General features: G+C 43.2%; 1 protein-coding gene across 3 annotated transcripts; it reads left to right on the top strand.

Annotated features, from left to right (window-relative positions):
• Window positions 1-41,724: 41,724 nt before the first annotated feature.
• On the top strand, window positions 41,725-142,793 carry DDHD1 (DDHD domain containing 1). 3 transcript variants are annotated; one of them, XM_067554787.1, is made up of 13 exons: window positions 41,725-42,533; window positions 60,820-60,993; window positions 67,767-67,868; window positions 80,708-80,836; window positions 83,703-83,850; window positions 99,950-100,056; window positions 100,366-100,472; window positions 114,085-114,347; window positions 126,962-127,037; window positions 132,615-132,764; window positions 137,628-137,867; window positions 139,372-139,566; window positions 141,965-142,793. In XM_067554787.1, exons 1-13 carry the CDS (start codon window positions 41,909-41,911, stop codon window positions 142,034-142,036), a joined length of 2,388 nt encoding a protein of 795 aa, XP_067410888.1. In that variant the 5' UTR covers window positions 41,725-41,908; the 3' UTR covers window positions 142,037-142,793. The 3 variants fall into 3 exon arrangements, with proteins under 3 accessions (XP_067410888.1, XP_067410886.1, XP_067410887.1); XM_067554785.1 differs by having other exon boundaries at window positions 137,628-137,880; XM_067554786.1 differs by lacking the exon at window positions 67,767-67,868 and having other exon boundaries at window positions 137,628-137,880.
• Window positions 142,794-144,179: the final 1,386 nt, after the last annotated feature.

Raw genomic sequence — 144,179 nt, 5'->3', positions numbered from 1 at the left:
GAATCTTTCATGTCTTCTAGGTTTTAAAGCCGCTTGTGATATTTTTAGTGAACAAATCTATCCCACTGCTTACATTATTTGATAGATTCATAAATTTTATGACCATTTGTTATGTCCTCATACAACCAGAGAAAGACCTTCCATTTATGTAGTGTTTCATCATTGGTTATGAGAAACCGATTACCCTGCTCATTAAGAATGAGCCTGTTTTCGCCGCATTTTTACTTCTGATCTGATAAACTGAAAAGTCAAATTTACCAGTGCTTAAACTTCAAATGATTGATATTGCAATGAAGTCTAATAACAGAAAAGCAACTAAAATGTGTGTGAAAAATGAAATCTGATGATATTCTGAAAGAGCACATAACTAAATCATAAATCACAACAACAAAAACATTGCTTATGGTTAGTTAATGGCCACATTATACAGCTATAGTTGTAATAATTTTCCATTACAGAGAGAACAAAGCTGTCATAGTCTGAATCATGATTGATCACTTCCCGCTGAAAATATACAGTAATTAGGACACAACCGTTCTGAGAAGAGAAGAATCATGGTATCTATTCAAATGCAAGATTGATAAGGCAGGACATGAGTTTTTTTTCCCCATTAAAGGGCCTGATTCAGGGCCGACTGAAGTAATTGGAAAGATTCCCATTAACTTCAGTGGGCTTTGGATCAGGCCCAGTAGGATATTAAGGAGTAACTCGGGACTACCCTGGGGTTAGAGGAAACACATCTTAAACGCTGTTTGCATTCAATGGCTAAGCTTGCTGTCATTACAGAGGAGTCTTGGAATACCCCATAGAATTAGGATCAACCAGAAGCTTTGGCTGAATTGGATTCTTCTGAAATGACAGATGCATTGACCTGCCAGCGGCAACCCAGGGGCTGTACTAACTCCCACAATTTCATCTAGGGAAGCAAACTCCCAAATCAAGAGAGGTGCTCGCAACCTCATTAGCAATGTTTGGCACTTCCTTTTTATTGCAGTAAAGAAGATGGTGACGTCTGCTAAACAGTCTTTGATTACATGAGTTTCACGGGAACAATGGTGGAAGCTGCCTGCTCCGTTTCTGGCCCCCCGGTCTGCAGAATGGCAGGGAGGGTGCTCAGCACAGGCTGGTAATTGGCATCAAGGTTACGGCCACGGGTTCAGTGGGCCCCATCCTCACATATACACTCTTACGTGTATATGGACACCTGGCCTCAACAATGGTCTACTGTGCAGGCAAGTCACTCTTACTCCTGGCAAAAATAGAGTGCGCTGGGGTCTGTGGGTAGGACTGGCTTGGGGCAAAAGATGGATGGGTGTTGATTATGAGGGGGGCGTTTCCTGCATAGGCATGCGTATGGGGTGTGCCCAGACACACCCTAATGTAGGGGTGTGTAACATCCGGCTCGCGAACCTTTTCGATGTGGCCCGCGGCGCCATCTTGCTGGAGGGTAGAGCTGCCGCCGAAAGAGAGGAAGGCACACAATTTTTCGGCGGACAGCAAGACAGAGCAAGCTGGGAACACGGCGCGATCTGCCGCCGAAATACCGCTGCTCACAATATTTCTCGGCGGAGACTAGGACGCGGCGAGAATTCCACCGGCGGGTAATTCAAATGTGGGCCCCCAGTGGAATTGAGTTTGACACCCCTGATCTAGAACATGAAAATTCCCTGGGTGCACACCCTAATGAAAATTCCCTGGGTGCACACCCTAATGAAATGTGCTGCACACGCCTATGGTTTCCTGTAGGGAAGCATTGGCCAATGGAAGCAGAATTCCCGTGCGCCTTTATGTGTCACCCGTAGCAGCACCATCATGTTGTGGAAAGGCAAGTGTCAGAGTGGATTGGATTTCTGCTCGAGAGTCGAGATAATTAACCTGTGATCAATGGCGTTAAACATTCCAACGAGTAGCTGGTTTGCCTGCCAGCACAGTAAATCAGAACATTTGGCATGGCTGGATCTGAGCAATCAGACCCTGCTTGCCAATTGCCATGCAGAGCCTACTATACCGAAGCCCCTCTGTTCCATGCAGGAAGGATACGTATTGACAAGCTGTCTTAGGTGCTCAGACTATTCAATAACCTATTCAGCAGCTTTAGAGAGAAGAGCTGGCTTAGTGCACTGGCCCTTCGCCTTATATAGTGCCGTCCACCCCCAGCATAGGTCACAGGCAAAAGTAGGGTGTTGTTCCCATCACAGTCCCTATTTTTATATATCACAATGGCAAATCCCACAGAAAAACAGGACTTAGTGCAGCAGTCTGAGCATACCCAGGCCACACTGAATATGTCTACACTGCAAAAAACCCACAGCTGGCCCATGCCAGCTGACTCAGGCCAAGGGACTGTTTCTGAATGTCTACACTGCAGCTACTCAGGCTGGAGCCTGAGCTCTGGAACCCTCCCCCCAGTCCAAGCCCAGACGTCTGCTGCAGAACTAAACAGCCCCTTAGCCCGAAACCCATGATCCCGAGTCAGCTGCCCTGGGCCAGCCACGGATGTTTAACTGCAAGTGTAGGCAGACCTGCAGGATGTCACCAGTGCTCAAATGCTAGAAACTGCTTGTAAATATAGAGGAAGAACGGCCTGGTGGTTAGAGCGTTGATTTGGGGGGACCTGGGCTCAGTTCCCTACTTTGTAGGGACACCCTCTGTGATCTTGGGTAAGTCTCTTTGTGTCTTAGTTCCCCATCTGTAAAAGCATTCCCCTAGCTCACAGGGGACAGATACTCTCCTCTGCAGTATGGGGTGCGGGTCACTTGCTTGGACCATCTGTGTATATCTCACTTAATCAATTCCCTGCCACTGGGGAGGCCTCAAGTATTGGTGCACCTCGGTCTCTCCTGTTCCTGCCTGTAGTAGTCTCCTGAGGGATGTAATACTTTGGTCTAATGGTGTAATTCTGTGGTTGTTGGCCGTGCTGTGGGAGCGTATGGGTGGTCTGATATAGAGGTCAGGCTTGATGGTCTGCTGTTCCCTTCTGGTATTAAGCTCTATGTCTATAGCACCAAAGATTGTGAAGTGTTCAGATAGGGTGACCAGATGTCTGATTTTTATAGGGACAGTCCCAATGTTCAGGGCCTTTTTCTTATATAGGCACCTATTACCCCTGACCCGATTTTTCACATTTGCTGTCTGGTCACCCTGTGTTCAGATTCTATGGCAATAGCTGGAAAAGATTGCTGGGTAGGAAGCGTTCAAATGAACAACAACCAGCAGTTCCCTTTGACTTCTGAATTCCTCTCTCCAGGACACCCAAAAGCCGCAGGTAGCTTTTCTAAGCTGGAGCAGGTACAGCCGCCCAGAATTCTTGCTTCCAAAGCCCAAGTGTGGAAAATAACCCAATCCACTAATCGCACAGGCCAGCACAAACCTCTCCTATTGATGGACACATGTAACCTGCTGCAGTTCGCCGGCTGGGGCGGCAATGCTAGAGATGGGGATTTTGACATAAAGTTGAGATACTTATTGATTGTGTATTTCAGCGGCACCCTGTTGTGCCAGGCACTGTACGCACGTCACAAGAGACAGTACTTGGTGGGGCGGAGAAAGCAAGAGTGAAGTGCTTATATCTGGCATTGGAAGGTAGCAATCCTTGTCCCGATCGTTATCAAGTGTTCTGTAGGTGTCACAGCAGAGGTGGGGATTTGAAGCAGGATGCTGTGGTGACATTATGGATAGTCTAGGGCGGTCCCCCCTCTGTGTTGCACTGGAGAAAATGCAGACAACTGGACTGATGGGTGATGAAGGCTGGCCTTGACGGCAGAATGGAGACCGAGGTTAACAGCTCAATAATAGGTAGGTCAGGCCTACGCTAAGAAGGGCCTTGTAGGCAAAGACAGGTCGTATTTGTTTGATGCAGTGAAGGAGGAGCCAGTGGTGGGTTGTAAAAGGAAGAGTGTGATGTCATCGGAGTGACTCCTCTCATAGTTATATCCAGAAGGCGACTGGCTAGTGGTCGTCACGGAGATGCACTTTGATCCAACACGTGGACACAAAGTGAAAAGGAGCCATGTGCTTATAAACACACTTTTGCACTGGGAGGTTTCCTTCCCCACCTGAGCCACATACAATGCACGGCGATGTGTCAGATTCCAGTGCTTTGCCAGGCATCTTTGAGCTGGAAATGGATCTTTTCTTTTCTTTTTTTTAAGCGCTCCCCAATCAACCAAACAAACCTTATTTTGTAGCAACCAAGTGGGACCAACTTTGATCTGACAAGTGTGCCCTCTTCAGTTGGACAAGGGGTATTGAATCTCAAGGGTTAATCAACTTGACCTTCAGAGCCCGGGTATCATTTCAAAGCAGGGCAAGCTGGCTTTAGCAGTGCTTTTGTACAGCAGGATGCAATGCTCTAAGGACTAGACCAGGATCACCAAAAATCATTTAAGCTCTGACCGTAAATAGAAATCATTCATTTATGGATGACTGAGAACTGAGGCATCTTGGTAAAGGCATCATGTAATTATGAGCTGTAATTCTAGGAGGAAGTGTTATTCAATATAGAAGCCAGAAGGAGGGGGAAATTCACATTGTGAAGCTAATAAATAAAAAAATAAGTGATTTAACAAAACATGTCATCAAATGACAAGGTAGTTTTTCTTGCAAGCAGGTGCACCGCAGTTTTAGAAATATTAAATCTTAAGAGGCTTGCGTTGCACAATAGATGGCAGCCTGAAAGCACGTTGATGGTTTTTGGCAGCATTTCAGATGCAAGGGTATTTTTTTTCTGTAAAGCTTCCATCAGCAGGCGGGAAAGCAGTGCCAAGTGAGAGGAATCAAACCAGGATTCAGCAGGGCTCACGTTCAGGCGAAGGCTTCTGGCCAAACACAACAAGGCCAAATCGGAAACAACTAAGTTGAGTTCATTACAGCGCCTGCATAATCGAAAGGCTGCATGCAGGCAAAAAAAATTAATCTGTTTAATACTTAGCTCAATTCTCGACTGTTGAAATAGATTTGAAATAAAATTCATCGTAATCCCCTTTTCCTGGGGAGAAATCTTCTACGTTCTATCAAATGACCAGGAGGTGGCAGGCATGATCCTTCAGGCAGAGACGGGAGCGTCTCACTTCATTGCCATATCCCCTGAACAATCTTGCACTAGCGCCGATTTATTTCTAACACTTTCTCCTATCGTAGTCGTGCTCCAGGAGGAAAAAGCAAAAGGAAGTTTTCCCCAAAATGCAAAAAGAAAATGACTGAAATGTGGTTAGTGGGGAAAGATTTCTTTCACTCTTCTTCATTTTACTCAGTGGAACCCCTTTGCTCAGCAAGTCAAGAACTGTGGGACCTGCAGCCGTGAACATTACTCTCTGTACCTGAAATCCCAGCCTGTGTGAGGGCCCAATCCAAAGCCCAGCACAGTCAGTGGAAAGGCCCCCACTAACTTTGGGCTACGGAGCCGGCCCTAAATCCTGCGTTATACAGAGTTACCTGTAGGCTGCCTCCTGAAGGCCTTTTTATTCGGCCACAGGCAGATGAGACTGACGTTGCTGTCCCGAGAGCTTTGCACGGGTGAGCTCCGAGTGACTGTGCTGAAGGAGGGAGTTCTGCCTCTGCAACGTGCTCTGCCGACCCCTCTCTCTGGGGTTCTGAGGAGTGGGAGGGAGTGAGCCAGGGAGGGGAGGGGAGAGACAAGGGGAGAAAGCTGGGCTCCCCCAGATTCTACACTCAGTGGCCCTCAAACCCATGGGGGAACAGAGAACAAGTTACTGCAGCCTACGCACCAGTGAATACAGCCTGAAGGTGTGTTAGTTTGTGCTGCTTCCCTTCTCGGTGCTACAGGAGTCCTTCTAAAGGCTGAGGATGAAGGGGAAACTGGCAGGGGAGACCCTGCAAGGATGGCTCCATTGGGAGCCAGGAAGCCAGATGTAGGTGGGGTGAAGCCTCTATTGGGAGAGGGGTTTTGGGGGTGGGAAAGGGTCTCCAGGGTTCTGGCTGCCTGAACTTCTGAGGCCTTAAGTATCAAGAGATTAATTTTACAGTCCCCTAATATTCCCCAAGATGCAGCTGCATCCATCTCCCATGGGTCTAGTGCAGAAGTCCTGGCTTCTTCTCTAAATGGTCCCAAGGGAAGGTTTAGAAAAGTTGGCACTGATGTCACAGCAGGAGGCTCATGTGGTGACTTCACGCAGTTCACCTAAGCCTGGGTGCACTGAGCAAGACCACAGCCAGGGGGAGCTCCTGCAGAGTCTATTTCCTTCTTGTGCGGGGTCAGCAGGAAATCGATATTTCTCACCATTATTCTGCAAGGAGATGAATAACTCCTGAACTGGCCCTGAGAATGTGGATTAGGAAAACGAGAAAAGTCTCCAAACACCCTCCAGTAGTCTGGATGCTGCAGTGTGGAAGTACAGATGGATTGCACTAGCATTTCATCTCTGGAGACCACGGTGCCTTAGGATACATCCCCCTTCCTCGCCTCTCTTTGTATCTATTACAAAGTCCCTCCACAGCAAGGGTACTGCTGGGAGATGGTATCTGCTTAAGAAAGGCTCCAAATCGGAAGAGCATAGGTGCCATGCATGAGACAAAGGCATGTGAACATGTGGCAGGAGAATCTTGCAATTCACTTCCCTTTGCAAGTCCTGCAGAAATGACTCCCATAGAATAACCTCAGCTGGCACAGGACTTACAGATAGTGCCCTATCGTATGAACAGCTGTGAGCTAGTGCACTGTAATGTATAGTCACACTTCATGCAAACTTATCACCAGTAGTAGGGACAAGTTTCTCACAACATTTCATGCCTGGTATTTTGTCTGCATTTCAGGATTTCACAGGCATGAAATTTTATTCTCCTTGAAATTGCTAGGGCTTGAAAGCTTTTCATGAATTGGTTTGCCTAATCCATGTGGAGCTTGTAAATTCATGCCAAAGTCCCATAGCAGCCATATTTGGAATAGTTTTGCTTGGGGAAAAATGCCAGGGGACTAGGAGAAAGCAGTGGTTCTCAACCAGGGGTACACATACCCCTGGGTGCACGCAGAGGTCTTCCAGGGGATACATCAATTCATGTAGTTATTTGCCTCGTTTCACAACAGGCTACATAAAAAGCACCAGCGAAGTCAGTACAAACTAAAATTTCGTACAGACGATGACTTGTTTACACTGCTCTCTACACTACGCACTGAAATGTCAGTACAATATTTATATTCCAGTTGATGTATTTTATAATTATATGGTAAAAATGAGGAAGTAAGCCATTTTTCAGTAACAGTGTGCTGTGATACTTTTGTATTTTTAGGTCTGATTTTGTACGCAAGTTGTTTTTAAGGGAGGTGAAATTTGCGGATATGCAAGACAAATCAGACTCCCAAAGGGGGTACAGTAGTCTGGAAAGGTTGACAGCCCCTCAGATAGCTAGAGCAACATATATTATATGGGCTCAGCAGCTCGGGCAAGGACAGAGCTGGCCTGTGATGCTCACACACTCTAGTTCCACCTCTAGAAGAGGCGCAGGGTTCTACATGAAGCCCAAGAGAACTCACTGCATGGTTGGTTCTGCAGGGTGCCGGCCTAAGTGGAGGCATCAGATTTTATAAAACAATGGACAGCAGCTGCATAATCTTGCGGCTGAATGGGAACAGACACTGAGCTACATCAGAGCTGATAAGCTGCTGTGTTCTGCACCAGTCAGAATTCCTTTAGCATCTGTGGAGTCATGCCTGTGCATTGCAGTGATATAAATGGTAGGTCACGAGTGTGTGAATCACTGTGGCAAGGTTTGTGTCTGGTAAGAGAGGACGCAGATTCCTGGCTAGCTGAGGGTGGAATAAGGAATTTCTTGCTGCTATCACCATTTGGGTGTCGTCTATCAAGGACTCCTGGGCGGCACACAGTTCTGACAGTGAAGGGACAGATGCCCTCTCTAGAGGGTGAGGGGAGGAAGTTGACTAGTTCTTCTCAGTGTCTCCCTCAACCCACTTCCTTCTTTCTGGCCTGTGGCTTCACCAAGTTGCTTCTCCAGGAGTGGATTTTGTCCAGCAGAGGGATAGCTGAGCAAAGGCGTGGTTTGTTCATGCGGCGATGGAGACTCATATCACAGTTGGCTAGAGGAGAGAAAGGAACCCTGTAGGATTCTGGGGTGGACAGCCCTGCTCAGTTTGGTGCAGTTGTCCATTGTGGCTCTGTGGATGTAGGCCGTGAGGAAGGATAGGAGCACTAATGGTGAACAGAATCAGATGTTGAAGAGAGCCATGAAGAGGAGGATGGATGTTTGGTCTTTGAAGAGGTCACCCACTAGTACGACCAGTGACTGACTCCTACGACGTGTGCATTGCACGCAGGAATTCAGAAAAGTGACATGTATAGAAGGTATTAGGATCAGCTCAGACAGGCCTTCTGGCTTGGAACCCAACCAGGATCCTTCCATGATATTATAAACGTGTTGCTGACGCATCACAAAGTCTGACCTGGACACTCAGTGTTATGCGCTGGCCTGAACACGGGAGAGTGGGGGTGAGAGGGAAAGATATATCCTACATATGCACCTGCCCACCCCTCCAGGAAACTCATCTATACTAGGGATCCTGCTAGTACAGCCAAGTCAGTATTATCACCAGAGGCAACTGTTCCTAAATCCTCCTGGTGTAGTAGACGCAACCTGAGGAGAAGGAATGGGAGTGAGAGAGAAGACAATAGAAAGAGTGAGAGGCAGAGAGGGAAAGACTAAGGAAAGGGAAGGAAGGGAGAAATTGAAACAACATGGAAAAGGTGGAAGACAACATGACCAGAGGAAAGGGCCTGGAAAGGGAGAAAGAAAAACAGGGAAAACCTACAATGTTAATATGGCACACAACTAGATGGAAGGGGGGAAAGAAACACTGAAGAAGAAGATAGAAGGTGCACCAAGTCAACAAAAGGAAAGGATAAGTGCAATAAAGGAAAAGGAAGAATAAATGTAGTGAGACACAATCAGTTCATTGGTTTTTATTGATTTATAGGAGGAATCCTGACAAACTAGCCAAACACAGTGTTTGGTTATTAAAGCTGATAGGAAATGGGGATTTCCATCCCACAAGAAAGTTTAATAGCTCAACCTTTGTTTTCATTCCAGTCTCCCCTCTGGCTGAGCCACTTACAGTGCATCATGGGAGTCCCATTACCAGAATGCATTCTGGGAGATACAGCCCAGACAGGGAACCCAGCCCATATGGGAGAAGAGGGGCAAGAGGCACTGAAGAATACCGATTAACGTCAACACAACCCCAAACAAAATATTTTGTATCAATTTTTCTGATAGAAAATTTAAAAAATGGCAAAATTGACATTTTCCTGTGGAAAACTGGATTTTATGGAAACCACATTTTCTGCTGAAAAAGTATTTTTGATGGAAAATTCCTGACTAGCTCTACTCATTATATTTCCAGGCACACTGAGGATGCTGGTAAACTGAGAGTCCTTGAATGTTGTGTGTTGCTCACATTCCTCCTCCTTCGCTTCTGCCTTTGGTTTCCCTTCCTGAATTCCAGAGCCCACTGCTTTCCTTCCCATCTTGCAAGACAGTGCCCCCAAGTGCCATGATGGGCCCTCACGTTGGGATCCCACCCTTCAGCTATTTGCCCACTCAGCCCTCATCCTTAAATCCATTTGTGAACCCTTGACAAAAATAGTCCCTTCCTCTTCCCCCCCTGTACATGATTCGTACCCCAGCTCCTACAAAAGGAAAAAACCCACAAACCATGAAAACCTCTGTCCTCTTATACACAGCCACAGTATGTTGGCTTTACCATAGCCATATTAGTGATGAAGAACCTCAGTAGAACCTGAACTAGGCAAATCTGAACTATACAAATCTATGTGGAACCTTCTGTTTTCACTCGAATCCCCTCCTTCTAGTAGACCCTGGGACATCGCCCCCTCGCTCCAGCCCAACACCTCCATCACCTCTGGCTGGTGCTGCTGTGGAGAATGACTTGTTGACTGCTGACTTCCTCCTGTCTTTGGTGGATGGGCAGCTCTTCTCTCCAGTGTCAGGGCTACTGCCACCGTCAGATTCCCGATAGCGTTAAATGAATAGGAGATGGTAAGCAAGCCGTGTTCCCCTCACTGAAGCAAGGAACAGCACAGAACTATTCCTTGCTGCTGCCACCAGTTCATTGGGGCTGAAAAGAGGCAGATTCCATAAAGTCCCATCTGAGTCATTGCTATGGAAATTCTTGAGTACGCACATGGCCGCCATTTCCCCTGAGGAAGTGAATCAAGATGGTTTCTGGTAACCCTGCTGGTCACATAGGACAGGTTCAGTCAGTCAGAAAACCAAGACCAAAAACTTGCGAGCAGCCACAGCTAAAGATGGTAAGAAATTTTCAAAATTTTGGCCAAATTTATTATTGGAATTTCAAATTTTAACTCAAATAAAAGGGGGAATTTTCAATGAAAATTCTCCTAAATATTTTCTCTGGTGAGAGTTTTATAATTTTGAGTCCACATTTTCCCTTATATACAACAACCAGCCAACCCATCTCAAATTTCAAACGAGGGTCGTGAAAAATTTGCCACACCTTTTTGCTGTTACCTTAGTAACAAAAGAAGAAAGAAATTCATGCAAAATGTTGTGGAGAACTTTCAAAATAACAACAAAACGGGTCCTCTTTTTTGACCATTTCAGCAACCTGTAACCAGACAAATGCTGATAATTATTTCCCTGTAAATATTTTGCCCAGATTAATTATTTATTTTATCTTTGTTTAGTTTAGTTAAAAATGGCCTAAATCCAGGACTGTGCATTTGGATTTGATGGATTTCTTGCCTTTGAACCCACCATGACTGTTTTGATTCTGGGTCAATTCCAGTGATGCTCATGAGATTTTGGTGCCATCTAGAATCTGACCTTTTTTTTCAATCCTGGTGGCTAATGCTCTCATTCAGAATCCCATCATCGTCTTTCAATCCTAGCAGCCTCCTACTCTCTGGCTGCTCTGACAACCACCTCGCCCCCCTTCTCTCCATTCAAAATGCATTTGCCAAACTCATCTTCCAGGCCCATCATTCTGATCTTGTCTTTGAATCCATCCTCTGGCTGCATCTTATCCACTGCATAAAGTTCCTCACCTCCGAGTCTTGTCACAGGTCTGCCCTTTGCTACTTCTCTCCTTTTGTGTCTTACTCTGTTTCTCCCACCGCCCTCTACTAATGATGCTAGTTTTGACCACCCTTTATCTGCTTAAGAATGGCCATACTGGGTCAGACCATCTACCTAGCATCCTGTCTTCCGACAGTGGCCAATGCCAGGTGCTTCAGAGGGAATAATTAGAATAGGTAATTATCAAATGATCCATCCCCTGTCACCTATTCCCAGTTTCTGGCAAAGAAAGGCTAGGGACATTTCAGTGCACCGTTTTGCATCCCTGCCCATCCTGGCTAATAGCCATTGATGGACCTATCCCCCATGAACTTACCTAGTTCTTTTTGGAACCCTGTTATAGTCTTGGCCTTCACACCATCCTCTGGCAAAGAGTTCCACAGGTTGACTGTGTGTTGTGTGAATAAATACTTCCTTTTGTTCATTTTAAACCTGCTGCCCATTAATTTCATTTGGTGACCCCTGGTTCTTGTGTTATGAGAAGGAGAAAATTAATACTTCCTTATTTACTTTCTCCACACCAGTTATGATTTTATAGACCTCTATCATATCCCCCCTTGGTCATCTCTTTTCCAAGCTGAAAAGTCCCAGTCTTGCTAACCTCTCCCCATATAGAAGCTGTTCCATACTCCTAATCATTTTTGTTGTCTGTACCTTTTCCAATTCCAATATATCTTTTTTGAGATGGGGCAACCAAATCTGCATGCAGTATTCAAGGTTTGGGGGTATCATGGATGTATATAGCGGCAATACAATATTTTCTGTCTTATTCTCTATCCCTTTCCTAATGATTCCCAACTTTCTGTTAGTTTTTATGACTGCCGCTGCACATTGAGTGGATGTTTTCAGAGAACTATCCACAATGACTTCAAGGTCTTTCTTGAATGGTAACAGCTAATTTAGACCCCATCGTTTTATATGAATGGTTGGGATTGTTTTCCAATGTGCATTACTTTGCATTTATCAGTACTGAATTTCATCTGCCATTTTCATGCCCAGTCATTCAGTTTTATGAGATTCCTTTGTAATGCTTCGCAGTCTGCTTTGGACTTAACTATCTTGGGTAATTTCATATCATCTGCAAATTTTGTCACCTCACTGTTTACTCCTTTTTTCACATCATTTATGAATATGTTGAACGGTACTGGTCCCAGTACAGACCCCTGGAGGACACCACTATTTACCTCTCTCCATTGTGAAAACTGATCATTTGTTCCTACCCTTTGTTTCTTATCTTTTAAACCAGAGGTTTTCAACTGGGGGTATGCATACCTTTGGGGGTAATTCAGAGTATCATAGGGGGTACGCAAGAGGATCAGGGTGACCACTCCAGGCCCTGCGCTTTGGGGGGGCCTACTCCAGACCCAGCGGGAGGTGGGCGGGAGATGGGTGGCTGCAGCCTGCCTCCTGGCTGTGTGCCGGACCAGGCGGGAGGCGGGCAATCATGTACCAAGGGGGCCAGGCCTGCGGGTGCCGGCCTGTGGTGGGGGCACTGGGCCGGCCTTTCACGATGCGCAGCTGGGAGCCTCCTGCGCCTTCGCCCCCTCCCCCCCGGTCCCCGCTGCACATCGTGAAGGACCGGCCTGGCACCACCCCCCCCTCCAGGCCGGGGGGTGAAGCCACCCCGTCCGAGCCAGTGTCGGGCTGCAGGGCTGGAGCAGGAGAGCCGGGTGCCATGCAGCGGGTAAGTGCAGAGAGGCCGGAGCCTGGCCACAGCCGGGTGCTGCGTGGTTGGTAAGTGCGAGGGGGCGGCTGCAGCTGCCCCGCATAGGAGGAGGTAAGCGGCATGTCCCCCCGCATCCTGCAGGTACAGATCCCTCCCTTCCCGGGGTAGCTGGGGGGCGGTGCCATCTTGTGGGGTCTAGGAGAGGACTTTCCCTTTTATCCCACGACAGCTTACTTTGCTTACAATCCTTTGGTGAGGGACCCTGTCAAAGGCTTTTTGAAAATTCAATTACAATATATCCACTCGATCACCCTTGTCCACATGCTTGTTGACCCCCCTCAGGGAATTCTAGTAGATTGGTGAGGCATGATTTCCCTTTACAAAAACAAGGTTGACTCTTCCCCAACAAATTGTGTTCACCTAGGTGTCTGATAATTCTGTTCTTTACTAAAGTTTCAACCAATTTGCCTGGTACTGAAGTAAGGTTACTGGCCTGTAATTGCCAAGATTGCCTCTGGAGCCTTTTTTTAAAATTGGCATTACATTAGCTATCCTCCAGTCATCTGGTACAGAAACTGATTTAAATGATAGGTTACATACGACAGTTAGTAGTTCTGCTACTTCACATTTGAGTTCCTTCAGAACTCTTGGGTGAATACCAGCTGGTCCTGGTGACTTATCACTGTTTAATTTATCAATTTGTTCCAAAACCACCTCTAATGACATCCCAGTCTGGGACAGTGCCTCAGATTTATCACCTAAAAAGAATATCTCAGGTGTGGGAGTCTCCCTCACATCCTCTACAGTGAAGATCAATGCAAAGAATTTATTTAGTTTCTCCACAATAGCCTTATCTTCCTTGAGTGCTTCTTTAGCATCTTGATCATCCAGTGGCCCCACTGATTGTTTAGCAGATTTCCTGCTTCCAATGTACCTTAAAAATGCTTTGCTGTTACTTTTTGAGACTTTGGCTAGCTGTTCTTCAAATTCTTGTTTGACCTTCCTAATTATATTTTTACACTTCACTTGCCAGAGTTTATGCTTCTATTTTCCTCAATAGGATTTAACTTCCAATTTTTAAAGGATGCCTTTTTGCCTCTGACTGCTTCTTTTACTTTGTTGTTTAGCTATGGTGGCACTTTTTTGGTCCTCTTACTATGTTTCTTTTTTAAATTTGGGGTATACATGTGTCTCCTACATCCATAGTCAAGCTTTTTCCCATACTGCCCTGTGCACATGGAATGCCTTCCCTGAAATAATCTGCAAGGGCACTACTCTCTTTCCTTAAATCCCTCTTCCCTCACCTTGTGCATTGCTTGGCTTCTTAGTCTCTGATCCTGCAAGCAGATCTGCTCTGGCCAACCCCTGCGCCCATTGGAGACCCATCGACTTTAATGGGGCTCCATGCAGACCTGAGAGTCCATGGAGGTGAAAAAGCTTTCAAGATTAGGGTCTTCTATGGTAAATTTGTCTGGCATGGATTGTCTCTTCCTCCTGTATAAGTGGATAACGTCTAGCATGTTTTGGATTCTCCTAAGATATAAATAATAATCAAATACCACCCCAAAACCCAGCCCTGAACTGGGCTTGAATCCCAAAACCCTGAACCGAAATTGGAGCCAAACACTGCTGCTTCAGCCCATGGCAAGTTAAAATATTTGAAGAATTCTTCCAAATGCATCAACTCCAAACCAGTGCTCATGGATGTCAGCGGAAAGATGCCCATTGTCTTTTGTGGTCTTTGGATCAGGACTCAGAATAGCATCTTTATAATACCTAACAGACTCAGACATTTTCTGAACTGGAGCACACTTCAGCGTTAGTTCGGATCAGACCTTCGTGAACCATTCACACTGGATCAGAGAAAAGAAACTAAAAGATTGTCCTGAAGCCAAAGTCTGGGCGTGTTCACCACATCCTATATAATGACCTTTCCTGTTAAGAAGGAGGAAAGCTTGATATATAAGTTTGCCTGGAGCTACTGTAGATTTCATTTCAAACTATGAATCCACCCAAGAGATACCCAGGTTATTGCAGGGATTTTTCCCCCTTGTTCCATGGCTGACCACACTTGATGCTTTGTTCTACACCATTTTTCCAGTGCCTCCATTTTCTGTGTCGGTATGGCCCAGAATCCGAACCTGATGCTGCACGAATCTCTAACTCCCCAGGTAGGAGACATGACGATATTTTTATATCGATATTGAAGCCAGCTAGGTTTTTGCCCCCACTGCTCCCCCTGGAAGGCTATTCCAGAACTTCACTCCTCTAATGGTTAAAAACCTTTGTCTAATTTCAAGTCTAAACTTCCTGATGGCCAGTTTATACCCAGTAGTTCTTGTGTCCACATGGCGCTGAATTTAAATAATTCCTCTCCCTTCCCGGTATTTATCTCTCTGGTGTATTTATAGAGAGCAATCATATCTCCCCTCAACCTTCTTTTGGTTAAGCTAAACAAGCCAAGATCTTTGAGCTCTCATAAAACAGGTTTTCCATTCCACGGATCATCCTAATAGCCCTTCTCGGCACCTGTTCCAGTTTGAATTCATCTTTCTTAAACATGGGAGATCAGAACTGCTCACAGTTTTCCAGATGAGGTCTCACCAGTGCCTTGTATGACGGTATTAACACCTTCCTATCTCTATTGGAAATACCTCGCCTGATGCATCCGAGGACCGCATTAGCTTTTTTCACAGTCACATCACATTTCCAGCTCATGGTCATCCTGTAATCAACCAATACACCCAGGTCCTTCTCTTCCTCTGTCACTTCCAACTGATGCATCCCCAGTTTATAGCAAAAAAATGTATTAGTCTCTAAATGCATGACCTTGCACTTTCCACTATTAAATTTCACCCTATTTCTATTACTCCAGTTTACAAGGTCATCCAGATCTTCCTGTAAGATATCCCAATCCTTCTCTGTATTGGCAATACCTCCCAACTTTGTGTCATCTGCAAACTTTATTAGCACATTCCCACTTTTTGTGCCAAGGTCAGTAATAAAAAGGTTAAATAAAATTAGTCCCAAGACCAATCCCTGAGAAACTCCACTAGTAACCTCCCTCCAGCCTGACAGTTCACCTTTCAGTATGACTCATTGTAGTCTCCCCTTTAACCAGTTCCTTATCCACCTTTCAATTTTCATATAAATCCCCATCTTTTCCAATTTAACTAATAATTCCCTATGTGGAAACATATCAAATGCCTTACTGAAATCTAGGTAAATTAGATCCACTGCATTCCCTTTGTCTAAAAAAATCTGTTATCTTTTCAAAGGAGATCTGGTTGGTCTGGCATGATCTACCTTTTGTAAAACCATGTTGTATTTTATCCCAATTACCATTAACCTCTATGTCCTTAACTACTTTCTCTTTCAAAATTTTTTCCAAGACCTTGCATACTACTGAGGTCAAACTAAAAGGCCTATAATTACCCAAAACACTTTTTTCCCTTCCTTAAAAATGGGAACTATGTTAACAATTCTCCAGTCATACCGTACAACCCCGGAGTTTACAGATTTATTGAAAATCCTTGCTAATAGGCTTGCAATTTCATGTGCCAGTTCCTTTAAAATTTTTGGATGGAGATTATCCGGGACTCCCGATTTAGTCCCATTAAACTGTTCGAGTTTGGCTTCTACCTCGGATGTAGTAATTTCTATCTCCATAACCTCATCCCCATTAGCCTGCCACTGTCCCTAAGCTCTTCATTAATCTCATTAAAACTGATCTGAGCGATGTGAATTTATTCCTGACTTTGACCTGCTTTGTGATTTTGGATATGTCATTTCATCTTCCTGTACCTTTGATTCCCCTCCCACTCTTTGCCTTGTCTACCTAGGGCTTGTACACACTAGTCCTGATCTCAGTATAACTTATGACACTCCGGGGTGTGAAAAAGCCACCCCCTGAGCAACGTAAATTACACTGACCTTAGTGCCGGTGCAGAGAGCTTCTCCTACCGCCTCCTGCAGTGGTGAACTCTCTCCTGTCGGCATAGAACATCTGCACTAGCGGGGCACAGCTGCACTGGCGCAGCTACACTGCAGTAGCGCTTCTAGTGTAGATTAGCCCTGAGATTGTAAACTCTGTGGGGCAGAGACGGTCTGCTACCATGTGTCTGTACAGCACTTAATGCAACAGGGCCCTCCTCTCAGTTGGGGTTCCTAGGTGCTGCTGTGACACAAACAATAAATGAGAGAGAAGAAAGGAAAACAGAGGAAGTGTTTGAAAAATCTTTTTTTTTTTTTTTTTCTTTCTAAGTGAATTCTGAAACTTCTGGTAATAATCTGAACTTTTGGCTTGACTACAGAACCTTTCAGGACTTGGTGGGATTTGCACATCTCCTAGGAACACACTCATAGCTCAAAGGCTCCGCTCACCCACCCTCCCTTCTGCAGGCTACCAACCCTCCTACTTTGTGCTGCTATATCTATTTTGGCAATAAGCTCGATGGGTTTCAAGTGCACTAATGCTATAGATCCTAGGATATTATTATTAATATAACTGACACCAGGTGCTACACATGACATTCTTATAAAAAAAACAAGCTTTAAGCTTTTTATAGAAGGAATCACCAAAGAGTGACTGTGAAAATTGCACATCCTACAGATTGCTAAGAGCACAGTGCAATATGTAAATAACAAAATATTTGCCATTATGTAAACAATATGCTTATATATATCATTTGAACTCTATGTACCATTAAATGTTTGTTAATTATTTTCCTCTGCTGATATTAATTCCTACTGTACACCCCAATTTTCCCATTGAGATCATATTGGTCTGAACTTTGGCACACATTATGTCAATATTAATTTAATAATTTACACTTATAATAACTTCCACCTGATGATCTTAAAGAGCTTTACAAACATTTAGGCCCTCATCCTGCAAACACTTACATGGGAACTTGACTTTGTTTGCATGAATAATCCCATTGACTTCAATTGGGACTAGTCTTATCAATGAAGTTACTCATGTGTTAAACGTTTGCAGGACTGGAGTCCAAATAACTACACCTTGCAATGCCCCTGTACAGAAGGGAAGGGATATATAGGGATCACTTTACTGAATTGCAGTCACTTCTGGGGTGGAACACAGCAGCTATTTAACAACCCACAGAAACAGCCATTTAAGGCAGCAAATGAAAAATCCCATTTCTAATGGAAATTACAGGGGCAATTGTTGACAGCACAAGATGGGTTGGCTAGAGATCTTCTGAATAATTTGGTGTCAGATCACAATAGATCAAAACAGTGTTAAACCAGATGCACAACTATTTTCATACCAACAGGGATTAAATAGGTTAAATCATTTATTTGAGTCAAGAAATGGCCAGAGGAATGCAGGAAGTCAGATGTTTTGTAGTTCCTTCAAATTGAACAGAAAAAAAAAAAAAACCTTCAGAGCTGAAATGTTGCAGGTTCTTATTCCCAGGTGTGGATTCTTGTCTTGTGCGATTTAAAACTGAATTGACAAATTATTTACTTTTCTGCAATAGCTACTGTGCATGTAAAATAATTACCAGATTCCAGATGCCACCTGGTGGCCAGATGAATCTTATTAATACAGTTCCTTACACTTTCTTTCTACTACCTTATAGTTTACATTCATTAGAGAATCCTGCAAATAATATTTTCTTGGGATTAGTAATGGCCAGAATCCTGGAAAACCATTTTTATGGGATGGCCCCGGTGGAAAATATCACATTTCATAGCTTATAATCACACACTGTTAGAGGGAAAAAAACACATTGTTGATCCTTTTCACCAGTGCATTCAATGGCAGAAAACCAGTATTTTGACCCAGTGAAGCAGGAAATTCTTAAATCTAAATTGCTTTTTTACATTGCGTGCCCTTCTAAACAACTGCAATAGATTTAAAGCAACATTTAGAGACAAACGTTAATATATTTAAAACTAGTTGATGCAGACAGTTCTTTCTCTGACTTCTATCCAGCAAACAGCTTGTACAGAGCTATGGTATTGTAGGCAGAAGCTAGACACCATAAATGACTGCTTCTTGGAGCAGCTAGTCCTGAAACCCACAATGGGAGAGGCAATTCTTCATTTAGTTCTAAGTGGAACACAGGATCTGATCCAAGAGGTGAATATAGCTGAACCGCTCAGTAATTGCAACCATAATATAATTAAATTTAACATCCTTGTCGGGGGGGAATAGCAAAGTAGCCCACCACAGTAGCATTTTAACTTCAGAAAGGGGAACTACACAAAAATGAGGAAGCTAGTTAAATGGAAATTAAAAGGTATAAGTCACAAAAGTGAAATGCCTGCAAGCTACATGGAAAGTTTTTAAAACACCATAATAGAGGCTCAAATTAAACGTCTATCCCAAATTTAAAAATATAGTGAGGGGACCAGAAAAGTGCCACTAGGGCTAAACAATAAAATAAAAGAAGCTGTTAGAGGCAAAAATTCCTCCTTTAAAAATTGGAAGTCAAATCCTACTGGGGACTATAGAAAGGAGCATAAACTCTGGCAAGTCAAGTGTAACGGTATAATGAGGCAAGCCAGAAAAGAATTTGAAGACCAAAGACTCAAAAATTAACAGCAAAAAGTTTGTAAATACATCAGAAGCAGGAAGCCTGCAAAACAGTCAGTGGGGCCACTGGATGATTGAGGTGCTAAAGTCAAGGTGCTAATGGAGCAATCAAGGGAGGTAAAGCCAATGCAGAGACGCTAAATCATAGAAGACTAGGGCTGGACAGGACCTCAGGAGGTCATCCAGTCCAACCCCCTGCTCAAAGCAGGACCAACCCCCCCTAACTCAGCCCAGCCAGGGCTTTGTCAAGCCGGCCCTTAAAATCTTCTAAGGATGATTCCACCACCTCCCTAGGTAACCCATTCCAGTGCTTCACCACCCTCCTAGTGAAAAGGTTTTTCCTAATATTCAACCTAGGACCTCCCCAATTGCACCTTTAGACCATTGCTCCTAGTTCTGTCAACTGCCACCACTGAGAACAGCCTAGCTCCATCCTCCCTGGAACCCCCTTTCAGGTAGTTAAAGGCCGCTATCAAATCCCCCCTCACTCTTCTCTTTTGCAGACTAAACAAGCCTAGTTCCCTCAGCCTTTCCTCATAAGTCTTGTGCTCCAGCCCCCTAACCATCTTTGTTGCCCTTCGCTGGACTCTGTCCAATTTGTCCACCTCCTTTCTATAGTGGGGGGCTCAAAACTGGACACAATATTCCAATGCCGAATAGAGAGGAATAATCATTTCCCTTGATCTGCTGGCAATGCTTCTACTAATGCAGCCAAATATGCCATTAGCCTTTTTGGCAATAAAGGCACATTGTTGACTCATATCCAGCTTCTTGTCCACCCCAGGGGTCTTTTTCTGCTGAACTGCTGCCTAGCTAGCCGGTCCCCAGTCTGTAGCAGGGCATGGGATTCTTCCATCCTAAGTGCAGGACTCTGCACTTGTCCTTGTTGAACCTCATCAGATATTTTTGGGCCCAAGTCTCCAATTTTTCAGCAGGCATCCACCTTTCTCGGCTATTTGGATCATCACGAGTGCCTGGTCCTAGGTGGGGTCTTTAATATTGTAAACCGTCACTCCCTGGTGAACATCTGGCATGACCACCACCCAGACGACACATCCACCTTTACTTATGTCCAGGTGGAGGTCGATTGGTCACACCACTCCTGACTGGACCACTTCTATCTATCGTTTTAATTACAGCTTGCTGGAGGATGTGGGCTTTGTGGCATCCTTCCTGGACTTCTGACTGGCCTGGTGAGGGCAGAAGCGTGACAGAGGTGGTGGGATGTGGGGAAAGTCCAGGCCTGGCTTCTCTGCCACGACTACACCCTGGGAGTCAGCCGGCCGTGAGATGTGGTGATAGAGTATCTGGAGTGGGAGGTCTTGGAGCTGGAGAGCAGTGGACTACTGTGGGTCTCCAACGCCTGGGGACCAATGCTTGCTTTTGTGCCTCCCTCCCGTCAGCGGTAGTGCCCCACGGGAGGGGTCTGCGGGCCCGTTTTCCACCCTCCCCCCTGCTGTGGAGGTGGTGGGGGCAGCTGGGAGTGGGAGTGACCAGGACAGATGCCCTGGGGCCACCCGGTGGCGAAGGGGGGGCATGACGGGTTCTGCCCCGGAGTCCTACTGTTGGGTTGGCCGCCTGGCCTGGGCGCGGCTGAGTTCTCTGCGGCTCCCTGGTGTCGTTAAACTTCCAAAGCTGGGCTGTCTGCGAGGATAATCATCCCGTGAATGTGCCTGGGGCAGCAGCCCCCTCCCCGGCCTAAGCACCCCGTGTCTACCAGCGTCACAAGGAGCTTGCTTTTTAACACGTCAGCACGTGAAGGTGGGGCCAGATCATGATGAAATCTGCCCCATCTTCAACCTAAGCACAGAGCCTGCGGAGAGCTTGCCTCCACCAGCTGAGCCTGTTTCTTTCAAGACTGGAAAACTGCCGCAGAGGATCCCAGCCCTGCTATCGGCTCTGCCTCGCCCCTGCATTCTTATTCACCGAGCAAAGACTAGGCCACTGGGGGGAGAGGGGAAGACGAGCCAGCAACGTCATTGCTCTGAGCCCTGGCCAGTGAGGGAAGGGGAAGGGGGAAGAGGAGCTGAATAAGCAATATCACTCCCAGCTGTTAGGAAAATCAGGGTGAGGCAAAAGCTCCCCCCACCCTACCTAAATAGTGCCCCTGTAATGCAGGGGCAGAGAGACCGGGAGGATCCTTGCTTCCCCCACAGTGGGAGCCTTGGCAGCCAGGCAGGACTGTCAAAGCCTGGCCCCTGGCCACCTGCAACAGCAGGGGTTGCCTCCTCCAAGGAGGGCCTGGCCAGCGCCGCCCCCCCTCCCCCAGCAGGCCAGCACCCGGGGGCATGGTCCCCGCCCCTCCCCTTGGTACACCAATGCTGGAGAGGTATTTGCCCACCAGCCCCGGGGATCCATCCCTCTGCAGAGTGTACTGGGAGAAATGGGAGGAGTTCCGGCCCTCAAAGACCACCAGGCCCGGGCGCCTTTGTTCGATCCCGCATCCATCTTCTTCAGCAGATGGATTGTGGCTCCTGCTTCTTCGATACCCTGGAGAAAAAAAGGGGAGCTAAGAAGCACATCACCTGACTTCTGGCAGGAGACAGCACCCCTCTCGCGGATCCAGGGAAGATGCATGGGAGGGCCTTCTACACCAGCCTCTTCTCCCTAGATCCGACTGATGTTGATGTCTGCAGACTGCAGACTGCAGACTGCTCTGGGACCGGTACTGGGTGGAGCTGCGTCTCACTCTGGCCGAGTTCTCGGAAGCCTTCCATCTCATGCCACTAATAAATCTCCAGGCATGGATGGGCTGACTGTGGAGTTCTTCCGTGCATTCTGGGACATCCTCAGCCCGGACCTTGCCATCCATAGGGAGTGGGAGTGAGCTGTGCTCACCTACCTACCAAAGAAAGGGGACCTCTGCAACCTTCAAAATTGGCATCCCGTCTTGCTCCTCAACAAGGACTATCCTGACCAAACCTACACCATCCCGGGCGGCACCATCTTCAATGACCTTTATTTGGTCCGGGACCTCCTCAAGCTTGGGTGTAGGGGGATGGTCTGTTGTTCACCCTCCTGTCCCTGGACTAGGAAAAGGCGTTGGGTAGGGTGGATCACGGGTATCTCCTGGGCACACTACAGGCATTCAGCTTTGGGACCCACTTCGTGGGTTTTCTCCAAGTGCTGTACACCTCCATGGAGTGCTTGGTCAAGCTCAGTTGGACCCAGACCGAACCGGTCAGCTTCAGGGCAGGGGAGGCAAGGCTGTTCGCCGTCAGGCCGGCTGTACACTCTGGCCATCGATCCCTTCCTTCATCTCCTTTATAGGAGATTGACAGGGTTGGTGCTCCATGAGCCAAAGTTGCATGTGGTTCTGTCAGCGTACGCCAAAGATGTGCTCCTCATGGTCCAGAATGTGGGCAAGCTGATGCAGGTGGAAATCTATTCCAGCAGCCTCCTCCACACAGGTCAACTGGGTCATGAACTCTGGCTTGGTGGTCAGGAACAGGTCAACTCCCACCCACCCACACCTCAGGCCATTCAGTGGAGCATGGGTTCACTGCTCTTTCTAGGCATTTACCTTTCCACTACCTATACCTCCCCGCTGGAGAACTGGCAGGATTTAGAGGGCAGGGTGGCTGAGCAGCTGCGGAGGTGGACAGGACTGCTCCAGTGCCTTTCCCTGCGGGGGAGGGCACTGGTGCTCAACCAGCTGGTCCAGTCCATGCTCTGGCACCCTAAGCCCAGCCCTGGGTATCCTGGCCCGCTTCTAGAGGTTAGCTCTGGAGTTCTTTTGGCCAGGGCTGCACTGGGTCTCTACAGGGTTTTGAGTCTTGCCCTGGAGGAGGGAGGAGCCAGGTCCATGTCTTCTGCCTCCAGGCCCTGCAGACTCCTTTATAGTGCAGGTCATCCAGTGTGGAGCATGTTGGCGCATGCCTTCCTCCACCACCTCTGAGAGCTCCGATATGACCAGCAGCTCTTTTATCTCTCTCTGAGGGGTCTTCCGCAAGACCTTTCCGAGCCGCTGGTCTTTTACCAGGACCTCCTCCGGACCTAGAAGCTGGTTTCAGTGACCAGGTCTGTAGTGGCTGCTGAGAAGGGCAGATCTCCTCACGGAGCCCCTGATACACAAGACCCAGAGCCCCGCTCTGTGCGCCAGAGGTTGGTCCTGGCAGGAACCACTAGAATCTGAAACCTCCTGGACTATGACCGGGGGCTGGGGCTGGGTGGATCCCCTGGTGCTTGGCCAGCACGTGAGACTCTCCACCTCTCAAACTCCCAATGCCGTACTCCAGGAGGTGAGGGCAGCCTTACTGCCTGCCTCGTAGGCCTTTTTTGAGCCGTTCCTGCAGGAGGGTGCTCCCACCTGCCCCTCACCCCTGGCCCTCCGGATTTTTTCATCAGGCCCCTGCCCTATGAACCACCCGGCCATCCCCTCCACATAACCTAAGCCAGATGCACGTCCTGCGGTTGGTTCATTTCCAAACCGCACCAAAGGTATGTCTGTACACGCTCACGCTCCATACGTTTCGTTTCCTCACTCTCGTGTCCCGGCCCGGCACCAGATGGTGGAACTTTTTACCAACTGTGGAAGGTGAGGAGCCCTGGTGGGCCAGCCTGTATTCCACTTGGTCCCATGGCCTGCTGGGGATATCAGCTGGCGGCTCTTCCATGGAGCCATGAACACGGGTGTGTACCTGGTGCGGTTCACCCCTCTCCCCGACTCTCCCGTCTATCTGGAGCGTGCCAGGTTGCAGCCCCTTTTCTGGCTCCTCCAAAACTTTCGCCTCAGGTTCTGGCTGCACTTTTCCCATACCTCTTCATTTATACACACCCGTTCATGGCCCCACGAAGTCGCGAGTCCTCCTCGTCAGCCTCCTCCTGGCACCGGCCAACATGGCCATCTATAACACCAGGGGAAGGATGCTAGATGGGGAGGTTCTCTGCAACTGGGGGGCCCATTTCCATTCCTCCCGTGGCTCACGTATATGGGCCACGTCCGCTGGCTCCCTAGACACCTTTGAGGAGCAGTGGGCTCTGTCCAGGTTTCTCTGCTCAGTGTTCCCCTCTGGTTCCCTGCTTATGACCCTGAATCTCATGCCCGTTCCTGGTTTTTTCATTTGTTGTCCCCTGTGACTATTTGAGCCCCAGGCTCAGTAACTCCTCCTCTTAGACTGGGGGAGGGGCCTTCAGCTGTGGGCAGGCTTGTTCCTGCCCACATCCCAGAACTCAATAGGTGATATTGCCTAGCACTCTGCCTCATGTAGGTTGAGCTGTAAACTGTCTCTTATGATATGTTTTTACAGCACCTAGCACGATGGGGCCCCTTGGTGTGCAGTAGTAACACAAATAATGATATAATACATAATAATAATGTGGGGCCAAACATGCCACTAACTGGTGACAACCTGGGTTAAAAGATGTACTGTAGAAAGAGCCTTGTAGAAAAAGATTCTCCATCACTGGAAGTTTTTTGCTCTAGTGCACGTATGTTATTAACCTTGATGCAGCAATCATCACAATTCAATGGCTTGTGCTATGCAGGAGGTCAAAGCAGATTGTCATAATGGTACCTTCAGCGCTTCAAATCTATGAGTCACCACTATATTTGCTTCTTTGAGGGGTGGGGAAAAAAAATCCCTGCTTGCACAATGGGCTATTTGTATGCCTATTGAATTGTTTGCATTTGAAATCTTTGACTGCACCAGTGTAAATGTGGACATGCCAACAGGAAAAATAAAATCAGGTAGCATGTTCACGTCACACCTTTTTCAGGAGGCAAATAGGACGAATGTCCTGCATAATTCTGTGCAGGGCCGTATTATCCATTAGGCACAATAGACACAGTGCCTAGGGCCTACGAAACTTTCAGGGCCTACGAAAAAAAAATTTATATATAATTTTTTATTTTTATTTTAAAAAACTATTTATTAATAGCTTAAAATCAAATTAGTTATTTCGGTCGGGGGGCCTATGAAGGCAAGTGTGCCTAGGGCCTACGAAGGTCTTAAAACAGCCCTGATTCTGTGCGAAATCATCACTATTTATGTAGGACTTGAATTTCCAAGGTGTGCGCAGCAGTTCCCATAGATTTGCACTGGAGTTGTGGGTGCTCAGCACTGTTCAAAATCAAGCCCTGTTTGTATGTAGGGAAAGAGCATCCTTGCCCTGGAAAGCTTGCAGTCCTGCTTAATAACCAGATGCATTGGCTGATGAGAATCAGAGGTGGGGAGGAAAGATGAGATGGCAGTTATAGGAGCATGATTTCACCTAGATGAGCAGTGCTGGTAACATAGTTCACCACCTACACAGCCGTGGTTAACAGGGAATATTCTGCAGGCATCCATGTTTTCAGACATCATTTTCATTGTATTAATTAATAACTGTTGGCTAATGCGTTTTCACTCACCATTCCGTTTCCCAGGCTCCACAATTCCATGGTGTCTAGTTCTAGGACCCTGCATCAGCTGTAGAGTTCTGCTGACTCATCCTGGTAGCCAGGTATTCTCTCCAACTCAAAAGTTCCAGAGGGGTAGCCGTGTTAGTCTGTGCACAGCAAAAACAACGAGAGTTCTGTAGCACTTTAAAGACTAACAAATTTAAAGTCTGCAGGCATAAGCTTTCGTGGGCTGTAACCCACTTCGTCAGATGTAAGGAATAGAAATCAGATGGGGGTATATATATACATCTAAGGTTAAGGAACAACAATGGGGAAGTTAGGTATAAGCAAAGTCCATTCAGTTTGAGGCCTATTCACAACCATTGATTAGAAGGTGAGAATGTGTGAACAGTGACAATTACTTCTTGTAATGAGATAACCATTCCAAGTCCCTATTTAGATCCAGTTTGATTGTGTCAAGTTTTCATATGAGTTCCAGCTCTGTAATTTCTCTTTGAAGTCTGGTTTTGAAGTTTTTTTGTAGAAGTATGGCAACTTTCAAGTCAGCTACAGAGTGTCCTGGGAGGTTGAAGTGCTCTCCGACTGGTTTATGGATGATACCATTTTTTATGTCTGATTTGTGTCCATTTATTCTTTTGCTTAGTGACAATCCGGTTTGGCCAATGTACATGGCAGAGGGGCATTGCTGGCACATGATGGCATATATTACATGAGTAGATGTGCAGGTGAATGAGCTTCTTATGGTGTGGCTGATGTGGTTAGGACATGTGATGGTGTCACTAGAGTCGATGTGTGGGCAGAGCTGGCAACAGGGTTTGTTGCAGGGATAGGTTCCTGGGTTAGTGATCTTCTTGTATGGTGTATGGTTGCTGGTGAGTATTTGCTTCAGATTGGGGGGCTGTCTGTAAGCAAGGATAGGCCTGCCTCCCACAGCTTGAGCCAGTGAGGGATCATCTGCTAGGATAGGTTGTAGATCCTTAATGATGTGTTATCAGCCATTTCCCCTTTTCCAACGGCTTGGTTTGAAAGTTTATCTGAGTTAGGTTCATCTATAAAGTACACAAAAGCTCTTTGCATACATTGGTTCCCATAACAGATGAAACAAAGAACCTAGTTTTTGTAAGGATCTTCTATCCAGAGTCCTCTCCATGTACAAGGAAGAAACTCCTAACCTGTATCAGCTGCAGGAAGGTAATGCTGTCTGACATCAGGCTACAAGAGAGACGAGATGGGTGAGGTAATATCTTTTATTGGACCAACTTCTGTTCGTGAGAGAGACAACATGAAACCTGTTCTTTCCAGTACAGCTGTTGGAAACAAGGTATGCTAGAAACGAAACATTATTGAAAATGCAATGCATCTGCCAAATTGTGTAATTCATATTGATGCACCTGCTCTGCGTACTGACCTTCATTAATTGTATTTGCTTGCAGGGAATGTAGGAGCTTGATGCTCATGCCAGTTCTTTCATGATTTTTGGAGAGAGCTGCATATATTTTTTCATGCAATAAGCTCTGCGTGGGTGGACTCCTGTGCCCGTCCTGAGCTCGCTGCACGATTCAGGCCCTCCTCAGCTCACTGCCCCAGATATTGGTGTGCCCGCTATATTCTTCCAGAAAAGTATTTATAAAGGACTAGTCCTGCAAGGTGCTGAGCAGTCTCAGCTCCTAATTATTTTGCAGGAAGCACTCAGCACTTTGCAGCATTTGGGTCATACAATACAAAAAGGAAGAATGTATTGCTTCCATGACATTTGGCTAAGTAGTATTCTTCTTGGTCATATAAAGTGCAAATGCCGCATCCAAGGCACATGATGATAACGCTTTTGATTAAATTGGCTGAGATCTGATGAATTTTACCTAAAGCAAAATATTTCAATCTGTGGTCACTGACCTTGGGGAAATTAGCTCTCTGAGTAATGCAATTCTCTAATTGAAAATAAGTGCTGTTCTCTGTATAAAGCAAAGATTATGAGGCAGTTTCACATCCTCATTATTTATATATGAATCTCATTCTTTCCCACATTGCAGATGATGGCTTTAAACCATTAACTGAATTAGAAAACATTATTCCAGTGGTGGAAGAACAATAAGTGTTCAGGTATCTGCTGCTTATCATTCAGATTCCTAAAAAGAAGTCATGAATTACTTTTTGGAAATGAGAATTTTATGTCCAAGACCTGAGTCATTTTGGCTCTCTGTCATTAGACTTCTTAGCAAAATTTGTATGTATACTTCACATCTTATAACCCACATTATTTGCCAGGACCATTTCACTCAGGAGAAATTAAATGAAATGAATAATGCAATAGTGGGGAAATGTTGGAGGGGATGCATTTCCCTAGGTAATTTTATCTCTGGTGGATATGCCCTAAACAGAACATTGGTAGGGTAGGAGGGAAAAATGACATTGTCCAGTACAGTTCTGAAATGGTAAGACAAGGATTGATATTCTCACCTTCATGTTCTCTGTGGAACTTGGAGAAGGGCAAGAAGTTGAAGGGTCTGATTACTACAGCATTTTCTGCTCAGAGCAGAATGGGCAAACGTAGATTCACCTTCACTGAGGAGGTCAATTACAAAAGCTTGGGATTCTCTTGTTATGCAAAAGCTGGCAAATTCCAGAAAGACTCATACGCCAGTTACATTGACACCTGGTAGCTTTTTATTAAGTAACATTCAGTCTGTATTTATCTAAAGTACAGCCAACTTTTCTATACTTAAGTATGTTCCCAATTTGCCCATTGCTCTCTTAGGTCCACTCATGCCTCTCTGATCTGGGTGAAGAGTCCCCTGCATGCATGGATCTCCCCTTTCCCCACATGGAAGGAGTAGGGATCCAGTTCCATGGCAACATTATCCTCCTTCTCTGGGCAGACAGCCAAGTGGAGGATGGTAGGACCAGGGGAAGACTAGGTAGGCCAGGAGCAGGGATGCAGGGAGACATGCACCATCCCTCCCACTGATCCCCCAAAACTGCCCAGGTTAAAGTAATACAGACTCAGGCTACATTCCCTTTCTTATGTAGCTCCCTCCCTGGCAGAGACCACCCTTTCTCTTTAAGAGGGATTGCAAGGGCAGATGCTGGCTGGAGCAGTCCTGGCACTGCAGCTTCAGTGGAGTGGGAGCAGACAGGCCACTTGAGGTCTGGGTCATTTAGACTCCCTGTACGAGCTTGGGCAAGTCATTTACGTCCAGATCATCAAAGGTATTTAGGCACCCAACTCCCATTGAAACCAAGGGGAGTTGAGCACCTAAATACCTTTGAGGATCTGGGTTTTAGTCTCTCTGTGCCTCAGTGCCCCATCTGTAAAATGGGGATAATAGTACTTCCCGCCCTTTGTCTGGTCTGTTTCGCTTTGGGGCAGTGACTTCTTACTATGTGTTTGTACAGCTCCTGGCACAACAAGGCCTGATCTTGGACGGGGACTCTAAATTAATATTAACATTAAATCTATCCATGCGTCCTGAGGATTCACAGAAAAGCTATGCATTCTCTGGTTTTCTTGGATATTCCTACCATAGCCAGCTGTGCAGTCATAAAAGAGGAAAAAGTGCATTTGAAATAAATTGGTCCCGTCACTTGCAAATCAGATTGTTGTACAAGAGTAGTTCCAAAGCTTAAAAACAATTAAATGTCATTAGGATTTCACCTGTTACACTGACAGCAATACAGAATGAAATGTCAGTGAGATGCAGTTCCCAAGACTTGTTATATATAGCTGACTTATTCAATACATTAGTCTCTGTTACTTGTTCACGTTGCTCTGGCTTTAAGAAGCAACACGCTGTATGTGGATGCATTTCATCTTCCTTTTGTGACTCAGAATCCAGTTTAGAGACATTCTTTAGGAAGATAAAATCCAAAAAGCTTTATGTGCAGGGGAGACATGCGAAATTATTCTGTTAATGAACAAAAATCAAAAACTGACATTTCTGATCAATGTTAGCCAAAAGACTTCAAAACACTTGTTTTAATTGCAGCTCTCTTTGTTCCTTGAGATTATGCCAGTGACAACTGAAGCCCAGGCTAGCTCTGGTATCTTTCTACTATCAAGGGAATAAACTTTGCCACATCCTGTACGTACATGATGTTGGAACACATTCTGTGTGTACTTTCGCTTGTCTTATCACCCATGTAAGGAATTCTAAGTATTTCGAAACGGCTGGTCTTGAAAACTAAGCACCTGTCACTCTGTGCCTGCCTTAAGGTTCACTGACTTGCTGAGGAAACAGCCTGAGATTTTCAACCCAATTCTGAGACATCTTGAAGGGGCCTGTTTTTCAGAGGAAGGGTGCCCAGCACTGTCTGAAAATCAAGTCCCTTTAAGGTGTCTCAAGCTGGGCCCCAAAAATAGAGGTGCCTCAAATCATTAGTTACTTTGAAAATCTTAGCCATGTCATTTTTTTATTATTTATGTTGCGCAAACATCTAAAAGGGATAGAGTTCTTTCCAAACTGTTGGACAGCCCCTACCTTCTCCCCCAGAACTCTCGTATGAACGGCAGACATGATGCAAAAAATAAGAACTGTGGCAATTCGTGGGGAAGAAGCATATGGGCAACGCTTACCAAAGTAAGGTCTAGATGATTCTGATCCTGCCAAGTCTTACACATGCCCTTTACATTTAAATGCCCATTTAACTCAGTATAACTACTCAAGGTGTGTAAAGTTAAGCACGTGTGAATCTTTGCTGGATTAGGGCCTCAGCTGAAATATTTCTGCCCCTTTTTCTGACATCAATGTTAACTGTTCTGACATCAGTGACATCCCTCTGCTGTAGGCGATTTTGGTAATAGATGTATAATTTAAAGGCAGCATTGTAATTGGGTTGCTAAATAATGTGAGTAATGAGAAGCTTAATGACATGAAAATCTGCATTTAGATGGCCTTATTCTCTTTTCACACTGATTTTACATCAGGGTAACACCAAGATTTCAGTTATTTCTGTTGGCGTGAGTGAAATCAGAACACCTTTTGACCTGAGCCGTTAGCCAATATCTAGGATCTTGCAGATTGTTTCTGTTAGGAGGAGAAACTGATGATGGAGTCAGATATTTCTTTGATGCAATCTTGTTTATTTACAAAGGATGTACAAAGTCCTGTTTCCCTGAACACAGTAGGAATCAAACATTAGGATTTGGTTTCTTTGTTCACAGATCCAAGCCTCTTTCCAGCTAGCACTCTGGCCCAAAACTTCTTCCCCTTGGCTTTATCTCAGAGTCACATTACTAGTACTTCTCTTGCTGTCTCCTTGGCTTTCTGCTGCCTTCTCTTCCTGTTTCTGGGTGCTTCTGCTCACAGGCACACACACAGCTGCACTTGCAAGGCCTCCTTTAAAAATATGGCTGTAAAAGTCTAATTTTAAGATTGCATTAAGTTCTCTTTGAATGAGAGGGAGCTGGTGACCTGGGACTTAAGAAGCCCATAGGCCTTGTTCAGGCCTTCTGCATAGGAGTGAATTTGAACTGAATGAATAACAAAAGATCTTATAGAAGATTCCACCACCATCCTCCATACAGCTTCTCAAGAGTGGATGACCATGAGTAGGCTGATTCCGAGAGTAGCTGTGGGAATAAATACACTTCATGTGTCTAAGAGAGGGGATGTTGGAAAGACCACCATGTCTTACCATGCAGAAACATTATATCAATGATAGTTGTTTGGATTATATTTTTATGTTGAAGGTTAAATGCAAATATCTGACTGGTAAGGAGCATGCCTCACAATTAGGAGATTGTATACTGTTGGAGAGACATGGGGAGGAAACCCCTCCAAAAACTTCTTACACAGTTTTAGCCCTCAGTAGATTTTCATTACATAAGAGAGACAGCAGATGGGGGTTCTCCATTAACTAGAAATGACATTAAAGTAATTATCTTTTAAAGGTAAATTAGAAGAGAACTGAATAAATCCAGCAACGGAGACAGTCCAAATTAGCTGAAATATTCAACAAAGAGCAAAAATGGGGTGTTCTGGAGCTTGTAAGAATCAATAGCGTGGGTTGAAAGCATTTAAATATTATTATTACACTATGTTATAAATATAACTCTAGTCTAAGCCAGGGCCTCATTGTCTCCTGACTCACGAAACAGCTCCGGGTAGACTGACAGTGCAGTTTGACCTTGAGCATTATGATAAAATAGCACCTCTGCATACACCCTCTTTTGCATTTTAATATGCTGTAACAACACTACAACCACGTTAACCAATAAAAACGAATTGTTGTCCTAATTGTAAAACATGCCCAATTTGCTGGTGTCTGATAAACGAAAATGATCCCAAATGTCACTTAACTATCATTAGCTGTTACTGAAGGATGCTTTTGAAAAAGGTCGGGTAAAAATCTGCAGATGCAGGCGAGGGCTGGTGTCTCCAATTTTCTAATATAGGGCTCCAATTCAGCAAGATATTTAAGGACAGGCCTGTCATTAAGTACATGAGTCGTCCCACTGAAGTCAGGGGGACTACTCCCAGGCTTAATGTAAGGCACGTTCTTAAGTACTTTTCTGAATGAGGGTTGCAATGATCTACTTCCCCTGCTACTGTACTTTCCTGGGATAGAATCATAGGATCATTGAAGATGCGGGTTAGTAGGGACCTCAGGAGGTCACCTAGTTCAACCCTCTGCTCAAAGCAGGACCAACCTCAACTAAATCATCCCAGTCAGGGCTTTGTCAAGCCGCACATTAAAAGCCTCTAAGGATGGAGATTCCACCACCTCCCTAGGTAACCCATTCCTGTGCTTCACCACCCTCCTAGTGAAAAAGTCTTTCCTAATATTCAACCTAGACCTCCCCCACTGGAACTTGAGACCATTGCTCCTTGTTCTGTCATCTGCCACCATTGAGAACAGCCTAGCTCCATCCTCCCTGGAACCCCCTTTCAGGTAGTTAAAGGCTGCTATGCCATTAGCCTTCTTGGCAACAAAGGCACAATGTTGACTCATATCCAGCTTCTTGTCCACTGTAACCACCAGGTCCTTTTCTGCAGAACTGCTGCCTAGCCAGTCAGTCCCCAATCTGTAGCAGTGCATGGGATTCTTCCGTCTTTAGTGCAGGACTCTACACTTGTCCTTGTTGAATCTCATTAGATTTTTTTTTAACCGAATCCTCCAATTTGTCTAGGTCACTCTGTATCCTATCCCTACCCTCCAGGGTATCTCCTACTTCTCCTAGCTTAGTGTCATCTGCAAACTTGCTGATGGTGCAATCCACCCCATCCTCCAGATCATGTTGAACAAAGCCAGTTCCAGCACTGACCCCTGGGGCACTCCACTTGTTATCAGCTGCCAACTAGACATCAAGCTGTTGATCACTACCCGCTGAGCCCACAATCTAGCCAGCTCTCTATCCATTTTATAATCCATTCATCCAACCCATACTTCTTTAACTTGCTGATAAGAATACGGTGGGAGACTGTATCAAAAGCTTTGCTAAAGTCAAGGGTATATCACATCCACTGTTTTCCTCACATGCACAGGGTGTACAGTTATCATTGGAGTACTACATTGTGTCCCTGCTATTAGGATTCATCATACATAGCATCCATTTTAGGATTGGGCCAGAAATCCATTCCCAGTAACTCTGATCAATTTAAAATTATAAATATATGGGAGAAGAAAAGACTAACCACAAACAAAGGATGAAATTCTGGCCCCATTGAAATCAATGGTAAAACTTTGAAAGATATCAGTAGGGCCAGGATTTCACCTGGTACTTTATTGATAGTGGTTTCCAATTCCTTTTTGGTGCCAAAGTTTCAGATCCTGGGACATAAGGCACTGTTGCTGGAGTTATACTTGAAAAAGTGTCTGTTTGTGTCCCCTCCAAATGCTGATTCTTGGGACATGACTCCAGGACAAGGCTCTAAAAAATCTCTTCACTCATGCCCTGATTTCATTCCCCAGGTTCCAGTGGTTCTGATCTCTGACACAGCCCCAGGAGGCTGCAGAATCTTCCCTCTATTCAGTTCGATATCAGCAGACCCTCTCCAAACAAGTAATTTGGGATTTTAATTTTGTTTCTTTCTAATCTCTGCCTGCCCTTGTTCAGTATGTCAGCTCCAGCCCTTCTGCTTCTGCCATTAGAAATTCTCCGTCACGCTCTTCCAGTGGCTGCTGCCCTCCCCCACCACTGTAAAGAAGGATCCTAAATTCTTTTGTGGCATCGTCTACCATCTGTGTGTTTAGCTACCTTGCAAATTCCTCAGTGGATATGGAGAAGCTGGTATACAAACCAGGCCCCCAAATATCCAGGAGAGTCATAGGACTAACAGTTGAACATGTCTGTGAGTGAGATCCTCTTCCTCTTTCCCCCTCTATCTTTCATTTGTATTATATATCTATATAGATATATACATGACATCAGCTTTCTATTTTTCCAAAGGTCTGCCCGTTTTCCTCTGCACAGTCTTTTTGTTTTCGCTGTTGATCGTATGGCTGGCAAGAAATGAAATGTATAGCCCTAGTTATGGGTACTGCTCTAAGCACGCCTACTGGATCCAGACCCTGCACAGTATAGGCGTGATCATGCTGGTGGGGATGGAGCGACACACTCTTCAAAGTGGTGTTCCCTGTCTGATACCAGCCAAAATCACACCCAGTTTTATCCCAGGACTGGACGGGAGACCAACCATCCACAGGACAACTAAAACCGGACGAATGGCCTGCCTATTCACGGATCACTCTGCGATGTAAGTGGGAGATAGGCATCCAAAAGTTTATTGGGAGGCAGCAGTGGAGGTGCCCAGGGGCAGAAACTGAAGTGCTCAGTGAGTTTAGGCAGGAGTTCTGTGAATCACAGTGGAGACTAAGTCTGGGGTTAGTCCTAAGTACTGTTATGTATCAGGGCCATAGAGACTGAACCTGAACTGGAACTGTCTGGGAGGTGTGGAGCCAGAGTGTGATGTTGGACAATTATGTACAGGAACACGGCCTGGAGGTAGAACCTGGGAGACAGGAAAACTCCTTTGTTTTGTATCTTTTGGGATTTTGTTTTCCCTTGGAAGGGATCAGACACTTTGACATCCATGGGCTGGAGGGCTAAGCTGATATTATGACTGGATAGGCCACAAGATGTTGGGTGATGGGTGCAAACTGAAGCAAAACACTCACAGGACCATGGAGGGGTATCTGAGGTCTGTGACCCATCACAGCCAGGCATAGTTTTAATAAAGGGGGGAGGAAGGGGCATTCTCTGTCCAAAACATGCATGCACTGATATGGACCCACATTTGCATGTTTTGTTACCAGATTTGCCCTTCTCCTTGGGGTATGCTCATTTATTAGGGTTACCTTCCTGGAAGAGGGGTGTGATTCTAGGGGTGTGATTCTACTAATGTACTGCTTGTGTTACTTGTGTGTTCATAGGGCTACAAGCCCTCTCCCAATGGAGGTATCCTGCAGGACCTAAGGTTTTCAGGGCTGGGTTCCTCCAGCACAAGCCCCCACAGATACGCACACACACACATACACAGTTCAGCTCAACTTAGTGCGTCTGAGCAGACCGGGCTATCAGCACTCTCAGCTGACCCCTTATATGTCCCTGAACTCAGCAGGCTGGGTGACACCACACTCTCAGTGGCTACCCTTATATGCCCCTGTGCAACACACCAGAATAGAGCAGAATAGAACAGCACCTTTTTGGCTACTCCCCTTAATTGCCCCTTGGAATCGATCAGGCTGGGTCAAACAGCACTTGAGCTGCACCCTCATTTGCCCCTGGATCCCATAGGCTAGGCAGAGTAGCACTTCCTGGCTGTCCCCTTCATATACCCCTTTACACCACAATTGTTCTAGCAATAACCCCCTTGATGAGCAAACCCCATAGGATTTTTGGGCACTCCAGGATCTTTGGCTTAGGTAAGAGAAGCGTTGCTACAGAGCAAGATAGGGACCAAGGACACAAAGGAAGAACATAAAGTTTGGAGAGAGAGAGAGAGAAAGTGGCAACCAGCTTGATTATAACAGTTATTTTATTGCTAGGTATATAAAACTTATGATACTAATAGTAATACCATACAAGGAGAGAAAAACAATCAAACACTTACAATACTACACAATTACAATTGGGGTATTGGAGAAAGCTATCCCAGGTTTGATTACAAAAGTAGAAAGTTATACCTGGACTAAGAGAGAGAGAGAGAGAGAGAGAGATCAGTTGTGTTGGGGGAAGGAGGAGGGGGTTGATCTCACCACTCCATGCAGTTCAGAGGTTCCCAGGAACAGGCTTGTCAGTTCAGGGTCTGGAGTGCTTTTAGTCTGGCAGAGCCCCCAACACGATCAGTCAGGAAGAGAAGACAGGTTACAGTGAAACTGATGCAAAGTTTGGATCCAAGCATCAGAACAGAGGTTTGACCTTTTGATAGGGGATTTGTAGATGCCAGGTTTGTTTATGGATAAACAATGTCTGGACAAAAAGAGCTGATCATTCCTGGAAGGGCGTCCTTTCTTGAGAGAGAGCCCACAATGCAACCAGGTTTCAGTGTTTTGCATACCAATAACTAGAATGGTCTGATAACTGCGGAGCTGGGTGTGCACAGGTGTGAGTTCAGTTACATCGAGAGCAGAGATTTCCCAAAATGCAGTGCTTCCCTGCTTCAGCAATCCCAGAGTTCAGTGCATGTTCCATCTTCGATGTAGATGAGGCTTCTGTTCTTCATTCATGTGCTAACTGAGATGCTTATGAGGCATGGGGAGCTGTCTCACCCTTGATGGGAGGGTTCCAAGTATGTCTCTTGTATGAGGCATGGGGAGTTGTCTCACCTTTGATGGGAGGGTTCCAATTGTGTCTCTTGTATGAAGCATGGGGAGTTGTCTCACCCTTGATGGGAGGGTTTCAGTTGTGTCCCCTGCCTTTTCATATTGAAATGCCTTTGTTTTCTGGTTCAAGCGGCCTTTGGTTTCTGGTTCAAGCATGGGCTGGTGGGGGGGTAATTCAGGTGAGCCAGAGAGAGAGAGAGTTGGGGTTTTGTGCCCTGGTTCCCCAAGAACACAGAGCTGCTAGGTAACAGTTTGGTTACAGTTCACCACTGCCACATAATCCTTCATCACTATCATCCTACTCGATTTACACGTTTCATCCAACTTTAATGCTGCCCAGTAAAATTGCCAGAAATATATGTCCTTTGTTAGCTCCGGAGGAGCAGGTGGCTACCTATGGGGGCAGGTGGTGAGCGAGAATTGAGGTCATGTGAGCAGTGCAGCTACTTGTTGCACCCTCCCTGCTGCAGCCTTAGCCAGCAATCTGTCTGCTGATGACTGTCTACAAGCCCCTCTCTGATGAACCAGAGGCAGGACCACTTACATGTGTAAAGTTAAGCACGAGCATGGGTCTTTGCAGGGTTGGGACCTAAAAGGGTAAATATTTGCATCAGGATTTGTTACTTTGTTTTTCCTTCTTTATTTGCTCTGGAATAGGAACATAAGAGCACATACAATTTACACCAAACATTGCATTGCTAGATACAGTATATGACATCATACAAGTGACCCTCAAGTGCCCCGTTAGTCCTTTCCTTTAAATGAGACACCCTATGAACTCCTCTTCTTTTGCTGTTTGCAGCAGAGAGGAAAAGAATTTCAAGGCGTACCTTTGAAAGAACATTTCAGCTCTAGTGAAAGACACAACTGACCTTGAAATAACAATGATACAGAATTATCTCCTAGACCTCCAGAAAAAAAAAACAAGTTTCACAGCTTTGCCAACAGCATAAAACTCTCTCTAGGGCAGGGGTTCTCAAACTCTTTTTTCCAGGACCCCCTTTGAAAATATTTCAGGATGTGATGACCCCCCCATGACATGCCACCCTTACTTCTGCGCAGCTGCTGTGGGTGACGCTGCCTTCAGAGCAGCTCTCCAGCCAGCCAGCTCTGAAGGGCTCTGGCTGTCAGCCATGCATGGGGGATGACAGTTGCAACCATGGCATGTACAGGGGCTGACAGCTCACGACCCCCCCCCCCCCAATAACCTCGTGACCCCTTGAGGGGTCCTGACCCCCAATTTGAGGACCTATGCTCTAGGGGAATGTTTAACCCAGATAACCAATATGTGCAACAGTCTCTTTTAAAACAGCTAGGCAGGTTAAAAATCCCTCTGCGGAGGATTTTCTGCTGTAAGCAAAGTTCTGCAGCTTTTTCAGAGCTCTGCTTAATTTGGTGAACAGTGTTTGAGTGCGTTCTAATTAAAGATGCCCTCAATACCTGAAATATATTTGGATAAGTGTGATGCTGATAAGGCAGAAGGATTTGATAAATATTTCTCACCTGTTTTTGGAACAAAACTGGATGGTGTACCCTTGTGGTATAATGATGATGAAATACTTCTTCTTCAAACAGTAACTAAAAGGGATGTTAAACAGAAGTGCTAAGTTAAACATTTTTAATTCGGGTCTAGGTAACTTGCATTCAAAAGTTTTAAAGGAGCTGACGCTCTAGCGAGACCATTCATTTGAAATAAAAGTTGGAAAATAGGAAAGTTCCCGAGGACTAGAAGAAAGCCAGGGTTGTGCCAATTTTAGACAAAATAAATGGAGTGACCCAAATAATTACAGGGTGGCTAGCCTGACATCAGTCCTGAGCTAAATAATGGAATGGTTAATATGAAGCAATAAAGAATTAGAGAACATAAATGTAACCAATGCCAGTCAACAGGGTTTCTTGGGAAATAGGTCTTTTCAAACAAACGTGATATTGGTCTTTGATAAAATTACAGGTGTGGTTTGGGTAAAAGTAAACATGGTGACTTAACACTGCACAATGTTCTGATTATAAAATCAGCACTATACATAATCATAGTAAATGGTAGTGCATAGTAAATGGGTTAAATACTAGTTAATTGATAGATCTCCAAATGTAACTGTGAATAGGGAATCGTCAATGAATAAAGGGTGTGTCTAGTGGGGTCTTGCAGACACCAATTCTTGGCCCAATGCTATTCTTATCTGACTTTATCTCCGAACTGGAAAAAGATATGAAATCAAATGGCCCAGATCCTCAAAGGTATTCAGTGGAAGTTAGTAGCTTAAGAACATAAGAATGGCCATCCTGGGTTAGACCAATGGTCCATCTAGCCCTGTATCCTGTCTTCCGACAGTGGCCAATGCCAGGTGCTTCAGGGGGAATGAACAGAACGGACAACCAGCAAGTGATCCATCCTCTGTTGTTCACTTCCAGCTTTTGGCATTCAGAGGCTAGGGACACCCAGAGTATGGAGTTGCATCCTTGACCATTTTAGTTAATAGCCATTGATGGACCTTTGAGGCCTGGACCTGTGTCATCTGCAAACTTTAGCTGAGATTTTCAAAACCGGCTAGAAGATTTAAACACACTTCCATTAAAATTAAACGAATCTTCTAGTTGGCTTTGAAAGCAAAGACTTTCAAATAATTGTGGCAAATAATTATGAAGATATGCCCGATACAGAGCAATGCAGATCAGTTGGTAAACTGGACTCAATCAAACAAAATGTGGTTTAACAGCCAAGTGCAAGGTCATACATCTGGGAACTAAGTAGATTATAGTTACTGGAGTGGGGACTGGATCCTGGAAAGCAATGTCTCTGAAAAGAACTTGGGGGTCATGGCAGACAGCTAACTGAATGTGAACTCCCAGTGCAATGCTGTGACAAAATGAGCTAGCAGAATCCCTAGATGAATAAACAAGGGACTATTGAGCTGTGCAGAGGTGATATTACTTCTGTATTCACAGCGCTGGTGAGACCGCTGCTAGAATTTTGAGAACACTTCTTGAGTCCACACTTTTGAAAAGGTATTGAAAATTGGAGAGGGTTCAGAGATTAATTGAGGTCTCGCCCTCTAAGGTGTTTTACATGTTTAATTACACATATATCCACTGTACTTCATGCCTTCTTTCATGCTGCCTTCTATGTTTGAAAGTTTCCCACTTCTCAACTCCTAAAGGCATTGTCTCTACAAAAAATCAGAAAGTCCTCCATGAAGCTTTCCTAGATTGGTCTCCTCCCATCTCTATCCTCTCCTGTACCTGAACTCTTACACTGTTTGGTTTTGATTTAAGTTTTTGGAGCAAAATCACCTGGAAAAATAAACAAAATAAGCTCTAGAACTTTTAGACTTCCTTTTGTATATTTGAAATGATAATCTCTCCCTACATCTGAGGAAGAACAGGAGAGGGGAAAACTTGCCTGGGATGGTGTGAAGAAGGGAGAAAAACTTGCTAACAGGAAGAGAAAAGGGAAATGAGACCTAAGAGTGAGAATCCTGTGTACTGATGTCCTCAAAACAGAACTAGAGAAAAGTAGCATCCCCTTCTCCCGCACTGCCTGGCCTTCACATATCTGAGGCCTGCCTCAGATTTGCTGAGACTATGTTGATAGAATAGATAAATAGAAATAAATAAAGTAATCAAACAGATTATAGTCCAGTGGATTGGAAATGAAAAAATCAGACATTGTACTCCAGGCATTGCCACTGACTTCTTATGTGTACAATGGTTTACCTGTCTGTGCCTCTGTTTTCCCATCTGTAAAATGAGAATGATCCGGCACAGAATTGTTGAGACTAAATTCACTAATGTTAATCAAGTGCTCTGGGATCCTTGGGTGGAGTATGCTGTAGAAATGCAAAGCATTATTAATGAATTAAAGGAATTGTATGCAGTGTTTTTTGGTACTATAATTGTAATGACTGAGGAAAACAATACACACGGACAGTTTTTAAAAATCCATCCAGCCCTCCAGCATTAGATTTCTCTTGCCTTTCTACATGTCTGTAAAGTGACTAACATGTCTGGTGTTATACTAATAATAATACAGCATGAGATTGGCTAACAGATCTGGGATCCGGCTCCTCTGGAGAGAAATCTTACCTTCTCTAGTGTAAACCCTCTTACTGTTCAAAGATGAACATAGAGGAGAGAAATGGTGCCTGTTTCATTAACTATTTGATTTGATTTCTATCAGCAAATGTTGGTAAATATCAATTTCACTGAACACACACACACAAACAGAAAAAAATATTTTCATTGATAATCAAAATTTACAGATAGGTAAGGTAGGAAATATGCTGCTTGAGAACTTATTAGAGTTTGATTTAAGAGTATTACTCATATATTTTGACAAGCATATTAACAATTTGGTTTTTAATGGTTATAAAACTTCAACTTTTTTGACTCTCAAAGTCTATTGTTATTAAATAATTGTCTGACTTGCTCATTGTGTCCTGCAACTTAAATGTAAATAAATAAAAATGTTTATTATTAAACAGTGCTATTATCCATCAAAACTGTAAAAAAAAAAAAATAAATAAAAATTGAATTCTGCCAAGCCAGTAGGCATGCACCCAGTCAGGCTGGTACCCTGCTCACCTCTCCTAATTAAACAGCAAGATTACGGGTGTCATACAAATGGCTGTTACCTGTTCCCCCCCTTAGACAGTTTGATGGGGGGCAGGAGTCCCACACATGGCTGGTACTTGCTGCATCTCCACCCCCCCTTAGGCAGCAGGATGGGGAAGGTGGCACTCATGGCTAGCAGACATGGTAGCCGGTCCCTCTGTTAGGCACTAGGGTGGATGGCCAGTGCTTCCCCACCCCCCATTAGGGAATAAGATGGGTGGAAGGCATGGGTCACACACATGACTGGTGTCCTCCCCCAGGCAGAAGCGGGATGGGGAGAGGTCAAATGGCCTGTCCCATATCCCCGGTTAGGTAATAGGTTGCTGGGAGGGGGTGTCACATGGCTGGTGTCTGTCCCCCCCCTTTAAAAAGTAGGAGGGGTGTCACACGGCTGATGTCCCCCCCCTTTTAGGCAGTAGGTGGGGGGTCATGTAGCCAGGTTCCCCCCATTAGGCAGTTGGTGACAGGGCAGGGTCACATGGCCGGTGCCCCCCCCCCGTCAGGCAGGTGGTGGGGGGGGGTCACATGGCCGGTGCCCCCACCGGGTCAGGCAGTTGGTGGGGGGGTCACATGGCCGGTGCCCCCCCCCCCGTCAGGCAGTTGGTGGCGGGGGGGGGGGGTCCCCCCACCCGGTCAGGCAGTTGGTGGGGGGGGGGGTCACATGGCCGGTGCCCCACCCCACCCGGTCAGGCAGTTGGTGGCGGGGGAGGGGGGGTCACATGGCCGGTCCCCGCTCTCTTCCCCCCTCCCCCTGCAGAGGGCAGGGCTGCGCCGCCCCCGCGTGCGTGACGCTGCCGCGCCGCCCCGCCGCTGCCAGGCTGGAGCCGGCTGCGGCAGCCGGGGCCGGGTGTGAGCGGGGCCGGGGGGTGCGCGCGGCATGGAGTCCCCCGAGCCCGGCCCGCCGCGCGGCCCCTGGCAACTGGGCGGCGACTACGGCTGTTGCTACGAGCACTCGGGCCAGGCCGGGCCGCGGGGCCCCGAGCTCCCCCCGCCACCGCTGCGCCCGGCGCTCTCCTCCTCCTCCTCCGAGGGCGAGCCGGCCGCCGGCCGCCGCCGCGAGCCCAGCCTGAGCGACGAGGCCGGCGGCGGCTACGAGTTCGACTCGGCCGAGTCCGGCACGTCGCTGCGCTTCTCGGAGGGCAGCGAGGGCGCCGGGCTGCCCAGCAGCGAGAGCGGCGGCAGCGGCTTCTCCCTGGCGGCCACCGCGCTGCCCGAGCGGAAGCGGCCGCGCTCGGCGGCGGGCGGCGGCCGGCCCCGCTACGAGGTGGTGCGGGAGCTGGGGCCCGAGGAGGTGCGCTGGCTCTACCGCGAGGACCGGAAGAGCTGGAAGCCCTTCATCGGCTACGACTCGCTGCGCCTCGAGCTGGCCTACCGCGCCCTGCCCCCGGGGCCCGGCCCGGCCTCCGGCCCGCCCGCGCCCCCGCCAGATCCCGTCTGCGTCCGCGGCGGCCTCTACGAGGTGGACGTGAGCAGCGCCGAGTGCTACCCGGTCTACTGGCAGCGTGAGTGCGGCTCTGGGCACCGGTCCCCCCCTCCCCCGGGCGGAGCGGCCACCTGCTTCCTTCTTATCGCCCTCAGGCCTCGCCGTCCTCCTCAGACCCCGCCCCCCGCCGGGGCGAGGCGGGCACCAGCCCCCCTTAACCCTCTCACGCCCTGTCTGAGGGCAGGGCAGGGCAGACCCCCCCCCATCCTCTCAGGCCCCACCCGGGCGCAGTGAACACCTGCGCTCCCCATTAACCTTCAGGCCCTCCCTGAATGGAGCCGGCACCTGCCCTCCCCTTATTGCCCCTCACACCCCACCCAGGGTGAGGTGGGCACCAGCCCCCCCTTAACCCTCTCAGACCCCACCCAGGTGGAGTGGGCACTTTCCCCCTTCTTATTGCCCTCAAAGCTGTGCCTGGCACTTGGCGGCCCCCCCCCCCCCCAATTGCTCTCCTGGGGGGAGTGGGTGGGCACTGGCCCCCCTTAATCCTCTCAGGCCCTGGAGGGGAGTGGGTGAGGAGGAGCAGGCACCTGGTCAGTGTGGGGGTAGGGAGGCTATCTGGTGCATTTGTGTACTTGGGGGCACCCGGACCCACACACATCATGGGCAGAACAGACTCAGGAAGGAGACTTGGGACCCGTGTCTTCTCCCCCAGGCGTCCCCCAGCTCCTGAATCATGGTGGGAATGGCACAGGATGGAGAGGCAGTGCAGATCACCTGGCCACTGGGGGAATTACCTGCTTCTCTTCTCCCCCTGTATCCTCTGGGGAGTGAGCATGCGGGTCATTTGAGGACAAGGGTTTATCTGCTCTTTCAGATCATCCCCCACACACAGACACAGAGCTGTAGTGGAAGAAGCACAACATAGGGGGCACTTCCTTGATCCCCACACATCCTGAGTCATGGAATGGGCAAAGGAGTGGGGAATAAGTATAGTTTATCTGGGAACCGTGGGAGACACCTTTCCCTTCCCCCAAATTCTGGGCCTTTGAGGGTATGTCTACACAACATTTTGGTGGGAGCTTTCTAGCCTGGGTTGGCAGACTTGGGGCTTGCACTTGTGTTCTGATAACAGCTGTATAGACAGCCCTTTGAAGTTGTGGCTCAGGTTATGAAGCCCACCCCAGTCCCTAAGCTTCAAAGCCCAACTCCAGCCCAAGCAGCAACTTCACAATGCTGTCTATACAGCTGTTTTTAGAGCGCTAGCAAGAGCTCTGCTAGCCCCATGTCTGTGGACCCTGGCCTGGGAGGCTTGCTCCAAAATGCTGTGTAGACAGACTCAGAGAGCTGTATCACATGATGAGAAGACCATGAAGATCCCTGGTATTTTCTGTTCCCCTTCATCCTGCAGTAGGCAGAGAAAAGACTTTCTCTTCTTGATTCTCCCCACCTACCGCAACCCTGACACCTGAACCACTGAAGAGTGGGTAATGGTCACAGTTGGCTCCTGGTTGCAGGGAGGAGACTATGCAAGTCAACCTGGGAATGGGGAAAGCTGTTCTCTTCCCCCTAGTAATTGTGTCAAATGAGCACAGCTATCAGGTGAGGTAGGATTGCTTCCTGATGTGGGGCAGGAGACAGTGCATACCAGCAGTTGAAAGGTTTAATTTCTTGACTCTGTGCCTTGTCCATTTTGGAAGCTTATTCAGTCTCATTAAGTCTGAGCAGCAGATGTTTTAAATAATAACATGCTGCTCAGAGAGAGGGATTTCTGAGCTTTGAAAGGAGAGATTCCCAGAGGCCAGCACCTAAAGCTGCACTGTACAAGAGAGAAAATGAACTCATGGTACTGAGAAGATTAAGGATGGTGGATGCTTTTCTGTCCACAGAAAATTAACTGAAGCAACAATGCTCAACTTTACCAGACTGAGGTCAGAGTTAGATTATGGATAAGCAGAGCCTCTGATTATCTGTTACTCAAGCTCCCCCTCTTTACTCACACATTTCCTCCTCTCTTTGCCCCAGTGTGGGCTCTTTTCTTCCTTCCTAGTCCGTAATTGTCCCTCCCAAGTGAGGCAGCCTGTCCAGCCCCAACAGGCATCACTTGGCTGTGTGCTGCACTGATGCCTCCTGCTCTGTGTCTGGTTTACTGCTGTGACAAGTAACAAGTCCTGATGTGACTGCAAGGTCAGATCCCAAGGATTCTGCCTTAATCTGTCCCTCCAAAAATCTGTGCTTAGTGCAGCACTTGCTGCGCCCATTCAGTAGTGTACGAACCAAACTTATAAGAGTAGCTCATTTTTTTTTGTCAGTATAGATCATGGAGTGGAAGAAAGCTAGTGGAAGAACACCAGAGTCCCCATTAACAAAGGGGAGTCTAAATTACCAGTCACACAATCATGAGCTTCTAATAGAAGCAATCATTGGACTAAGGTGCAAGACACATTGATATTATGCTAAGAGCATGTCTAGACTACAAAATTAAGTCAACCTATGTTAGGTCGACTTATAGCCATTGCAGTGATTACTGCAGTTTTTCACGTCCACACTACCTCCTTCTGTCAGTGGTGCATGTCCTCACCAGAGATGCTTCCACCAATTTAAGGGGGCCAGTGTGGGAGGCTCCCTGCTCCCTGTGGTGCTGGTTAGCTCCGTGTGGAACAGGGAGCTGGTAGCCAGGCTCACAACTGGAACTCCCCAACCTCTCTGGGTGACAGCCCCAGCCGTGAGCCCAGCTCAGGGTTCACAGCAAGAAACACACTGGCCTTTCTTGTCAATTTTACAGTTCCTGCAGGGTGCTGTGAAATTGACAATAATGACAGCCAACAGGGTATGTAAGTAAAGCAGTATCTACATAGAGACTACATCACCCTAACTACACTGTCATAAGCCTGACACATTTTGTGGAAGTGGAGTTATGTCGATGTAGTAGGACACTTACATCGGCTGGAGCAAGACTATAGTGTAGACACTGACATAATTAACTCAGTGTAAGCTGCCTTACCTCGACCTAACTGTAGTGTAGACCAGGCCTTATAGTAATGAACATTGATAATTCATTAACTAATAAATGAAATGTATAGCCCAAGTGGCAGGAAGAACTTGATTAAAACTTTATGCTTGCTAAAATATTTCCTCACTAGAAGTCTTAGGATATCCTAGATCCATCTGAGGAGTCAATTATATCATCAGAGCCACCAGATTGAGTTACAGCTTGAAGAGATTTATTATTGAGAATGTTATCTTTACCCTGTGAGTAGAGATTTATTTAATGAGTATTGCAAACCTAGCAAAGGGTCCATGCAGACAGTAAAGTTATTGGAGGAGGCCTCTAGATAAATATGTAACTTGAAGTTTCATTCCCTGTCTCTTCCATTGACATAGCAATGAATATTTGATTACACATAGGAATAATTCATAGGTTTCTTCCGAGTTCTATGATTGTGTTAGATCATCCAATCCATCTCTTCAGGACTCTTCCTACAATATATTTGTCTATAGTTTTGCTCAGTTTAGTTTTCAAAGTCCCAAGCAATATAGTTTCTTCCCCTTCCTTTGCAAGTCTGTCTGTTCTACAGCCTAATACATGTGCTGACAGGAAGGTTTGTCCTGATACTCAACCTAATTTTCCCGTTCTTAATTTCATCCCATTTGGTGTTCACACCCATCAAATGTTTGTAGATTGCCATTTTGGCTTAACCTCTATTTCCCTTTTGTAGTCACTTAGCTAAATTACACATATTTAATTTTTGAATTTCTTCTCATAAATCAGTCTCCTTCTGCTGATAATTCTTGTTCTCAGAATGTTCTTTAGTTTGAATTATAACTGCATGTCAGGGTTGTCCATCCTGTAAACTGACATCTGTCTGTCAATAGAAATTTATATTTTGAGCCAAGAATTTTTTTGAGAAAGGAGAAAAACAAAAAATGTCCTTTTCTCCTATCCCTTTGGACATGTCCTATCATGAGAATACTGCTTATATTTTAAAAGGAATGGAATACTTCCACTTCCCTTAAAGTTGACCTACAAAGAAGAAACCCAGTGGCATTGTTCCTCTTTTTTTTGCTGATGTACAATGTATGACGAGAGCCTGAAACATTAATTTTTTTTTGAGAGAGAGAACTTATTTTTAAGCTTCTCTCTTTGTACTAGAAATTCATGTCTCATCTACCCTATCTTTCCTGGAAGATTGTATGGACAACTGCAGAACTAAAAGGATTGTTTGTTGTCATCATAAGTACCAAGGAGAAGCCTGTGCAGTTAAGAAGGAAATTTGTATTCACTCATTAAAATCCATTTTTTAGTTTGTTTTGCTAATATTTGTTTAACTCAAATGCCAGAACAAATAATCCGGGGGAAGATTATACCTGCCTCTTCAATTAAGGCCTTTGAAAGCTCATACTCAAGTTCCGTAGACTCCAAAGAAGGTTGCCAGAAAAAACATGGAAGAAATTACTTCGAATTTCAAGCAGAAAAAAACCTTTCTGACAGCCTTTGTATATCATATGTGAGCAAAAAGGGTAGAAACCCATTTTTTCCCTTTGCAGGTCATCTTTCAGTTCCATATTAGTGTTTTTTTATCCTTATTAGAATTTTATTTGGCTGGATTACAGCTGGGCTAGTATACCCTTTGGTAAAAATGTATTCATGTGAAAAAGGGTTTTTCACAAATCACTATCACTGTGCAGTGCATATTTGTATAGATCTTTTCTTCTTGCAGTGATCATGGTTGGTGAGCTAATAAAAATAAAATGTATATATTCCTCCCAGGACTTTTTCCTTATCAGTAGTTATTATTAGTCTTTGTCAGATATTAATATTTAAGAATACATCTGCTGGGGTTTGTATAGATTATTAAAATGCTGGATTTGAATAGGTGCAGTTCAAAAGTCTTTACCCTCACACACATCCTCTGTAGTCCTTTTGTACTTCAAAACATCAGCTTTTGGTTGCTGTTTCGAGACATTGCAAAAGAAGGAGACCCCTAAATATTCAAGAGAGAGCATAGTATTCTGCATAGTATTAATAGTTTGGTGCAATTATCCTGAAGCAGCAATGGTCAAATAAACAGGCTTGAAGTATTATAAAAAAGTAAGACTGGACTTACTATGAGGGATGAGAGCTTTCCTACCTCTGCTAGTGGAGTCCAATGCTCTAAACATAGGTATCTGCAAATAGCCTAATTGTATAATAGTATAGTGATTTAAACTATGCAAATGTAGGAGAGATGCAAATAAAATAAAATAAATTCTGGGAAATTGTTGGGATTATTAATAATATTTGGAATGATTAATATGGAAACCACCAAACACTAATTTAACCATACATTTTATTAAATCCAAATGCCAAATGGTACTTATACAGTTGCTCTAAAGATGCCTAAAAAACCTAAATAATAAGCAATTTACTACATCCAAACAGTAACGAAACATTTATAAGTATTTGATCTAGAAATCAGCGGTTCTCAAACTTTTTTTCCCGAGTACCACTTGGGGAAAAAAAAGGGGGGGGGGGGACTTTCAGCGGCGGCAGGGTTTCGCGGCGGCGGAGGGGGACTTTCGGCAGCGTGATTCGGCTCACGTACCACCCAGCCTTCTTCGAAGTACCACCGGTGGTACCACCACCGGTTGAGAACCGCTGATCTAGATACTTACAAATGGCCTAAACCCAGGTGTGCTTAGACCCATGTTGATCGGCTCCAATGTGGTCAGGCGGGTATTAGCAGTGAACCCTTTAAGAGCTTACCTTTTATGCCCTTTAACAAACAAGTGATGTCATTGCCAATTACTGACTTCAGCTAACAATCAGTTTGAGACAGTTCACCCCTATTTCCGGTCTAAAGCCAAATAAGATTTACAACCTCCTTCTTCCCAAGGCCTTTCCTCCCCTCCTTCCTGCTGTCCAACAGTTTTCCCACTGCACATGGGTTCACATAGGCTTTAACATGTGTGGGTTAGGGAAGAACCACATTGACAGTTGGAAAGACAAGGGGGTAACAGTGAGTTTTTAAGATGGGAGAAAATAAAGTTTGCTTGTATGGTGAAGGGAAAGAACCAGTGGAGAGTAAGAGGTTAAGGCAACGGATAGTGGACAGCAGGGAGATCAGGAAATAGGGTAGAGCACGTGGAAGGGTTAGAGGAGGAAAGCAAATGTGAAACTTCTGCGTCCTTGACAGAAGAGGGAGGAGAGAGTATAGAGGGGGAAGGAAAAGTAAACAGAGGAGAGGGAGAAGGTCAAAATCTCACGTGTTCATTAATGTTTTAGGTAACATTTTGTATGGAAAACGTATGGAAAAACTAAATTTTTTTTTTTAATGGAGCTAAAAAGGCATTCACATTTAGGAAACCTCACTTAGACTATGAATCTGTTATCCATTGCTACTGTGCCTGTAATGTAGAAGTTTGCTGTCAAAGTCCCATTTTCGGTCTTCAGTTAGAAGGGCACGTATGCCTATAGTTAAGGGTTTGTGCTTAAGTCCCATTGAAGTCAACGCTTAAAGTTAAGGGCATGCTTATGTACCTTTCGTGAATCCTGATGTTAGGCATTTGACAATAATCATCCTTTTCTGGTTCAGTTAGCCTCTGCCTACTGTTGTTTGAAAGAATGCAGACCTTTCCTGGGATGGGTTCTAGGACTTGCTTATTCTGTAAAATTGCCCCTACGTGACCTTAGTGGAATTTTACAAACTTCATTGGAGTGGACACTTATTTTACTGAAGTGTCAGAAGGCTCTTGCTTAAATGTATAATGATTTCTGGGACAGTGCTATTTTCTGAAAAATACTGGGTTCAGACAGAAGAGCAGTCACAAACATTTAATGAAATTATCTCCTGTTGTTGTTTAACAAGACTCAAGTGGATCTGTTGATAAGAGAAATATTTATTCCCCCACCTCTCCTACCTGCCACATGCTCAAAATTTGTATGTTTGTGGAAACCAAGGTTTTGAGTGTGGCGTTTATGTCTATAGATGCTGGAAATTCTCCTGTGAATTTGTAATGTTTAGTTTAAAAAGAAGAGCGACTCTGCCAGGCAAAGTATCGTTGGATTATAGACACAAAGTCCAATGGGGCTGGTTTCCTATACCTTCATATTACTCCTACGTAAAATAAATTTCAAGCTTTACATATCTGATTAAATTATGGTAATCTGAAGTCTGATACAAATTTATTACGTTTAATTGGTGGGGCTATATTTTTTTAATAGAATTTCCTAAAAACTGGAATTATAGCCCTTTTTTATATTTTAGTTCAGTAGTCCATAGGTATTTAGATGTGTGTCAGTTCCTGATTAGGAAACTGACATGATTGTTAATGGAAGATCTATCGAAACAGCTGATCAGACTCAACCTTTTATTTTGTTAATGGCTTGAAAAAAGAATGATTAACAAAAGGACTTTCCTCAAATAATTGCTTCTCTGCTGAATGATTCCTGATTGTATGAAATAAAGTGTGTTTTTCTTCCAGTCAGTGGGATCAGCATTTTTATTTTGTGGTGATATAGTAGTAATCTGAGTGTGGTTTTGTAGGGTTGCCAGGTATCCGGTTTTCGACCGGAACGTCCAGTCAAAAAGGGAACCTGACAGGATCCGAACAGCACAGCCGATCGTTGGCTCTAAATCTGGTTGCCTTCAGTAACTGGCCTCTGCCATGGGTGGGGGATGGAAGAGCAGCAGCAGCAGCAGCAGCTGCTGGAGCCTGGAGTAGCTGCTCTGCTTAGCAGTTGCTGCTCTTCCTGGCACCCAGCTGATGGAGAGACCTGGCTGGCTCCTGGACTGGGCACCAGACTAGGTTCCAGTGCTGTCTGAGGGGGATGGATCCTGTCTGGCCCCCCGGCCGCCCTGCTGTGCCCCAATTGGGCAGGTGACTCCACATCAGCTCCTCCCAGCCCGGCTCTGCAGGGGGCAGGTGAGTTCCAGGGAATGGGAGAGTGAGTGATGGGTGGAGAGCCAGCGATGGAGTAGGGAAGAGGCGGGCGGAGTTTTCGGTCTTCAGCAATTAGAAAACTGGCAACTGTATTTCGGAGGCATCTCCCCTTTTCTTTGGTGTGCATTACGTGTGATACTTGAACGAGATCTGATGATTGAAAGTCTTATGGTTTTGGAGCCTGCTGATCAATGTTGAAACTGATTAAATATGCTTCATAGAAAGGTGTTTACAAGTTGTTGTGGAATACCCAAACTGGCTAGTTTATATAAGGCAGCTTCACGTTTTCCCTTCCACAGGGGGAGTTCTTGTTCTTCTCTGAGTAGTATTTCTTATGGATGCTCCACTGTAGGTGTGCCTGCATCCCTGCTCTGCTTATTAGAGAGCTTTGGTAGCAGTGTCTGTTCAGCCCACACATGCGCTGGCCCCCTCCCCCTCGTGCTCTGCCAGGAGACTAACCAGCGTTGTGCGGGCGAACCCTCCTCTGTTCCTTCTCAACCGCCTCTGGTTAGAGACAGAGCTTTAGCTGTCCAGTTAGTGGCTCATCAGCATCTTTAGAATTGTTAATTTTAGCTACCTTTTGGAGCTCCCCTTTTCTTTCTTTACTCCCTTAACTTTTGTTTACCAAAAAAACAAAACCAAGAAACTCCTTTATTTTAGACTTCGTTTTTCTCCTCCTCCCATCTGGGGGCCCCCTGGAGAGGATATGCCTGGTTCACTGGGCTTCAAGAAGTGTCTCAGTTGCAAGGAATCTATCCCAGTGGCTGACAGACACTCTCAGTGCTGTCTGGGAAAGAACCACATTGCCCAGAAGTGTGGTTTATGCCAACAACTGAAGCCCAGAGCCAGAAAGGATAGAGAGCTGAGATTTAAGCATTTCCTTATGGAAGCAGCCCTTCAACCACCCTCAGAGCCATGCAAAGGCCCTGGACAGCAGGAAGCCTCACCGCAACCCTCTACAACTGAGGGAGGTGAGCTGAAGAAGACAACCATGAGCCACTCACACAAGGCCTCTAAGGAAAGGGCCCTGAGTCCCCACAGCAAGCCCCGACTGTGCCAAAAATGATCCCCGGCTCACTCAGTATCATTGGTACCGACAACATTGAAGCCATCTAAGTCCGGTACCCAAAGCTCTCATGGTGCCGTCCCAACACACCATGTTGGGCTGCCTAAACACTCAAGGGGCACAGGCAAGGAATCATCGGTACCAACGAGGTGTGAGAAATCCAGAGAATCCGCACTGGGAAAGGCTCCTTTGGCACAGACATTGACATCGGTACTGTCTTTGGCATGCCAGACTCCAGCAGGCCGCTGTATCAGGTCCACATCACCGACTCTTTCAGTGCGGACATCTTGGCATCAATGCCTTCGATACCACCAGACTTCTGGTACACAACAGACCTTTCAGCGTCTGACACTCCAGATTCACCTCTGCTCAGTATCGAGGTCCCAGAGCTCCAGACTTGCCAGCAACATCATGCCATGCAACCCCATTTTTGAGCGTTGAGTCAGATTATCAGCAAGGGGATGTGGTCTCCCACCACTCTTCTCACCCACCCTACGGTACCCCTTTCCAGTAGGGACCTCAAGTGTACCGCCCCTCTGATCCCCAGCCTCTGTGGTATGGGCAGCCATGGTACTAACCACTGGGCCCCTCCCCACCTTCTGTTATCCTACTGGGACCCTTGGCAGGCACATAGACACAGTGCCTCTCATAGCTCTAGCATGGCCTATGAAAAACCAAGGAGACATCCTCCTTTGGCTGCCGCGTTGAGGGCATCCGAGCCCCCGAACCATTAAGAGAGAAACAAGAGGCTGAAGTTGAGAAGGAAGCTACCCCTCAGACTAATTTCTCATCATCATCACCAGATGAGACATTGATGCCCCCTCCAACCTCATTAGCAGATGATTTTAAGTTTTTTCAGGAGCTGGCACAGCAGGTGGCAGAGGCACTACAGATACCACTACAGGAGATGACTGAGTCACGCCATAAACTACTGGACATTTTACATTCTTCTGCCTCATCCAGAGTAGCCCTCCCTATTAACGAGGCTCTCTTGGAGCCTGTCAGACTCGTATGGCAGACCTCTGCATCCGTCCTACCAACACGCAAACAGGCTGACAAAAGGCATTACATGCCAGAGAAAGACACAGAATTTCTCTTCTCAGCCCGCCTCCTAATTTGATCATCGTGGACGCAGGGAACTTAAGGCCGCCAGCACCATCTCAAATCCACCCCCTATGACTCGGACTTGAAGTGCCTACATCTTTTTGGGAGAAAAACATATTCATCAGCCACTCTACAATTCCATATTGCAAACTATCAACTCTTAATAGCAAAATACAATTTACTTAAATGATCAAAAACTCAATTCCTTTACTGAGCAGCTAGATTCTCGCAAAGAACAATTTAAAGCCATCATTAGTGAAGGCCAACTGGTGGCAAAGACATCACTCCAGTCTGCACTCGACACACCAGACACAGCAGCATGCTCCATCTTTACTGCCGTTTTGATGAGACAAGCCTCTTGGCTGCACTTATTTTATTTCCCCAAAGAGGTGCAAACAACTGTGGAGGACTTTCCTTTTGAAGCTACAAAATTTTTCTCTGAGAAGACGCAGTTCCCTCCACACTTTAAAAGACTCCAGGGCTACTCTTCGATTGCTTGGAATTTACATGCCCGGGCAAAAGAGGAAAATATAGTCCTCAATCTTCATTCAGATCCTGTTTGTCACAATACTCATCTCAACAATCGTATGAACGCCAAAGAAAAAAGTCCAGGTTCCCCAGATGGAAACCTTCAGGCTCTAAACCTATTTCTTCACAGCCATCCACCTCAAAACACCAGTTTTGACTGGGTGGTTGAGGTGCTGTCAGACCACTCTCCTCAATAACATTCAACACTGGAAAACCTCTCTCATCCATATGGATGCCATCTCTCCCCCTTCTGCAGCACCTGGGAACAGATAACGTCTGACAAATGGGTGCTGCAGATTATTTGAGATGGGTACTCCATCCATTTCACCTCTCCCCCTCTCCCCAAATGCCTTCCCCACCCCTCTTCAGGGACCCTTCTCATGAGAGCCTGCTACGACAAAAGATAAACCATCTCCTCAGTATAGGAGCCATAGAGCCAGTGCCCATACATCTAAGAGGCAAAGGTTTTTACTCCTTGCTACTTCCTGATACCCAGAAAAAGGGAGGTTGGAGACCCATACTAGACCTCAGAGTGCTCAACAAATTTGTCAAGGCTTGGAAGTTCAAGATGGTCACCTTAGCAGTGATTATTGCAGCGGTAGAAAAGGGAGACTCGTTCTCAGCCCTTGACCTTCAAGATGCTTCCACATTTCGATCATACCGAGTCACAGACGATACCTCAAATTCACACTAGGCCAAGACCACTACCAGCACAGAGTACTCCCTCAGTGCTGTCCCTTAAAACCAGGACCCTACCAAATTAATGGTCCATTTTGGTCAATTTCATGGTCACAAGATTTTAAAAATACTCTATTTCATTTTTATTTCATGATGTTATAACCATGGGGTCCTGACCCCAAAGGTGGTCATGGTAGGGGGGTTTCAAGACTATTGTAGCGGGGGGTCATGCATCACAATGTGAATAAGTCCTTTTGAAAGGAAAAGTTGATTTTTAAATATATATGAATTCTGTTTAAAAACCACTTTTTCCTTTCAAAAGTACTTACGAGCATTCAGATTGGTATCCACATGTCTTTGTTCCTTCATAATAACTGTTGATTGTTGTTCATCATTCTACCACTAACTTGATGTTTCATGGCTTTATTTTGCATTTTATTGTTTTAAATTCCATAGTGGCAGGTTTATTCAGCTCTAATTGCTGGGAATGCCTGGGCTAATAGTCAGACACATCTCTTTGGTTTTGGTTTATGGCTGTGTGATTTAAAAATTGGTTTTCACGCACTGATTTAAAAAAGACTATCAAAGCAATGGAGGTTTTACTGTTACATTAAAAAGAACATGCTTCCTGCAGTGAAAGAGTTCTTACAACTCCTTCCAGAAAAAAAATCTGCCGTCTATGAAAGAATGAAATTGAGTAATTTTTTGTGCAGTTTCTCTTGCTTAAACTGTTTTTCTAAGACTAGTTAAATTTATATGAATAACTAGAACAAAATACTTTCTGATTTATGTCACCTTTTTCTTCTACTTGTCATCTTGGGCATTCAAATTTATTTTAAAATATCTTATATATACACACACCATGCAAATGTATATCCAGCCAAACATATTCATATCTTCACACTTGAGTCATTGCAATCTGTAGATTGTACGTGTAAAAATTGGGGCAGTCAAGGGAAATACTTCCCTAGGAATCAAAATTTGGGGGGGGGGGGGGGAAAAAGTAAAGCAAAGCAATAAAAATTAGTAAAACTTCACCAATACAAGTAAAGGAATAAAACATCAAATGTGAAAGAAAAAGAGCATTAATTCAGTGGTAGAACTGAGACATAAACACATCAAGGTCACGAAGATACAGAAGTGAAGATTTCTGCCACAAAATTTTATAGCGTAAGTTAGATACTGAGTAAGGGTTTAATTTTCCAAGGAAATGAGGGCTAAAATGTAGGTACATGCAACATATCCAGATAATATAGTTGAAATTGTAAGTTGGAATTTTCAAAAGTGTCTAAGTGACTTAGGAGCACAGTAGGGCTTTGTTTCTAAGTTACTTAAGCGCTTTTAATAATCGCATCCTTAATTTTTAGAATTTTCTAGCTTTTCACTGCTTGATATCTCAACCTTAAATTAAAAACCTGGCATTAAAATGCCATTAATTTCCCCCATATTCTTTTTGTAAATGGTATGAGGGAAGAGGAAATATCACAGCAGCATCTTTAATTTAGGGAGTTAGGAGGTGGAGCATCAAATACATTATATAGAGAGCATGGGTTAGGCTGCTGAAATAACTTTTTTTCTTGAAACAGTAGTGTTCCGTTTTCTTAGTGAGAACTATGAAGTATACTTAGTCTGAAGAGTGGTTTTTAAATGTCTGCTGGGTTTGAGTTATGTTTGCCAAAAATTTCAGTTGAAAAATCAGGAGAGAGTGTGTGTGTTTCACACTTAGATATCTCAAAATGGCTGTATTGATTTTGCTTAAACTTTCCAAAAATATTCACAAAAACTTAAGATGAAGAATTTGCTTGAAACAATTATGGAAAAAATTATTATGGAAAACAATTATGGAAAAAATGGAAGTTCTGGGATTTCACCATACAATGGTGGAAACTGTGATGTAATTTTTATTTAATTTTTGTGCCTCTCCCAATTTTTAAGAGCAATTTACAAACCAATTTCTAGAAGTTTCATAGATCTTTGAGGCATGACAGGTACATTTTGATCCTCTAATCCAGGGGTGGGGAACCTCCAGCCGCGGGCCGGATCCGGCCCGCGAAAGAACTTGATCCAGCCCGCGGGCGGGCGGGAAGTGTGCGCTGCCGAAACCCTGCCGCCGAAACCCTGCCGCCGTCTGCCCATTTTCGGCGGCGGGGGGAGTCCGGAGGCGGTTACTGCCCCACGGAACCCTGTGGACACTGTAAAACCGCACCGCCGAAAAGGCGGAAACAGTGGCGGCATTTGGGCGGCGGGTACCGCCCCACACGTAACTGTGCCACCGCCGAATCCCCCCCTGCCGCCGAATCCCCGCCCGCCGCCAGGGCCACCATCAGGCCCTTGGCAACAAAAAGGTTCCCCACCCCTGCTCTAATCTGATCTGCATAACACAAACCAAAATTAAAGGAGGACTATATGTATCCCAGCTGCCAGGGCATCCCTGGGATTTGAATCCAGGAACTCTGGCATTCAGAGCCAGAGGCATAGCTCTAAGACATGGAATCACAGCCGCTAGAAGACCATTAAAGCGTACCCCCCAAAAAGTCCTATAATATTTTCCCAACCCTTACCTCCTTTGGGCCTCTAATTGACCAGTGTAATTGCTTAACTCTAATATATAGTTGCTCTACTTGCTACTGAAACGCAGCCTCTTTTTGAGCAGAACATGACAACTGATTAGCAGTACCCAGCATTTATTACACCCTAGTTTCCTAAAGACAGGAAATGAAGACTATGGTGTGTAACTGAACGTGCAGGGAGATTTTAGGTCAGTAGAACATAAGAATCCATACTAGAATTACTAAAATCCATCTCTAAAATACCCACCACTGCAGTATCAGTGAAGAAAATTAAACACAAATGTTAATGAAAATGTTCGTATTAGCTTTACCAGACATTGCTACTCTTGTGAGAAGTCCCATGGACTATTCAATGATCAGTGGTCACAAGGTTGGTTTTGTCTCATCTGAAAGATAGCGTCCCCCATACAGCGGTAGGATATTGTCACTACAGACGCGGAAAGAAAACTGCCATTTACTGACTGATTTCCTGTACCATCTCCATTTTCCTTCCAGGTCTCTCACTGAAGTACTGACTTAACCTGTCTTCTTTTAGCTTGTAAAATCTGGCAGGATTATAGCTCAGGGTAGTATGGCTACAGCTGTATTGAACAACAGTTTAAAGGAAGAATACTGTTTCCATTTGAAACTTCATTGGGATGTTAGGGAGGCAAAATGTAATTACTTTAATCATGGTCAACCATCCTACTCACCCAAAAAGTATCTTAGGATCTGTAAGTGATTTTAGGTAGAATGTTTACTTAATGTTACACTCTCACATGCACACTTGTCCTTTTCCATACATGGAACCTGAAATATGGTGGGTTTCTTCCAAAATTAATCCATTTTAATAATTTTTTAAATCAAATTTTGGCTCTTCTAAACTAGTCTCAACTTCTTGACTATGATTGTCTGTCTGGGGGAGACTGCCTGTCAGTTGCCTTGGTGCTGCTGTTGAATGTTACAGCCTTCAACAGCAAAGCGCTACCAAGAGAAATTCTGTCAGGAAGAGTCTGGAAATGTTGAAATTAAACTTTTTATTTTAAAATGTAGGTTTTGGCAATTCAGAGGCCAGAACATTCCAGCTGAAAAGTTTGAGGTCCTTAAAAATTGAAAGCAGGTATTTCAGTTGTCATTTAATGTGTAATGTAAAATTTGGAATCACTTGTTCTGTTGACAGCTTTAAAGGACATACAGTTTTAAGAAGCTATGGAAGGAGTGTAATCTGATCAGAGCAGAATTGAAGAATTTCCTGTAAAGATTTATGCATGGAATAGTTGCATTTTGGCTTCCATCAACAATGTATTCCCTCAAGCACACACACACACACCATGTGAATTCAGTTTTACCACTCACATTCCTGTTGCAAAGAGCAGCCTTATTGGGTGTGTGCAAATTAATTCCATCAGGAAACATATATCTGACAGGTGTAAAGTATAGGGGAATACAGCACAGATTAAAAGGAGTAAGTGCTTGATGGGATACCACTAACTAAAATTCACTTTTTGCTCCCCATCCTAGTCTTGTATTATGGAGGTGGTGGTTGGTGACACCATAGTTAAAGTTTGCATCTGAACAGGACCAAAAATGCCTTTATTTCACACTTCAATGACTGAATTTAGATTCCAGACTTGGCACAATAACTTTTCATAAGTCAATTGAATTTTGCATGTCATTTTTAGTGAAATATTTACTAACTTTTGCAGAGCAGATGTTTAAGAGTGCACTCTTTTTGAAATTCTGCTATTTTCCTCACATTTTTTATATTCTTGTAGTTAAACTACCAGATTCCGCACAAACCCCAAACTTCTCTCTCTCACATAATATCTTCGGCATAGACAGCCTTTGAATTTTTAAAAATTAAATACGTAGTTATCTGTATCCTTATACAGAATAACTGTTCTGAGCTGAGCAACCATCAGTTTGATGAAACTTTTTCAAGCTATCTGCGGCTTCTGTTTTCTGAATGACACTGCCCGCCTTGACTTGCCACTGTGATCTATACATAACTGGTGATAGAGGAAGGCAGAATGGGCAGCAGAGAGGGTTGGGCTCTGATGAGAAAGGGAGCAGCATGCGTGAGCACGAGCGGTTGAGGAGCCATAATGAGTTTAGCATGGATGTGCTGGGACTGGGGGTTAATATCTAGTGTCCAGGGGAACTTTGGGGTGAGAGAGGCTTGCACTGTTTGGAGCCTGAGTTTTGGGAAGCTGAATCTGTGTTGAGGCATTGAGATGAGGGTTGTTGCTGCCTTATAGGTCTTCTAGTCACTAGAGGGTGCTGTGATGCTTACTCTGCAGGCAGGTGAGGGGTCTCTGGTTGCTTCTTCAGCAGCTGACTGCATCAAGTGAAGGAAGCTAATTGTAGCCCTAGGCTCCCCCCAGGTCACCTGCAACAAGTTCCCATCACTAATCCTCCAGCTGTTGCAAGCCCTCTGCCCTATCCCCAGCTGTGTCAGGCTATCCACCACACGCTCCTGACACTGCAGGCCACCCTGGTATCCCAACTGTCTCACCATACTGAGATCACCCTTGTCTCCTGCCCCCCAGCTACACCTAGATGCTCCAGCACTAATTGAGGCTCTGCTCCCAAGGTGCCTGCAGCTGCATTTCTTCCCCCTTCTTTTCCCTTCCCATTATGTACAAGCTCCTACTGCTACAGGGAGACAAGAAAGTGGTTGCCATTCAAGATGCTCTGGAAGCGGCTTCTCCCTCTGGTGAACCTCCTGTGAAAACGTTTTTCAAAAAGTTTTTGCAGTGTGGTGCAAACAATATGTGCTATATAGCAATTATATTAGAATGCTTGACTGATCTAGCCCTCTTGGTTCCCCCATTAACCTGAAAGGATTACACCCCTAAGCAGTGTGTGTATTGTTATATGGAAAGCTCAAAAAAAACTAAGGGGTGTCTTGTAAACAAGAAGGAGAAAATACTGGTAAAAACAAAGAATAAAATATAGAACATCTGTCTTATTCTCATGTGGGCCCGGTCTGCAGAGAACTTTACTACAGTTGGTTAGAACGCTTAATTACAAAGGGGAAAACTTAGTAGTGATAACTTTACAGTCCTTGTCTGTGTTTCTCTTTTTTTCTTTTTATTTCCCCCCAGTTGTTGACAGCCTGTCCAGAGGAGAGCTGCTTTCTCCATTCTCTCTTTCCATGGGGAGTCTGTGTCTCTTTTCAATAATAAAGCCAAGTTCTTTGTCAGTCTCTTTCTGAAGAACTCCTCCATGTGATTTTCTAGAGTTCTTAGCTCCCATACATATTGAACATGTTGAAATGTGTTTAGCTGTATATACACTCAGGACGCGTGCCTCACTTGTTTTCCTAGCTCCCCTCTTTGGCGCCTACTTCTGTAAGAAATTAGTGGCCCATCTGGTTCCTCTGAGGGACTTCTGGAGAGGCTTGGTCTTCTCCAGCCCCAAGACTGCAGGACAACTGCTTCCACCAAGAACTTCTGGCTTGTCAGTACCTTAGATGGAAGGCAGCAGAAGGAGGAGACACAGAACAGGGAATATAGGCTTTTGTGGCATTACATCAATTCAGCCACGCAGAAGCAGAATATGCGCCTTGCAACTTTTGTTTGTGCTTTTTCATTGCCAGCAAGCGTGTATTGGGGAAGGAGGCACATTCTGAACTGAGGGAGAGTGGAATGTAATGATTGTGGGTGTGAGGTAGAGGAGGAAGAGTTCTGAGCCTGGAAGTGGGTGGGTGTCAGAAAGAGAGAGAGTGTAGGCGGGATGAAAAAAGGGCAAGAGAGAGATTTGAGTTGGGTAGTTTGGGTAGACTAAGAGAGAACAGCAAAATGATCACAAAGGGATAAAAACGATGTTCTCCCACTGTGCCCCTTATAGTAAAGTGTCCCAGCTCTTCATTTTGCGAGGGGGGAGGATGCACTTTTTGCTTTCCACTGCCCCACCAGTTCCCTTGTCATCCACCGAAACACTTTATAGTGACGCTCCTGACTAGTGTCCCAGTTTTTTACTTTGATAACAATATCAACTTGCAGATGGGAAGGGGTTGCAGATTGCTACATGCAGCCCCTCCACTTACGTTGGGCAACAGCTATCACTGGCTATAAAGATACACTTGGGCACAAACTTTCAGCACAGGCCTCTGATGTTTTGTGTGCCAACTGGGAAGCTGATTGCCCAGCTGTTCATTTTATAATTATAGATCATTTTCTTCCAGATTTAGAAGTTGGAGGGAGACCAAAAATTTGGCCCCTAGTTTGAGAATGCTGTTTTTATATTTAAAAAAAAATTTCTGGCTTCTAGTCTGAGGAAATCCCTAAAAATCAGTTTCCTGTCAACTACTGTGTAAATTGGACCATTTTTAAAATATTGAATTGGGCCCCAAAGGAAAAGTTACTTTTTAGTAACGAGTCAACAGAAGTTACCACGTTAAGAGTTCCAGCAGTGAAAGTTAGATTGTCATCAAAACGTAACAAAATTATTTTACTTATTTACTGCCAATTTCTGGTATGTTGAATCCTAAATCCCTCCTGTTTGTCTTTTAGAAACGGATAAAATCCCTGTAATGCGTGGGCAGTGGTTTATTGATGGTACATGGCAGCCACTAGAAGAAGAAGAAAGTAATCTGATAGAACAAGAACATCTCAATTGTTTCAAAGGCCAACAAATGCAAGAGAACTTTGATATGGAAGTATCAAAACCTGTAGATGGGAAAGAGGGTAAGATATTGTCTGGACTGTTGTTCATACTGTTGTTATTTATTTGTATTACTGTGGCTGTGAAACAGACTTCCACTAATATGAATATTTAGGGTATTCTGCAGTGCTTTTTAATCTTGCATGATGACTAGAAATTATTTGCTCTGGTTGCTTTTCCCATTTTTCAATGTAGCATGATGGTTCTAGAGTTTATTACTGGATCACAAAATGGTACCATTGACAGCCTTCTGTATAAAACTAAACCCATGGGTGAATTTCTTGTCTTCTCCCCATTTTGCCTCATTTAATGTTGTGACTTTTTATTGTATCTGACAGTCTCACTTGAAACTAAAGTTTTCTGTTCATCGGCCAGGAAAAGTGCTGATGACCTCAGTCTAAACTGGCTCTAAAAGTCCAGCCAGTTACCTTAATTCTGCCCTGAAGGGGACCATTGTTTTCACAGATCAGATACTTCATTTTCCATTCTGACTCAATCCAGGACTTTATCAGAGTAGTTTGCAGTTGCATTAAATTCTGTGTGTTGCTTTTGTGATGGAAATCCCTGTATTTTAACGACCAGGCTGAGAACATGGTGCTGATGTTTCTCAAGGCTGTGAATCAAACTCATTTCACATTTTTAAGATCACCCCGTTGACATTCCTGTTGTTGAACTATTTACCACAGGCAGTTGAATCAGTTGCTCTGGGTAAGTACAGCACAACAAAAGTTCAATATTCTTAATTTTCTAGTGTCTTGTTTGCCACTATTTTTTCAAATTCCCACTAAACCATGGACTGCAATTACAAGGGCGTCAAAATAAAATTAATATAAATAGGACTTTAGGCTTTATTTTTTATTAAAACAACTTTATTGTGAAACTCTTTTTTTTAAAAAAAAATATACATTTAAAAATGCTTTGGACAGAAATTACAGACAGTGGGGGGAGCTCCTTTTTCATGGCTCTGGGCTTGGAAGTGTTCCACTGCGTAGTTAATTGGGCAGAGGTGGTGTATTATGTGCATAAATTCCTTAAATGTTTTTATACGTCTGCTACAATTGATATAATAGTCTGCTACACTAAGCAGTCTTTTATCCTCTCAAAGCTCATATGTAGCTCTCATTAACACTAACTAATAGAAGACTAGACTTCTAATTACCACTCGTAGCTGTTTATGGAGAGCACTATAGAAATTAGCTGATGCTAACACAAGACAGCAACAGAAGGTCCTAATTTCTCAGCAAAGATTTAATAGTAGAATACTAAGAAGAATAGTAAGACTTAATTACTTTCACAAAATATACTATAGAGCATTAACATATATATTTAAAAACAAACCTCTATTATCAAAAAAGCCCATTGTTCGTATGTAGACATCAGTAATCCAGATTATGCTATTGTATCTGGTCCCAGCCATGTGCAGAAGGTGACAGCAGGCTGAAGAATTTCAGGGGAGAAATCCCCCTCCCTTCCTGTAGACAGGAAGCAGTTTAGTTCCTTTTAACTGTTTTCATTTTAGAGGCAACTTTTTCTCACTAATTTGGCCTGAAAACCTTGGGGCAACCTGTGGTATGCTTTAGTCTAGTGACTGAGACACATTCTCTCTACCATTGCATCTTCTCTTCTGTTGCCATTGCCCAAGAGATGCTCTCCAGAAAATGAACCAAAAGCTTATCAGGTGTTTAACTCACTCCATTCCTCTGCAATCCCGCAGTGCAGCATTTTTAGTAGAATCAACTGCTTAAGTGTCTGCCAGGTGATGCTGCTCCCCCTCTTTAAACATGAATCATCCACTCCAGTAGATGCTAACCCAAAGAAGTCAGTGCCAAGAAGAGAAAAAGCATTCATATTTGCTGTGCTGCAGAGAGTCATTGTAGTGGGCTCCGTATGCACCAGTTGTGAAGGGCATAATACCTAGAGCCATAATGCAAGTGTCACTCTCCTCATATCAGTGTCTTTCTTACTTCTGTGGTTCCCCTTTAGAGTAGTGTCCCAGCCTCTAGGAGAAGGAAGCCTGAATCAGGTTATCCCTTTCCCTAGTTCTGATCCTGGATTCCAGTCCCTCATTAAGGAAAATAACCATGAATTATGCAGGACCTTATGGTAGGTCTTGGGCAAGTAAGAATTGCCTTGCTAGTTCAGGCTATAGTCCATTTAGTCAGGTGTCCTGTCTCTTACAGTGGCTAGTACTGGATGCTTTAGAGGGAGGTGCAAGAAACCCTTTAATGGAATAACCTCTAATGGAATAAGTGGAGAGGTTGAAGTGATTATCTTCTAAGGTGAATCAGTGGTGAAAGAGGATAAGATGCAGCTCTGCATCTTCTTTACTTCCTCCTTTAGTTTGCTTCTTCTCTTGTTTTCTCCATTAATACCATCATTATGACCTTTTCCTGTCACCTCTGTCTCTTCACCCTGGAATCTGTTCTGAGGCAGGCCAAGTTCCAGACAGATTTTTCCTAATCTACTAGTTTGTGTTTTGTGGCTTGAATAAAACAAGTAGACACTTGTCCCAGAGGTATTTTTCTGTAGGTAAGAATGCCATTGTAAAGCAAAGTAACACAATACTTTCAGCTATAGAAGGGCCCACACTTGATAGAGGAGTAGGATAGGATGTTTGGCTGCATTTGTCAGATTGCTTCATTGTGGAAAACTTTCCCACAGCCAGTGTTTAGGTTAATGCAAGTCACAGAAATTAATAAGCAGTTTCAGGAAAAAAAAATTCTGCCTGTACTTAAATTAAGTAATTTTATATCAAATTTTAACGCACAATTATAATAAATACATTATTTCATAGTTGCGTTATTTGGAATAGAGATTGACATTTGGCCATATGGCATTCCTTAAACGTGATTGTTACGCCCCCAATGACTGCTGAAAACCTCAAACTGTGTGCTTTAGTTCTGTTATGGTAAACACCAACCAGAAATATGATTGTTCATTTGACATTTGGTGGTATTTAAAGAGACAATGTTAGCTAAAAGTTAGTTAAAATGAACTTTTTAAATACTTTTTGTTTAGTTCATCTAACTCTGTGGTTTTTTTCCATATCAGATTTGTTCATTCTTATTCAAAAGATTGAATCAGTCTCTAACCCAATATTCATGAACCCAGCAATTATAAAGTAATATGAACATAGGATGGAAGGTGAAATCACTGTGGATTAAAGTTGCAGTTCTCAGTTTCAAGCTTTCAGGCATTTGTTGCATATCACTTTTTAATTAAAAAAAAATACTTTCAGTGTCTCTCTAATCATGTCTACAATTTGCATTTTATATCTCAGATTGTTTTTCTAGAAATACTGACTTTCTTAAAGGACCCACACTTGCTTTTCTTGTACTGTATATACCCAGTAACTATACTTATAGACTCACTGTGTCATTAAGCACATGCTACAATTCTTGAGGGAGGTAGAAATGAAAAATTTTAAAATAGTTTCAGAATTTCACATTTGCTATTCTATGCAGCAATACTTCAACTAAAAAAATGCATATGAAATGAGTACAAAAAACTGAAAGATCTTAAATTGCTAGCAACATGCAGGTGAACTTAAAATACACTTTTAAACAAAGAATTAGGAAATTACTTTTTCCTTTACATACTAGCCAGGGCTAGAGTTAAAGGTTTAGGTTTTTTATGAAATAGTTTACCTAAAATGAGTGCAGAGAGCTGTATTCTTTAGTGGTCTACATATGATGTCTTCAACTGTTATAAGAGAAACAGAAGCCTAAACTCAGGTCCTGGCAGGTTTTAAAAGTAAATTTATTGTCGTAAAGCTAAATGTCGTGCTAACATGAGATCTTAAACAGAAAAAACATGGGGTTTTTGTTGTTGTTGTTTTTTTTTAAGAGCAGTGGTGTCTGATCTGAGGCGCTGAACATAATCAGTATTTTGGCACAGATTCTTTGTTCTGTTCTTTGGCCTCAGCTGGCACAAAGGGAGCTAAAGCCATTCACAACTCCCTTGCTAGGGATTCCCCTGATGTGGGGGAATCCCTAGGAGGCATAGAGTTGGTAGCCTGTAGGTCCTGGTGTACAGGGCATGTCAAGGATTGACATGGGGTGTGTTGGTTGGAGGGCGGAACGAGGAGAGTGGCTATACAGTGGTGTGCTCCAGCTGTGCTCAGCTGGCGGATTGTCCCTTGGAAACAATAGCCAACTGGCACAAGTTAAAGCAGGGGTTCTCAAACTGGGGGCTGTGAGGTTATTATCGGGGGTGGTGGTCATAAGCTGTCAGCTCCCATGTATACCAGTAAGGGTGGCATGAGGGGGAGGTCATCACAGCCTGAAATATTTTCAAAGGAGGTCCCAGCAAAAAAAGTTGGAGAACCCTTGAAAACTATTGTCTCATCCTTCCCCTGCATTTGAGCAGCTGACCTGTGGGGTGTTGCAAACAACAGGGAAGACAGCAGCTGCCTAGGATGCTCCTGACTCAGACTAGAGCTATTCTTGGGGCAGCAGCAGAAGGGATGGGAGGCAGTTGACAGGGTGGTGTCCCTAGCTTGCTCGCTGTTAAAGACAGAGGTTATTCAAACATATTTCAGAAATGCAGGGCATGATTCAGAGAATTTTCAGTTTATAAGCAAATAAAAACTTTTATTCACCCTCCTGGGCCACAAGGTTGGACACCACTGTTCTAAAGCATCTCGCTTAACCATTTAATGTTAACGTCATTTGTGGCATTGTCTATAATCTTTTGATCGATGATTTTTCATGTGTATTCACGTTTCATTAGAAGGGAGCGAGGCTGGAAGTTGAACTTGAAAACAAGGAAAGAGTACACATTTTATACCCTTATATTTGATCAAAGCTGCAGAAAATCACTCTGAGGCCATCATTTAAATTAATTGTGAAGTGTACTGTTTTTTAAGTGAAGTTTCATGTTAGAAACCTTTACTTACTGTGTATTTGCTTTTGTTATGCATTTGCAAGTTTCAAATGGGGCTGTACTCCAATAACTGACCCTGTAAAAATTGCATTGTGGGCTACCTGGTTTGTTTGCCTCAGTGACTCCAGATCAAATTTATCAGTTCAGAAACTTTTTTTTTTTTTTTTTTTTTTTTTAAGGTGGATTTTTTGTTTAGTTGCCAGTTGGGCAAATTCAGCCTGTGGGGGAAAATAAAACCATGTATTTCCTGACTAGTGTATAATCACCAGCCAGTGACAGATTCTCCAGACCAAACTCTCCTCACTTACAGGAGTGCAGCCCTTAAGGCCTTGATTCTCTGCTCTCATACATCAGCTTTACACCTCTGTAATTCTCTATGTAAAGTACCTCCTCACAGTTTATACTGATCTACATGAAGCAAAGAATCAGGCCCACTGTTTCCAGTGGTTGTGGAAGTTTTACCTGACCCTTCAGTTGGAATTTAGTGATTTTGTTGATTCAGGGACCAGAATAGAGAATCCATTTTATTCTCTCACAATTTAATCACACGCTTTTAGCCATATTGGCTTTCTGGAGCTAAAAGTGTTTTTTTTTTTTAAATAAAAGGGAAACTTTCTTAGGTCTTGTCCATACTAGCAGGGGTGTAGGTTCTAGTGCACAACATCTTGCATACTTACTGGCCCGTGTGGATCCTGCTGGCGCTCACTAAAAGTTCCTTAATGCATATTAATGTAGTCCTGTTTCAAGCAGTACTGTTGACGTGCAGTAGGGAACCTTTAGTTTGTGCCAGCAGGGTCCACTCAGACTAGTTAGTGCACAACATACTGGTGCACACTACCATTTACGCCCCAGCTAGCATGGACTGAGTTCCCACGTAGACAGGCCCCGAGTCACTAGAGAAAGAAGATCTGACTGAATGAATACATACGGAACAGTTGTACTGAGTAAGAAGATGCCATTTTTACACGGTCACTTTTTGGGGGAGAGCCTCACTTTCAGACTAGCTGCTGGAAGCCCCAAATAAATACAATAGGCAGTTAATCAAAACTGACCTTTAAGGTACCTATTGTTTTCCTGTTTCACAGGTGTGTGAGAACAGCTTCTTCCAGATCACCTAACTTCCTGCCTCGTGCGATACTGCAGCTTTCATTCCTCTCACGATGTCCTTTCCATAATGAACAGCACTGGCGCCTCCCTATGAGGGTGAGGTAAGTCCATCAAATGTTGCAAAGTAGTCCCAGGGCTTTCTTTTCAATAGTCTTGCTTCGTATCCTAGAAGGAATGAAATGAGACGATTGAAAACCTTACAGAAATAACGGACTTGCCTTACTGCCACGGGGAACCTCCAGTGCTGTTCAGGAATGGAAGGGATATCGCAAACAGAGTGTATGCCAGGCTGTTTACTGTGTGAGAGGCAGCTGTTTTACAGACCTACAAAACAGGGAAACAGTAGGGTATTTCAGCCTAACTAACTTCTGATGACCATGTCCTCATACTACTGAGAGAGGCATCCAGTAGTGGTCTTTAAAGTTACTAATTTTTTCCATGTTCACAGCTTACCTTCCTGCATACTACCCATTGCATAAGTTTTGTTTTTGTACATGCTAATGCAAAGGCACTGAGTGAGATTGATGATCAAATTGTGGCATGGTTTGTCTTTTACTAATGGTGTTAGATGTGCCATACCCATGATGATATAAATGTTTGTTTTATGAGAACTGAAGAAATAGCTTTTGGCTAACATGAATTGACATTTTTGCTACAAAATCCATTTTAAAAAAAGAAATTATGTGCTTGCAGTATTTTTTAATATTTGCCAAATCTGACCATTTAGTGACAATAATACTAATGAAAAGAGAAATGATACCCCTTTTTAAAATTTTACTTTGAAGCTCAGTGTTTTTACTTTTAGTTATCTACCACCTCCCTCCCTTCTCCCTCCCTTCTCTGTTCAAATGGAGAGGATATAAGGAGAATACAGATGCTGCATGTCTTAAACGAAAGCGTTCCCAAGGTACAGTAATTGTAGATTTCTTTCTTGTAGTTTCCTCCTGGCTTAAGAAGCTTTAAATTGTAGCTTGTATGTTTCAGTGAAATGTGTTAGATCAGGGGTGTCAAACTAACATCTAATGGCGGGCCACATTTCAACAAAATTAATTTAAAATGGGCCATACTCCTGGGGCATCTTACCCTCCGCTGACAAATCACACTTTGTCCTCCCTTTCGGCGGCAGCTCGCAGCGTAATACATGCCGTTGAGAAAACTCGTGGCATCCTGTCTTTTGGCGGCAGCTCCAGGGGAATTGCCGGGCGGTAGCCGCCAGGGGCCGGAAGAAAAAAGTTGAAGGGCTGTATACAGCCGCCAGGGGCCGGACCAAAGAGGATCGCGGGCCGTATCCGGCCACTCGCGGGCCAGACAAAAAGGGTTTGCGGGCCGGATGAGGCCTGTGGGCTGTATGTTTGACACCCCTGTGTTAGATCTTTGTGCTTCCATTTCTTGCACCCTATTTGTGTCCTCTTCCCTCAGAAAGGGAGGAAAAAGTACTTTGAATCTTAGAGGAAAAGTAGAAGCATCGTGACTCTTAGAGAAAAATAGAAACTAACAACATATTCATGCTAACACATTGTTACAGTGTTTGTGACAATCATGAAAAATATAAGCATTATTTATTTTTTGAGTGCTTGCTCAATTAGGTGTGTGTGCACCACATGCACTAGAGCCGGAAACTTTTCCCACGTGGTTTTCATAGGATGGGTTCTAGTGCCCTCTGCAGCGGTGCGCATATGCACACATATATAGGATGCCGTCAGCACCCCTCCCTTTCAGTTTCTTCTTACTGCTTGTTACGGTGATGGAATGTTCCCTTGCTTCTGCAAGTCATCTTCCAACCTAGTGGTTTTTCTCGTTATTTCAGTGCACATAGTTTAGTTTATTTGTAGTTAGGGTTAGTATATAGAGTTAGTTTTAGTTTAACGATTAACCCAGGGACAGGGCATGCTCTGGTCCCCTGGGTTTAAACCCTGAGCTTCATGGAAGAAGCCTGTGCCAGTGAATGACCTGCACCAGAGCTGCTTGAAATGTTTAGGAGAGGCTCACGTGAGAGAGGAGCAAAATCTGTAAAGGTTTCGACCTCGTACAAGAAGGATCAGGACATTATTAATCAAGGCCGTTTTGATGGAATTGGCACTCAGTCTGGCATCAGAGCTGGGTTGGCCAGATTCACCACTGAGTGCATTGGCTTCGGCACGGAGCGCTTCTTCGGCACTGTCGTTTTCCTAGCACCGATCACCATCTCCAGTACCAAAGAAAAGACCAAAGAAGGCACACACCGAACAGAAGTGCTCACCAGTGCTGAAGAGGGATAAGAAGGGCGAGGGAGACCAGGTGAGACCCGCGTTGGGCTGCCTGTCCCCACAAGTCCTATAGGGCTTATTTCTCTGGGTCTCGAGCCCCATTCTAGCCCCACTGCCAACTGCAGGGAGCAACAAGGGCCCTCAGCACCTGGTGATGCCCACAACACCAGAGGCGTTCCAGACCATGAAAAACCTCTTGGCAATTCCTGGGCCACCGAGACCCTGGGAAGGGAGACCTCTGCATCGGGACCAGGCACCTACGCCTTCGGTGCAGGCTTTTCTAGGGGAAAGCCTGCAATGAGACATCTGCAGAGGTCCACGTTGCCAAAGCACCACTCTCCAACCCGCCAGTGGTCGCCAGGCTCGCGACTCTGGTCTCTGCAACCATAGGAGGTCGAGTTCCTAGCACCGGTCTCGGGATCCTCAACACCGATGTGTAGAGCGACAGTGCCAATACCTGGAACATCGCTGGTCCCTGCAGCCCTGGCACCAGTCCCTGGATTCCTGGTGTAGATCTCCAGAATCCCGGCCCCACTCACCACGTCCATATAAGAAGCCAAAGGACAAAAGCCAGTCACAGGATACCCAGCACCCAGGATTCCGCACCATTCACCGGTACTGGAACATCAGTACTCTCATTATGGCCCAGAGAGGCAAGCGCCTTGATCCTCAAGGAGCAGCACCTTGGACAAGGAGGAGGTGACCCTGTCAAGAGGACAGCCTCCAACCATGGCTGCTGGCTTCCCCATGATGCCCTCTGTGGGGGTCTGGCCTCAAGGGCAGTGGCCTGAGGCATGGCAGTTTTGGAGCCTGGGGTGTTCCCCCAGGCCACAGTTCCACTCTGTGAAGCCTATGTATTGTGGTTGTTGGTGGCCCCTCACATGGCACCGGACTTGGATGTGGAATCCAACCAGGAAGAGGCCACCGCAGTGAGGGTTACCCCGGTGAGGAAGGATGATCCCAATCCTTTACCGATGCTGATCTCATCCTCCTCCTCACCTGATGAGGCTCTGGCAGGCCCCTCCACCACTGTCCCACTTGATGACATAAGGGCCTACCAGGACCTGCTCAGACGGGTGACAACCAATCTGGGCCTCACGGTGAGGAACTAAAGGAGCCTGTGGATGAACTGTTTGGCATCCTGGCCACAGCAGCTCCATCCAGAGTGGCTCTCCTGGTCCCCGAGGGGTAGTTAAACTGGTAAAGGCATCGTGCAGACCCTGGCCTTCCTGCCTCCCACATCTAAGTGGGCAGAAAGGAAATAGTACATGCCGGCTAAAGGGTTTGAATACCTTTACACCCACCCTTCCCCGGGATTGTTGTTAGTTGTAGCAGCCAACAAAAGAGAAAGGTAAGGCCAAATGAGTTCTGCTCCAAAAAACAAAGAGCCCAAGAAACCTGTCACACTGCTACATTTTAGAGTTGGTTCGGGTGCAGCTTTAATTGTGACACACACAATCACATAACCATAGCTATGGGGAACACTATAGCCAGGGGGAAAACCCAGGTGGCTATAGGGAAGTCAAGCAGCATGTCTGGATGCTGGGCAAATGTACTTCACCTGGCTACCAGATACAAAAGACTTATATAGGGGTTGCTTAGGTTCATTTACATGTTGATCGTATAGTGGAATTTGATTAACAGTTTATACTTAACAGGAAAGACAATCACAATGCATAGTGGGGCACACCAGATGCCCTCACAGGAACGCCCAATGAGTCACTTGATTATACAATCAGGTTTTCAGGGACCCTGGTTAACTCCTGAAGATGGGTGGTGACACAATACCTGTTCAAATGCTAATTTGTATGGAGTGAGTTTCTATGGGGCCAGTAAGACAAAGGGGGGCAGGTACTGGTACTCATCAAAACAGCTGAAGTCTGTTCAGACTTCAATAAGGCTTAAGGCTCATAACAGAGACTTGCGTCTCGGGTGTGGTTCAGAGACCTCTTGTGGGGTTTTAACATCTTTATCCTAATTTCAGTTGAGGCATTCTGTTAATGGTTTAGCCTGGGGCTTCTATTTCAGTTTCAGGCTACAACTTCAGGCCAGGCCTTCTATGACCAGTTTCAGGCCAAGCATTCTATTAATAAATGTAATGCTTATTTCTTTGATTCCACAAACCTGACCTGTTTGGGTTTATTCAACAGCAAGCCTACAGCTGCGCATATCCAACCAACAAGCCTTGTTGGGAAGATACGATTATAACATCTGACAGTCATTTGAAAAATTCTCAGACTCCCTGCCACAAGCCTCCAAGTAGGAGTTCGAGGCAATTTTGGAGGAAGGGAAGGCGATGGCCAGAGCCTCCCTTCAGGCATCTTCAGATGTGGCCGATTTGGCGGCCAGGACCCTGGCATCTGCAGTGTCAGTGAGAAGGGCATTGTGGCTTCAGTCGTCTGGACTCTCGTCAGAAGTCCAACAGTACATCCAGGACCTCCCCTTCACCATTGCAGCCTTATTCATGGACCAGACAGACTCCAGGCTGCACAGACTGAAAGATTCCAAGGCTATGTTGCGCTCCCTGGGCCTTTACACCCCATCCTCAGCTAGAAGGCATTTTATGCCCTAGCAGCCGCAGAGATTTGGGATCCAACCTAGAGGAAAAAAACCAGGGGTTACAAAAGACTCTAGGGCCAATCACTAGTCACAGCTCCCCAATCAGCATCAGGCCGATACCACCCTGGGGACAAACAGAACTTTTGAAGGTGTGCCCGACAGCGACCTACCAGGAATTACCTGAGATCCGGACTCCCTATTATTTTCATGCCACCTTGCTCCTTTCCTTCCAGCCTAGGCTGCCATAACACTGGACTATTGGGTACTAAACACAGTAGCTGCCAGGTACAACCTTCAGTTTACTCTGCTCCCACCTTCCCACCCTCTTTCCCTGTCCCTTTTCAGGACCCTTCCCATGAGCAACTCTTCACCCAGGATATACAAGCCTTATTGCGAGTGGACACATTGGAAAAGGTTCCTCAAGAACTGAAGGGGAAAAGATTTTATTACTGCTATTTTTTAATCCCAAAGGCAGTAGGAGGCTTGAAGCCTATCCTAGACCTTCAAGGCCTCAACAGATATCTCAAAAAGTTGAAGTTCTATATGGTCTCTCTAGCCTCCATCATCACCTCTCTGGATCTAGGTGACTGGTATGCTGACCACAATTTAAAGGACGCCTATTTTCATATCTCCATTGTCTCAAGTCACAGGAGGTTCATACACTTTGTGGTCGGGATGCAGCACTATTAGTTTGCGGTGCTCCCCTTTGGCCTATCAGCCGTGCCATGTGTGTTCAGCAAGTGCATGGCCGTGGTTGCGGCCCACCTCAGTCGGCGGGGCATACATGTCTTCCCTTACTGGACGACTGGCTCATCAAGGGTCACTCAAAGATGCAAGTTCAGTGCAGCATCAAGGTATTCCAGACCACCTTCCAACCACTGGGCCTGTTAAACGAGCAAAAGTCAATATTCATATCATTCCAGAGGATAGAGTTTATCGGTGCGGTCTTAGACTCTGTGTGAGCCAGAGTACTCTTACTGGAAGTCAGGTTCCTTGCCATGTCAGAGCTCATAGCCCGAGTGTCAGCCCACCCTCTCACCACAGCGAGGGTATACCTCACGCTGGTGGGTCACATGGGCACCCTGCACTTACGTAGTCCGCAGGCTGCACCTCACCTCTGCAAATGTGGCTGACAACTCGGTATTCCCCAAACACCAGTTGGACACGATCCTCATGGTCCCTCCACCGATACTTACATCCTTATCGTAGCAGATAAAACCACGTCATGTGCTGAGAGGGGTAGCTTTTCTGGCCCCGTGAATGACATCACTGGTTTCAGATGCCTCGGAGCTAAGATGGGAAGCCCACCTCAGTACCCTCAGGACCCAGGGCCTCTGGGCTAGAGACGAGTTAGCGTTGCATATCAATGTCAGAGAGCTCAGGGCAATTTGACTAGCCTGTGAAGTGTTCCTGCCTCAGCTCTCCAGCAAAGTGGTTCAAGTACTCAGGGCCTCAGTGTACTGTATCAACAGGCAAGCAGGTCCAGGTCCCCAGCCCTTTGCCAGGAGGCCTTACGTCTGTGGAGCTTCTGCGTGGCTTACAGCTTTCACCTGGAAGATATGCATCTCCCGCAGGTGAGGAATACATTAGCAGACCACCTCAGCTGATCCTTTTGCTCTCACAACAAGTTGTCATTGCACCCAGAAGTGACCAGGCTCATCTTCCAGAGGTGGGGCACTCCCCGAGTGGACCTCTTTGCCACCAGGTGGAACATGAAGTGCAATCATTTCTGTTCCTTGCAGGGACTCGGCGAAGCACTGACAGACGCCTTTCTTTTGTCATGGTTGGGCAACCTCATGTACGCCTTCCCATTGATACCACTGATCCACAAAGTCCTCATAAAAATCAAGAGGGATAAGACACAGGTCATACCAGCGTTGGTTCTGGATGTTGCTCAATCTGTCCGTAGCCCACCCTTGGGCACTCCCATCGCAATCGGACCTTCTCTCCCAGGACCATGGTCGACTGCTTCATCTGGACCTGGCCTCCCTTCACCTGACAGCATGGATGCTCCATGTCTGAGCCTGGAAAAGTGGTCCTGTTCTGCACGGGTCCAGCAGAATCTGTTGGGAAGCAGGAAACCTTCCACCAAGGCATCATACCTGGCCAAGTGGAAACACTTCCAGGCTATCTTGAACTACTTGCTCCATCTAAACCAGGAAGGTCCTAGTGGCGATCACATCAGCGAGGTGAGTCTCGGAGATCAGGGCTCTGAGTTCCCTTACAGTTTTCTACAAGGTCCAACTACGACTGCACCTGGCTTTCCTGCCGAAGGTGATATCCCAAGTCCATATCAACCAGGATATTTTCCTACCAGCCTTCTTTCCGAAGCCTCACAATTCCAATAAACTCCACACTCTCAATGTCAGGAGAGCTCTGGATTCTATATTGCTATGAGTAAGCCTTTCCATCAAGCAATGCAGCTTTTCATCGCGGTTGCTGAGCGGACGAAAGGACTACTGGTGACATCCCAGAGAATTTCTTCCTGGATCACTGCCTGCATCCGAGCCTGCTACAAGCAGGCAGGGGTCATGCCTCTGGCTTCCTTGACGACCCGTTCGACAAGGGCGCAGACGTCATCAGTGGCCTTCCTGGCTCAGGTCCCAATACAGAACATCTGTAAAGCTGCGACCTAGTCTTCAGTGCATACCTTCACATCCCACTACGCCATTACACAGCAGGTCCAGGATGATGATAGCTTTGGCAGTGCGGTGTTGCAAACAGCACGTCTATGAACTCCTGCCCGCCTCCAGGGATGCTGCTAGTAAGTCACCTAATTGGGAATGGACATGAGCCATCACTGAAAGAAGAAAGAATGGTTCTGAACTTCGAGATGTATTGCTCATGTCCATTCCACAATCCACCCTCCTTCCCCTCAGTTTTTCTGGCAAGAAGGAACTGAGAGGGCGGGAGGCCAGCAGAGTCCTATATACGGGCGCATACACACACCACTGCAGGGGGTGCTAGAGCCGGCCCTACAGATATCACTAGGAGAAAAATTTCCAGCACCAGTGCATGTAGCGCACACACACCTAATTAGGAATGGACATGAGCAACACATCTCAAAGAACAACAGTTACGAAGTTCAGTAATCAACCTGTTCTTTTTTGCAGCATTGTTGGTGTGTACAGTGCTTTTCAGTCAGTAAAACAATGTGCCTGCACCAAAGAGCTTACAATCACAAGTAGATGTGATCTAGAGATAAATTATGTCAGAAAAAAAGAGTAGCTAAGGGAAAGAAAGGTTGATACTAGATAGGGTTGTGAGGTCGCTTTTTTGGGGTGATGACTTTCTTGTGTAACATGCATCATGGTTTTTCTCATTTTTTAAATTCTTATGAATTGTTTTTCACATTTTAAAATGTAGGTATCTGGTTTTTTTCTTAGTTACACTGTGTGGGTTTTTCTTTTCTTTATTAAATTGATATTTTGCAGTGAGAGTCAGCACTACTATGAAGTGAGGGTTCAGGCAATGGAAAGAGAAAGGGGAGGTCATTGCAAACGGGATCAGGAAATTATTCCACAGAAAAAAAACTTGGATTTTAAATAATTGAACTCGCCTGATGTAAGTATATCAGTGCACTTCATAAACAGGATAAATCTGTAAGAACCATTAATGATTAGAGGTATGGTTTTCGAAAATCCCACTCAGTGTTGGCTTAACTCTATTTCCTTTGAAGCCAATGGTAAACTCCTGCTGACTTCAGGGAGAGCAGACTCAGCCCTACACTGAGTGCTTTTGAAAATCCCAGCCTAGATCTACAGTTTAAATGTAGATGTAGCTGTGAAGTTATTGTGAATTGTCTCTGCATTATCCTAGCTCTGGGTGACCTAGACGTAGATGTGTTTAAGTATGTCTGACCCAAGAAACCATCAGTTGACGCGCACAAATATTGTCCTTTTGACTTTTTTAATTGCATTTTTCCTTATTTGAGTCCAAAATGCAAATCTCTGAAAGCGAACTGTTAATCTTTAGGTTTTACGAACCATTTTTCATTGATAGAACTCAAAGCCCTTTGCAAAGATAAACAAGGATTGCCATGTTAAAAATTGGGAAACTGGGAAGCATAAAGGTTGACCTTTCTAACCTCAGAAAGTCTTGGGATTACTTCCAGTATGTCAAGTAAAGCACATAAGTAAATCTGTGGGATTGAGGCTCTAACCTTTTAATAATTATACTGTTGTCCTGCATTTTTACTTGCGTACAAGAAATATAACCCTAATAGTAACACTTGATTTCCCCAAACATTTACCATTGTAATCTTTAATGTATTTGAATTAAAAGTGGATGTTAAGCTGGCACATTGTGACACTGACAAACTGATATGCTGAGGAATAAATTGAAGTACCATATAAATATGAGAACAATGTATAGCCCAATTTACTTACTTACTTTTATTAGGTTGAATGGCAAAGCTTTTGTTATTTCTTTAAAAATAAAACTGCATGTTAGATCTACAGAGATTTTAGCCTCAACTTTATACATCAGGACTTCAGAATTGTCCAGACAAATGGCCAAATTTTACTCCTGGTTATGCAGTGGCACTCCTGCTGATGTTACCAGGAATTCATGCATGTACTGAAGAGCAGAATTTGGTTCTAGATTTCATAATGCATCTGCGTCTTCTTCACCTCGTTGCATGTGATTGATAATGAAGCCTGTATTACTATTATCCACAAAAGTTCCAAAATGAAACATTTAAAAAGTAAATATATAATGTGTTAACATGTAGAGATAAAGATTAAAAATAAATTTGTTACAGAGTCCCCTCCTGACCAAAGGGGGTTTCCTTGCAACAATCGTTTCTTTAACCAGTCGGTACAGCACTTCAGGGATTGGAGTTATCTGGATTGAATTTTGTAGATTTTACTGCAAAAATAAAAAACAATAAATTCTACACTTTGGTCCTGGTTAGCAAGTGAAAGATGAGCAGATGCTTTTCAAATATTTATTTTAAAAGATATTTAACTGTGAACTCTACAGACATAAAGGAATATACTGTGTTCTCACATGGTGGACTCACACAGTTCTAGTGAACATCAGTGGTAGTTCTACATGCTGCTCATGGCAAAAATGGAACCCAATCTTTAACATTAGTTTTTTGCATCCAATGCTAAATATGCAGAGAAATTTTGTTGCACTTTTTGCTTGCTTTTTACGATATATGTACGACTCATGGTTGCTCTTTGACAGTTAGGATGCAAACCAGGTGCCATTCAATGTATATATTTTTGGAGAATAATGCAGCAAAATATATTGGAGTCAACATTCTCCCTCTGTAGAAATAACCCAAGTGGGTTAGTAAAAACATGTGGAGTTTCTGTGTAATTCTTTTGTTGGGAGGGCAGGTTTTAATCCCAGGAAGAGGCCAAGGATTCTGCCAGCCCAAGCCACCATTTCTCCAGAAGCAAGGAACTTCCACAGACAGATACCTTGCCTCTGCACTGCTCCCAGACCCCAGCTTGCTACAGTGCCTGCATATAATGGCATTTACCGGGACAATGTTTCCAAGTTGATCCCTGAACTTCCAGCTTCCCCAGGGACTCACTTCAGTGTGATGTTCCACAGCATGAACCTGGAAGCAGCATCAGTTATTGCAGACTTGGTATGCAATAAATGTAAACTACTGTTGTCATGGATTTTGCAGAGGGAAGAATTCCACAAAGATACCCATGAAAGTTGTCAGCCTCTGTTCCCAATCCTCCTAGCCTCCTTCCAATTCAGAGCCACAGCCCCCACACCAGGGATTCTGTGATGTCATGAAGGAGGAGTATGGCAGGGAACCTCCTTTCTTTTCTCAACACCAAGCAGAGATTCCTGTACACAATCTCATCTCTGCTTGTAGAAACAAAGTGAGCACGGAGTCCTAAGATTACAGTGACTAACTTTAAATGGAAGATTCATTTGATAATCCACCGAATGATTATATGAAGTGGCCTTTCGCTCATGTCAAAGGTCACCCTAAATCCACATACCTTCTCTTTGTTTTTTCTGACTTTTGAAAATATTTCTGCCTCTGTTTGTCTAGCATCAGACTAAAATTTTCGTTTCTGTGCTTTGGAGTCACCAATCCAGAGCAACTATATAATTTCACTTGTTTGTCTGTGAAGCAGTTGTGTACCAGGAGTATGTTTTCATCCTCTCTTAATTCATTGCTGCCCTTTGTGCTGACTTAATTTATCATCAGATAGCGCTAGGTTCACATACCCCAGCAATGAAACCAAAAGTCATGCAGCAGGACAGGGCATGAATATCATTTCTGTGTAGCTATTTTGTAATGTGATTGTTTTAAACTCTAAAGTGTAACTGTTCAAGATATAATAGTTAAGCTTTTCCAGAATGAATCCATGAGAGCAGAAAGAAATTCTCTTCAGTGGCCTCAGATAGGAAACAGAGGATACCTCTTCACCTGTCATAAAAAACCTGCTTTGCCTGAGTTCAGGCCAGGCTCTTTATTGAGAGCTGGTAACGTTGTTGAATCATACTGGTTCGTTTTAGGGCTATTGCTCTTGCCTCTCCTTAATGCTTATATGTTGCATAGGACCATGAGACCTTAGCCTTGTCTAGACTGAAATTAACCTCCCCAGCTGGATCTCCATTTTCTTATGTAACCCCTAATCTGTTGGGGTTATGTATTCAGGTTATGTAAACCTGAGTCGTCATCAGTTCATATCCCCTGTTTTTTAAACTCCTGTATGCTTGGGGTGTGGGAATCAATTTAAACTTTTGCAACAAAGCTTGTTTATATAGCCCATAATCTCTATCACCCTCTCTGTTCAGATGAGTGAAAGTGTTTAATGCTTTCCCTGACAGTAGTGGAGCCAGACACCTTACCATGTCCTCGTACCCCACCTTCTTCAAGTCACATTCCATTTCAAAAGCATTTGGAAACACATTCATGTCATCCCCTTTCCTAAAGTGAGGACATAATTTAGAGTCTGCGTTTCCCGCTGGGTATGTGGGGTCTGGCTCCACCTTCTTGTCATTCTCTCCCTCCTCCTGCTGATGCTGCTTCTCCCAGTTTTCTCTTTCTTTTCCAGTCTGCAAGCAGCTGGGTTTCCAGACGCACTGTGTCCCCCACCAGCTTGGCTTGCTCTAAGTGTAGATCTGTCCATGATCTTTGCTGCAGTGGTGCATTCGGTCTGGATGGAACATAGTTGCTGCCTCTGTCAACCTCTTTCCTGGTTCCCTCTGGGTGGGAGGGTGTCTCCAAGATTTCCCCTGCTTGCTGGACTCTCTGCCAGTGGGATGGATGTTCCCTGTGATCCTAGACTGTCATTCTTTTTCTGATCCTCAGAGTATAGCAAGTTGACTAGTTATGCCTTTATCCATCCTTCAGAGGTGAGTTGCCTTTCTCTGCATATCTCAACTAGATGACTTTTTTTTCCATTTGTTCATAACTCATTTTACCATCTCTTTTCTCTGTTCCTTTCCTGAAAAGACTGAGACTTCTCTCTGGGCTTTTCTCTTCTACAGTACTTACTTTCGCTTCTGTTGGCACTTCACTGGCAATTCCGCACTGTCATAGCTGCCACTATATATGTCCCAGTTTCAGGATTAGCTTCCCCTTTAACCACTCTCCACCTCCCCAGTCTTTTTCAAGGGTTTGGGCTTCCTGGCTGTCACCTCTCCCAGGTGGAGACCTGCGTTTCTCTTCCCCTCCAGACTCAGGGTGCAGTCCCTCTGCACCTCACTGTGATTTCCCCAGCTGGTCTGACTTGGGTCAGCAAATGTGGTTAACCTTTCTCCAGAGGCTGCCACAGTGTATATTAATTATCAACCAGCCTTTACAAAGCAAAATACATTTATTCTTAGGGCAAAAGCATTACAGAGAAAGTATAGAGGAACATTTATTGTTTTCTATCCGCTTAGAAAACATACCAGGGCCTGCCCATCAGTCTCATGGGGCCCTAGTAAGCCAAAGTCTTTCCCCCTTTCAGCAAGGGTTGGGGTAACCCTGTCTGTCGAATCAAAAAGAAGATCCTGTGTCTGTTCTAGCTCAGCTTTTTATATCTAAAGTCCTTTCTTTGTTTGACTCTCTGGAAAAACCAGTTTGGGTCAGAATATCCAAACCCCCCTAGGGATTGGTACTCCTCTGGAGCTGTTTACAATCTCAGGGACTGAAGTAATCACCCCTTAACACACACTATTTTTACTTTCTGGAGGAGCAGTGGTAATCCTCCCCTCATCCTATAGAGTTGCATACAGTCACTGGCCCACAAAGATACAAAAAATTGCCATAAAGTTAACATGGTATGGTCCCCACAGTGACTGCCTGTGGTTGTAATATCTGTCGCAGTTAGCTCTTAACATTCAGTGCTAGTAATGGAGCCCTGAACAAATGTTCATTATTACTATTATTATTCATTATTTGTATTACCCCATAGTGCCTAGAAGCTGTACAAACAGATCAAAAAGATGGCTTGAGTAACGGCTCACCTCAGGCTTGAGTTGACATTATAGGCACAAATGTACACCTACCCCTGCACCAGCTTACTCAAGCATTATTTTGGGAGATGCACCCTCCGCAGCCCCCCAGTGTCTCAATGGTACGGCTTTCAGAAAACACTTTCACCTTGTGAATGTGGATTTTCTTCATTTTTCTTTTTGCTCTTTGGCAGTTTTGGCAGAATTCCTCTGTGTGTGTTTATGTGTAGGAATAGTCTAAGCATTCCCAGTTCTCCCCCTGAACCCCTCCCCCCAAAAAAGGTGTGGGAGGATCCCGAAAAGGAACTCCCGAATTGTTAGGGACCGGAAGATCCAAAATATATTTCAAGGTAAGAAGAAATACCTTTCTATATGGACTTAAATTGAAATCTAGAGTTCAGTCATACCTTTGTGCATCTCTTTTATCTGGCTTTTTAAAGCCACATTTTTGGGTGTGGGTTTGTTGGGGTATTTTTACACTTTTAAATTAAAGGTTTGTTCCTTTTTGCTACAGCTGTTCATAGTTTCAAGTTGAGTCGCAACCATGTGGACTGGCACAGTGTAGATGAAGTGTATCTTTACAGTGATGCAACAACATCTAAAATTGCAAGAACTGTTACGCAAAAGTTGGGATTTTCCAAAGGTAATACTTCTCAGCATTTGTAAATGGTTTTGCAAATATTACTGCTTTAATAGTTTGTTTAATAGTTTCCTAATTCTGTGATAGGAAAATTCCAGGTTCCATTCATAATCAAGTTTGCAATTTTTGTTTGTTGATGCATAGTTAATTTTTGTCATTGCACTTTTGTGGGAGAATAACTCAGAGCTGCTCTTAGGTTGTCACACACATTTGTAATTAAGAATAAAACAGGTTTACAGCATCTTATTACCCAATAATTCTGATACAGTTTCTTATAACTTTAAAAAGAACATTAAGATTGCAAAGTCAAGCATTTAGAAGCTAAGAAATGCCATAATTAATGTTGTCTGTGCAACCTTAATTCACGCCCTCTCCTCCCATCCCCACCGATACATAAGCATTACAATGGTCTTTAACTACATGATCACATATTAATTTTTCCACTGGACCCTGCCTCATTCAGTGCGCAGAATGCACCTGCTCTGATGATGAGTAAGGGTTGTGACACAAAGGAGGCTGTTGTCTGTAGGGCCCTGTTTCATTTTGTTGCAGAAGTTGAAAAGTGTATAGTGAGTGGGGTAGGGGATTGCACAAGGACAAAGGTTAAGGAAGTTGAATGCTGCCCTGGATATTTGAATTCTATCTCTGCTTCTGCCACAGAGTTCTTACTGGGCAAGTCATCTAAGCCAAAATGTGCACAGGAGGGCACCAGGTTTCCTCATTCTCTGCGTGTCTGAGGTCTGATTTACAAAAGGGGTGAGCGCTCGCAATTACAACTTAGGTCAGTGGGAGCTTTGATCTGAACACACAAAGTGCTATAAAATGATAAGAATGACAAATCTGGCTGTAAGCTTCTCAGATTGGGCAACCAAAACTAGTTGACAATTTTGGCTTCCATCTCTGGGCCTCAGTCCCCCAAGTGTAGCATTGGGATGATAATATCCCCTCCCCTCAGAGGGGTGTGTGAAGATAATTCATTAATGTTTGTAAAGAACGAAGATGTTACGTTGAGAACACCATAGAAAAGCTCATGGGGAAAGGCAGGTTTTGGATGGTGTGCAGTAAATAATGCATGGGGCCACACATTGAATGATGAGGATAAAAATAGTTGCCATTCAGTGAGCACAGTCTGTCTCTTCTAATGTAGGTTTTTTACAGTAATTTTATACTTCAAAAAAAAATCTTGAATTTTTTTTTTATTTTTTATTTTTTTTTTTATCATATGGAACTATATTGACTTGCAAGATGGTCATCAGCAGGGCTGGGACAATCAGATTCTCACAGCACATTCCTCTACCACTTGAGCTGATGGAGTAACGTAGCAGCAGGACAAGGCCCCCACATCTCCTGTCAACTTAATATGTGATGATCTTTAAAGATTTTGAGGAGGATATGGCAGATAATCATCTGTATAGGGCTGTAGAAGCAGTTGCCAAATGTAGCCAGCACTAGCACCACTAAGAATTTTAAAAATCAGTTGTGCCAATTTAAAGTCAGTCCACCTCTTCGCAGGCAGCTCATGTGTAATATATGAGGTCAGCATAATACGGTGGTTTTACTCAAACCAATCAGTAATTTTGCCACTGCAAGCAAGCAATGGAGCATCTCTGCTGAGAGCCCTTCAAAGAAGAATTTACAATAAATGAGCCTTGAGATTCCAAGGGCATGTGTTGCTGTTGTGAGAAAGTCACAGATGTGATTTTGTATCGAAAAGGCCTAGCCAAAAGGGAGATCATTATGTATTCTTAAAATAACTCACTGCGTTGGAACTAATCCTTTCTATACAAATAGACTCATTCCACTTTGATGCCTCTGCCTATTAATGTCTGCTATCCAAAACAAGACATAAGTCTTCCAGAAGCTAAGGGTGACATAGCCCTGGTGTATCCAAGTGAGAATATAATTCAGGCTTTTCTTCAGATAATAGACTGCTCTTGCAGAGTTCCTGGGTAGAATTGTGCAGAGGAGACGTGTTTCACGAAGGATTTCAAGATTTTATAGACTTGTTTTCATTCCAATTGAGAACAAACCTTCAAAATTTTGAATTTATCCCTGAAAAAAATTCTAGGGAAAAAAATCAGATCAATCAAATTGTTTATCTCGTATTTTGATTGACTTTCTATTTGTTATTATTATTATATTATTATATATTATATTATTATATATATAATATTATATATTATTATAATAAAATAAAAAAAAATTCAAAACAAAAAAATTGAAAAGTTGTATTCTAAAATGTTGAAATGAGACATTAGAACACTCTCTGAGGTTTTTTCCTTTTTCCTCTGAAACAAAATGTCAACAAAACTGACGTGATTTCACTGTTTCAATTTTGATGGAAAATGGTCCCATTGAACTTTTTAGGATTAGCTCTATTCAGGGGACGAGTGAGAGAGTTATATATCAGTCATGCTGACAGTGCTTTCTCACCCTTTGTTTAGAAACGATCTCGCCAAGAATCTTTACATATACACTGACCACTGAAAGAGTGTTGTGGAACTGAGAAAATGTAATGATTAATAACTGAAGTATGTAGATAATTATCTATATTACAACATGGATATTGCATTATTCAGCTGCTTTAAAGTTATTTTCCAAAGCAGCTGTGAAATTATCAAAATCCTCATTGGAAATGACGTGTAAATCCATGGGTGACTAAGTTTCATGGAAATTGGGTATCCAGATCTCTTAGGCCGCTTTGAAAATCTCAACCTTATGTATGCTGAATTTTGAAAATGTATTTTATTTGCAAAATATAATTTTTTATGTTCTGGTTTGAAGCAGGCGCCTCTTCTGTCAGAGTATATGAAAGTATCGTACTTCATGGAATAAAACTGTGATCCAGGATAATGTTTTTTTCCTACAGCTTCAAGTAGTGGGACAAGGCTTCATAGAGGCTATGTAGAAGAAGCTACATTAGAAGACAAGCCATCGCAAACCACTCACATTGTGTTTGTTGTGCATGGTATTGGGCAGAAAATGGACCAAGGAAGAATCATCAAAAACACAGCTATGTGAGTGCTTTATTATATGTGCAGTAGTGACTCTGAATATGAGGCTGTAATAGACATATCGGGACTCTGCTGACATTATTCAAGTAGCTTATTAAATGATAGCAGAGCCTTCAGTGTAAGACATGCTTTTCCCTGAGGCCATTTATTTTGATAGTGTGGATGCGCAAATGTTCATTGCTTTTTTCATGTTAAAGTTTAAACTTTTGTGCCTAGTTAGAGCACTATCTGGCAGAAGCACAAGACTTAATCTGTTTTGGTCCCTGGCCAGCACGCTTTGCTATAAGGGAGCAGGGCAGAGGGTTTCTAGAACTGGTGGTCAGTGGCTCACTTGGTCAGGTTAGCAGAGGTGTTCATTTGCTTCAAATCAAAGAGAATATCATCTGGCTTTTGGCTGTCAGAATAGTGGGTGAATTAATGGGATCTTGGAGGAAGGAAGAAGTATGAGGAGTCAGTCCGACTACTGACAGTAGAGGGCCAAAATTATTTAAGTATGAGTGGGAATTGACTTATTCTGCATAATCACCTGGAGAAAGAAGCACATATCCTAAAGATTACAAATGATCACCAAATCTTTCCTTAAACATCTGACGAGACTTATATGTGAATGTTCAGAATTTGTGAAGACCTTAATATGTATATACACAGACTCATTGGCAGTCATACTTGCTATGGCATATGGTAGCCAAGTTCGTGACTCTGGTCTATGAAGGCTGATCCGAAAATCATCTACTGTAAGAGGGTGATCAGCATTTTGTCTCTTTAAAAAAAAATCCTTGATCATCCGAAAAATGTGCCTATCCATGCTAAGAACGACAGTCCAGTTTTTGATTTGTCTTGCGTGGCAGCTCAATATAATACTAATGTGTCCAAGTGAGATCTGAATAGATCAGTCTTTTTAGGGGATGTGTGTAGGTTTGGCTTGCTTATTAAATGTTTCCATTTAGTTTAAAGAGTGAGTTTGATAATAAAAATGTAATGGCAGAAGTCTTATAATTTGTTTCCCTGGCCAGTCTGCTAGTGTAGCTGGCATGCCCAGATATAATTTTTAATCAAGTTTGAGCTGACGTGGTCAGGGAGTGCACAGGGATGGTCACTCGTTCTCCAGAGACCAGGTTACATCATGCCAGAGGGCTCTTGGGAGTGGGGAAGAGACATGCTTGGGACTTGGAGAACCCATTCCCTCACTCCCTGGACATGTTTATTTTTTTGCTAGACAAGAGAAGAAATTTTTGTGGAATTTTAATGTAGGGGTGCTAAACTATATTTATTTGTCAGGTATGCTGCTGGTAAAGACTTAATAATTTCATTTCATTGAATCATAAAACCATAGAAATGTAAGGCTGGAAGGAACCTCAAGAGGTTATGTAGTCCAGCCCACTGCGCTGAAGCAGGATTAAGTATAATTAGAGACCATCCCTGACATGTGTTTGTTTAACCAGTTCTTAATAACCTCTGAGATGGTTCAGGTTATGGACATGATTCTGCAAACAGCTTAGCACTGTGAGTAATTTTACCCATATGAGTAGTTCCACTGATGTTTTCAGTGAAGTCAGTGGAACTACTAACAAGAATATTAACATGTGAAAGTATGTGCAGCATTGGGTTCTATGTTTTTAAGTGACTTAGTAAATGATAGCTACTGTGTGTAAACCTTCATTTAAATTCTTCACTAAAATCTAGATTCAGTGCTGATACAGCAATAATTATAATGCTGTAGTTATGAAGTGGGCTAGTATGTTATCTAGGCGTTCAGCTAATGTAAATTGTTCTACTCTATGGTGTTTTCTTAGGATGGATTAGGTTTCTTGCTGTACTAGTCACAAACTCAAAGTAAACCTTTTTATTTCCACTACTATATAAGTAAAAGTTGTCATCCTACAGTGACAATGTGCTTCTCTGAGGCTATGTCTACACTACAGCAGCTACATCGGCACTGCTGCGCTGTAGTAGCACTTCTGGTGAAGATGCTCTAAGCCGATGGGAGAGAGTTCTTCAGTCAGCTTAATAACACCTGCCTCCGTGAGAGGCGGCAGCTACGTGGACGGGAGAATCTCTCCTACCCACATAGCGCTGTCCATGCCAGCGCTTAGGTTGGTATAATTTACGTTACTCGGGGGGCGGGTGGATTATTCACACTCCTCAGTGACTTAAGTTATACCGAAGTAATTTATAGTGTAGAAATAGCGTGATTCTCTTCTAGTACTTTACTGCTCCTGAATGTCAAAAGTTCAAGAGCAAGTACTGTAGACCAGTAGCCCTTGATAAAATGACAGGGCTGATCTCCAAAACAGCACATATGAAACCTTAGGTTTTGTATGTAGAATCACCATCAGTCATGCTGCAAATATGCATCACAAAGTAAATCTACTTAGAATTGATAGCAAATTTTAATGAGTACAATATAATTCAGCCCAGGGATCATTATATCTTTCTACTTAATGTCTCTCTTCCATCCCCACACCATTTTCCAATGAAAATACAAATGTAGGACAGAATTTAAGTTGTTTGGTACATGTGAAATAACATGGTTAACTCTGTCTAGTTCCCAGTGGAGAAGTCATCTACATCACAATACCCACTGCTATAACTGAACCAACTTCTGTTGGTGAGAGAGACAAGCTTTTGAGCTTACTCAGCACTCTTCTTTAGCTCTGAGAAATGTACTCAGTTAAATACAAGGTGGAACAGATTGTTTAGCATAAGTAGTTAAAAGTTTTATTTCAAGTGACCATTCTAGGTGAAGTAGCCTGTTAACACCCCTCCAGTCATGGGGATGTTTAGTGGCTTATAGATTGTTGTAATAAGCCATAAATCCAGTGTCTCCATGATTTTTAGTGTCTAGCAAAGTTACGAATCTAAGCTCCCAGGCTCATCCTTTGAAAACATTTTGCAGGTTTCCTTTGAGGATGAGGACTGATAGGTCAGATATAGAGTGATTGCTTAGTGAAAAGTGTTCACCCACAGGTGATAGGGTATTTTTTTCTTTTATAATTTTTCTGAGAGTTCATTAGAGATCATAGTGATTGTCTGGTTTCACCCACATAGTTATTACAGCGTTTAGATGAGATGCTCCATATGTTGTGATAGGCATATGTCGGACCCAGGGATCCTAAAAGGTGTTTTATGGGGGGTGTTGATCATTGTAGCAGTGGTGGTATGTCTGTAGGTTTTGCATCTGTTGTTCTAGCAGGGTTGAGGATTTCGATAACTCAGTCATAGGTTAGGGGTCTATCACAGGAGTGGGTGGGTAAGGTTCTGTGGCCATCACTGTTTAGGAGGTCAAACTAGATTATCATAATTTGTCCCTTCTGACCTTAGTGTATGAGTCTAGCGATGCTTTGAATTGGTGTGTCCTTGTCTATGGGGAAGGTGCTTCAGATGATGAAGTTGGGGGAGTTGTTTGAAGGTCAGAAGAGGGGGTTTAGGAAAGATTTCTTTCAGGATGGGGTCCCCATCAAGTATGGATTGTAGTTGTTTGATACCCTATACGAATTCCAGCAGGGGGTGGTAGGTGACAACTGTGGGTGTGCATTCTCTACAAGGACACTGCTCCAGAGAAATAGATTGCATCATGGAACAGGCCACCCAGATATCATGAGAGAACCTGCTTCAATACAGAAATAAAACCCCCTCCAACCGCACACCTCTAGTTGAGAGTTGATTTCACAAACACTGTTTGCAACATAGTGCATTTTTGTGCCAATGCTTTTGCACAAATAGGGAAACAAACAAAATAAGCACCTTGGCTTGTGTTCCATTAGAAACATGAAGGTTGGGGAAATCAGATGTTGCTTTTTGAAAAAGACAAAACGGAGAATGAAGTATTTTCAAGACTCTCCAGTTTTTAAAGACCAAAGCAGGGTGTGTGGTGGAGGTAGAGGAGAAATAGTTCAGTGTCCTTTCCTTTTAAAAAGGAAATCTATGTCTGCAACCATTCTCAGTGCATACTTTAGACAGACATCAGGCCCCTTAGATCAGCACAGCAAGTGCCTCCATGGCACCATCCACTACCAGACCTGTTGGACCTCTCTGTAGAGTTTTGAGTACATATGGGTAGAGGGAAGGAGTGGGCAGGTCAGTGGCCAGCCCTGTAAGGGGTGTAAACACACACTGTCGCTTTCTCTCCAGCCCTGCAGAAAATCACCAGAGAGCCTAATAGTCTCAGGCTGTGTAATTTCCTACAAATCTTCCCTCAGGGCATCAGGAATTTGCAGCTATATAAAGTCCCTGGTGGCATGGTTCCAGTGAAGCTGTGGAGGCATTGTTCCTTGGGCCCGCCACAAACATTGTGGGTTCCCACAGTTTTTGTTTGTTTGTTTTCTTTTTTGGAGGGTGGGGGAGAAAATACTGCGCCATTCTCTTTTGAATGGGTTGATGTTGGGGATTTCCACAAGGGGATTTCTTCTCCCAGAACACACTCCTGTGGTATGCTCAATCGTCAAGTTACTGGCTCTGACAGAAGTCACTGGAACTCTGATGCTGCACCATTGGTTAGGTGATGTTTATAGCAAAGGTCAAAACAAAATTCTGCTTTATAAAGTGTGGTTTTAAATTGTATGTAATTGCATAAAAATACAGAGTGCAATCTTGTCATTGTTTTTGAGGTGCTCAGATATATCATGATGGGAGTCATCCTGCAGGTACATAGACAGGATATATAGCTCTGTCAGTGGAATGCAGTTCCAAATGAAATAATCTTTTGAAGGATGTGGAATGACGTATCTGTTAACTTGGTTTCTTCACTGTAGTATTTAAACACATTTCTTATCTAAATGTAGCATGGCAGCTGGCACAACAAGCTGTTCCTGTCAAAGCTGATATTAGCTACAAAACTAATCTTAAGAGGGGACAATACTTCCTGCTCATCTAGAACAATGATTCACCTTACTTAACATGAACAAAATGTGCATTATGTCCTATCTGAATAGCATAGGAGAGTGGATCATTACTGCTTATGGAAGAAAATGTCATGGGTTTTTAATCTCATATAGATGGGTACATTGGCATAGTTTATTTTATTGGTTCTTTGATTTGCAGTCTAATGCAGCATTACAATGTAAGAATGGAAAGCCATTCTTCAGTACTGTTTTTTTTGAAAGTTCATTCCATCTGGTTTTGGGTCTCCCAGCATTCCCTGTGATCCAGCCTTACGCTTATTGGGATTTTAATCCTGAACAATTCTAAATGAAGAAAATATTTCTCTAATATCCTATTCATTTGCCTACATACTTTTTTGGGCCTGTTTGGATGGATATTTGCTTGTTTATTTGTTTTCTTAGATTAATGCTTGTTCATAGTGTTCAGTTTTCTTTAAGCAGACAATGGCTCTTGCTCTTCTAGAGCAGTATTTTTCCTTGTGTAGGTTAGCTGGCATTTTTTTCCCTCAGTTGGTTTTGTTTTCTCACCATATTTCTGATCTCTCTAGGTTACCTTCTTTCCTGTGTTACCTCCATTCCTGAATCTAACTTTCTCAGAGTTTTGTTAGCCTTTTTTGGCTATGCTTGGAAATTTTACTGAAATAGCTATTCTGGAATAAAGTTTCTGGAATTGTTATTTTGGTAAATTTCCAACTGTAGATAGCCATTAAAAAATCAAAGGGACATCTAGCACATCGTATGTGCTTTAATCCCTTGAAACAACTTGGGTGCATTAAGGGTGCTGTTACAGTTTTAAATTTTCCTTTTATTTGTTTGACTCTGGCTTTGTCTACACTAGAGTTTTGTCGACACAAATTATACTGGTGTACGGCCACCGCTGTAATTAAACCGCCGTTGCATGTCCTCACTATGCTCCTTGTGTCAGTAGAGTGCATTCACACTACCAGCTCTTGCATCGACACAGGGAGCAGTGCACTGTGGGTAGCTATCTCACTATGAATCTGCACACAGGGTGTTTTGGGAAGGGTTTGCAATGCCTCATGGGGCAGGCACGGCATCACGTGATGAAGGTTTCTGAGCCCCGTTGTTCCATGGGCATCCTACTAGATTGACAGCAGCTTCTCAACTGCCCTGTCAGGGTGTGTTGGGGGACAGTGACTGTGTCTGAACTAGGGATGTAAATATTGGTTAGAAAAGGTAACCATTTTAAAACTATTAAAATTATATCGGTTAACTGTTTAACTGATACAAAATTATATCTGCCCCCTCCCCATAGCCCCCAGGTAGCACCCTCAGCCCGGCTCTGCAGGGGACCCCAGTCTTGGACCCATGGTCCCCAGTGGTCCACAGCGGGGCACTGCGCAATGCCTGCATGATGTCGTCACCATGGAGACCGAGAGCCCTTGCTGCCGTTTAGTCTTACCATTAAAACTAATATTTATCGTTTAACCGTTTAATATTTTACATCCCTAGTTTGCACACTGTCTCTTTAAGTTCAGACAGCAGCCAGAAGCAACCAATCCTGAAGCGGAAGCTGATTCACAGACAGTTGGGGTCCCCCTGTCTCCCCACCTCAGCTCAGCAGAGCCCTGTACACTGGTGGAGGGGAGGGGGACACCCTGACATCAGCCCCCATCTCCCTCCCTGGCTCTGCACAGCACATCAGGAGTCTCTCCCCTTTTTTCCCCCAGCAGCAGCCTACGCTGCCTGCATGCCTGCCATAGGAGAGCGGGATTGATTCCCTCTGAGTTAACCCACAGCCTCGTCTCCCCTCAGACCCAGGAGAATGATCCATCCCCTCCCCTGTACTCCAGGCAGGAGGAGTGTGTGTGCTGCCAAGTCGGGGTGCTCAGCTGGGCAGTAGCTGTGTGAGCGCTCCCCACTGAGCAATTTCAAAACTTCCTGCGGTTTTGAAAGGGGAGGGGGCACATGCCTGTACAGCTGGAATGCAGGGCGGTGCAGCAGAGTTCGAAACATTGAGCAGAGTGGTCGGTCAGGGCGGGTATTGTGGGATAGCTCCTGGAGTCCAGTGAGGGCACACAGCATCTACACTGATGCTTTGTCGCTCTAACTTTGCAGCAAAAAGCTCTGCGCCGCTCTTCAAGGCGGTTTTATTTTGTCGCCAAAGCAGGGGAGTTTTGTCGGGGAGCATTGGAGTGTGTACGCCGCCGCTGTTTCGTCAGTGAAAGCTGACTTTTGTCGACAAAACTCTGTCATGTAGGCCTGCCCTCTGACTTGTAAGGTCTTTTGGTAGATGTAGTCTGACTTTGATAAGGTCAGAGCTAACTTCTTATTTACAGTTTGTCATTGGTGGCTACACTTAAATTTTCCTCTTTAACTGAGGTATTCAAATGGTTAATGCTGTTTTAACATTCTCAGCTGGGGATTGCTTTGCATGGTAAATTAAGTTAAATATTCAGTGCTTTAGCTTTACTAGAGCTTAACAGGACCTAATTGGCGGCAAAGAGGAAAAAAAGTGATAGCACTTGAATAAAGCCTCTTAACGTAAGTAATAAGGATTCTGCTGATTCATCTTAGAATCTCCGTTGCAGCTGGTACTGAACAGTGTTTCCCGCATAATTTTAAATGCTTTCATAAAATCTTGTATTGTGGATTTTATTTTATAGATGTCAAATGCATAACTACATGAAATTAAACCAAAAATGTGCAGATGAATTTTCGGTTACATATATTTTCATATTACATTTTAGCTACATAGTTTCAGTTTATCTTACACTGTCAGTTGTGCCCACTATTGAAAGTATTTAACTGCTGTGTGAGAGGAACCTGATGTAAAGAATCTCTGAGGCTATGTTGAAGCAAACTTACTTGATTAAAAAAAAAAATTAGATGATGCATAGAATTAAAACTTTTGGGTAAGTGGAGCTCTCATGTGTAAAATCTGCTTTTTAATGTTTCAGTTTTGAAACAGCTACCAAAAAGTGAATAAACATTCCTGGTCTGTAATTTCATTTCTCATAATGAAAGTATCTGTTATTCTCAACTCCTCTTCTGGGAAAAGCCTGCATTAAGGATAATTTCCCTGAGTGGGGGAACAAGAACTATATATGGATATAGTCAATTTCAGCTCTCCCTTTGTTTCCTGTTGTGGACTGGATGCCTGTAATGCTGTCACTTGGACTCATGGAAAGCTACAGTTCAGTCCCTTGTTGAAGCCTGCCAACAGAAAATTCCAGGAAGCATTGGAAGGTTACTTGAATAGGATTCAGACTCTGCTGTCGGCACCAGATGAACCAAATTCTCCACTTTCACTTGTAGGACCTAGTACGTAGAAGCTTTTCTGGAATGTACAAGTAAATTAATTAGGTCTCTAGAATATCTGTATTGCTGAAGTCTTATGCCTTCAGGTTTCAGGATGTTAAATTTCATCTCTGCAAATTGAGGTGGTTGAGTAGCCCTTAGTGAAGGAGACTTTTAAAGACTGGTAGAATCAAAGATGTGCGTGCTGCCATTTTTATCATTCTGAGAATTACTTGGACCTACCAAGAAGCCTATGTCTTCAGCAAAGTAAATGCTTATTGATGTGTCAACTAAAGAGACTGTTGGAATCCCTTCAATTAAAAGAGTAATTGAAAATGGCACCTGGCAACCAGTGAAGAATTCTTCAGGTGGTAGTGGAACAAGAACTAGAAAATCAGTTCATCTGAGTTTTACAGCAAGTTTATTTTTCATTAGTAGTAGTATTTATTGTTTGTATTGTGGTAGTGCATAGAGTCCACACTCCCAAGTGTGTCAGCCACTGTACAGACATATTACAAACAGGCAGTTGCTGCCCCGAAGAGCTTACAGTCTAAGTATAAGATGAGACAAGAGGTGGGTACAACAGACAGAAGGAGGGAGCACAAGATCACAGAGGCTATTCTGATCATCAAGTCCTCCTCCCTTCCTGTACCTAACCTGGATCTGCTCCTCACAAAAGCCACCTTTCTGCCAGCGTTTGTTATGGCTCCCCCCTGATATTAAAATGGCATGCTCCTTCCAGCTGTGGATGAAAGAACAGCACTTGGGGAGGCAGAGTACATCCACCCTGCAGTTGAGGGTGAGCCTGACAGACTCGTGCTAGCTCTGCTTGAATTACCATGCCTAAAATAGCAGTGTGGATGTTGCAGTATGAAGGGTAGCTTGGGCTATATGCCTGAGACCAAGCTCCCCCGACCTCCTGGGTCCGAACTCGGGTGGCTAGTCCAAGCTGCTGCCCTTCCTGTAATGTCCACATTGCTGATTTTAGTGTGCAAGCTCCAGTGGAGCTAGTTGCGAGTCTCTCTGCTTGGGCTGGATGACACACTGGTCAGCTGCAATGTAGATATACCCAAAAGAGGCAGTTATTTCACCTGGTTGGCCTTTCTATCCTTCCTTTCTCCATCAGCCAGTCAGCCAGATGGTGAAAAACAAAATCCGGAAGAGTAGAAGTGTAATGAATGTGCTGGACCTATGATGGTCATCTCTCCTCCCACAGAAACACCCCCACAAGGTTTTATTAATTTGAGTCCTTTTATGACATTCCCATGTATAATTCTTTGGGAATGACTTATTGGTTTTGAGGTTCTGTCCATACATTTATATACTAGTTCCCTTCTGGAAAAAAAGAAGAATGTATGGTCCGCAGTAGAGGAAGCTTTTTGTAGACCTCTTGTTTTAATTGGTGTGCACAACATTCCACAAAGGGATTTTATCCCCACTTTACAGATTAGTAAATTGAAGTACTGAGAGGTTCACTTACCCTTGTCATGATGTGGCAGAGCCAGGAATAAAGCTGTGGTCTTCTGACTCTCAGTCCTGTGTCTAAGGCCAGACTAAGAGGCCAGTCTTTCATTTTCCCTATCTGTTAAGTTTGTAAGAGACCAGACTAGTCTCTGGTAGGTTGACTGCCATGTTACTACTTTCTGAACTTTAGAGAGAGTTGGGTTTAAGGACCCATTTATTGTCTCTTAGTTATGAATTATCTCAGATTGAAGTACTAGCAGAGAAGAGTAGACACTAATGACTCTGGATAATGTTTACAGCTCTTCTGACACTATATTTTTCTATGTTATAAGCTATTAAATTGAATCTGTAAATTTGCTATACTAACTATGACACTAATTTGCTTGCAGATCTTCCAGTTCTCAGGATTATATTGAATCTTCCTTATGCTGGTTGTGAATAAGCTTAGTAATGCAACGTAATGAAAGAGAAAGTCATAGTGATAACTATGAAGATTTTTTAAGTCTCTCATGCACATCAGCAAATTAAGGGATCATAATTTCATTGCTTTAGTCACAGAAATAAAGGCAGCAGAATGAAAGTGCACTGTAATTTTATTAATGGTGTATCCCAAAACATTTATTTTCAATACACCATTCCATATACATAAAATTATATCTGTGTAACAAAATGTCTCTTAAGATCTGCATGGCATCTGCATTGCATCCATTTTTTAATATTCTTTTGTCTTTTTACGTAAATCCTAAAATAACAGAACTACAGTCACTTCCACCGAATAGATTTACAATATGGTTATCCCTTTAATATGATCAGAATTTCAGTAACCCCGATCATTTGTGATTGGTAGAAAACAAATTTCCACCTGTTGTTTGGATCAGTTTTTATTACGTCAATCGGGTATTATTAATTCAGTTCTTGCTACAGAGAGATGCACTCTAATAAAGTAGCTTAAAATTCTCAAGTGAATTGAACCAGAAGGCGTACAAAGAAGCCTTATGATAAAAGGACTATCCCCAAAACTTATTCATATGTTAATTTTATAAACCCTATGTTATGCATCCTGATGTACACCCCTATCTGTCTATAAGGAAACTCAAACAGATTTTTATTTTAGTCACAATTAAAGGGATGAAATTGATCAAAATAAGTTGGAAACCACTGTATATTGATGTTTGTGCAGATGAGCCCTTTGTCCATTGGACCCTTGAGTTGACTGCATAAGCTGTTTGTTAAGCACTTTCAATATATGAGAGAACTATATGGCCAGAAGAAGCCTTATCTGACACTGCTGCTCTGGGATAGTGGGACTAGGGACCTTGACCATTGCAGGGCCTTTTGCGTCCCTGTACGCTTGACTGTATTTACCCTAGTATTGTAAATGTTGAGATGGATAGCACAGGAAAGCTTACTACTGAATGGCAAAAAATAATAAAACAGTAAATCATATCTAGTTGTAAGTTGGCTTGCATTATTTTTTTAGTGACTTACAGATACGTTTAGTCAGACAAATGTGGCCAGTGTGTAATCTGTCTGGGAAATACACTAACACCCATTCTGAGGAACTTGATTGCAACGTAATTTGAAATGGGGAAAGTGGAAATTAAAAAAACAATAAAATAGAAATTCAGGATACTCTTCCATAAATTGAGAGATTTGAGGTAGTCCTGAAATAAATAGAGAGATTGTGGTTTTGCTTAAGATTTTTCATTTTTTCATATTCTTTCTGTAAATATTTTCTTAAAACTGACAGGATATTATTGTATCCTCTTCGTTTATTGTTCCTAAAAGTTAGACCAAACTCTTCTACAGTGGCTGAGGGGACTGGCCATTGTTGCCCAAAATGTGAGTTAACTGGACCACTGACTTATGGTGAAGTTTTCAAATGTGCATAAATCCTATTGACTTTCAATGAGACTTAGCTCCAAAGTCCCTGAAGGCATGTCCATACTACAGCATCACAGCTGTAGCACCACAGCAGCACCTTAGTGTAGACTCTTCCTACATTAGCAGAACGGGTTTTCCATCAATGTAGTTAATCTCTTTGAGAGGTATGGCTAGGTCGAAAGAAGAATACGTCCATCGACCTAGCCGTGTCTAACCTAGGGATTAGGTTGACATAACTACAGATCTCAGGGCACGGAATTTTTCACAGCCCTGAGTGACATAGCTAAGTTGATCTGGTTTATAAGTGTAGACCAGGCCTTAGTCTCTTTTGAAAATGGGACTTAGGTGCATTGGTAAGTTTTACCTTTTATCCATTGTGAAAAAAAGTTTGGATTTTTGCTACTAGCGACTGGACAATGTCTATACAGCCTTAAGGTGGTGTTAATTAATAAAATCCAGAAATAAATTTCAAACCAGAAAATGTGCTTGGATTGATGTCCTTGAGAAAAATGAAAAAAGCAGTAGTGTGGGGTGTTGGATTTTTTTGGTGAACCACTGACAGAGTTGCTAGGTGGACTGCTGCTCCAAATTTAGATGTTTGTTTGTAATGGAGACTAACCAGGAAATCCTCTTCATCATCTTGCCCAAGGGTTATTTTAGTAATATGCCAAACCCTTCCAAACAGGAATAGAATCCTGCGCACAACCTGGGCCTCTGGGAACTCAGTATTCCATGATGTGAAGGTTCCAATTTGCCTAGACTATTGCCCATTGCTTCTGAAAAGAAAGAAGAGATCCACGGATACATGAGATGAGATTGACTTTTGTGGTCCCATAACCTTCCAGGCTTTGGGTGAATTTTATCAGACAACTATACATCTTTAGAAACCCAACAAAGGTTAGTAACTTAATTGATCAAAAGAAGGCTGAAGTATCTGACAACATATCATCCCAGTCTTAAAAGTCTCTGATGTACTGTTTCAGTTAAGACTTTATTCCTGTTTATAATTTGTATTGTTTTTGATATTTACAACTGCCACCGTTGTGTGAATCCTTACCTTCTCCCGCTACTTCTAAGAACACAATTATTTCACGAAGGTGTTACTCTGCTATCCTAACTTCTTGTACTTATTGCGTGGAATTCTGTGCATTCTATATGTCTGAAGCTTCTGTGCTTTTATCAGTTATTTGAAGTTAGGAGCTGATTGCATCCTATCTGTTAAATATTGATGTTAGTATTTCTGAACTCATGTTATTAGAAGGCCACTAACTGTTCTGTTTCTCGGAGAAGGCAAACACTTCTCTAGTTTCTACCTAAGGAATGTTAGTGTTTCCAAGAACTGCTCTTTAGATTTTAAGGTTTTTAACTTTTCCTGTGTCTTGTGCTGTATGATGAACTTATTTTATTCAGTCAAGTGTATTTTCTTTTGTTTTGGTTACTCAGGTGGCTGGTTAAGGGTATTATAAATATATTTACCGAATTTCCTGCATTATCTTCCTGATAATCTGTAAAAGGGATATTCCGGGGGGAAGAGGGGAGTAAAGTTAGGCTCTCAAATGAGTTTCTTTGGAAACATCTTTTGAGAAATAGTGTAGTAGATTCTTTTACCTGCCAGTGTTTAGGTCAGTTTGTGGTTGTGGTGTATGTATTGTTCTGTGTGGTCATTGTGTATCTCTCCTCCTTTCTCCTCCCCTTAAGGATGTCCCCAGGAAATGTGAGGATTTCCTTTCTTTCCGTGCACTGTATATTTACCCCACCACATTATTCTTTTGGCTTAAAATCACAGACATCCTTCTGAGGAGGACTAATGGGGCTTCCTTCAGAGCCAGTCAGTACCACCCCTTTGAATGAACTTTCTTGCTGAGTCGACTCCTCCATTCCCTTCTCTTGTGGGCTGAGCATGCTACTGTACCTCTTATGCATATACCATCCAAAAGGCCCGGGGATCAAGAGGCAGGAGAACAACCAAACCCAGGTTTTAAAAATAGGGACATGGGCTATTTCTGTCTCTGGGCATTTGGTCAGCCGAACAATTGTAAAATGAGTGTGAAAAAGGAAGTTTCCCTTCCTTTCATTCCCTCCCTCAAAAAATAAAAATGAAAATCCTTTCAGTCAAAATGGTATAACGGTTTATATCTAGTTTATGGACTAGTTAGTTTCAACTACCAATTGAAATGAAAAGTCGTATAACTTCCAAGGAGTGTAATATATACTTTTTGGAGAAGGAATTGTTTTTTTAAAAAATCTATGTCCAAATACTAATTTGTTGGTAGAGAGAATATTTTTCAAAGCACTCACAAACATCATCTACTTTATCCTCACAAGCTGTCAGTGAGATAGGTGAGTATTAGTGATAGTTACAAGTCGGGAAACTAAAGCAGAGACATGGAAGTGACTTGCCCAAAACCACCTAGAATCTCTCCATAAGCTTCATTGAGCTTTGAATCAGGCAGCTCATAGTGAGTGAGTGGCAGAGCTGGGGTAGAACTTGGGAATGCCTGGTTTCCTGCACCATGTTCATTCCACTAGATGCAGCTGATTCTAACTCCACAAGTGCAGCATACCCATAACTCTGTAGGCATGCCTGCAAAGCAGAGGTGACTAACTCCCATTATACAGTTACATCCATAGTAGACAATATATGTACACTGGAGAAACTGAGGGGGAAACATTCTCACAGAAGCTTCCACCAGTTCATCTGAACCAGTGTTTCCTGTGGTGCAAACCCTAGTGTAGACAGGATTCTAGCAGCTTCTGGCTTTATCAGTGTTAGTTATTTGATGTGGTGATTTAAAAAAAAAAAAAAAAAGGAAAGAAAGAAAGAAAAAGAAAAAAAAAATATAAAACCAAACTGGAAACTGACAGACTTGTCTTCACTAGCTCCAATGCTAATGCTACATCAGTTGGACTGGTGGCAGTGCCAATGGGATGTTTTTCCTAAAATTACCTAGTTGTAGGCAAGTCTGTAGTAATGATACTACTCCAGCTAAAGGTACTAAAAGAAGTTTGCTTTGAAAAAAGAAATATGCATGTAGGAAAATGATTATAAAAGCTCTTAAAATGGCAGAGGGGATCAGAGACATACTTAGTACTTGAAAATACAGTAGAATCTCAAAGATACGAACACCAGAGTTACAAACTGACTGGTCAACCAAACACCCTATGACACCGGAAGTAAGCAATCAGGCAGCAGCGGGGGTTGGGGGGAGAAATAAATACTGTGCCTGTATTGCAAGGTCGACGTGCAGACCAGAAACCTTCCAGGGTCTGCGTTGTTCCTGTAAGCCAAGGGCACTGTTTCACCCCCTCCCACCTCACCCCACTGGGAGGGGAAAGTTGTTTTCACCACCCTCCCCTCTCCCAGCTAGGGAGCCCAGGAAAGAAAGCTCCCTGCTCATGCTGTGCTGCAAGGAACTGAAGGTTGCAGCCAAAGCCTGGCCTGGAGCGGGAGTAAACTGCACTCTGGAGGAGTTTTAAAGGGCCACAACCTATGTACTAATGCGGCTCAAGGTTTGCCCATGGCTGCGCTCCTGGATCCTTCCAGCAACTCTGGAAGTGCAAGAGAGGGAAGGGCACTGGCAGTGTGCTGGCACCAACCCCCTGCCACGTGCTGCCTCTGGAGTGTGGCAAGCAGTGCATTGAGCAGGGCGAGCCCTGAGGAGAGGCAGCTGAGGGCTGGGGCTTCTAGTGCCAAGGGTGTAGGGCAGGGAGCTGCTTGCAAACCAGGCAGTGTTGCCAGGTGCCACCTTTGCAGAGATCTCTCCCAGCCTTCAGCTGGGAGACACTGACTGCAGGGTACTGTACTATAGTGTTTTGTTCAGAGTTACGTACAACCTCCATTCCCGAGGTGTTCGTATCTCTGAGGTTCTACTGTACTCTTTTTTTTTTTTTATTAACTTAATTCAAATAAGGCGCGTGAATGTCTATACTCAAATATGCTTTAAAAAGAAAAGGAAACTTCAAAGACCAGTTAGTTTATTTGCAGCCACTACCACCAGTTTGAATTCTAATAAACGCTTCTGTTGCTTGCTTTAAGGCCTTTCAAGCCTTCTGACCCCTTCCTTTGGAGTCGCCTCATTTCTAAAGCAACAGTCTAACTCTTCAGACTACATGTAGTCAAATTTATCATTGTTTTTCATTGTCATATTTTCGAAATTTAAATGAACTGCTTTACGTACAGGATGAATCACTTGGGAGAAATCCAGAGCTCATTGAAATCAATGGCACAGTCTTCAATTGAGGCCAGGATTTCATCATTGGGCCTAATCCAAAAACCACTGAGGTTAATAGGAAGACTCCCACTATCTTTAATGGGTTTTGGAAGTAATGTACTTCAAAAGAAATTTCAAACACTTCCTCTCTTAGGTAATTAATATGCAAAGTTTTCCAATATATGAGAATAAAGTACCTTTTTACAGTAGATTTTCAGGTGACATGGTATTTTGAAGCAACAGTAAGCATGATATTTTATTAAAATGTATACTGTAATAATTGAAAAGCAAAAGTGTGAGAAATTTGATTTGTGTACATAAGGTAACTTTTAATTTGAAATATTGTAATTTTATTGATGTAACGTATAGCTTAGTTAATGTACAAATTTCAATTATTTTTAGGATGCGAGATACTGCAAGAAAAATAGAAGAGAAGTACTTTTGCAATCTTGCCACACATGTTGAATTTCTGCCTGTTGAGTGGAGATCAAAACTTACTCTTGATGGAGGTAAAGTCACTGAAAATACAATTTTTAAGCATGCACTATTATTAATAAAATGCTGATTTATAGTGGAAAGTTCTTCTCTTTGGGCCAAGTATAGGAAAAGTGGACACTTAGGTTGACTTGAAGTTTGACTTGAATTTCAGTACTTACCCCCTTTTCATTCTTTCAATAGTCATAATTCTGTAATAGTGTTCTCAGAAATATGTATCCATATTCTGATTTTTTCCACATTTTATATATCAATATACCTTGTAAGGTTTTGTCATGCTTTTGAATCTAACAGTTCTCTCTCTCTTTTTTTTTTTTTAATAGACACTGTTGATTCCATTACTCCTGATAAAGTACGTGGTTTAAGGGATATGTTGAACAGCAGTGCAATGGATATAATGTACTACACAAGTCCTCTTTATAGAGATGAAGTAAGTGTGTTTTATGTATTTTGCTCTAGAGCAAGGCAAATAATGGCTGAAATGAAACTGTACTTCAAAATTTAAATAAAATGTTACACCCTCTTCTAAAAAGGGAAGGATCATAGAATCATAGAAGATTAGGGTTAGTAAGGACCTCAGGAGGTCACCTAGTTCAACCCCCTGCTTAAAGCAGGACCAACCCCAACTAAATCATTCCAGCCAGAGTTTTATCAAGCTGGGCCTTAAAGACCTCTAAGGATGGAAATTCCACCACCTCCCTAGGTAACCCATTCCAGTGCTTCACGACCCTCCTAGTGAAAAAGTTTTCCTAATATCCAACCTAAACCTCCCCCACTGCAACTTGAGACCATTGCTCCTTGTTCTGTTATCTGCCACCACTGAGAACAGCCTAGCTCCGTCCTCCCTGGAACCCCCCTCCAGGTAGTTGAAGGCTGCAATCAAATCCCCCCCCCCCACTCTTCTGCAGACTAAACAAGCCTAGTTCCCTCGCCTCTCCTCATAAGTCATGTGCACCAACCCCCTAATAAATTTTTTTGCCCTCTGCTAGACTCTCTCCAATATCTGGACTCTCTCCAACTCTCTCATCCTTCCTGTAGTGGGAGGCCCAAAACTGGACACAGTATTCCAAATGTGGCCTCGCCAGTGCCGAATGGAGGGTCATAATCACTTCCCTCCATCTGCCGGCAATGCTCCTACTAATGCATCCCACTATGCCATTAGCCTTCTTGGCAACAAGGGCACACTGTTGACTCATATCCAGCTTCTTGTCCACTGTAACTCCCAGGTCCTCTTCTGCAGAACTGCTGCCTGGCCAGTGGGTCCCCAGTCTGTGGCTGTGCATGGAATTCTTCCATCCTAAGTACAGGACTCTGCACTTGTCTTTGTTGAACCTCCTCATATTACTTTTGGACTAAACCTCTAATTTGTCTTGATCACTCTGTATCGTATCCCTACTCTCCAGCGTGTCTACCACTCCCCCCAACTTAGTGTCATCTGCAAACTTGCTGAAGGTGCAATTAACCCCATCCTCCAGATCATTAATTAAGATATTGAACAATACCAGCCCCAGCACTGACCCCTTGGGGAACTGCTTGTTACTGGCTGCCAACTAGACACCGAGCCATTGATCACTACCCATTGAGCCCAGTGATCTAGTTAGCTTTGTATCAACCTTATGGTCCATTCATCCAACCCATACTACTTTAGCTTGCTGAAAAGAATACTGTGGGATACCATATCAAAAGCTTTGCTAAAGTCAAGATATATCACCTCCACCACGTTCCCCATATCCACAGAGCCAGTCATCTCATCATAGAAAACAATCAGGTTGGTCAGACGTGACCTGTCCCTGATGAATCCATGTTGACTGTTCCTGCTCACCTTCCTCTCTTCCAAGTGCCTCAGGATGGATTCCTTGATGATATGCTCCATGATTTTTCCAAGGACTGAGATGAGGCTGCATGGTCTGTAGTTCTCCGGATCCTCCTCTTTCCCTCAGTACCCTCGGATGCATTGGATCCAGCCCCATGGACTTGAGTGTGTCCAGCTTTTCTAAATAGGCCTGAACCTGTTCTTTCACCACTGATGGCTGATCACCTTCTCCCCATTCTGTCCAGCCAGTGCAGTAGTCTGGGAGCTGACCTGTCTGTGAAGGCAGAGGCAAAAAAAAGCATTGAGTACTTCAGCTTTTTCCACATCATCTGTCACTAGTTGCCTCCCACATTCAGTAAGGGGCCCACACTTTCCCAGATCACTTTCTTGTTACTAACATACCTGTAGAAACTCTTCTTGTTACCCTTCACATCCCTTGCTAGCTGCAACTCCAATTGTGCTTTTGCCTTTCTGATTTCACTCCTGCATGCTCAAACAGTATTTTTATACTCCTCCGTAGTCTGTCAAGCTTCCACTTCTTGTAAGCTTCCTTTTTGTGTTTAAGCTCATCGGAGATTTCTTTCTTAATCCATGTTGGCCGCCTGCAATAGTTGCTATTCTTTCTGCACATCGGGATGGTTTGTTCCTGCACTCTCAAGAAGTTGTCTTTAAAATACAGCCAGCTCTTTTGGACTCCTTTCCCCTTCATATTAGGCTCCCAGGGGATCCTAACCATGAGTTCCCTGAGGGAGTCAGTCTGATCCAGGTTCATATTCTGCTATTCTCTTTCTTCCTTTTGTCAAGATCCTGAACTCGACCATCTCATGGTCACCGCTGTCCAGGTTGCCACCCACTTCTACTTCCCCTACCAACTCTTCCATGTCTGTGAGCAGCAGGTCAAGAGGAGCACAGCCCGTAGTAGGTTCCTCCAATACTTGCACCAGGAAGTTGTCTGTAACACTGTCCAAAATCTTCCTGATTGTCTGTGCACTGCTGAGTCATTCTGGGGTTTCTATTAACCTTAAAACAAAAACTTGTTAAATATGTTGATCTTTGTCTTCTGTTTAGTTAATATTAATTGTGCCCAGAATTTTGCTAGACTCCTTGCAATACAAATGAGTTTCTGTCCCAGAGCATGGAATCCAGTTTCACACATGGTGCAACACAGTAATGGCAATACAATAAAGGGAGGGTGATGAGGATGGATGGAGGTTCCAGCAGTAAGATTGTGGCATCCCAACACTGGCTCTTGCACTGTGGGGTAAGGCAGAAACCTTAGTGCTTTTTTTGTAGGTGTCATGGTAGCTTCAGTTGCCTTGAACGTCTTCAGACTAGATACTCAGTTGTTTTACTGAAGTAGCTACTGGTTTGCCACAATATAGGTCTATTGCAAGTCTGAATCATATACAGGTGGGCTAGCTCAGACCCTGCGCAGCCACAGTGTCACTGCTATTGATACCCAAGCTAGTTAAATTAAAGCCAGCTTGGGTATGTCTACATGTGCTGCAGAGAGAGAGAGAGAGAGACACACACACACACACACACACCAGTTGCAGTGTAGATGTACCATAGTCCCAGCCATGAAGCAGCATACAGATCCACCGCTAATGCAGGTGGATTGCTCTGCAGAATACTCTGGCATCATCGCAGATGACCTGCACCTCCAGCATTAGTTGCCATTTTTCTGGAGCACAGTGGCAGAACTCCAGAAGTTGCTTGTGATTTTGACTGGATAATGTGCTGCCACTAGGCTGCTATGAATAACTCATGTAACATACTATTCGCATATGTTTTAAATTGTATAGAAAATAGTGGGAAAGTATGATAAAACTTGTTGTGATATGCAGATATCTCCTACATATATGTGAACGGTCATCACTTACCTTAATTCTCTCCTCCTTGGTGTCCATTTATGGTTAATATAACCTTGTGTGAAGATGTTTTCAATGGTGTTTTAGTTTCACAGCCATGTTATAGTAGCTTTGTGTTTTTTAACAATAAAGGGTTTTGACAGAGAATAAAAAGACTAATTGATAGGTTATAAATTTAGCATTTTATAACATTTCTTCTCTTTTTAAATGCTCATTTCAGTGATCTGCATTGTATGTAAACTTTCCAAGCGAATTATAATCTGTACATTATTTACATATATTTTCTTGACAAAAAATGTTCTCTGAGTACAGTATAAGTAATAATTTGCGCATTTCATCCAAAGATATCTGAAGGCTTTCCATGTATTAAGCCTTGCAACACCTACTCAGAGTTAGTAGGAGATACATATGGATCACTTTGCCTGCTATTGTAATGCAGCCACTGCTAGGTGGAAAGCATCAGCTATTTAACAGCACAAAGCAACATTTCACAACAATTTAGGTCAGGAAATGAAAAATACTATAACCAGCTTGAAACTACAGAAGAATTGAACAAATGAAAATTTGGCCAGAGCATCATGATTAACAACTGTGTTCTAATAGAACATTTTGTAAAACCTCCATTTGCGTACAAGTATTTAAGACACCTGTGTTATGTTTCAAAGATTGTGTCTTTAGAAACTGTGTCCCCTGTCACTATACCAGGCATATATTTAAGGAAATGTGCCACCTACTGATCAGTGATCAGCTCTGCTTCTGGAGCAGCCAAGTTTTCCTTGAAGGTCTCCCATCTGGCCATTCCAGCTTTAATGAGATCTGGGCTATGGTTGCAGGCTATATAGAAAAGAAGGATAATGTGCTTTACTAGGCCAATTAATAAACTAAAATGCAGACTGCCTACCAAGGAGTTTCCTTATGCAGATATTCCTTAGTTTTCCTTGAAATTCCTTGATATTTTCATAATATCTCAATATTTAATAATAATGATTTAATAATTCTACTCTTGCAATTTGAACAAACAAAAATGGTATCAAACTTTGCATTATTAATATCTTGCAAATTACTGTATTAAAACCCTGTTTACAAAGATGCAGTGGTTTGGCAGAGGTTTTGACAGTCTTTACATCTGATATTCTTTTTTAAAATCCTTTCATATTTTAAAAGGTTTATTCAAATAAAGATTAAGTATTGTCAGTATTTCTGAGTATGGACCTGAATGGGAGAACTTCTGTTATTTTTGGAACTTGAAGCCTCGAGTATTTAGGAAATATTTCCCAACTACATCATACTGATAGATGTGTTGTTAAAAGTTTAGTTTTGGGAGTACCTAAAGAGGATAAACTGAAAAGGAACCAGTTTTCCAAATCTTTTTGCTGTCCAGACTATTTTATTTGAAGTGCCATTTTGATGTCAAGTTTACCTTTGAAGCCTCTTGACACTGCACACCCTACCTGGCAGCAAGAGTGTGCAATTGTTTTTGTGTATTTGTATGTTTAAAATGAGAGAGAGTTGTGAAGCTGGAAGCTTTAACTTATACCGATAATTGAGATTGATGCAGTGTTGTTTTTGGTTAGTCTGCTGAACCGAATAGTTACTTAATTCATCTGCTCATCCTTGAATGTCTTCCCAACTTTATTATGTGCCGGCATATTGGAAGTGCCTGTAACAAAATACTTAAATTTAGTCCCAAATGACTGTAGCAGACAGTAAGATTCTGGCAATGAGTTTTTCAGTTGGCCAGCCTCAACATTTCAACAGAATGAGGTGTCCTGCAGTAGAGAGCAGCTCTTTTGGGGTGAGAGGAGTAGAACAGTGGTACATTAGGGATCTGTGCTTTCGAGGCAGAGGGGAAGCAAAATGGGATATGACAAGGCCTCTCCCTCTGCTCTCAGTAAGTGTGGCTTGAAGTTGGATGAGAAGGCCTCGAAATGGGGGCAGCAGCATAGAATGCCCCTAAGAGAAGTCAAGAGACTTTGATGGCACTGTACACTTTAGTCCAATGTGATACACCTGTAGCTATGTTTTTGACATCCTCTAAGCCTTTATTCTTCCCATTCATATTCAAAATGCTGCACCACAGTGTGAGTATTAATGTGCCTCTCATGACCCACTCAAGCTGCTTGATTGTCAGTCTGGTTTATAGATATCTTCCCTTGAATTTTATATGACTGTCATGGCTTTCCATGAACATGTAGAAAGCCCTTAATCAGGTTCATGAAGGTCATAGTGCATTTATCCTCTGTGTCATGGGATATAAATTGATGGCCTTTGAACAACTTGATGCTGTGAGGTCAAGTTTCTTACTTTGTTTGTAAACATGCCTAGATTTTAGATGATGTCACAGTTTGCTACTGCATATGGGAAAAACTTGAAACTTTCTTTTCTCTGTTTAGTTTGCAAACTAACCGAGCACCATCTAATTATTACACTCTTCTGACTTCCCAACAAATACGAAACAACCTGGATGCACCCTTGCTCACATCATTAGCATCTGATTAACTTTGTGTTGGTCCTACAGCAGGACCTATAAGATGCGCACATAACTTGGGTATTATGCAGAGCCAATTGTTGGACTTACCACTGTCTTGTTTGATCAAATCTTTCCCTCTCTATCTGGCCGAAAATGCATAAAATCCTGTCAGTTAAGCATTATAAATGTTGTCTGGCTGAATGATCTTTCAATCACTGAGCAGTTTTCAACATAGCTAACTACTCTTTTAGAAACTCTTCCAACAATCAGTGACGATGTATCTGCTGAATGAGTATCCCTGTGTGACACTATGACACTATTGTGGATTGTATTGGGTATACGAGACAATAATGATCCTGAAATATCGAATCTCCTTGATGTAAACCGACAAGCACATGCCGTGCTCTTAGCTGACCTGTTCTCTGGGTTGAAAAAGGCCAGATATAGGGCAGCTTGCAGTACAACACAAACTCCACCAAATGCAAAATATGTGCTTTAACCATGAAGCAGAGGAACTACAGTCCCTTGCTGATAATCATGACTCCAAAGGTTTTTATAATGTGGTCAAAGTTGTGTATGGCCTTGCCCAATCTGCCTTGACTCTGCTAACAAGTGCTGATGGTGCATCTGTCATCTGAGATCATAATGCTATCCACCAACAGTGGCATGCACATTTTAGTGAGCTGCTTGATCATTCATTTACTGTCCCTGTTTAGTCACTGGATAATGTCTGTAAACTGTCCACATCTGCTGTACTTGCTGATCCACCCACATGAACTGAGGTGTTCAAATAATGAAAAATAATAAATCCTCTGGTCCCGATGCCATTCCAGCTGAGGTTTTCAAACATGGAGGAAATCTTCTCATTGACAAGCTCTTCAAATTTTTCTTACGTCTGCCTTCAATAAATTATACCACAACAACTGAAAGATACCAACATTGTCCCTATTTATAAGCATAAAGGCTCCAAGAGCGACTCTGGTAACTACCACGATATCTCTTGGCTCTCCGTGGCCAGCAAGATTCTTGCATGGATCCTCTTGAACTGACTTGTGTCCCAAATCATTGACAACATTCTGTCTGAGTCACAGTACGGCTTTTGTGCTCAGTAGAGCACTGTTGACATAATTTTCATCATTCGACAATTACAGAAAAAATGTCACAAACATCACTCACCTTTGTACAGTGTGTTTCTGGATCTAACCAAGGTATTCAGTATGGTCAACTACACTGTCCTCTAGAAATTGCTCACTAAATTTAGATATACAGTCAAATTTATTAACTTCATTCCATGAAGGCATGGCTGGAAGAGTCAGTATTGATGCTGATCTAACAGATCCATTTTCCAATTACAAACGGGGTGAAGCATGGATGTGGCCTTGCCCGTAGCTTTTTTCATCTATTCTTTGCTAGAGGAAGCCCTTTGTGGTGCTTCAAATGACACCTTCATGCACCTTTATGCACTTCTACATTGGTAAGCTCCTTCACTTCTTCTCATCTATATGCGAGCACCAAAGTGATAGAAGCATTGATCCAGGAACTGCTCTATACCGATAATTATGCTTAATGGCTCAGTCTGAAGCAGCACTATAAGATTTTACAAACTGCTTTGCTGTGATGGCTCAAAACTGTGCCCTTATCAGCCAAATGAAAACCAGTATTATATATGAGCCCTCCACTTCAACAACCTTGCGAAGACCCATCAATAAGCCTGGAAGCCTTGCATCTTCGCAGGAGGTTAGACTAAATGACCCTTGCAGTCCCTTCTAACCCTATAGTTCTGTGATTCTATGAAGATATTATACTCCAAGCCATCAAACAGTTTACTTATATCAGCAGCATGTTGAACAACAAAGCGACAATTGACCACGAAGTAGATGCACAAATTAAGAAAGAGGTGACCATATGCAGTGGCTGGCTATCAACAAATCTGGAAGCAACATGGAATCTGTCTAGAGGCAAAAATCAAAGTCAATAATGCTGTTGTCCTCACGACATTGCTCTATGGGTGCAAAACCTGGTCCCGTTATCAACACATTTAAAAGCTTAATAATCTTCATTTGCAACACCTGGGCATCAAGTGGCAGGACCAGGTTTCCAACACTGAAGTCCTGGTAAAAGCTGGTTTGGTTGGCATCAAGGTCCATTTGCTCTGCCCCCAGTGGAGATGGACTGGCCTCTCCCACACTCCTTGTGCAGACATAAGATATCCTGCTGATCATAGAATCGTAGAAGATTAGGATTGGAGTGGACTTCAGGAGGTATCTAGTCCCCAACCCTCTGCTCAAAGCAGGACCAACCCCAACAAAATCATCCCAGCCAGGGCTTTGTCAAGCTGGGCCTTAAAAACCTCTAAGGATGGAGATTCCACCATCTCCCTAGGTAACCCATTCCAGTGCTTCACCACCCTCCTAGTGAAAAAGCTTTTCCGAATATCCAACCTAAACATCTCCCAGTGGAACTTGAGACCATTGCTCCTTGTTCTGATATGAGAGCCTAGAGCTACAAATGTTAGGGGACAAGGGAACTAGCAAGGAAGAGGATGGAAAAGTTGTTTGAAGGTGTGGAAAGTGAATTGTTCATCTAGTAGGCAGCTGTGAGTTGTAGTAAGGAGGGATCTGAGCAGTGGACAAAGAGGAGTGAAAGGGTTGGCTAGTGGGAAGAAAAGGGGTTATTGCAAGGAGTCAATGCTAGTTTCCCTAATCCATCCACAGAAGAGCTATTTTGAAGCTATGTGGCAAAGAAGAGAGCTGCCCTGCTTCTTGCTGCTAACTTAGCACACCAACTTCTCCTGGCCCCAATGAGAGGGAGAAAGTGTGCTGAGCCTGCAGCAGAAACCAGAGTGCCACTTGGCTCTGTCAGAGAGATGTACAACAGATGTCAGTTGCTCCTGTGTCTGCCTGCTTGCTGCCTGCCTGTCTGTCTATATGGATCCACATAACCCTAGCATCTGAATGCATTTTATAGACAGAAGGTAAGGTTTATAACAGGATAAAATGACAAGACAGATTTGGTGGGGTTAAAATACATTTAACAAGATGAAGCATTTTCCCAGACCAAGCTGTTCTTTCACTGGCCAGATTATTTTATCCTTTTAAGGTTGAGAAAGCTATTGACGGTTAAATAATATTATTTTAACTTGTGACATGCACTGATTACCCAGATCATTTCTTAGGTGGAACTTAAAATGTAAGCCGATTTTTCTTTTCTTTTTTTACTTACTAAATACCAAAAGATTCTGTTATATAATGCTGATATAGACCCTTGTAGTAGGAGGAAAGCAAATGCTGTTTAGACACAATTAGAGGTTTTTTGTTTGTTTTACTATAGCTGCAAAATATTTGGATACACAGTCAATTCATGACACTTTAATGATAATGGTGACTGCAAATCTTACAGCTTAGTTATAGTAGTAAATTATACTGTGCAGATATATTAGGTATACATTGATTTAGGGTTTAGAAACAATCTCCATCAGCTGATCTGGTTGAATTACAGCCTTGTAATCTGATCATCAAGCATTCTTTTGCTTCTGAATTTACAGCTGCTCAGAAGTCCATGTGCAAAGTTTCTTTCTACCATACATACATTTTGATGCGTTAGTTTAACGCTCCAATAACAGTATGCTTTTAAAGAGTAGACAGAAAAATCCTGTGCAGGTTGAATAGCTTGGCATGTCAACTAGCCTTCAACTACCTGAAGGGGGATTCCAGGGAGGATTGAGCTAGGCTGGGCTCAGTGATGGCAGATGACAGAACAAGGAGCAATGGTCTCAAGTTCCACTGGGAGATATTTAGGTTGGATATTAGGAAAAGCTTTTTCACTAGGAGGGTGGTGAAGCACTGGAATGGTTTACCTAGGGAGGTGGTGGAATCTCCATCCTTAGAGGTTTTCAAGAACCAGCTTGACAATGCCCTGGCTGGGATGATTTAGTCAGGGTTGGTTCTGCTTTGAACTGGGGATTGTACTAGATGACCTCCTGAGATCTCTTCCATCCCTAATCTGCTATGATTCAGATGTGCTCGACAGAAATATGCCCTCCCTGTTCTACCGCCAAAATCTGTAGAAAATGAGACATTCATAATGTAAGTACCATGAATGCCTCAATGTCACGATGTATATGTCCATGAATTGAAGGGAGAGCTGACAATTATTTTTTTCTTCTTCCATGGAAGATATCACACGTGGGTATGCTGTGATCTGTGGACAGGACAGTTAGGCGGGAAGTCTTGAATTCCGATCCCAGATCTGACACTGATTTTTTTTTCTGAGCCTTTGGGTAACTCATTCTCTTTATGTCAATTTCTTTATCTGTAGGGTTATTTCTTTAATTGAAATAATACTTGCCTACTTCACAAGGCTATTGTAAAGATCCATTAATCTTTGTAAAGTGCTTTGAAGCTGAGGATGTTAAGTGATTACTGTCTAGCAGTGAAACATGCTGCAAACATTTGTATCCCCAGCCACCATTCATATTTATATGCAGAACTGATTCAGAGAATGCAGCACTTGAAAATGCAAGTTAAAATGCATTCTTTATCTCTATTGGTTTAAATTAAATTTCCTGTAGCAATCTTCGGGGTATGGGCAGGGTTGGCAATTTCTTGGGAAAAATTGGTTTAGGACAGGGTGCTGGTAAATACTGGCTTAAACCAGGTTTAAACCGAAAAACAGAGAAAAATATTTGCATCAGTGTCCAATAAGTTGAGCAAGCATAGAACAAGTCTTTTCAAACTTTATATACATCCATTCAACATTGAGGATTAGGCTCAGTCTATCCATTACATCAAAGTTGGTCTTCTTCTGCAGAATGCTGCATGGCCAAATGGTCCTAGAATGATAGTATGCAATTCCACATGCTTCTGGTTTCTTAATGCGTCAAGCCCACAATTCTGTATTGTTGTTTTCATATAATCAAATAATTTTTACTTTTGTTTATATAATACTGAAGACTGAAATATGAGTCATGACATATATAACTTCCTTGAGAAAAAACCAAACCAAACTTTATACAGACATTGTGATGTTCAGTATTATAATTACATATATTAGTATTACGCTCACTGCAGTTTTACTTTTTATTTGTGCAACCTAAAATTAATCTACAAATCTTCTGTCGTATGTAACCACAATTTGAATATATAACTAAAATTAAGTGTAATGTGTTATGCATTAACCAACAGTTTTTAAATGGAAAATGCCTTAAACTAGGACTAACTAGATCTTCTCAGGGCAGTAAAAACCATGATTTTATCTGGCAAAAACCACGTCTGGTAAATACTATGCCATCCCTAGGTGTGGAGTGTTACTGAATTTGCTCATCACTGTAAACATGTTCTTTGCCACTCCCTATGCCAATTCCTGGAAGCATCACTTCAGTTACTGACTAGGTTGGGTTTTACCAGTAGAACTGCTTTTATTTTGATGATCTCATTCTTAATTTCTGTGGTTTTCAGTATTTACCACGGTAAGTTTTATCCATGAACTTGACTTTGTGATTTATGTGTGCGCACACACAGGATTTGAGAGCAGATTAGAAGTTTCTGGTAGGTTGAACTAGCATAGGACCCCAATATACCATCATTTTAGGAATACCATAGGATTAGTCTACTGCAGTACATGCCTGTAGAGTGTAGACTATACTGCATTATTGTTAAAACATTGATCCTGTCTTCTTGAGCTTTGTTGTTCTCTGCCTTTCAGATTCAGTGGACGCCAGCTTCACCCATCTCATTTGTGCTTTTCTTCCAGAACAGCTTCTTTCTGCCTTTTGTGGGGCTTTTAATTAATTCTTTTTGGTATTATAGGAAAATTACTCTTAATTGCAGTGCTGCACTGATTACAATAGCAGGAGAAGTGAGACAGAGTAGTGTTCAGAGGAGTTTATGGCCTAGTTTAACCAAGCAGTGAGCAGAATAGTAAAGCTCTTGATCAGATCAGGTAAAGCTTACAGTGACTTGGAAGCAAAATTTTGGGGAAATGTTTTCTGGATTTATAGACATAAACTATCTTCATAAACCCCTTGAAGCTGGTCGGTACTATTTGAGCACAAGGAGCTCTAAATGATCCATAAACATATATATGCTATTTGTCCATATAAAGAACAATAGACAGTCTCAGCCTCAGGTGTAGTTGTAAATGCACTTGTGTGTGACACATCTTTATAAAAGCATTGATTGAGCATGTTAATAACATGTAAAATTTGAGTACAGTCTTAATTGGTTCTTTAATATCACATTGAGTATTAAGGAGTCTAAATGTTGGTACATTTATAAAGAAGATTATGGAAAAATACATGAATCACTGGGTAAAGCACAGTTAGGAAACTGAGATGAGTGACACTACTGGGAAATATTTAAACAGAAGCCGTGGACGTCATCAGTGGCTGTCAACCTTTACGCTAGCACTTACCAAAAGGGCCAACATTGGTTTTGTGGGTGGATATGAGCCTCGTCTCCAGCCTTTTAGTAAAAGAGAGATGCTCAATTACTTTTCTATATGCTGGGTGCACCTCGTAAACTCTTATGCCAGTTAAATGCTCATGGGAATTAGAGCTAATGCTTCTGAGTCCATCCAAGTTGGTTTATGCATGGTACTCACTGTCTATCTTAGGCCCCCATCTATCATCAGAGGGAGGCATCAAAATTTTCACTTTTTCACTTCCACAAAAGAGACATGAAATGGCGCAGCCACCCCCTGGCTGATGGCACTTTTGGGTCCCAGTTTTGGGGAGTAAGGGAAAGTCTTGATGATCAGAGAGATGAAGAATCAAAAGATTAATGATTTCCATGAGCACTGTTATAAAATTACTTTCTTCCAGTTGATGCAAAACTAGAGTGTTTGGGGGATTTACAGTGTGATGCCATCTGCACAAGTGAATTAGCATCAGTCTGTCGGCAAAAGCAGCTGGATTACAGTTCTGAACCTGACGACTCCTGTAATCTTACCAAGCTCCTACGGAGCACAGGGTGTCTTATTGCACGATGAGAATGCCTGCATAACAGCTCTCCACGTTTCCCCTGGCCCTAGTGGATCCTGCTGTCTTCCTAGCTTCTTGGCCTCCCACGGATTCCATACCTTGATTCCTGTTCCCACTCAAAGGTGCCTCCCATACATTTTCAGAGCTAGGTGCATATCTTAACAGATCCTTAGGTAACATGGGCCCAATGCTGAGAGGGTAAGCAGGAGTCAAGCCATAGATGAGTAGGAGGACTCGTGGATTGCAGCTGTGGACCCAGGGATCATGTGGAGTTCCAAAGCACCATAGAGACCCTGCTCCCAGGCTCTTAATACAACCCATGCCTGCTTGATGTGATGCTCTAGCCTCCTCTAGTGGCATCTCGATCATCTAGAGATTGATGAGTCTGCTACAGCCTTGGCTAAGAGTCATGTGACTTTTGGCTCGTGTAGTAGAGGCTTAGATACTAAACTTCAGAGGTTCTAGGTTCAATCCTGCCCGACAACGACCGGGGTCTGTCAGAGTTACATTAACACATGCCCATAAACATGTCAATATTTTTTAAAAGCTCTGGAAATTTCCAGACAGAGAACTTAGTTTTAATGGAGCTAAGATTGATAATACATGCCAGTAATTTAAGAATGAAATCCTTAGAATTTTTTTTAAAACAGGAGACTTAGAGTCAAGGTTAATTTGTTCTCTTTTATAAATGGGTCTCTTTTGGACAGTTTTAAGTTATTCATTTATAAAGTAAAATTCTCAGTGCCTGAAATGAGCTACAGAGAATAGTCACATTCAGTACATACCAGAGTAGCCACATACATAGCCATGAAGCAGTCCCATCCTTGATCTCATATTAAGATGAATAGAAACAGGGAGATTAAATAAATAATGATGAAATCTTAATACAATTTTTTTCTCTTAAAACAGCTAGTAAAGGGCCTTCAACAGGAGCTGAACCGATTATATATGCTGTTCTGTTCTCGGAACCCAGAGTTTGAAGAAAAAGGAGGGAAAGTCTCAATTGTTTCACACTCCCTTGGATGTGTAATCACTTACGACATAATGACTGGCTGGAATCCAGTAAGACTCTATGAACAATTGCTACAGAAGGAAGAGGAGGATCTTGAAGACTGTTGGATGAGCTATGAGGAGCAACATTTGCTTGAAGAACTTTACATAACTAAACAACGGTAATGTATTCCACATTCTCGTTATTAAGGAGAAATCTGCATACCTAACTGAAACTTTTTAGTTTTCCAAAGCTTACCATTACTTTTATCAGAAATGCCTTGCAGCTGCTTCTCCTATGCTAGCATTGAATGGCAATGGTAAGTGGAAATTCCCTGACCTCAGGACCATACGTATTAGTGAAGCTGTCAAAGGTGAGAGGAGCTGGGATCAGTGACTGGAACTCAAAAGCCTATGCCCTGCATGCTGTATCATAATCAGACAGCTAGCCAGCGAGGATCATCTGTTCATTGCCAGCTGATCAATTTGGGAATCCCTTCCAGCAGGGGGCAGGAATGCAAGGCCCTCCCAAGACATTATTGACAATACTATACTCAACAAGTAACTAGATCAGTGGTGAAGCTGAGGCTCTCCGGTGCCCATAGGTGGGGAATGAGCAGTGATACAGGGTGGAGTTGTAGTTGGTGTTGGAATCTTAGCTGTGAATTTCCTGAGTTTCTAGCATTTAGTTTTTTATTTTTTAAAGGACAGTAAGTATTTTGAACCTATCCAAGTTTGGGGAGAGGAGGAATAAAGGTTCTTCTTTGAGCAATTGCACATGTCCATTCCACTATAGGTGTACATGCACTCCAGTGCAGTTGTCGGAGAGTTTTCTCTTAGCAGTACCTGTCGGGCAGCATGAGTGCCCTCCACTGCCTTGCACACTGCATGCAGCCATAAAGAGCAGAGCTGCCCCGAACCGCCCTCAGTTCCTTTCTACTGCCCATGACGGTTATTGGAGATCCCTTTCTTGCCTGTGCAAGTTCCTCCTTTTGCTCGTTGTGGATATTGTAGTTATTGCCCGTTGTTGTTATAGAGCAGTTTGTGTAGGTTAGCTTAGTTTAGGGGTTGGGGAGGGGAGGGTTAAGTTGTTTGTTTGACACCAGCTCTCATCTGGGTACCGTGTTGATACTGAAGTTATGCCTCATTTTTCAGGCTTGAAACCCTGCCCCTCTTGTGGCAAACCAGTGCTGGTTAGTGACCTGAAATCCAGCTGCCTTAAGTACTTGGGGGAGGCTCATGTTACTGACAGGCGCAGTATCTGTAAGGGGTTTAAGCCCTGATCCAAAAAGGACAGAGCAGCTAGACTTTTAAGTACCTGCTGTTGGAATCAGAGCTCCATCAGTGCCTTCCTGCACAGTCCGGGTACCAAGTACCTCTGCACTGGACAGCAGTGCTTCTCCGGCCTTGGCTGTACCGAGAGACAGATCAATTTCACTGATGCCAAAGAAGAGGTAACACAAGTCATCTAAGGACTTGGTACTGGACACCTCAAGATTGGAGGTGCAGAGAATGAGCTTCTACCAAAGACTCAAGTGCACTCAAAAAGGACACACTCTCCAGAACAATCCTCAGAATGGGAGTTTGTTGGCTCCAGTGCCCAGTTCAGGACCAGCCAGCATCATTATCATCACCTCAGATTACAGTGCTGCAAGACCAGCATGCTTTCCTGGTACCATCCACTCTTCAGGTGTTCGTTGAATCTGTCAGTACCACTTTCCTTGGCAATTCAAAATTCTCACTTGACATCGGTACTAATGGTCACAGCTTCAGCTCCGCACTGTGTGGAACTGGCAGATTCAATAATTAGCATACTGACTAAAATGGTGCCATCTTGGGGAAAGCTTCAGATGATCTCACTGCTATCCCCTTCTCCAGAATCTGAACTTCCTCTCTGGTATGGAGGGGACAGTTCCTCCATGGCCTGAAGAAGCAGATTCTTCTTCAGATTCCAAAGTAGGTTTGTATGTGTCTCAGCCTGGACACATCCAGTAACCTGCATGCAGTGCCTGCTCACGCTGGTTTCAACCTCAGTTCAAGCAGGGTGCATACTGCAATGACTCTTTGTCTGAACACAGTTGGGGGCCAGAACCATATAGGTGGCCTTTTTGGAACCTATGTGGGTTCCTGCCTCAGTCAAGAGTGTCTGCACATCTTTCCCAACCTACATCTTTGGCTGGTCGTTAAGAATATTGACACCATAAGCAGCCCAACCTCAGTAGTGGGCCCAGCACTGTGCAGTCACAGCACTTGTTTCATGAGCTACCCCAAGAAGAGTTGAAACAGGATCTACCACGAGGGTCATTGGCATGCTCTTCCTCTTCCCCGCTGAGGCTGTCATGGTGGAGCCTATTTCCCCACCATTGGATGACTACAAAGCCCATCAGGAGTTGTTGCGAAGGATGTGTTTGGTTCTAGATATCCATCCAGAGGAGGTCCAGAAAACGTCCAACTGGCTTGTTATCGTCTCCCCCCCCCCCCCCCTTTATGCCGCTTTTCCTGGTGAGGGTCATGGCGGCAGATGGAGAATAGGGAGAACCAGATTTCCCTTTCTTCCGCAACAGGTTCCAGCTCCTCCTGGGGGATTCCTAGGCACTTCCAGGAAAGCCAGGAGATATAATCCCTCCAGCGTGTCCTCAGTTGGCCTTGGGGCCTCCTCCCCATGGGACGTGCCTCATAGAGTTCCAAAGGAAGCCAACCAGGGTGCATCCTTATCAGGTGCCCAAACCATATCAGCAATGGCTCTACTCCAAGGCTCTCCTGAATAGCTGAGCCCCTCACCCTATCTTGGAGAGTCAGCCCAGCCACCCTGCAGAGAAACCTCATTTCCGTCACTTGTATCATGATCTCGTCCTTTTGGTTATTACCCAAAGTTCATGACCATAGGTGAGGATGGGGACATGGATTGACCTATAAACCGAGAGCTTTTCCAAAAACTCAGTTCCTGCTTCACTACCACAGATCGGTACAGCGCCCACATCACTGCCACCACTGCACCAGTCCACTGGTCAATCTCACAATCCCCCTTACCATCGCTTGTGAACAAGACCCCCAGATACTTAAGCTACACTAAGGGCAGCTGCTCCCCCTTCACCTGGAGAGAGCAGTCCATTTTCTTCCGGGAAAAAACTATGACTTCTGATTTGGAGGTGTTGATTCTCATCCCAGCCGCTTCACACTCAGCAGCAAAGTGTTCAACCATGCGTCGAAGATCACAGTCTGAAGAAGTGAGAAGGGCAACATCATCTGCAAACAGCAGAGATGCCATTTCCGAGTCCCCATACCAGATACATTCCCCAGCACTGCTGCACCTTGATATCCTATCCATAAAGATCATGAACAGGAGTGGGGACAGGACACATCCTTGGCGGAGTCCAATGCCCACCTTGAATGAACTTGATTTCATGCCAAGAATGCAAACTCAACTTTTACTCCGGGAATAGAGGGGCTGGATATCACACAAAAGCAGCACCGGCATCTCATATTCCCACAGCACTCCCCACAGGACATCTCAGGGAACACGATCATATGACTTTTCCAGGTCCACAAAACAAAGGTTAGCAAATTTCCACGATTCCTCGAGTATCTGCAAGAGAACAAAGAGCTGGTCCGTTGTGCCACGTCCTGGACAGAAACCTCATCGTTCCTCCTGAATCTGAGGTTCAGCTAATGAGCATAGCCTCTTCTCCAAAACTCTGGCATAGGCTTTTCCAGGGAGAGTGAGGAGTGTGATCCCCCTGTAGTTGAAACACACCCTCTGATCTTCTTTCTTAAAGATCGGGACCAGTACCCCTGTTTGCCAGTCCTGAGGTTCTGCACCCACCTTCCATGCGACATTGCTCGTTTGGGCCTCCCATGTGTATCCGGCTCACCTCCCATGTGTCAGATCCAACTCACCACCAAGCTGATCAGTTGACAGCTCTGCTCCTCTCTTCACTGGGCTTGCGGATATTTTAACAGCAGCAGCTCCATCGAGGATATTTTTGCCTTTTAATGAGTCTGTTCTAGAACCTACTAAGGTTATTTGGCAAACCCCATCGTCCCTGCCAACTACTGCAAAAAGAGCGGAAAGGAGGTTCTACGTCCCCTCTCAGGGGTTCAAACATTTTTACAGCCATTACCATAAGGGCTTCCTGGTAGCACCTGCAACTAATAAAAGGGAGAGGCAAGGTCACAAGGCATTGACACTAAGAAACTAGACTTGTTCGGAAGGAAGCTTTATTCCCCAGGAGGGTTACAGCTTTGTATTGTGAACCAGCAAGCTGTCCTGCAGCACTGCAATTTTATCCTGCAGGATACAGTTTTGAAGTTTAAGGACGAGCTCCTTGACAACATAAACAAAAATTTCAGGTGATGGTGGAGCAGAGCAAGTTGGTTTCTAGAACAGCTCTGCAGGCTGGTCATGGTACAGCTGATTCTGCAACTCGCTGCCTGGCCTCCTCCATTGCCATGCCATGGTCTTCATGGATGCAATCCTGTGGTCTCCTCTCAGAGCTTCAACAAACAATCCAGGATCTCCTCTTTGAGAAATTGTTGCTCTTCTTGGGAAAAACTGATGACACTCTGCATAGTCTCAAGGACTCCAGAGCAACTCTGAAGTCCCTTGGGGATTTATACTCCAGGGGCAAAGAGGAAGTCCTTTCATTCTCATCAGACCTAACAATTTGTGGGAGTTGTAGCTCAAGCCAAGGAGAAAAGGTATAGGAGTTACAAAAGACATCTACCCGGTTCATCAAGGCAGACTGCATCCTTCTAGCACACGTTTTGATGAGTTAATCAAGAACAGAGTATCCGTTCCAAGAGTGCCATCTTTTAATTATCTGATTTTTGCAAATCGCCTGTCCCACTTCATTCATGCTTGGGCCCATATCACCACAGATAGGTGTGTTCTAAGCACCCTTCAATTTCTTTCTCTCCCGCTCCCCCCTGCCACCCCACCCCACCCTATCCCTCTTCAAGAACCTCTCTCTCAAAGCTGTGTTGTTGCAAGAGATATAATAGCTTCTTTTGGGGCTATAGAACAGGTCCTTCTGTTGCTCAGAGGAAAGTGTTTTTGCTCTCATTACTTCTTGATCCTGAAAGCAAAGGGAGGTGGTCTCAGGCCTATTTTAGATCTGAGAGAGTTAAATTCCTAAAGAAATTGAAATTCCAGATGATCACTATAGCTTCCATTATTTCTTCCCTGGAGCCAGGGGATTGGTATGCTGCTCTTGACTTAAAGGATGCTTATTTTCATGTGGCAATTCATCAGAGCCACAGACAGATTCAGTCAAGGGTTCTCACTATGAGCTGACAGTGCTGACTTTTGGTCTGTCAGCTGCCTCTCATGTATTCACAGAGCGTATGGCAGCAGTAGCAGCGTCCCTCTGGAGATCAGAAGTCCACATCTTCCATTATCTGGATGACTGGCTATTAAGAGGTCAGTCCAGATCATAAGCATTGTCCAGTGTAGACATTATCGAGTCCAAATTTGATGTGCTCGGCCTACTGATCAACAGGGAGAAGTCCGTCCTATCTTCAATACAGAAAATAGAATTTGTTGGAGTGGTCCTCAATTCCACGGCAGTCAAAGCTTTCCTTCCACCATCAAGGTTTCAGACGATGCAAGGCATCATTCTAGGCTTAAAGACATATGTCCTCCCCACAGTAAGAGCTGTTTGAGGCTGCTAGGGCATGTAGCAAGCCTGCATTTACGTCATCCAATATACCAGACTATGTTTCAGAAAGCTGACAGGGCTGGTTGTGAATTCACCAAGGAAGCATCATTGGACATGATAGGTCAGATACCAAATCAGATCTTACCCTCCCTAGATTGATGGACAGCACCTTCCAACATTTGCAAGGAAGATCACTTCACCCTGCCTCAGCAATCTTTCACCTTAGTCACAGATGCATCAGACTTGGGTTGGTGGTCTTACTTAGGTCTCATATAGACACAAGGTCTCTGGTCTCCCCAAGATCTAAGATTACATATAAATATCGGAGAGTTGCAGTTTAGCCAGTCAGTTTGCATGGTGTTTCTTCCACACATCCAGGGAAGGGGCTTTTAGGTTCTGACCAACAATGTTTTATGTAAACAAACAAGGAGGGACCTGATCTTTGCTGCTGTGTCAGGAAGTGATTCTGCTTTGAAACATATGCGCTGCCAACCCTGTACTTTTAAAAGTGGCTTACCTTCCAGGGTTCCGGAATACTCTGGCAAGTTGCCTAAGCATACTGTTTATCAGTCACCACAAGTCCATTTTCCAGTTCCGAGAACTCCACTAGTGGATCTATTTGCAGCAAGAGATGGCAGAAAATTTCACCAATTTTGCTCCTAAGTGGCCATAGCCTGGGTTTGTTGACAGACTACTGTCAAATGGACTCCTCTATACTTTTCCTCCTATTCTTCTCTTGCCCAAAGATGTCTTCCAGTGTGAACTGCTTGTGTGTCACCTATGGTGGAATTGACAGCGGCCGTGATTCTAAGAAGAAGAAGAAACACTTACTAACTTTTCCATAACTGTTGTTTTTTGAGAAGTGTTTTGCATATCCATTCCACAGCCTGCCTTCCTTCCCCCCTCTATCAGAGTCTTTCCAGTAGCAAGGAACTGAGGAGGGTTCAGGGTGGCTCTGCCCTTTGTGCCTGCACGCAGTGCAAAAGGCAGCAGAGGGCATTTGTGCTGCCCTGACAGTTACTGCTAAGGAAAAAACTGACAACTGTGAACTGGAATGCACATACACCTACAGTGAAATGGAGATGTGCAACACATCTCAAAGAATAACAGTTATGGAAAGGTTAGTAACCATTTCTTCTTTCCCAAACATCTGCCTATAAACCAAGCTTCACCAGTTGGAGATGAGGCTTAGCAGGGCCATGTGTTACTACTTATGCAGTTGCTGCTCCTTGGGATGTGCAGTTACTTCAGTTTTGAGTGATGGTCCCTATTGTAGTCCATTAAGGGTGACGCATGTGCACCATGCATCTGGAGTCAGAATTTGAAAGTAGCGTCCATTGGTCCGCGCATGCACCCTGACTCACCTCATACTTCCTTCCAAGATGATAAAGGGCAGGGCAGACCAACCACGTCTTCAGTTCCCACGGGGTGGGAGATCAGCAAAAAGGCACCCTCCTTGGTGAACTCCTTCCCTCTGGTTGTGGTAGGAAGGTGTGGGAGCTGCTGATGGAGGAGCCAGGACGCATCATGCCTGAGGAGGGATGGGGACTCTAAAAATCAGTGCCTTCCAGTTTGGCCTGCACTTAGCAGACAACCCACCATGGCTTAGCTGCCTACTGTGGTACTTTGTGAGTGTGTGACATATTGCGCATCATTTGTAGATATAAAATAGACAATGTAAAAATGAGCACACTACCATCAAAAGAATCTAAAAAGCGAAAGTCAGAGGACAGTGCAGCTGGAAATGTATCTTGCTGTGAGTTTAATAGTGAGTGGAAAGAAAAATACATGTTTATGATGGGAGGTGGCAGAAAACCAGTCTATTTGGTTTGTGAGTTTGTGTTTCTGTATTGAAAAAGTACAACTTGGAATGGCAGTACAACTCTAATCACACAGTCCTTGATGTGAAATATCTGATCGGTTCTGATGTACGGTGGGAGTAAGTTTCCAGGAAAGAAAGTGCACTGAGCAGTCAGCAGTCATTATTTGTGAATAAATATGAGCAAAGCAAAAGTGCAATTGTTGCTTCCTATGAGGTAGCTGTATTGTTGGCCAAAAAAAGAAGCCTTTTACAGATGGAGAGGAAATCGTGAAGCCTGCCCTAAAAATAGCAGCCAGAATACTGGACAACAAGCATGTCGCGACCAAATTTAAAGACATACTTCTGTCAAATAACACTATGACAAGACATGTTGAACGGCTTTCTGAGTATGTTAAGGATCAAGTGGCTTTTCATGCCTCAAAGTGCAAGTTCTTTTCACTGGCTATGGATAAATCTAATGATATCTCTGACACAGCACAGGTCATAATTTTTATTCGAGCTATCAATGAAAATTTTGAGGTCATTGAAGAGCTGCTTGGGCTTCAGTCAGTGCACGGCACCATAAATGGAACAGTTTTCTTTGCTACCCTTATAGACGTGTGGAAAGAAATAATCTGGACTGGGGAAAGCTGGATAGCAGCTGCACAGACGATTCACCTTGTTGATAGACAGACATGTTGGGTGTCTTTCTCTGTTGGAGCAGTTTCTTGAACGACCACTCTTAAAGTACCATTGCATCATTCATCAAGAGGCATTGTGTGGGAAAAGTTTGAATCTCAAGCCTGTGATGGATGTAATGCTAAAATGTGTGAACAAAATCCACGCCAGGGCTTTAAATAGGTGAGAATTCAGACAGTTTCTTCTTGAGGTGGAAGAAGAGTATGGTGGACTATTGCTGCACTGTGAGGTCCGATGGCTGTCAAAAGGTAAAGTTCTTTCTCGCTTCTGTGATTTGAAGAATGGTGTGCTTCAGTTTCAGACAGAAATCGATGAGTTGCCTATGAAACGTGAATGTCTTGCAGAGAGTGACTGGCTGAATGACTTGGCATTCTTAGTCGATATTACTGCTCACCTCAATACTTTGAATCTGAAGCGTCAGACTCTTCACAAATATGTGTAATTATGTTGCTTCCTTTAAAATGGGGCTGCAGCTTTTTATTGGTCAGCTAGCTTACAAAAAGCTTGACAATTTTGAGCATCTGAGAGAGAGAGAGATCAGTGGACAATGGAATTGACACAGACAAGTATAAAAGTAAAGTTGAAGCACTGTTGGAAATTTTTCAGTCCTGATTTAGTCAGCTTGAAGCAGAGGAGAACAACGTGACTCTCTTTAGAAATCCATTTACGTTTCCCAGTGACAAGATTGGTTCACTACAGGAGAAACTGCAACTGAAAATTATAAATCTGAAGTGCAACCTGAAGGGCTTATTTACTGAACTTCCAGCCCTTTCCACTGTGGCAGATATGATTTCATTTTGGCAAATGTTTCCAGTGACTGAATTTGAATATCTGTGTTCTTTTGCTCAGTGTTGTGTTTGCCGCTTTGGGAGTACCTACTGGTGCGAGCAAGCATTTTCTCCAATGAAACTGATCAAAAACAGAAATCGTGCCCACCTTACAGACACAAATTTGAGTGGTCTAAGGTTACTGGCGACCACTAACCTGAAGCCAGACATCGACAAGTTAGCTTCTGGTCTTCAGCCACAGAAGTCGGATTAGATGAGAGTTCTGTGAAATGGACATACTTTATAACTTTAACTGTTCTTAACAGTTTAATTTTTGTTTAATTTGCTTTGCACTAAATAAATGTTTACTTTAAATATGTAGTGATCTGTAGTCCTTAATGGTGTATATACACTGTATACATCAATACATTTTTTTATGAGTTGATAGACTGGTGGCCCTTCAGAGTTGTAAAAATGATACTTTTTGGCCCTCGAGCAAAAAAGGTTGGGAACCACTGTTCTAGATCTTCTAGGACTTAAAGTGTTCTCATCTTCTAGCCTGCAATTCAGGATCTCAAAGTATGAGGCATTGTTAGCCAAATAAGATTTCCTGAATTACAGTAAATTTGAGGAGTTCGCTGATAGCCTTCCACAACAAGATTGTGCTTGTTTTCAAACACCTGTTGATGAAGGGAAGCTCGTGGCCAGAATTGCCCTTCAATCAGCAATAGATGCAGCGGTTACCTCCTTCGGGATCATTGCTACAGTGATAGTCATGTGTTTAGAGAGTCTTGGCTCCATTTTCTGGTTTTCCGAGAATTTAAATTCCATTGAGGACCACCTTTTCAACAAATCCCACCTTTTTAACCTGAAGACAGATGAATCACTATGTATCAAGGTACATCAGAGCCTTCCCACCCCCCCAAACAGTCGTACCCCAATGGGACCTCAATTTCTGCATGCTGATGAAGCCTCTCATGTTTCTTCTTTCATCAAAATCACCTTCCATGTTGCTATTACTTCTGAAAGAAGAGTCAGTTTTCCACAAGGATAAAACCTTCCTGCATCTACATGCCACATTTTTACCAAAGGTGGTCTCCCAGTTTCACATCAATCAATCCATTCACTTACCTGTTTCCTTCCCAAAACCACACACCTCTGCAGAGGAACATCACCTCTTTTCCCTCAACATCTGATGAGCTCTGGCCTTCTACCTGCAGAGAACAAAAGCAATCCAGGAGTCCCCTAGACTGTTTGTTGCAGTAGCAGAGAGACCCAGAGGACAGGTCATCTCCACCCAGAGAATCTCTTAGTGGATTTTGGGTTGCATTAAACCCTGCCACCAGCTGTTGGGTCTCTCTTCCCCCCACCGGGGTGTGTGCTCCCTCCACAAGAGCTCAGGCTTCAACAACAGCCTTCCTTCAAGATGTTCTGCTCATGGTCATATGTAGAACAACCATGTGGAATTCTATGCATACCTTTGCAGTGCATCACGCCTTAGAGCAGGACTTGATGGTGGATGCCTCCTGCAGTATGGCAGTTCTCCACACAGCCGTTCCCCCACCCTCCTCCAGCTTAGCTGCTGCTTGTTAATCACCTTCAGTAGAATGCAATAGGGACCATCACTTGAAGAAGAAGAGAAAGTTACTTACTTGGAACTAGAGGTTCTTCGAGATGTGTGGTCCTTATCGGTATTCCACTTCGCACTCTCCTTCCCCTCTGCCTCGGATTGGTCAGATTCATGGTAAAGAAGGAACTGAAGATGCAGTCTGTCCGCCCTGCCCTTTATCGCCTCAGATGGAAGCACGAGGCGAGCCAGGGCATGTGTGCAGACCAATGGACACTATTTTCAAATTCTCCAACTCTTGGCGCATGATGGGCATGCATAACCACCAGTGGAATACAGAGAAGGACCACACATCTCGAAGTACCTCCAGTTACAGGTAAGTAACCTCCTCATCTGCTGCCTACCTCTGCCTGCTGCCATCTTTCAGCCAGAAACTTTAGTGTTGTGTTGTCTTGCAACCGGCACTGATCTTGGTAAATGAGACTTCAACTGTTGGGGTGTGCAAGGTGTTGATAGGGGGTCTTGAGCAGCAGGGAGACACTGCAGGGGACAGTGACAGATGGTGGTGAATTGACCTCACCTTCCAGCCCCAAATACTCAGGAGGGCTCTTAGGCAGCAGTGGGAAGGGCACTTTCCAGATTCCTCCAGGATATAAGGTGAAGACAGGGGGGCCCGGCAAGAAGTGGTGGCAGCTTTAAATCAGTTCCTGTGCAAAAGCCAGTGGTGACTGTTGTTACCCTTTCCACCTTGGAACCTGTCTTACCCACATTTGTGCCTTTGAATTTCTGTAGAGGAGCAAGACAAGGTGGGTGAGGTAATCTTTTTATTGGACCAACTTCTGTTGGTGAGAGAGACAAGCTTTCAAGCCACAAAAGTTCTTCTTCAGGTCCAGCACAGGACCTGGGATCAACATGGCTACAACAATGTATATATAAAGGAGCAAGACTTTCACTGTGCCAAATGTATTTATAATGCACAATTCAACTGAGAGAAATATGAAGAAACCTCCTCAGTATACCAAAATATGTGGAAGGAGCAACCCCTTAAATATGTCATTAGAATCGGACCAGTGAAACATATTGCCATTTCCATACTCTTGCCCCAGATGCCTAGCCATTAGCAAAAATGTTTCAAGCTTGATCCCATTAATCCTAACTTTATGTAACATATGCATTTATGAGTAAATACAGCCATCTTTAAATTGTATTAGTGTAGTTCAGTATGACTCTAATATGTATGATTCTATAAAATATAAAATTGTGTTCTGTAACTTCAGGATTTCAAAAATTATAATCTTTCCAAAGTAATATTGGTTTGGGAAAATTTTTGCACCCTGAGTAGTTTGTCTGTTTTTTCTGTTGACTGTATTCTCAAATGTTTTTAATTGTATTTATCTCTATACTATGATATAAGTGGCATATGTGACTATAGTGTACAATACTTCTCAATATGTAATGGATTAAAATAGTCAGTTTATTTGCTGTGACTGAGTCATATTCTTGAACACTTGTGGACAGTTGAAAATGCTGCTTCTCAGTAAGCTCCAGTACCCAAAACCCATTTTTTGCTGCTTAGACTGATACACAGCAGAATAGGTATGTTGTACATTTTATTTATAAAACACACTTTGAAAATTGAATAAAGTCATTTCTTCTGTTCTGTAAAGAATCTGTAATACTATTGTTCTGGTGTGGGTGGAGCAATCCTACAACCTTGTTAAAGCTGATGGGTCTGATCGCTGCCTTACATTCATTCAAAACAAGGGAACAGTTTAAATGCTCCTTTGTTTAGTGATAGCTGAAGCAATGGAAAACCACTACCCCCGGACTAGACTGTGTGCAAGTACAGCCGGAGGCTGGGACATGCAGTCCAAGAGGTTTCCTTGGGATCTGATTAAACAGGAATGAAGGATTGTTTTGATTGCAACTGTGAGGCTAGGGAGGAGGGGGCAGAAGTAGCAAAACCACCACAGAAGTCGATAGAGAAGGAAGTCAAGAAGACAGTCCAGGATGCATGTGTAGCATGACCTGAGAAAAGCTGAGAGAGAGCTCTTTTGTGTAAAGTACTAGCTGAGGAAGGGTTGGGACTGTGAGCAAAGAAACTGTCTTCTGCTACATGATTCCTGCTGCGTTCAGGGAAACAGGACTTTGTGTATGCTCTTTGTAAATAAATAGGACTGCATCAAACAAATATCTGACTCCTGCATCAATTCCTTCTCCTAATGCAGACAACCCATACAACCTCAAAACTGGCTAACTGCTTTTTGTACACACTATGCCTAATAAAGACACCCCTTTTTTCTAGATTGAGAGAGATAGAAGAAAGGTTACATGAATTAAAGGCATCAACCATATCGAAAACACCTGCCTTAAAATTTAAGGTATGTTGCTCAAGACAGCTCTGTATTGAATGAATTAACATGCATTGTATTTGCTATAAAGGTTTGCTTTCAGTATACTCTACCCAAGCTTCTTTTTCTGCTTATGCTGAGGTAATTTTTACTGATTATTTTTTAATATTTGTATATGTATATAAAAGGATTCATATACATTCATATGTTTATTTTTTGATCTTTAGTTTAAACTTAATATATATTTATATATAAAATATATATTATGTATTAATATGAATTATATTAATATTACATGTTTGTTTATACCACATGTGGTGGTGAAAATCCATTTTGTAAATTGCATTTATCGTGCATCTCTGACAGTCTCACCACTACTCTGCTCACTAATCCATCTTGACCTGGGACTGCTTCTAACACGCTAAACCTCTGAACAGCTTCAAACCTGCCTGAACTTCCTCCAAATGTGGAATTTTCCCCCAAATTATACTGGCCCGCTGAGACACAGGACAAGCAGGTTTTAGTGATAGGTTTAGACTACATTTTATAAACTAATAGGGCCAATTACTGGAGCTTTCTGCCATTGGAAAGAGGAAATTCCCAGCTTTCCAATTGGTTGCATAGCATTTGCTTTAGCAGCCCTAGAATGTCTTGAGATATTGGACCTTAAAAATATGACATTATGTATAGAAGAAAATTAGCTAGTTTTTAAAATTACATTTTTTCCTTCTCCTGATGTCACTGCTTTTGTACTAATAGGCCCAGATTTTTAAAGGTATTTAGGCATTGCTGTGCTCATCAACGCAATGCTTAGCAGATTTAGGAGCCTAAATATCATTTTCAAAAGGGATTTAGGCATTTAAGGAGTCTAAATCCCATCAGCTGTCACTGTAGGCTCCTGAATCACTGAGTCATTGCAACATTGAGCACAGAAATGCCTTAAAAGCTTTAAAAATCTGGGCCTTAATAACTACAGTCAATATCAACTGATAGAAAAAAAGAAAAATTACTTACTAGTAGTTCAGTTTGTCATAACCTTCCCCTCTTCACCATCATTCAAAAAAACAAAAACGACATCATGCTATTATCTATACCAGTTGGGAAGCAGGAGATAGACTGATACCCTCCACCCCTCAATTCTGTACAAAGACTATCGTTTGTCCACTTGCATTCAGTCTGAACCTTTTCAGAGCAAGAGCCCTTAAGAAAGCACACGAAATGAGGGAAGTAGGATGGGAAAAGACGAGAGAACTATGACAAACCAAATTACTCGTAAGTAATTTTCCCTTGTCATACATCCTCTCTCTTCCTCATCCTGCTAAATCTTCCATAGACTGTTAAAGCATCTATCAAAGGGTTTTATACTGTGCCTATCGCTGTAGTTTCTGGCTACCTTCACTCTGATGGAGAGCAGTTCAAGAGGAGGAGGGGTTTACCTTAAATATATAAGAACAAGATGCTTCTACCAAAAGAAGATTCTACAGGACACTTCTACTGAAGGACGACTTCACAGCGGCATATTAGTCCAGCTGGTTGCATGTGACTAACGTGGTGACAAGTAACTGTTGTATCATCCACCAAAGTCTTGGCTCTTTCTGCCTAGACATGGTTATTCCTTTGATAACGCTCTAATTTAACCATGAGTTATTGAGTTTGATTTGGTAATTGCTGAATGAAATTCTTTGGCCTGCCCAAAGAAGACAGACAGAAGATCAGAGTAGATGGTCATAGTGGTCACAGCTGGCCTTCATGTATGATTGAACAGGCCTGTACTACTTTGATGAAAAATTTGGTCACTACTGCTTTATTGCCCTTTGTAGTGCCTGAAAAACACGGAATGCCTAAGATCAGGGAAAGTCACTAGTGAGATTTACATGCTTGCTTGACTGTGAACCAATAGACACGTTTCTCTGGCAAGACAAGTTCAGGAAGAAATCCAAAAGCTACATTGGCTGGTGATTAATGAGAAAGGAAGTGATGCATAAAAGTGCTCCTTCTGGGGAAGAAAACTGAAGATTTGATGAGTCTTTGGTCAGTGCCCCTAACTCCTCATCCTGGCCAAGGTTATGGCCACTAGAATAGGGTCTTTGGGGTTAAGGACCTTAGACTTCCTCCACAATGGTAGCTCTAATGAGGGATCCACTAAAACACTCAGAGCTAGGAGTGGTAGATCTCATTGAGGGACTATAAGCCACAACTCTATTAGTATCTCACCAGACATGTAAAGTTTAGGGATGCAATCTCGTTTTGGCCTTGTCTGTGGGACAACAGCTGCGGAAGAGGAGGAAGAGGCTAAGGAAGACTTCTCTATGCTTATCTGAAGAGTAAAAATGCTGGGAAGGGTGTGGCACTAGCCTCTGTATGGCGTTGGGGCCTATCAGTTGTCGTTTTTGCTTCAGTGGCCAAAGATAACAGCATGATAGCATTTTCCTTTAAGAAGTGGAAGAGAGGAGGGGCATACCACAATTACTTCCTGGTCCCAAAGCTGGTGATTAGTTTATTTAACTCTGTGTTTGTCAACACAATTACCCAAGCTATTTCAAGATTCCGTGGCACGTTTCACAAAGATTAAAATCAGTTAACCCTGGTTCCCTGGGCAAATTCCAACCTATTAGAAGTCTCATCTTCTATACAGCAGCATCTTCTAGCCAGAGATGCTAATGATGTTGACAAGACACTGATGAATTACCAGGAGTACAACTGAAATGCAGCCATATCTGAGAGAAAAGGAGATCTTCAAACTTCTTGCAGCAACACTGCGCAGCAACTCAGAACAGAACTGCCTAGTTAAATTCCCCATGTAATACTAATCTGCTTGTTTTGTTCCTTCACTTCTCCTCAAAAGTTGCATGGTGTTTCTGATGCAGTTAAAGGGCTACGGGCTATGCTCTAGAAGTGACTGCAGTTTGGTGCTGAGCTGAAGTATTTCCTCAGTAATGTTCTTTGCAATCCTTTTGGATGAAAAGCAATATATAAACATAATAGGCAGTTATCCTCATTGCCCTTCCATTTTAACTTCACCCGTAAATATGCCCATATGTTCCCTTCACTTGCACACGTTTTCTCATTGAAAGGTGCATTGTCACACATTCATTCTCTCATTCAGCTGTTTATCTAGTCTAGAAGAATTACACAAAGCCTTGAATGGTGTTATTGGCGATTTGCGTTTTGTTGCTAAAGTAGCTTAGCTCAGATTCCTGTGTATTATTCTTCCCCGGTAATACAGTTTATCTTCTGAATCATAGCTGTCAAAATAATCTATCTTTAGAGGGCAACATTAAAAACAAACATTGCTTCTCTATTATTAAACTGTGACAGTGAAAATTTGCTGCTGTATTTCACACAAATAGGTAATATTCTCCAGTCCTGCTTCAACATCTGGCCATCAAAATTAATGCTACCTAGTTTCTAAAGACTGTGGCCTCCTGACCTCAATTGATCATATGGTAACTTTTCAAATAAACTACCTACTTGATAATGCTGAGGGTATGATGGCTTCAGTTCCTCAGTTTGAAGGACTTAATTTCTGAAAGGCTCTGTCTTGATTTTGTGGCGATTAACTTTTTGGCATTGATCATAACCATTACATGGGATATTCTCTACGATTGTGTAAGTCTTCAATCTACAAGTTGAACCTAGCTGAAACACCACATCAAAAGACTTCTGCATGTAAGAGAATGTATAGAAAAGAACTCTATGATCCAAGAAGAAAGCACTTGTCCACATGGACATTGTCAGTGATGAATTATGGATGGGCTGAAGAAACAGGAAAACCCTTCTTGTGCCTTGTAACCATTGGATCCATTTACCTTTTGAAATCCTTGTTTAATCTGCATTTCACCTAAGCTGAGTTTACTGAAAATTCCTTTTTATTATCAGCTATCAAGTATCACATGACAGTCACAACAGCTTTCATGATACCCATTTCTGAAACTGGAATAGTACAGTCTTGTATTTCAAACCCTGAATGCAGGCATGTCAGATTGGCAGGGTTGAAAGTTACTTGTATGATGTAAAGGATTATGCAGTGATACCTTCTTGTATTTAATGGTCACTGCATTTTTATTGTTGCTACTGAAGAAAAAAAGAAGCTTTCATCCAATTAGGAAAATACAGGATGCTATGCAAAGCTTGGTTATAAAATAGAAGAGCTGCTCTGTAACTGACTGAAGCGGTAATATAGATCATGCTTTATGGCTTGCAAGTTGGCTGGCATTGCTATAGAAATAAAGTCATTGTATTAAAATGGAGCTTGAAGGAAGAATATTCTGTCGTGTGATACCAAGGCCAACTTGGAGGAGGAAGAATTTTTTTTAACAGTGCTGGCATCTGGTGAATGAAATGGACCATTATTTCCTCTGTCTCGCTCCATTTGCTGCCTGACATAATGGTCACTCCAAGAATCCAAGCATTCAGCATATGCACTTAACAAAAATGCAGCCATTTCTTTTGTCTGCTAAATGGTATTGCGCTAGTAATGATTCTGTTGTAATACACTGCCAACTTATCAGGAAAGTTACAATGAAGTTCTGATAATGATAGAATGAATTTTTCTTATAAGAAAATATACTAAAGGTTGAAAAGTAATTTTGACTTGTGAAAATATATTTGACTACAGAGTTTTACATTTGATGTTTCTAGGGGACTGGATGTCTGAGGATTGGTAATGGGATACGAAGCCATTCACCTCTAGGTCAATGTTGAATCCCGGCCCAGGTTGGTAGTGACCAAAAGTCGTTACCACTGATGCATGTTCAGTGAACTATGTCAGAAAAGATAGTGGTCTCAGCCTGGTTCTCAGGGGACAGGTTTGCAAGTTTGAATCGCCAGTGGAGACTGAACTAGCCTCTCAATGTCAGAGGCAGTCCTCCAGAACAAGATTGTAGTAGATCGGGTCCATATGAGGGGAGCTTGCAAAACTACCATTGTACTGTACCTACTCTGTGTGTAACAGTTCCCAGTTTTTGTCATACTGGCACCTTTTCACAAGTACCAAACCATTCACTCAACATAAGATGTTTTTAAGACGTTGTGTATAATACTGGTGTGTGTGTGTGTGTGTGTGTGTGTGTGTGTGTGTGTGTGTGTGTGTGTGTGTGTGTATTACAAATATAATGTAGATAGTTTTTAATTTTCAATATAACTTACTTATCTGCTTCCTTGATGGTCTATGTATCAGAGACAGCCACAGAGCATTTGTTTAAAGTGAAGTTAAGTAGTTGTGGTAAGGTTCCTGCAATTTCATGAGAAATCAGACTTCAGCATTATGAACCACATAATTTTTCTTTAATCTCCAAAATCATCTCCCCTGTCCCACCTCCTGTAATACTTGTACGCCTCCTTCAGTTGAAGTATCCTACTGAACTGAGACAGTGTTTGCAGCTTTGCAGAATTTGTCTTACATTGTGCAGTAACATATATATATTTCTGATCACATTTATGGGAGATGGAAAGTTTACCTGTGGACTTCTTCACTTTTACTACTAGTACTTCATAACACATTTCTGAAGTCCCTCTGTTGAGACATTGAGATTTAAACCAAATCCCACTGATGTTAGACAGCTACATTTCCTCCAGCTATTAATATGAAATGAAATGTCTCCTTAGGTTGAGAATTTCTTCTGTATGGGATCTCCATTAGCAGTGTTTTTGGCATTGCGGGGCATCCGTCCAGGAAACAGTGGAAGTCAAGATCACATTCTGCCCAGAACTATTTGTAACCGGTTGCTAAACATTTTTCATCCAACAGATCCAGTGGTGAGTTTTTATTGCAGTTACAAGCATTTACCTCAAAAGTATTTTTAAATAAAGTCTGCTAAAGGACAATAAAAGACAATATGTAAGAAGTGATCTTCAAAGTACTTACATCAATATAGGTATGTGTCTGCATGCAACAAAGTTTTGCAGAACAGTTTTCTGCCATTCATTTTTCAGTGTGTTGCATTTTATAATTGCAAAATAAATTATCACTAGAAAATGCAATGATGTCCTATGCTGCACTTATCCTTCCTTTGAAATGGTTTACTCAGTAGCAGACTGATTTCTGATGCAAAATTTGAAACTACTAATTCACTAATAATTGGGCTTCTTAGGATTTGATTTTAATTGATAAAGGTAGGTAAAAGTCAATTTCAGCTGACAGTGAAATCGATGGAAAAAAATCAGTCAGCAACACTCAGGATATCTGCAAGGATCGGGTATAACTGGCCTTGCGACAGCACGGGAACACCTCTGCAGCCCTGTTGTCATGGGGAGCAAGGAAGCAGGGCTGTGACAGCAAGGCAGCAGAGGGCTCCCTGGGCCATGACTGCAGCCTTCCTTGGATCTCGTGCCTGATATGTTGTTATGATTATGATAGTTACTGTCTATCTGCCCCTTTCCTAATGGTTCCTAGCATTCTCTTAGCTTATTTGACTGCTGCTGCTGCACATTGATCCATAATAAGGATTTATTTTAAACAAAGCTGCTGTTTTACTCTTTGTGACGGGGGCCCTAATGACAACATGCCATCCTGGCATCTAGCCCTAGCCCAGGACATATCCCAAAAGTGAATCCAAGATCTCTCCTCCCTGAAACAAAGTTAAGGCTATTGGAATTGGCCGAATGTAAAAGTGATCATGATACTGTGACTTACCCCGCCGTGCCAGTCTACTCTTTTTATCCCAATATAGGCCCTAATTAAGTAAAGTACCTAAACACAGGAATGGTCTAATTCAAGTTCAGTTGTACCACTCACATTTAAATGTTTTGCTGAATTAGGGCCATAGTTTTCATTTCTCCCTCCCCACCACAGCACATCCACGGAAGAGCTGCTCATTCTTCAAAGGATATTTGTGATGGGTTCACACCACTCACTGCTGGACTGGCGCCTCCTGCTGGTTGTCTGGGGATTAGCTCTAGGCCAACACCCACGTCTGCGGTCTGCACACCATCACCCTTTCCCCACAGTTCGCCTGGAGCCCTTCTCAAGGCTGTCAGGACCACAGCATCCTGTTTGTGGCTTGGCCCTCTGGCTGAGTCACAATCCTTATTCCCCCTTTCCGGGGGAAGGTTTGGCTCCTCAGTAGTCCAGCCACTTTCCCTAGTAGCTACTGCATTATCTTGTCCACCCACTTCCTCAGTGTTACCTGCAGCAACTTATTCTGCCACTTCCCTAGTAGCGAGTTTGGGGGCAGGGAGAGACCCGGGCCTGCCCACTGCTCTGGGTCCTGGCCCAGGAACCCTGTGGATTGCAGCCTTCTGCTGTGCCTCAATTCAAGTTCAGGATCCTGACAAAAGGAAGAAAATAGAGCAGCAGAATATGGACCCTGGACTTCAGAAAAGTAGCCTTTGTCTCCCTTAGGGAACTGATAGGCAGGATCCTCTGGGAGACTAATATGAGATGGAACAGCATCCAGGAGAGCTGAATGTATTTTAAAGAAACCTTATTGAAGGCGCAGGAGTAAACCATCCCGATGTACAGAAAGAATAGCAAATATTGTAGGTGGCCAGCATGGCTTAAGAAAGCAAGCTTCAGTGAACTTAAATACAAAAAGGAAGCTTACAAGAAGTGGAAACTTGGTCACATGACTAGGGAGGAGATAAAAATATTGTTCGAGCATGCAGGAGTGAAATAAGGAAGGCTAAAGCACAATTGGAGTTGCACCTAGTTAGGGACGTGAAGAGTAACAAGAAGGGTTTCCTTTCTACAGGTATGTTAGCAAAAAGAAGGTCAGGGAAAGTTTGGGCCCCTTACTGAATAGGGAAAGCAACCTAGTGACAGATGATGTGGAAGAAGCTGAGGTACTCAATGCTTTTTTTGCCTCTGTCTTCACCAGGTCAGCTCCCAGACTACTGCAGTGGGCAGCACAGTATGGGGAGTAGGTGAGCACCCCTCAGTGATGAAAGAACAGGTTATAAGGGCTATTTAGAAAAGCTGGACATTCACAAGTCCTTGAGACCGGATACAATACATATGAGGGTTCTGAGGGAGTTGGCTGATGTGATTGCAGGGCCATTGGCGTTATCTTTGAAAATTCGTGGCAATCGGGAGAGTTCCTGGATGATTTGAAAAAGGCAAATATAGTGCCCATCTTCAAAAAAGGGAAGGAGGTGGATCTGGGAACTACAGACCGCTCAGCCTCACCTCAGTCCCTGGAAAAATCATGGAGCAGGTCCTCAAGGAATCCATTTTGAGGCACTTGGAAGAGAGGAAGGTGATCAGGAACAGTCAACATTGATACACCAAAGGCAAGTCATGCCTGACCAACCTGATTGCCTTCTATGATGAGTTGACTGACTCAGGATGTGGGGAAAGGGTAGATGTGTAATATATCTTGACTTTAGCAAAGTTTTGATACGGTCTCCCAAAGTGTTCTTATCAGCAAGTTAAAGAAGTATGGATTGGATGAATGGACTAAAAGATGGATAGAAAGCTGGCTAGATCCCTTCAGGGTCAACAGGTAGTGATCAATAGCTGGATGTCTAGTTGGCAGCTGGTAACAAGGGGAGTGCCCCAGGGGTCGGTCCTGGGGCCGGTTTTGTTTATCTTCGTTAATGATCTGGAGGATAGGGTGGATTGCACCCTCAGCAACTTTGCAGATGACACTAAGCTGGGGGGAGTGGTAGATACCCTAGAAGGTAGGAATAGGATACAGAGTGACCTAGACAAATTGGAGGATTGGGCCAAAAGAAATCTGATGAGGTTCAACAAGGACAAGTGCTGAGTCCTGCACTTAGGACAGAAGAACCCCATGTACTGCTACAGACTAGGGACCAACTGGCTAAGCAGCAGTTCTGCAGAAAAGGATCTGGGGACTACAGTGGACAAACTGGATATGAGTCAACAGTGTGCCCTGTTGCCAAAAAGGCTAATGGCATATTGAGTTGCATTAATACGAGCATTGCCAGCAGATCAAGGGAAGTGATTATTCCCCTGTATTCGGCACTGGTGAGGCCACATCTGGAGTATTGTGTCCAGTTTTGGTTCTCCTACTACAGAAAGAATGTGGACAAATTGGAGAGAGTCCAGTGGAAGGCAATAAAAATGATTAGGGGGCTGAGGCACATGACTTATGAGGAGAGGCTGAGGGAACTGGGCTTGTTTAGTCTGCAGAAGAGAAGAGTGAGCCTTCAACTACCTGAAGGAGGGATTTCAGGGAGGATGGAGCTAGGTTGTTCTCAGTGGTGGTAGATGAAAGAACTAGGAGCAATGGTCTCAAGTTGCCGTAGGGGAGGTCTAGGTTGGATATTAGGGAAAACTTTTTCACTAGGAGGATGGTGAAGCACTGGAATGGATTACTTAGGGAGGTGGTAGAATCTCCATCCTTAGAGTTTTTTAAGGCTGGCTTGACAAAGCCCTCTTTGAGCCAGGGGCTGAACTAGATGATCTCCTAAGGTTCCTTCCAGCCTTAATCTATGATTCCTCTCCCTCTTGCTGCCTCCCTGGGTCATTTCCCCCCAGTCCTAGCACCTTCTTCGCCCGTCTGCAGGACCTGCTACTATCCACTCTCAGCAGCCAGCCAGGAGCTTCTCTGGCTCCCCCAGTCCCTGCCAGCAGTAGATCTGTCTCAGGTGCTGCGGGCTTCTCAGCCTGCAAGAGACACAGTCTTCCCTTCTTGAGCTGCAGGCAGTGACTGCTCTGCTCTCCCCTGCAGCTCCTTTTATATGGGCCTGATTGGCTGTTCCTCCCAGCTCCTCTCCTACTGGCTGCTTTTAGGCTCCCTTCAGTGCCAGTGTGGGGCAGATGTCCCATCAGGGTATGTTTACACTACTTTTTTTACCTTGAGTTAATTGATTACTTCAGGATGCTTTAGAAGTGTTTAAGACCAGCGTGAACACTCCTCACACATTTGAGCCAGGCTACAACCATTTGTCCTTTACTCTAACTATTACCTAGATTTTGTTCAGTGGTACGTTACAAAGAGATGCCAGAAAGGTGGTAAAACTTGCTGTCACCTGTACTGTCCAGAAGGGGTTTCTGTTGTTAATAAGTGTAATAAGGCTTCTGTCTTACCAGACTTTCAAAGCTCACTACCTAAATTTGTCTATCTGCACTTTCCACATTTGCACATGTGCAAGCAAACTTAAGTAGCCAATTTTGATGATTTGCTGTGAAATGCAGAATCAGTTTATCCATATAGAAAGGATAAGTCTTTTGCTGTGCTGTAATGGCGTACCCTCAACAGTACTTTTCACTTCTGATGAAAGAATGTAGTAGTAGCAGTGTTGCACAGGAATATACAAGGGTAGGTTCATGAGCAGCGGGGAAACTTACCAGTTTTCCAGGAAAATGAAAATAAATACAGACCACAATATTTTCAACTGCAGTCAGTTTCTGGCTATTAATTTGCTGCAGCTATTTCAGATTAACAAGATTTCTTTTCTTAACAGAGTGACAGGGATTCAGAGCAAGGAACTCCTGAATTCTAATACTGACTATCTCACTGACTCCCTTTATTTCCTTGTGTGTATCTCTTCTGTAAAATGGAGTTGCTGCTGTTTATCCATTCATCCACAGAATAAATCATTAGTGTTTGCTCAGTACTTTGAGGATGAAGAGCACTGTATATTGATAAGTGAATTTAATTTTCAGTGACTGTCACTGCTCAAGATTTTTTTTCGCTTAAATTTATCTTGCAGGCCTATAGACTAGAACCTTTAATTTTGAAGCACTACAGCAACATTTCACCTGTCCAGATCCACTGGTACAACACTGCAAACCCTCTACCTTATGAGCACATGAAACCAAGCTTTCTCAACCCAACAAAAGAACCTACCTCAGTCACCGAGAGTGAAAGCACGCCAACCATACCAAGCCCAGCTACTTCGCCAGTCATGGTTCGACGCCATTATGGGGAGTCAATAACAAATATAGGCAAAGCAAGTATATTAGGTAGCTGCTGATTAAGTCATTTTATATGTACATAACATTTTGCAATTCAGCTTCATGCAATACCATTTTGATTAATTGTTAATAGAGCCTTGATTTCATACAAAGCTTTCTCTTTCTGATATTGAAGGCATAATTATAAATGTGCTGTAATGGTATCTTTCCAATACTTCCACAACATATGTGCAGTGCTAATTTAAATCCAAATAAACTTTTACTTAAGCGAATGGGACGTTTATATACACTACAGCCAATTTTTTTTTCTACTACTGTTTTATTTGTTGCATGCTTAATTGAAATAACATCCTGATGTTTTAATAGTCAATATCCAATAATCAAATGTCAGTTTGCGGCATGAAGAATTAAAACATTCGCATTAAACTCACGTTTTACAGTATTGGTGAGTGGCAGCAAACTCCTTGATTAGTAATGAGAAATGTTAAGATTCCATTTCACTTAAAATAATGTGAATTTCCATATGCAAAATTCTAACCTGAAATCTTTTTCAGTCCCTTTCGTTGTCTTTAGCATCCTGATCCAGCTTAAACACTGGCTTAAATTTAAACATATGAGCAGTCACTTTTGCTTTTGAAGGAGTTACTCTTGTGCTTAAAGTTAAGTATGTGCTTAAGAGCTTTGCTCAGTGTGGGCCTACACTGTTTGGGTTTTATACTAAAATAACTTGAAAGAAAGTTAAACAAGAAACCATGCTGTTGAGTTTCTTCTGTACTGAGCAAGTAAAATCTTCATTTCCTATCTTCTTAAGGAATTACTGTGATTTATATAATACTTCTAAGCAAGATTTGACATATCTCACTACGTAGCTTTCTTTTTTCCATATAAGATCTGTGTATTTAACTTCGTTTTACTGTGAAAGTAGCTTTTTAACATAGCCACAAGATGGCAGCAAAGCCAGGAGAAAATGTTATAGCTCTTAAGGCTATGACTCTGTAAACTGTCTTAAACGTTCATTCAGTGATTCTCAAACAATAAAGTCAACCCCTTTCAATGATAATATAGCACTTCCAAATCTCTGTAGAAATGGTGCAAGCATAGGAAGTTGATGAAGGGAATGTCCTCTCATTAAAGATGATAATGTGAACTTTCTTTCACATAGAATGTACTGTAATTATTGTAAAGTACCCAACCCAGTGTGTTGCAAAATGAATGAGCTCTTAAAAGAATTTGTCTGTAAAACAAGAATTAAAATAGACATTTTCAGTATTGGATTTTTTTGGTCCAAAACTGTTCTTGCATATTTTTGTTTCCCTAACTACAGTTTCTGAATTATAACCTTGGTTGTACACTAGACTTGAGTCTCATGATAAAAAACATACACTTCATTTAAATAAGCTGCTGTTCCCACCCTGGAAAAACATGAGTGGTGTTTTTCTTTCTCTGTCATTCAGCTGTAATTGATGGGTGTAATGGTCCCTTTAATTTGTGGTATGATTTAGCAATCACAGTGCCTGTTCTGTTTTATGCTGAATGCAGGCGCAGCTAGCATTGGGAAGGGCCTTGGTGGGATGTTGTTCTCAAGATTTGGACGATCTACTGCACCCACATCACAAACATCTGAGACTGGAAAAGAGGGAACAGAGGGTGAAGACAAGAAGCCAGTTGCCATTCAGTCTACTGTTGGAACTCCAATCTTCCCGCACAGCAGCTCTGGCTTCCTTGACCCCACACGTTAGTGCATCTTTACATTCAGCAACAAGTTTTATCTTCTGCCTTCTCTTTTGGAAATGGATCCTCTTTTTTAAGTTGACTGGATGTATTAGTTGTGGCAGGGGGAAGGTAGAAATGTGTGCGTTATAACAACAAACATAGGTTCCTATTTAAATTGTTTCCTGGGTAGCTTAGGGTGATAAAAATTGGGTTCATTCCCATTCATTAACTCTTTTTCAATTATTTCCAGAGGGTTACATCTTTTTGAATTGTTCTTTTTTTTCCTCTTTTGCTCTTTAAGTGCTTTGTATGTTTCACAGCACTTTAGCTAGTAAGTTCTCTGCTGCAATGGTTTCTAAAATATGATTGGAAAAAATCAGCATAAGTGTCTCAGAGAAATCCAATTTACCATTTATTGTAGAGTGCATTTTTTGTATTCTCTACTATATATCCAGCACTGAGATATACTTTTTGGTGATGTACAAACTGCAGAGAAAAACACAGTCCTTGCCCCTAACAGAACTGGTCCAAATACAGGACAAAAATTCAGCCAAAGATTTCATGAAAAATGAGGGCCAAAATTCAAAATGTTGATAAAAATTAATTTCAAAACTTTTCAATCAGCTCTATCAAGGCATTTACTGTGAAAAATCTGATTTAATCTAATCTGAATTTTCAACAGTTTTTCAGTGGCTCCTTATTTCATCTTTTTTGACTTCACGCACTCTCAAAGGTGTTTTCCCTAGATTTACATACACAATACTGCACAGTCAGTCATTGCTAAAGAGATGATTTAAAATAGTCATAGGTAATCCAAGCTCTGTAGGCACAGTCAGTTGTTTCACTCTGACAGTTTTAATGTTGGAATTAAGCTGAGGTTGAAGTTTTGTTTTTCCTTTTCTGAAAAATGTTAAGTGTTGTGGTCAACATGGGCTTTTGACTGGGCCCTGATCAACATGGACTTTGGGTCCATACCTCTTAAATTATCACTGTAATAAAAGTTGAGTCACACGTATTAGCCAGTACTGCATCTTCTGGTAGTGTCCACATAGTACTTTACAATTCCCTAGATCAGAACTAGCTTCAACATATAATCTGAGAGACTCATTCATCTCATAGAGCAGAGGTTTTATTTTAAATGTAAGGAAAATGTGGAGGAGTAACAGTGGTTGTGGTTAAAATCCTGGTTGGGTTCTTTTCAGGGAACTTAGCAACTCAAGCCTTGCCACTCAATCCCTGTATATCTCTATCGTGTTCCATAGATGGAGATCCCACACCATAGCCCATGGCTGAAGTGTTAACTTCTGAAAGGCCTGTTGCATAGATGTATGTGAATCTTGCTTGTATCCCAGGGTTCTGTAGTGGAATCTCTTAAGAGATAGAAGTGTTTTAGCAATTTTCTTGCACAGAAACCAGCATAGTCTGATTTATTTGGAATCCAGTTAGATGTTGGTTGGAAAATATTAAGCCCTATATCCCCCTGAATGCGGTTGATATCATGATTGTGGATATATCTGCTATGAGCATGTTTTAAGTGCTATTATAGTTTTTTGCCTTTTGAGCCAATGGCTTTGACAAGCAATTCCATTTTTTCCCAGTATGATTATTGGCCTTTGTGGCTAACTGGGATTTTAGTTTATCCATTTCATCCTGTTGCTCCTTTAGAGCTAAGGAAATCTCTAGAAATGAGCTAATGACAATGTGTTAATTATGTTAGCAGTTAAGTCAGTTAAATGCACAGTAAAAACTGCTTTCATGTATATGGTGCTACAGTAGCAGCTGTTGAAATAAAAGGGCAGCTCCTGAAACATTTTGGAAAAATCTGGAAATTTAACCAGACTGACTTTCGGTGTAGGGACTAAAGCCAAGATTTTCAGAAGTGGCAGTGATTGTGGGGTGCCTTCATTTGTTTTGAAGCCTATCTTGAGACATCTATAAGGAGCCTTATTTTCAAAGGGCGGATGCTCCACATTTTCTGAAAATCTATGACCCTTCAAGATGTCTAAAGTTGGGCCCCTAAAAATTAAGATATCCAATATCACTCTAATCATTTTTTAAAATCTTAGCCTAACCCTGTTTGTAGAAGAAAAGATCAGGACAGCTGCTGAATAATTCCAGCTAGTTACACTGAAGAATATGGTGATTACAAAAACTATTATTTCCCAACCTTCAGTGTTTGCTGCATGATCTATCCATAAATACGGTGTTATTTGTAGTAATTGCATATATACACACACGCACGCAATTAATTACAAAAGAAGAATATACTCTAAACCCTCAACAAAGGAATATTAGGCACGTTTTATATACTGGCAAGTGGAAACACACAAATATTGATAGAACAATTAGCATGTGTTTTTTCTTTTGTCAAAGTATGGATCTAGTAACACTTCTTGTTTCTGTTTTGTTTCATTTCTAGTGGAACTGGAGCACAGGATTGATTTTGAGCTCAGGGAAGGTCTTGTGGAGAGCAGATACTGGTCTGCAGTAACATCGCACACTGCATATTGGTCATCTCTGGATGTTGCTCTCTTCCTTCTAACCTTCATGTATAAACAGGACCAAGAAGATGCTGAAAAATCAAATTTAGACCCAGATTGAATTTTTTTTTCTTTTTTTTTTTTTTTGATAGATGGGGGAAGAATTTTACAACAAATGGCACAAAACTGATATTTTACTGTTAAAACGTAGTGTCTACGGCATGGAGGTTTCAGGTTTAAGTGCATGTTTGGATTTTTTCCTGTTTCTAAAGAGCAAAAGTGATTTGTATTTTAAAGCACTTTAGTTTTAAACATTTGCGGTGCTAATTAGATCTAAAATTATTTCAAATTCTCATGATTTTGATTGTATAAGCAAGCCAGGACAATGTGTAGCATCGCATAAGCACTGTTGGCGCAAAGTGCTTATGTGACATACTTACTAATGACCATAAATTGCTGTTTAGTTCATTAAAATATACACATTAGTAAACTGAAACCAAATTAATTTTCGTTAACAAAACTTATGTTAGATGCAAACCTAAAACTGCCATGTTCCTATGTTTTATGTACCAGTAAATAATAAATATTGGTGTCATTTTTCTAGGACTTTATTCAAATTTTCAGTATATTATTCACAGTTCCATTGAAAGACCATTCTGACTGCTGACTTCAAGGGTGTATTACACATAATTTGTTTAGAAACTAATGCTGAAAAAGCATGAAACAAATATTTGAAATACTGTAATTATAATTTATTATTACCTCTGACTAATTGTTTCATTTCTTCCAGTGTACAAAACATTACTTTTTTACTGGTTTCTTTTGGCTTAATTTAAGAACCACATTTATTTTCTACAGTGTTAAGACTTTTTCTCAGATATACATATCTTTGTACTATTCAAATGAATATATGGACACTGTAGCACACTTTCAGTATTTTTTTCATTAAAAATAAATCTTTGTGGTTTCACACAAATGACACTAGTTACATTCTTCTCAAAGGTAAGTAACCTCTTTCATAGGCCCCTGCCTTTTTGGTCACATGTCTCACAAATGACTCAAGGATTATTTTGGACTTCATGTTAGACATAATTCGAAGTGGCCAACTGTATTGCATTTACTGCTACTGAAAACATGCAATATATGTATTAAGAAGAAAAAGCGCAACTTAAAACAAATTTGGTAAGCTCAGAAGCTTTTGCATAATTGATACCAGAAGCAAACAGTATGATGCTTTTTATTAAAAGCCAAACTGAAGAGTTCTGCTGGTGTTCCATTTTATGAAAATCAGACTGTCAGTAAAAGGATTGCAGTTGTAGCTGGATCCAATTCCCAGGTGTTACGATGAAAGGAAATAATCTTCAAATGAATTAATTAAAGTCAATTCTGGGATCATGAAACAGCATTTTAAGGCCTCTGGAGCAGAAGTGTCAAATACGTGGCCTGTGTGCTGGATCCAGATGATGTATTTATGTGACCTGTGTGGTATATTTAGAATTTGCAGGATATAAGCTTTCATTTTCATCTTTAAAAAAATGGAGGTTGCAAACCCAGTGTGAACAGATGTAGTAATAATGTCTTCCTGAGTCTGGAGACAGACTGTGAGATGTGCAAACTGCCCCATCCACCCCTTTAATCTTGGGGTGTTAAATCTGAAGACACTTTATAGTGTGAACATTAACTATTTCATTGCTTACATTAGTGATGGAATGGGGAAGGAATTGGAAGGGAAGCCCATAGGTTGGGACTAGGAATTTGGAATAGCTAGAGAGAAAAAAGGAGAAGAGATGCAAAGGCAGAAAAGAGGGTGAAAATGGAGATGGGGATGGAAGAGATAAGGGGGAGACAGAAGGGTCCTAATGGAGGTGTATTCTCCCATTGATACTATCTAAAAGCTTAGTCTACTACAAAAAGCTATGTTCTAATTTTGATCTTTGTGAAAACCTCCCATTTATCTTGGTGGATTGAGGAGGTTTTATAGTCCTAAATTTTTACCATGGACCATAACCAAAAATGGAATTAGGCCCTCAGAGACAAATGCCTTTGGCGCCACTGTTCTGTAGGAGCATGTCTTTGAGAAGTGCCCTTATGTGCTCAATGTCCAGATATGCCCATGTGCCTTTGATCAGAGATATTTGGAAGCAGTGTCGTTCC

Source organism: Emydura macquarii, unplaced genomic scaffold, assembly GCF_026122565.2.
Source record: "Emydura macquarii macquarii isolate MOO-44397 ecotype Brisbane River unplaced genomic scaffold, CSIRO-AGI_Emac_v2 contig_1551, whole genome shotgun sequence".
Taxonomy (NCBI): Eukaryota; Metazoa; Chordata; order Testudines; family Chelidae; genus Emydura; species Emydura macquarii.
This window is presented reverse-complemented; position numbering and strand designations above follow the sequence as displayed.

Excerpts from the sequence above, each read along its gene's own strand:
- DDHD1 (XM_067554785.1), top strand. The coding sequence starts at position 41,909 with ATGGAGTCCCCCGAGCCCGGCCCGCCGCGCGGCCCCTGGCAACTGGGC. Across the intron at positions 114,348-126,961 it reads CTTTACATAACTAAACAACG|ATTGAGAGAGATAGAAGAAA; the intron begins GTAATGTATTCC and ends CCTTTTTTCTAG. Across the intron at positions 132,765-137,627 it reads TTCATCCAACAGATCCAGTG|GCCTATAGACTAGAACCTTT; the intron begins GTGAGTTTTTAT and ends TTTATCTTGCAG.